The 121,896-nt window shown below is 43.6% G+C and overlaps 8 protein-coding genes across 20 annotated transcripts; 3 read left to right on the top strand and 5 right to left on the bottom strand.

Annotated features, from left to right (window-relative positions):
• Positions 1-13,974: 13,974 nt before the first annotated feature.
• Positions 13,975-16,513, bottom strand: LOC108164129 (V-type proton ATPase catalytic subunit A). Its single transcript, XM_017299728.2, has 2 exons — positions 15,301-16,513; positions 13,975-15,235 (listed from the first exon to the last, which is right to left on the bottom strand). The coding sequence occupies exons 1-2, from the start codon at positions 16,381-16,383 to the stop codon at positions 14,147-14,149; spliced, it is 2,172 nt and encodes a 723-aa protein (XP_017155217.2). The 5' UTR covers positions 16,384-16,513; the 3' UTR covers positions 13,975-14,146.
• A 652-nt stretch (positions 16,514-17,165) lies between these two features.
• Positions 17,166-20,991, bottom strand: LOC108163580 (V-type proton ATPase catalytic subunit A). The gene is made up of 5 exons (XM_033393057.1): positions 20,884-20,991; positions 19,539-19,637; positions 18,779-19,476; positions 17,736-18,713; positions 17,166-17,667 (listed from the first exon to the last, which is right to left on the bottom strand). The coding sequence occupies exons 2-5, from the start codon at positions 19,612-19,614 to the stop codon at positions 17,575-17,577; spliced, it is 1,845 nt and encodes a 614-aa protein (XP_033248948.1). The 5' UTR covers positions 19,615-19,637; positions 20,884-20,991; the 3' UTR covers positions 17,166-17,574.
• Positions 20,992-21,845: 854 nt separating this feature from the next.
• On the top strand, positions 21,846-26,658 carry LOC108163946 (adenylyl cyclase X E-like). Of its 6 annotated transcripts, XM_033393056.1 has the most exons (12): positions 21,853-22,028; positions 22,087-22,227; positions 22,296-22,455; positions 22,519-23,287; positions 23,336-23,436; positions 23,493-23,832; positions 23,896-24,349; positions 24,404-24,762; positions 25,426-25,520; positions 25,578-25,729; positions 25,788-25,941; positions 26,006-26,658. In XM_033393056.1, the coding sequence occupies exons 1-12, from the start codon at positions 21,948-21,950 to the stop codon at positions 26,578-26,580; spliced, it is 3,381 nt and encodes a 1,126-aa protein (XP_033248947.1). In that variant the 5' UTR covers positions 21,853-21,947; the 3' UTR covers positions 26,581-26,658. The 6 variants fall into 6 exon arrangements, with proteins under 6 accessions (XP_033248945.1, XP_033248942.1, XP_033248944.1 ...); XM_033393053.1 differs by having other exon boundaries at positions 21,852-22,028; positions 25,426-25,729; XM_033393052.1 differs by having other exon boundaries at positions 21,852-22,028; positions 22,296-23,287.
• Positions 26,659-37,468: 10,810 nt separating this feature from the next.
• On the bottom strand, positions 37,469-38,512 carry LOC108161691 (cylicin-2). Its single transcript, XM_017296003.2, has one exon. The coding sequence runs from the start codon at positions 38,357-38,359 to the stop codon at positions 37,520-37,522; it is 840 nt and encodes a 279-aa protein (XP_017151492.2). The 5' UTR covers positions 38,360-38,512; the 3' UTR covers positions 37,469-37,519.
• A 7,894-nt stretch (positions 38,513-46,406) lies between these two features.
• LOC108161666 lies at positions 46,407-47,120 on the top strand. The gene is made up of 4 exons (XM_017295963.2): positions 46,407-46,565; positions 46,635-46,744; positions 46,805-46,949; positions 47,006-47,120. Exons 1-4 carry the CDS (start codon positions 46,472-46,474, stop codon positions 47,080-47,082), a joined length of 426 nt encoding a protein of 141 aa, XP_017151452.2. The 5' UTR covers positions 46,407-46,471; the 3' UTR covers positions 47,083-47,120.
• Positions 47,121-51,935: 4,815 nt separating this feature from the next.
• Positions 51,936-52,698, bottom strand: LOC108161661. 2 transcript variants are annotated; one of them, XM_033393861.1, is made up of 4 exons: positions 52,559-52,698; positions 52,361-52,483; positions 52,160-52,304; positions 51,936-52,103 (listed from the first exon to the last, which is right to left on the bottom strand). In XM_033393861.1, exons 1-4 carry the CDS (start codon positions 52,650-52,652, stop codon positions 52,031-52,033), a joined length of 435 nt encoding a protein of 144 aa, XP_033249752.1. In that variant the 5' UTR covers positions 52,653-52,698; the 3' UTR covers positions 51,936-52,030. The 2 variants fall into 2 exon arrangements, with proteins under 2 accessions (XP_033249752.1, XP_033249751.1); XM_033393860.1 differs by having other exon boundaries at positions 52,365-52,483; positions 52,559-52,697.
• Positions 52,699-80,027: 27,329 nt separating this feature from the next.
• On the bottom strand, positions 80,028-88,978 carry LOC108163938 (adenylyl cyclase X E-like). Of its 6 annotated transcripts, XM_033393450.1 has the most exons (13): positions 88,785-88,978; positions 88,587-88,727; positions 88,371-88,530; positions 87,540-88,314; positions 87,384-87,484; positions 86,973-87,324; positions 86,457-86,907; positions 86,041-86,402; positions 85,896-85,990; positions 85,674-85,825; positions 85,480-85,621; positions 85,248-85,423; positions 80,199-80,744 (listed from the first exon to the last, which is right to left on the bottom strand). In XM_033393450.1, the coding sequence occupies exons 1-13, from the start codon at positions 88,866-88,868 to the stop codon at positions 80,349-80,351; spliced, it is 3,387 nt and encodes a 1,128-aa protein (XP_033249341.1). In that variant the 5' UTR covers positions 88,869-88,978; the 3' UTR covers positions 80,199-80,348. The 6 variants fall into 6 exon arrangements, with proteins under 6 accessions (XP_017154962.2, XP_033249343.1, XP_033249341.1 ...); XM_017299473.2 differs by lacking the exons at positions 85,248-85,423; positions 85,480-85,621; positions 85,674-85,825; ... (7 more) ...; positions 88,587-88,727; positions 88,785-88,978 and adding exons at positions 80,986-81,127; positions 81,181-81,332; positions 81,392-81,486; ... (6 more) ...; positions 84,071-84,211; positions 84,272-84,375 and having other exon boundaries at positions 80,028-80,929; XM_017299474.2 differs by lacking the exons at positions 85,248-85,423; positions 85,480-85,621; positions 85,674-85,825; ... (7 more) ...; positions 88,587-88,727; positions 88,785-88,978 and adding exons at positions 80,986-81,127; positions 81,181-81,332; positions 81,392-81,486; ... (6 more) ...; positions 84,071-84,211; positions 84,272-84,375 and having other exon boundaries at positions 80,696-80,921.
• Positions 88,979-93,701: 4,723 nt separating this feature from the next.
• On the top strand, positions 93,702-94,918 carry LOC108161476 (vesicle-associated membrane protein-associated protein B/C-like). Of its 2 annotated transcripts, none has more exons than XM_033394172.1 (2): positions 93,702-93,795; positions 93,868-94,918. In XM_033394172.1, exon 2 carries the CDS (start codon positions 93,888-93,890, stop codon positions 94,548-94,550), a length of 663 nt encoding a protein of 220 aa, XP_033250063.1. In that variant the 5' UTR covers positions 93,702-93,795; positions 93,868-93,887; the 3' UTR covers positions 94,551-94,918. The 2 variants fall into 2 exon arrangements, with proteins under 2 accessions (XP_033250063.1, XP_017151233.2); XM_017295744.2 differs by having other exon boundaries at positions 93,707-93,812; positions 93,870-94,918.
• Positions 94,919-121,896: the final 26,978 nt, after the last annotated feature.

Here is a 121,896-nt window from a genome sequence, read left to right as displayed (position 1 = left end):
CATTTGATCCACAGCATAGGGCAGACTCGACTCGTACCATCTTCCCTCTTCAACTCCCAGGTATTTATGATTTCAGGTTTTCTCTGTTTTCTACGGTTTGTGCACTAATCGACAACAAACGATGCGGATGCCTGGCAAAAGGCTTTATTTCTGCTTCCATTGGATTCGATTCGAGATTATTCAATTGTGAAGCTGCTGCCGTAATTGGGATTTCAATTGCAGCAAAAGCAGAAGCACCAGCGGCAGCAGCAGGCTGCCAGAAAAATGAGTTTGGTTTTCATTTTACATTGGGATCTGCTAAGGAAAATGGTAATGAAAATCACAAAAAAATTCTCAGTCGTATGCAGAGTGTTAATTGAATTTGTTAATGGCCGCAAAAGTATGAACCCAACAAAAAAGAAGGGATCTCTGCCGACACACAAAAAAAGGGCTGCTGTCCCGTGCTGTTGCTGCCATATGCAAATAATTCAACGTTGTTGTCGCATTTTCATATTACATAATTAGCGTTTTCTTTTCTCCTTCCTCTCGTGTATTATTTTTGGTGTATTTTGGGATCGTCCTTTCCCCACTAATTCGCTCCCTTTCTGCCCCCTCCCCCTGCTCCCACTGCCTCCATTCACCATTTGTCTGCATGAATAAATTGCAAAAATGCGTAGCATACTTTTGTGAGCGACGTTCGGTTGCTTTGCGCTTTTTGATTTCCGTTTTCCGTTCTGGTTGCCTCTCTATCGCGCTCTCTTTCGCCCGCTTTCCATCTCTCTCTCTTATGCAAATTGTTGTAATTACTACAATTCGGTTGAGCATTTTTATGGCCAAAGCTGTGAAAAAGGCAAGGAAACTGAAAGGCAAAAAAAGGAAAAAAAACAAAAAAAAATTGGTATAAGGAAATGTATGCGGAAATATTTGTGCGCTAATTGCGTGGCCTGAAAGAGGAGCCGGCAGCCGGCAGCCGGCAGTTGGATGGAGAACAGGAGCAGTAAGGAAGAGGACCTTGGGAAGGATCTGTGTGCTTAAGCATTTTACGCTCATCAAAGGCGTCGCTTGCCATTAGCGCCATTAATAAACACTCGTTAGTAGCTGGCTGGCTTGCTGGCAGACAGGACGAGGGCCAGGAGCAGGAGCAGAAGCCGGAGCAGGACTCTCGAATGTGTTGCTGATAATTAGAATTAGCTCACAATTAGCTGGGGCTCCGGCGAGGTTCGGTGTTCGGGAACGATGTGCAGATTTTCCTTTTCATAAGCTTATTAGTTTCACTTTTTTTGTAATACCCCTGGAGGGGGTACCACCCATTCTTCGATCCTACAATGTAGATTCAAGGGGAAAATGCCTGGAAAATATATGTTTCTTTTTGTACATATCTCAACAAAAATGGCTGCCTTAGAAACGCTTGATCTTTGAGGGTATCTACACCTTCGTTGCCGCAGCTATTCTTTCGTTATTGTTACGCTCTGATAATAAGCAGCTTGGTCTTGAAAAATCCTTGGCTGCAAAAGAGAACGCTGGCTGTCAGACCATCCCATCCCAGCCTTGCCATACCATTCCCCATTCCCCATCGCATCCATCGTTAAGCGTTGAGCCAACACAATGGAAAAACACCTGCGGACAAAAGCTGCTTACGGAAATGCATGGCCAAAGAAAGAGGGGTTCGGTGGGGAGGCGACGAGGACGGAGACGGGACCAGGACAAGAGTTATTACATTTTAGCTTTTCCTGCAGAGCCACTCCTCGTGCTCGTGCTCGTCTTGCGTTTATTCTTTCATCTTCTGGTGGTGCTGCTGCTGCTGATGCTACTGCTGCTGCTGCTGCTGCTTTTGTGGCTGTAACTTTGCTGCATTTTAATAAATATGCAATCTAAAAACGTTTCCCACACAGACAAAGCCGCAATAGCCACAAGAGGCGTAGCAGGGTGGCGATGGTGGCTTCAGAGCGGTGTGTGGGCATGTGTGTGTCTATGTGTCTGTGTGTATGTATGTGTGTGGAATGTGGCATGGCCTGTACCAATGCCAAGAGTAAAGGCGTTAATTACGCTTCCCCTCAAGAGCAGGCAATAGAAAGCGAGACGACAGCCACATTATGGCTATAGACCTTAATGGCAACTAAAGGATAGGTAGCGAAGAGTGAAGTGGCGGAGTGCCGTGGCGTGGCAAGAGGGGTGGTGTCTGCATCGGTTGCACTTGCCACATTTTTAATTAGCGCTCTTAAAAGCTCATTGAATGGTCGAAAAAAAAGAGGAATACAAAAAACGAAGCACAGCGAAACACGAAGCGAGGATGTCAGTCAACTGCACTGAAAGAAAATTAATGTTGGGGAAATTTTCAATTGCTGCTCTTCTTTCAGAACTACTGCACAATGGTGTGGGACTCAGAGAAGAGCCTTTCCGGGATTATGGCAGATACAACAGAAACAGACAGAGGAATGTTAATGCGGATCAAGACTGTGCCCTCTCGCTTTGATGCGTGTCCAACCTTTAATCAAAATCTGAATATAAAATATATATTTTAGAAAAGTTATCCTGTTTATATTGAAAGCTTTAACAGAGAAACAAAGCTGTTGACACCCTGCTAACATTCTCGGTTAACAGTTCCCGGTTACAGCGCACTGTTAGCGTTCTGTGACAGCTCTCACGCTCATACATTGTAAGCTAATATTAACTACCTACCAATCCCCAATATCTGTACATTTGTATATCTTATCCGCTTTGTCATTCTTTGTTTACACATCGCTGGAATCCCACCTCTACACTCCCACAAACCGAATGGATTGAATTCTTTTTTCCAGTGCATGGCTGGCTCTCTGTACTCTGTGTGTGCGTGTGTGTGTGGGAGTGGTTGAATTAACGCTTCAGTATCAAAGTTGTGGTTACGCCAATGGCCACGTAATAACAGCATGGTGCAAAGGTCACCAGGTGTAGCCCACGCACATCCCACGAAGGATCTTAAAATGTCAATCAGGCTTCGTTCAGGCTTTCGCCTAATCAAAGCCCCTCATCAAAAGCATTTAAGGCATCTAAATGGAAAATTAAATCAATCTAAGCTGCATACGAGTAGTAGAAGAACCATCTACCATTTCAAATAAAGGCAAAGAGTGTTTCGCAGCTGCCATTTAAGAAGGTCTGTGCCCGTAATGGGATTAGCGAGCTCCAGCCAGTCGGAGATTCAAATGGAGCCCATCTCCGGACCCACTTGACTAGCCCCGACGAGGGGCGGTTGGCGGCGAGTGGATTCCTGAAATGCATAGAGAATTAGCCGGAGATGAGCGGTTGGTTCGCCTGAAGGATGGCGGGCCAGAGAAGCACGTGTAAAAAGGTGGCCAGATGTTGCATTGCTGCCGCTTCTGCAGCCTCCCACACCCCACTTTCACCACTTCCTCTCTCCCCACTCCCACATCGTTGACTCGGGGCAAAGCCAGACCAAATTGCTGGTGAGCCTCAGCCCCCGCCTCGTGCACACCGCACACACCGTACACATCGTTAGGTTGCAGCTTAAAAGCGGAATGCAACATTTATGGTTAAGCTTCCAAAATGGCTGCCCACACATGCAGGAAGAGAGAGCGAGACAGAGCCAGAGACTGAGAGAAAAGTGGCTGGCAACTTGGCGCGTTGATTGCTGCGGCCAGAGATTGTTGCACACTTCCGGAGCGCCTCCACAGAGATTGACCATGAGATTTGATGGATGAATGGATGGATGGATGGGTGGAAGGCTGGAAGGGAGAATCAGATAAATAATCTACGACTCTCGACCATTTCAGAACCAATTAGCTGAAGTGGGGACAGAGCATGGACAACAAAACACTTGAGTGTGGGAAAGCAACGCTAAGTTTGCCTTCGTTTGGGATTATAGGAAAATTCAGAGAGATTCAAAATATAATCCATTTTCATTTGAATTATCTGTTCACCAAGCACTCACCTGATGCTTCCTCTTTTGATTTTGGTCTTGGCTGAGGCCTGGCTATTGTTTATTGTTTTTCACTTTTTACCCACTTCAATGAGCTTCGGCTCTGGATCCTGGCTCCGTAATCGTGTGTGTGTGTGTGTGTGTGTGTCTAAGTCAAGAATACAATACCGATGGAGGAACAGTCGATTCCAACTGAACTGTAGATAATCCCCTGACAACAGCAGTTAACTGGCAACGATTACTTGGCAACAAGTCAATTACGAGACTCAACTCGAGTCGACTCGATTCCGAATATCTCTGCCTCTCAGCGAGGCAGCACGAAAGCACGACAGCCTGGTTACACCGATAAGAGACTCCTGCTAACCAGCTTGGACTTGGGCACAATAAATTCCTCGACTGGTCTAGCTCCTGCTCCTGCTGCCTGCTCCTGCTCCTCCTCCCGACGTGGAATCCCCTTTAATGCGCTAACTAATTGAGCGGGGTCATGCGGGTAGTAATGGCTGAAAACGAAAAAAGAAAACGAAGAGGGTTAAGACCTGTGTGGAGTTGCGGTTGCCAGTCCTATCGCCAAGTGGCAATCGCTTGTAATCTGCCGCTCACTAAGACTTGCCAGAGTGTATCTCACTATTGGAAGGGTCCATCAGTCGAGCGAAGGAGTACAATCCAGGAGGGACTGAGATGGTTAAGGGACAAGCAGGGGTTTTGCCCCTGGAGTATACAGCATAAATGATTACCTGAAAATTATAGATGATCTGCTAATGAAATGGAAAGGAGGTTCTCCAGGGAAAACTGGAGAAGAAAAGCTCCACTCCCTTTGTTAGGGTAATAATCTATTCGTCCTAGTTGCCTCCATTAAATGGCTCTGCCGTAGCACAAATTACTTTTGGCGAAATTTTTACAACATTTTTATTGCCTGTCGAATGGGTGGGAGGACCAGGACGAGGACGACCAGTCTGAGAGGTCAAGATTTGGCTGGCTTTGCGATTTCAGTTATGCGGTTTCAAAATTCAATTAAAACCCAACATCACAGTTCTCTTGTCCACTTCAGAGCCTCCTCTCTTGCCCCCTTGCTCTCTGGCCATCTTCGTCGCTACGTCTCTGCTGTTGGCTGCTGAAGCCACTAAGATAAGGCTGGAAACGTGGCCAAAAAAATAGGGTTGAGGCGAGTGAATGGCCAAAAGGAAGTTGGTCTTACGCTGCTGACGATGCCTTATCTAAGCCCATGCCAAAGTGCTAGAAAACTTTCGATTGAATTCGGATGGATAACTATTTACTTTGTGCAATTTTTGTGGCAATATATTTCCGAAAAAGTTTTACATGAATTTTTTTTTTTTGGAGTAGGGAAACTTTAAGATACATAAATGAAGTGGGCTAAATTTTCGAAGTACTTTCATTTCTAAATTGAATTTGTGTCAGTTCTAATGGAACAGAATATTCCCACCTTAAACAATCTCAGATTGTGGATTATTCTTTGTGGGAATGTGCTTCGATCGCATTTACGCCCTGAACAATTTATTTTGGCGATCAAAGGTCCTTTCAAGTACCCAAATCCATTGGAAAATGCGGTATACCGCTCGTTATGATAAGTGTATTTAAAATGTTTTGGCTGTTTGTTTTTTTGTGCATCACGTGCTGCAAATTTGGCTGGAAAATGTTCGGCTACGAATCATTCAGGCGGCAACAAACAAACAGACAGAAAAACAATGCGGCAAATGCTGAACCACGGCCCATGCACTTGTCTATGTGCGACAGAGAGCGGAGAGAGAGAGAGAGACAGGGGTCAAAAGAGAGTGAACGAGATGGGTAGATAGGGGCACACAGAGGAGTGGAGCTCACTCGCTTGGCTGCATTTGCATATTTTGTTGCGAATTGTTGCCTGCTAATAGGAAAATGCGACACAGGGTATCCCATTCCCCCCCCTCTCATGCCAGACAAAGGCCAGAAAGAAGAAAAGAGATGGCAGAATGTGTGTGCGTGTCGGCACGTGTTTGTTTTGCATGTCTAATGCGCTTTGAACTCCATTGCTGTTGCTCCTGCTCTTGCTCCTGATCCTGCTGGTGATGCTGCTACTGCAAGGAGGAAATATGTATGTCAAATGCTTAATCAGCCGCAAACTCTCACACACTCTCACACACTCACACACACAAACGCACACATAGCAAAGCAGACAGCTACCAAACAAAGCAAACGAGCAAAAGCGAGCGATGCATAAATATTTCAATAGCATACTTTTCGGCTACGTGCTCCAGCCCTCGCCCGCCTCGCCTCGCCTCAGCACCAACTCCAATCTCTGTGTGTGCTGTGTGTATGTGCTTTGGACACTCTGCTGCATGCATTTTATTCAAGCTAAATAATTGAAACACTTTTGCCCCAGCAGCAGTCGTCGTCTCCCCCACCCCAAAAACCTGAGGCCTCCTGTCCGTGCAGGCAGCAGCAGCAGCATCAAGTTTTTGGATCGGATTTTGCACTTGATCGAGTCCATAAAGTGCAAGTAGCAGGAAACATATTCGATTTGTTTGAAGTTAGGAGTATATTTGCTGGAACAAGGATGGAGTTGAAAGGCATGCAACAGAACTAGAGGGTGTATGGAGATACAACAGATACGAATAGTAGAGGAAGTGCAAGGCATTTAGCATCCACTGCAGTGGAGTACTCGTAATATGAAGTAATATTCCCAGGCACCAAGAACACCAAGAAGGTTTCCAACCTTGATATAATTTTGTATATAATTATTGCATTGGCTTCTTATTTATTCTGTTTTTTCGTTGTTTCGATTATTAAAAAAACACTCGAAGAATGTTACGAAATGAAATTACTAATTATCAATTCTGACCAGAACAAAATTATACTCTTCTGGCTAAACTAATTATTATACCAGGATATTTATTGATAAATGTATACTGTTTTTTGGAGGGTGGATTAAATTGGTTGTAGAATAAGTAATCCAACGTTGAGCAGGGAAGATAAAGTCGGAGTGTGATCTATATATAAGCCAAACGATACGAAAGGCGTGTGGAGACCGCTCTCCCTGCGCTCTCATGGAGTGTTAACAGCGAGCGTTTACAGCCTGTAAACATGTTAAAGTGTTTACAGCTCTGACAGAGCTGCCGCCTTCACTAGATACTACAATACTTCTTTGCATTAAAGTGCTAGGAGTAACAAATGTGAACCCCAAAGATATAACATACCACCTACACAGGCATTACAATCATAATCTACACATATTTTATTTTTAAATACCTATTAAATGCCTTAATAAAATCTATGTATGGTTGTGTATCGGGAGTGGAAAGGAAAGTAAGACTTCTCCTCATCGTAAATAAATAAATAAACACTGCAGTGACAACAGCTTTGTATTTCTGTGCTGTCAGCCATCTGTTGAACTTCAGTATTCAATTTTCTTTCATTTCATTTTCCCCAAATTTAATTACCCCTACTTCTGTTTCATTTTGAGCTCAGCCTCCGCTGAATAAAGTTTCTTAAATCCATGGCAGAACTCTGGAGAAATCTTAAAGAAGATTTCCCCTTGATTCGATTACTTAAACATTTCTCTACTCCCTCCCGCCACAAGCCTGCCGCCTCCGCCTACGCGTTGAAATCTATGAAATCTATTGCCAAGACAAACAATTAAAACGCTTTGCCAGCATGACAGGATAGAGAGAGCGAGAGCGAGGGGGACACAGAAAGCGGAGGGAATACACTCTATTAAAAATAGCGACCATGGAAAATGTGGGAAAAATGTTCTTTTTCTGGTGTTCGCTGGAAACGAAACGCGTGGCGGAGACAAAGTTTTGCGACTCAAAGTATTTGGAAACTCATTTTGCTTAGCGGCAACTGTTGTTGTTCGTTGATGTTACGAGTATACCCTCAGAGAAACGGTACTCCACTTTTGCCAAGGAGATTGTAACTAAAATAAATAGGTTCGTAGACAAACCTACTAAAGATGAATATAATGAAGATTCCATCTTCCATCTAGCTGTGGGTTTTTTTTAGCTGCTTAGTATCTGAAGTAAATCTGGGAGTAATTTTGCAAATGCGATTCCGTCTGTTATGTGTCTGTTATAGTGGGGAAGACACGAGAGCAACAGTAACAGACTCTGTAAAGTCACCGAGAGTAACCGACTGGTCTGTAGAGTTAACAGGGAAGTAACAGAGAGAGAGAGAGATCAGAAGGATCAGCGATCGACGCTAATTTTTTGCTGACAAATTTAGTGCCGGCATTTTTGCTTATTTCAGGTTAGCATTTTAGTAAATTTCTTTATAATCTGCTGCCATTTGTGAGAAAGTAACTTTACTTTACGTTCCATTCTATTGTAGCTACTTTAGGAATGCGTCCTATCTGGCAGGGTATTTCAAAATTCACTCCAAATCTCGCTCTTCTTTCCTTTTTCTGTTCCTGTTGCCTTGGCTTTGGCTTTGGATGGCTTTTGGTGTAATTTCGTTGTCATTAAGTTGGCATTATAACAAAATGCCTTTTCAATCACTTTTGACTAAATGCACTGACTACCGAGGAATGGCAGCTCCATTCCATTCCATTCCATTCCATGCCATGCCATTCTCTGGCTCTCCCTGTGTCGCTCTAGCCCGCTCAAGGACGCGCCTCACCAAGTTTCGGCAATTTTTCGACAGGGATAAGTAAGCACAACAATGCCAGGGACCAGAAACAGAAAAGGATCCCAAGCCAGGAGCAGAAACCGGGCCCGGGCCCGGAGCAGGACGGGGACCACGACCAGGAAGAGGACGAGGTTGAGGAAGCGAAGCAACCGCAAAGTTAAAAAAAGAAACATGAATCCTGCCCTGCTTCAGCTTCAGCTTCAGCTCCTGTGCTTGGGAGATGGGGGGTGAGGGGTGAGGAGGTCGCAACGCAGTAAATTTCAAGCGTTTCATCAATGTCACTGCAAAGGGACTCTGCTCGTCCTGCCCACGCATATCCTTTTGTATTTAAAATGTTTGCCTGCCCTCGCCAAAAGTTTCTTTTTCGTCTCCACTCGCAACAATTTCATTATCTCGTGTAGAAGAGGGGCCTGGCAGGGCAGTGTGGAGGCTACATGTACAGGAGGGTCTGGGCGGGAGGCGCCTCCTAGCTGTGAGTGATAGGGCAGTTGTTGTGCGACAGGCGACACGCCGCAGCAAGTGGCAAAGGACTCGCTGCTCGACTCCGAGTTTGCGAGCAAATTTTTATGGCAAAAACTTTTTCATGGCATACATTACCGCGCTGATTCATGTGCGTATTTCTGTGAGTGCTGGTATGCGTGTGTGTGTATGCACTGAGAGAATAAAATAGGGTTGAAAATGAAGAGCGCACCATACTTTTTTAAAAGTTATAGAAATCGCTTTGTATTTTAGCGATTTTTGCACTTTCAGTATCTGCACTTTTGGCAATTTCTACAACGAAGAGGTATCCTTAAATACATACGTGCAGGTTCAAGAATAACTTTTATAGAATTAGACACCTCCCGTATATTTTTTTTTTCTCAAAATTGAACCCCCTCAAGGCAGTAGTCATTACCATACAGAGGCCTATAAGAGCTGTCTAATATATAGAGATCAGCAAGAGATCATAGAATAAACAGATAAAATGCATAAATAAACTTATAGTTCCGGAGATATACTTTGGAGATTTTTTCTAAAAAAATATTGTGCATCCAAGGGACGTAACACTATAATCCCGCTTCGACATTCTAGATCTTTGCTTCGGACCTAACTCGTTTTCCACATTTATTCTGTGAAAGCTGCCTTGTACAATATTTTACTTTATAGCTACTTTCAGATTATAGACATAAAAACGAAATTAATGAAGAAGAATAAGAGCCTAAAAATTATATTCCAATTAAGTCCACTTAGGAGATCTTTAGCAAGTAAAATATTCTGCCCAGATTGGGAAGAAAGGAAAGTGTACAGTCTAGGAACTTCTTTACCATTCGATTTTTAGTTCTGCTGCCATATTTGGATACGATATTTAAGGATTACCAAACTCTTGATAATATAATTATTAAAAATACTAGCCTGATTCGATATTTTGGATCCTTGGTTGATTTAAACAACCATTTCAGGTACGAGTATAATTATTCTGTTATCTTGGGTGTCGTTTATTCTTTCAGTGTCTGTATATTTGTCTCTTTGCGAATGGATGGTCGTGGAGCTGCAGCGATAATGCGGCGTTAATACGGCCAGCAGTTGGAGGCGAGCCCCAGCCTCAGCCTCCGAACAGCTTCAGATTCAGATTCAGTTCGAGGGACGTTCATCTCCGGATACAGCAGCCGAAGAAGAAAAGCATCCTGCGGCGCATTTGCATAGGCCTAATTTAAATTCCCTTAAACAGAAGCTGGATATGTCTCCGTCCGTGTGCTGTGTCTGTGTGTGTACAGGCCAAAAAAGGACAATGATCAGCGGTCCCTTTTTCCCACCGAAAACTTAGACGAAACGCCAAAATCGAAAAAGCGAAAGGAGAAACAAAGCAAGAAACGTGGAAAATCAGGGGGAAAACCAGAAAGAAGCGGAGAGCAGAGCAGAGCAGAAAAAGGTTTCCCGCTTAAGTTTGCCAAATAACTGCAGGCAAAGAACTCCGAAGAACTCGCCGCCGAGGATACCCCCGACAGAAAAGGACCTTTAAGCAGCGACATAACAAAATCAAAAGGATTTTGCGTATAAGTTGCAAATTAAGTTGCCCTCGTTCTTGCAGCACCAGTCCCGGAACCCAGAACCATTCGCAGCCCCAGTCCCAGCCCCAGTCCCAGCACCAGTCCCATTCCTGTTCTCATTTCCATGCCGCTTGTTCGTATGCTTGTTCCTCCTTTTCTTTTTGTATCCTCCACCCCCGGCTCTTTCCCGGTGCTCCCGACTTCATCATCTTATGTGCTTATGATATCCTTTTGGCCCTGCGGCCAAGAACAACAATAACAAGCAAGGGCAACATGTCCTTTGCCGGCACACGCTTCCTCTTTGGGGTAAAACTTGTCAACGATTGCGGTATGGCATGGGATGGGTTCGAAGGAACGGAAAGGGTGCGAAGGGCGAGACCTTAAATTAACAGATATAACAGCTTTCTGGGGTGAAGCGTAGTCCATGAGGATCTAACTTGCACATGTCTAAGTGTTTAGGGATGGCATCACCATTACCTATCCCCCCAAATAAAACTTTTACTTAAAAGATAGATAGACAGATAAATGTGTAACTAGATATTCAGATGTGAAATAATATAATAATAGCAAGCAAATTTTTCTCTAGTACTTTTTTCTGTACAAAATAACCAAACAAATTATTAAGTTTGGATTTAAAATCTGTATATTTCCCAGCCGGTAAGCCTAAGCTACAAAGCTTTTAACACTGATTGATAGCTGCACTCACTGGTTTTTCTGATTGACAAAGTTCTTCAGAACTAGGTGTAGCATGCAAAAACTATTTGGTAAAACGATGGCTTACCTATGAAAAAAACCGTTTTTGCATGATGCATGGTGTAATTTTTTGTAATTGAAAAAGTAAGCATGTTCTTATCTGTGTTTACTTTGGCATATATTCAGTGATTGCCATATCGAAAGCCATTGATTGAATTGCATAGATTAGCCATGGCGAAAATCTGTTCGTTATCAAAAAAAAAATGTATTAATGATAAGATAAAACAAAATGTATTTAATCTTACCTTTTTATACTCCTGCGGATAGTATTGGGTTGAGTCTGTCACTCCCTGGAAAAAACAATAATATACGATAAATAAATAAAAGTACTAACAAATAAATCACCAATTAAATGAATGTAAACAAAAGCAAATACTGAAGCGAATCCTTTGACTCTCGAACTGTATCTATTTAAACCCATATCCACAATCCACACCCATTGGCAACTCTTAATCTCTCTTTGAAATATAGGATTCTCTGGTAATACTACCGTTTAGGGATCCGGTTATTTAACAAACATTCTTATTTATGGTATTTTGTGGATGCTCAATTTTTCCATTTGAATATTTTGTATTTACTTTGTAAGACGCCTAGAAAAGCCGCTTACAGCCTCCAGGGAAAAGTGTCTGGGGACCCAGTGTAAAACGAGTAAAAAAAGAGAAAGAATTCGGCAGGAGCTTATCTAACAAACCCAATATTGTCCGGCCGTTAGCCCCTCTCTGTGCTCCGACCAAAAAATCCTTTAATTGAGTGCACACTTAGGCCAAGAGCAGACAGAGGAGCCAGAGAGGAAAATATATACACTCACACACACAGACACACATATGCAGATGGAGAGGCAGAGGCACTGCCGCCTCAGGGGGTCTCTGGCTGACGGCTGCCTTTCTGTCTGCCATTTTATGCGCTTTTAGCACCATTATCCTTTTACGATTATCGCCGCTAAAGCGAATTGACTGTTTGACGTTCAATTGAAATTTTGCATTAAAGCTCAATGGTTTAACCCCTTCAAATTATGCAATAAGACCCACTCCCACGCCCACGCCCACTCGAGCTCCCCCACCTAACCCCATCTCATCTTCCATTCCACTACCACTACCACGGCCACCCATCCCCCACAAACCATGACTCCAACTCTGGCACTGGCTCTGCTCTGCCATTGCGAACGGCATCACCAAACGCAATCCCAAGGCTGAGCCCAAGCAGCTTTCAGCTCGAAATGGCTGCTGGGACGGGACGGAGTAGAATGATGAGCAAGTGGAGACCAGGATGATGCTCCTCTTCGCTCTGTGCCTGGCTGGTGCACTGAGAAAAAAATCAGGTTTTAGCTGAAAGAATTCTGATCTTGAATAGAGCCTCACGAAATCTCTCTCGGTATTTCGTGTTTTAAAAGATCATGGCAATAGATCTGTGATTACTGCGTAAACGTTTACCCCCATTTGTAGTTAAATTCTTCAAGAATAAACTTTAATCTAAGATCTAATTAATGTTGGATCTTAGATTTACAAGTTCTGCATATGTTTCAATAAAATCACATAATTTGCATTATATATAAGGATCTATTGTTCCTTTAAAACTTGACTTCCGCTCAGTGTGCTGACGACCGATATGGAACGAAAGGGAACGAAGAGTAACGAAAAGAGAGCCAAAAAGAGAACTGAGAGAGGTACAGGAGCGCACATCGAATGGCAGCCAATTAGCGCGCATTGCTCATACGCCACGTTTGTCATGGCAGCCAGACGCCCACACTCACACTGTCTCCTCTACAACACACGTACACACACATACACATATGCCTGACTTTGCCCACCCACTGGTGCTGCTCCCAGCCAAAACCCCCCCAACCATTCCCCGCCATCTCGCATAGCGGAAACGGAAGTTGTAAGGGGATTTTCAATTTGCAATTGAACTGATTCTGATTTTTTGGCTTGCTTCTTTTGCTCGGCGCTCATTTTATGGCTGACTTGGTCTGCTGTAGTGGTGTAGAGATGGGTTCTAGATGGCAGATGGGGATGATGATGGCAAAGGATATGGAATGGTATGCGATGGTATGGGGTGAGATGTGATGGGATGGGATGGGTGGTGGAGTGCGGAAATGTAATCATCGCAATCCACAGAAGCCCAACCGTGCCCACACACAGACAGAGGGATCCAGGGACTTATACATATAAACTTACATTTAATTTCCACTAATTGAATCGAAATCGATCTCTCTCACTCTCACTCTCTCTCTCCCCTATGCTGGATGCTGGTGCAAAAAGCTTTCCACTGGGCCTTGACGTTTGCTCTTCGGATTGCGGGGGGAGAACATTTTGGTTTTGGGGCGTGGCCACGTTTGAGCGCATTTAATAAACTTTTCCTATAAATCAAGGAATTTTTTATTACTTCCTTTTTTGGGGGGAGGCGGAGGCGGGGGATCACCCTCAATCTGCCCCTAGAAAACGGATTAACTGCTCAGGAAAATTCAGGGAAACTGCAAAAGCGGCAGACGAAAAGGGAAACGAAAATTGCACCGTTAACTGCTCTAATGGGTAAAACGCGTCAATGGGTAAATGACTTTTGACCCCCCACAAAAACGGAAGATTATCGTCAGTAGTCGATGGCAAGGATAATTATCGTGAGTATAATCCAAGTGGTTATGGGATAAAAATTCCTGAAATATGTGCGTAAATCTTGAAAAGTCTTTGTAGGTGAGGAATTAATGATTATATTATTTCATTTTAAAAGAATATTAAACAAAAAACCAACAAACTCGCTTTAGAACTTTGAAATGCAATTAATGGATGCACATTTTCCACCAACAATTTTGAAAAGTCACCAAACCAGATGCGTTAACGACACCCTCCTTCGCATCAGCCATCTTTTATGCATAGAACTTGGCGATATTTTCTTGTAGATGGGTGAAGGTCTTTCGAATGCTCTCATGCAGAATGTCCATCTCCTCCTCGACGGCTTGCTGGCCCATCTTCGGATTGAGAAACTTCATGGTGGACAGATCGTACATTATCTGGGCGCCGTGCTCTCTGATCAGGTTCCACGTGACACGAGCCTCGTCTTGGGCTGTGCTGACCACAGCCTCGACGGCGGCGTCGTAGAAGGCCATCATGTTGCGGAGCATCCCGACGGTCTTGTAGAAGGGACAGAATGCGTCGTAGTTGCTGTAGGAGTTCTGCTGCAGGAAGTCATCCTTCAGCATCTTGGCCACCTCCAGGACGATCTTGTCGGTCTCGTTCAGCGAGGACTTGCCCACCAGCTGCACGATCTCCGCCAGATCGTCTTCCTCCTGCAGAATCTGTTTGGCCGAGGACCGCAGCTTGACGAAGTCGGGATTGTTCTCCTCGTAGTATGCGTCCAGGGCGCGGATGTACTTCGAGTACGACTGCAGCCAGTTGACGGAGGGGAAGTGCTTGCGCTGGGCCAGCTTCTTGTCCAGTCCCCAGAACACCTGGACGATGCTCAGAGTGGCAGAGGTCACGGGATCGGAGAAGTCACCGCCAGGAGGCGACACAGCGCCGACAATGGACACAGAGCCTTCGCGATCGGGGCTACCCAGACACTGTACGCGACCGGCACGCTCATAGAAGGAGGCCAGACGGGCACCCAAGTAGGCTGGATAGCCTGCATCGGCGGGCATCTCCGCCAGACGTCCGGAGATCTCACGCAGCGCCTCGGCCCAACGGGAGGTGGAGTCAGCCATCATGGACGCGTGGTAGCCCATGTCCCGAAAGTACTCGGAGATGGTGATGCCCGTGTAGATGGAGGCCTCACGGGCAGCCACGGGCATGTTGGAGGTGTTGGCCACCAGCGCGGTGCGCTTCATTATAGTCTCCATCTTGCCGTTGATCTCAATCTCGAGCTGAGGAAAGTCGCGCAGCACCTCAGACATCTCATTGCCGCGCTCGCCGCAACCTACGTACACGATGACATCCGAGTTGGAGTACTTGGACAGAGCCTACGGGAATGATAGGAAGAAACTACATGAGGCCAAGTCTTTTGATGACTGAGAATGAAGCTCACCTGGGAGATGACAGTCTTGCCGCAACCGAAGGCACCGGGAATGGCGGTGGTACCGCCCTGGACACAGGGGAAGAAAGCGTCCAGAACGCGCTGTCCCGTCAGCAGAGGACTGTTGCTAGGCAGCTTCTCGACTGTGGGCCGACTGCGTCGCACTGGCCACACCTGGAGCATGGTGTGCTTGGTGACGACGTCCTCGAACTCCGTCTCGATGACCACGTCTTCCACGCAGTAGTTGCCCTCGCTGGCCAGCCACTTGATGCGGCCCTGGCTGCGAGGCGGCAGCATCAGGCGGTGCTCCATCATACAATTCTCGTGCACCGTCCCATAGATGTCGCCGCCGGTGATCATGTCGTCGATATTCAGCTTCTCTGGGCTGAAAGAGTAAGAGATATTGCGGGGCAGACATGGGATATCAATGCCCTTGGGCACGTAGATCGATTCGGTGATCTCGTGGATGGTGCGCAGCGGGCGCTGAATGCCGTCAAAGATGCTGCCCATAATGCCCGGGCCTAGCTCCACGGACAGGGGTTTGCCCGTCTGGTAGACAGGATCCCCGACACTCACGCCGGACGTATCCTCGTACACCTGAATGGTGGCCATGTCGCCCTCCAGACGAATGATCTCGCCCACCAGATTGTTGTGGCCTACGCGAACCAATTCGTACATGGCGGCGCCGGCCATATCCTCGGCATTGACCACTGGACCGGAGACGCCAAAGATGCGCCCTACGTGCTCCTCCTCCTTCTCCTCCTCCGCTGGGGTGGGGGTGTCATAAACCACCTTCTTCTGAAATACAGATTCGGTTGGGCGCACATTTGCATTGCCCTCGGCCGAATCGTCAGAATCGGTGTTATCGGCTATCGTTAAGCTTCGCTTGCGCTCTTGCTTAGAATCATCCTCTTTACAGTCCACAGATTCATACTGGGTCTGCGCAGTCCCATCCTGAACACTATACTCGAAGGAGGTGTTCGTGCTTGTTTCCTTTTGGGCTGCTTTTGCAGCTGTGCTGCAGGTGCACGGCTTCTGTTTGGCGTCGTGTTGGCAATGACACAGCCGCAGTGCAGGTTTCTTATCTTTGTCCATGGTGGCGATTGAATGGGATCCAAGTTGATCAGGTCAATTTTTACTATGAAAAGGGATAATTTTGTTATTTATCGAGCTGAAATTATTTCTACAGGTCTGCTATGAAAAAGGCAGATATTTCATTGAAAGAAAATTTTAAAATATGGGAGAATAGAGTGTTGTAGAAGGATAGATAAAGCCGAATTGTGATACAGTAGGCGCTGACTCACCAGACGAACGATACCGGGCAACAAGCTCCAATGTTTCCCAACCTGCAGGTGCGTACTGCCAGGTCGTACGAAAAGACACTATACAAATTATCACATCAGGTTCTGTGCCGTAGCTTTTTAAGATTTTAAAATAGAAAGATGTTTCATTAGGTCAAATATATCTGATGCATCGTTTCGTTCAGTAATATCAGACACCTGATAGCATAGCTTTAAAGAAGTTTCGTTGATCAATTTTCTTGAATATAAATAAGAAAACGAAGAGTTTCGAAGTCTATACGAGATTAAGAGAGAGAGTGGAGGAGAGGTGCTTGCAATTACATTAAATGTATTTGTTGTTTGCACTTTATTCGTACATTTAATATTTCATACTTTAAATATTTACATAAATTTAACAAACAAACAAACAAACAGGGGAGAAAACATGACTTTTTCACAAATAAACAAGAATTTCCATTCATTAAACAATAATACTATTTATGCATGCATTTGTATATGTCTTTTGTGTGGATGTGCGGTGCGTGTGGGGCTCGGGGTCGGGTCCGCGTACTACTTCGGTACTACGTGTTGTGCGTGTCTTTTATTCAGTGTAGTGTTGTAAATGGAAGTACATAGAAGGACGTTCGTTGGTGGTTGGCGTTACAGTTGACGTGTCCCTGACTGCCCCCCTGGCGGGTTGCATTTCTGGATGATAAAGTATCAACCGCAGGCCGGAATGTTTTGCATCTCTCGCAGGCATCGAAAAGTAGTGGAATTTCATTGATGGATTTTCGTTTGTTTTTCTTTCTTTGTTTCGGAAACTTTTGAATGCAGCATGGAATTGTTGGTCTTCTTCTTTTTCTTCACAATTTTTTTTCAGTAGGCTTTTTTGTTGTTTTTCTTTTGACGGAACTGTACGCACGGTACGTTTTTTGACTGCTTTCATTTTAAAAGTTAACTATATAACAAATATAAGATTAGATTGTAAAAGTAAGGCCAACACGCTCTAGTCCTCCAGATTTCTGAAGGCCTGCTGCAGGTCCTCGTGCAGCTGCTCAAAGTCAGCCTTGATCTTGGCCTCACCATCCTTGACGGGGTCCTGAGTAAAAGGCAGAGAGATCAGTGAGTAATCTCTTCATTCATAAGCGTCGATTAGGCTTCACTCACCTTGAACTTCATGGAAGACAGCTGGTACATGATGTTGCCCATTGCCTCGCGAATAACGTTCCAGGTGATCTTGTTCTCGGACTGGGCCGTCGACTCAACAGAGTGGCGGGCCAGGTCGTAGAAGTCGATGATGTTCTTCAGCATACCGACGGTCTTGTAGAAGGGGCAGAAGCGATCGTACGACGAGTAGGAGTTCTGCTGCAGGAAATCGTCCTTCAGCAGCTTGGCCACCTCCAAGGTGATCTTGTCGGTCTCGGCCAGCGAGGCCTTGCCGACCAGCTGCACGATTTCAGACAGATCCTCCTCTTCCTGCAGGATCTCCTTGACCTTGGTACGCAGGGGCACAAACTCCTGGAAGTTCTTGTCATAGAAGTCATCGAGGGCACGCATGTACTTCGAGTAGGAGATGAGCCAGTTGATGGAGGGGAAATGCTTGCGCTGGGCCAGCTTCTTGTCCAGACCCCAGAACACCTGCACGATACCCAGAGTGGCGGATGTCACGGGATCGGAGAAGTCACCACCAGGAGGCGACACAGCGCCGACAATGGAGACGGAACCCTCTCGCTCGGGGTTACCCAAGCACTTGATGCGACCGGCACGCTCGTAGAAGGAGGCCAGACGGGCGCCCAGGTAGGCTGGGTAGCCGGAATCGGCAGGCATCTCAGCCAGACGACCCGAAATTTCACGCAAGGCCTCGGCCCAACGGGAGGTGGAGTCAGCCATCATGGACACGTTGTAACCCATGTCACGGAAGTATTCCGAGAGGGTGATACCGGTGTAGATGGAGGCCTCACGGGCAGCCACAGGCATGTTGGAGGTGTTGGCCACCAGGGCGGTACGCTTCATAATGGACTCGGTGACGCCATCGATCTCCACGGACAGCTCGGGGAAGTCACGCAGTACCTCAGACATCTCGTTACCACGCTCGCCGCAACCGACGTACACGATGACATCAGAGTTGGAGTACTTGGACAGAGCCTACGGGAATGATTGGAAGAAACTACATGAGGTCAGGTCTTTTGATGACTGAGAATGAAGCTCACCTGGGAGATGACAGTCTTGCCGCAACCGAAGGCACCGGGAATGGCGGTGGTACCGCCCTGGACACAGGGGAAGAGCGAGTCGAGGACACGCTGTCCGGTCAGCAGGGGATGGTTGGCGGGCAGCTTCTCGGTGACGGGACGTGGCTGACGCACGGGCCACACCTGCAACATGGTGTGCTTGGTGATCTCGCCATCGAACTCTGTCTCGAGGACGACTTCATCGACCTTGTAGTTTCCAGAGGGGGCAATGTAGCGGACTGTGCCCTTGGCGCGTGGGTTGACAATCATCTTGTGCTTGACCAGAGTGTTCTCATGGACCAGACCGAACAGATCACCTCCAGTGATGTGGGAGCCGACCTTCACGTTCAAGGGGTTGAACTCCCAGGCGATGGTGCGCGACAAGGCGGGCACATTCACACCCTTGGGGATGTAGATGGAGTTGGTCAGCTCGTTGATGTCCTTCAGCGGACGCTGGATACCGTCAAAAATGCTGCCCATGATACCGGGGCCCAGCTCAACGGACAGGGGCTTGCCTGTGCGCAGGACGGGATCGCCGACAGTCACGCCAGAGGTCTCCTCGTACACCTGAATGGTGGCCATGTCGCCCTCCAGACGGATGATCTCGCCCACCAGCTCGTAGTAGCCGACGCGCACCAGCTCGTACATAGCAGAGCCGGACATGGCCTCGGCGGTGACCACTGAGAATTGGAGGTTAGGAGGTTAGATATCGGCTGGAGGGGGAATTTGTCTGGTTACTTACCAGGACCCGAGACAGCGAAGACACGTCCATATTTGGACTCACGCTCCTCATCATCGAAACATTTCAGATTGGACATTTTGCTTGATTTTGTTTCTACAACTGAAAGCAAGAGAACTGCATTGTAGCGCTAACGAAAGATAAAACTGAAAATTTCTTATCACTAATTGGTGGCTGGCTGGCTGGCTGGCTGGCCCTTTTGTCAGCTGACACATCGAAGTGGGAGGGAAGGGGACGTGTAACCCGACACTATCAATATCTTTTAATCCAAAGTACACACTTTTTGCTGCCTATTTTCTGGTAATATTTTAGGTATTTCTTAATCAGCAACTTGGCGACAAGTGTTTTTCAGTTATTTTCGATTTATACTCGTAACTCCCTCACACAAAAAATTATGCTCGAGCAGAGCTTTCGTTTCACGTGACAAAGCTTTGGCCAAGTTCGAAAAGTAATACCATCTCTCAGAGTCGGCTCTCCAACTGTGAAACCTCTCGACTGTGGAAAGAAAAACACACGCTAATTGAAAATCAAACTGCAAATTGGTTTTTCTATACTATTATCATTTTTCGTATGAATTTATATGCGGGCTGCGTTTATCTGAAGAGCGGGAGCGCAAGAGAACCAGAGAGCACAACTCTCTGACAACTCTCTCGCGCTCTTCGGCTCTCTCTCCATTCGAGTTCGAATATTTGACAATTGGCTTTGACGTTGATCACAAGACTACTGTCATTGGCGTCAGCTGACAAATGAAAAAAGTAAGTCGGTAAAAAAAAAAACGCAGACTGTGGATCGTACAGCTGTAATGTCAAAGCCACCATATTGAATTTTTGATCGCATTCAACCTCTCTGCTCCTACGTTAAAGTAAACTCCCACCCCATTCTATGTGTGGGGCAGGCTAATGTGGATCACAAGACACGAAGTGCGACAGAGAGGGGCAGAGCCAGAGCCAGTGGCTGAGCACGCGCGAGGGGAGGGTCAGCTGACAAGGCAAAATAATTTTCCACGCGTAAAATTTTCTGATAGTTTTAGACCGCACTTTTCTTTTGCCGCTTTTCCACTTGTTTTTGCACTTCCTTTTCGGCTTCTTTTCGCTGCACTTATTATCTAACACACATGCAGAATATATCTGCATGTTTTTTCTGTTTGCTTTCGGCTCTGCTTCGTCACTTTTTTAGTTGGGATTTTTCAAGGCAAAATGCCATCTTTCTTTGCGGCAGGCAGGCGCGCTTTCAATGTACCATAAGAAAACTCTCATTTACTTTATAATTTATGGCTTGCCTTGTTTCTGTTTCTGCTGCTGTTTTTTCTTTTTTTTCTTTAAAAGGTGTGGAGGTGGAGGGGGCTTACTTTACTGTGTCTTCGCATTCACCTTGCGAACGAGTGTGTATGCTCCGTGCGTGTTGGGTGTTGGATGGACTGTGGAGGTTGGAGCTGTGGATCGGTGTTCGCCAGCTCTATTCTCACGCAAATATGAGCTTTTTCGCTCTTCTCTTCACACTCAAGAGCCAAGTTCGAAAACGAAACCGACTGCGCAACATCAACGCTCGAACTTCGAAAAGTTTAGATTCGTGACGATGATCGCGCGCCCGAAAAGAGAGCGCCAGCTGTGCTTTCTAAGCGAAAGCTTGTGAGTGCGAGTTGTGAGCAGTGCTGCCAGAATTTCAAGGCAATAAAAGCTAGATTCGAACAAAATATACCGCAAATGGCTAAGACCGAAAATTGATAAGCTTAAAGTTTGGCTAAGACTAAATACATCCCAAAAATAACAAATTTTGTTATATTTTATTTTTGGTTTGAACAGCGCGTTGAGCGAATACACCACCTTGTATAATATCAAAATGATCACGAGCTTGCCAGCTGTGCTTTCGAAGCAAAAGCTTGTGAGTGCGAGTTTGTGAGCGTAGCGCTGAGAGAGAGCGTGAGCGGGAGAGAGAGTCGGAGCTTGCTCAAACTAGCTCGAAGAAGTTCGTGGGCTGATCTTAAAGTTTATGGAAACTGTGGTATATGTACATATACATATGCAGGAATCGTAGTAATAATGATAAGAAAAAGAAAATAAATGCTATCTTACTTCAGGTAATTATTTAAAGGAACATTTGAAGACCATTGTTATTGTTTTTAGGAGGGTGAATTGGATATGCGGTTGAAGTAATCCAACGAGCAAGAACAAGTGGAGTAAAATGAGGAGGAGCAATTTATGTACTATGTATTCATGTTCTAATATTCAGTGCAACTGATTTGGTTGGGTTTCATTGCGTAAGGTATCGCAATATCCTTGATTTTACTTTTTCGAATACCATCGGAATAGTTCCATTCCAGGTAGGCTTTAGGTCCGCTGTACTTTTACGTTTCAATACTTGTAATTCATTTGGAAGTAGTCAATAAATATAGAATAAACAGGTAAAAACAGAATGCCTCGGCAGGGCTTCGTTGACGACGTGTGTCAGTACAACTATACCAAAGAGCGCCTTTGGGAGCGCAGCTACCTTTTGGTAAACCTTTGCAATACATACCTGGTGCATTCATTTAGATACATATGGATATCCCTAGGTAAAATGTGCGGAACTGCACCTGGAGGAGGAGTACCGCTTGTACCAGGCACGACTATGGAATAGTTTTCTTGGGGTGTTCCTCCTTCTGCACACTCTCATAACTATCGCCCACTGCGCAATGCTGCTGTTCACTTGCGAGGTAAGTCAAGCAGGAATTGTTAGCTAAAGTATAGGGTCACGGCTAAAGGTGCCACCATCCTTATCCAGCATCCCCACTTAATTTATTTTGATGTGGCTTTATACATAGCTTCGGCATTCATTATTCTAACTGTCATGAGCGTCAATTTCTGTGAGAACCTTGCTATGCGACACTCGTGGATTACTTATACAAGCGCCGTAGTGTCCGCTTTCGCATTGGTGTCTGCTGGTGAGTTAATTGATATTCAACCTTCTACTTTTACTATAAAAAAGACATGTTTCCATACTGCAGATATCTTTCAGGGCACATATCATTACTACAAGCACGATTGGGCACTGGATACATTCTACGACACTTATATTGTCTATATGATATACATGTTCATGCCGATACCCATTATGTCGGGTGCTCTGCTGCTAGGGGTCACAGTTTCCGTCGTGTACATCGCCTACTTTTGGGTCTATGTTGCCGAAGAGTACTACTCCGACGAAGACTACGGCAGGTTTAGTTTGGATATATTCCACCACTTGGGTTTCAACCTTCTGGGTATGTTCTTTCGCATAATGAATGACATTGTAGTGCGGTCGTCCTTCCTGGACCGCCATCAGTACATAATGGAGAAGATCTGGCTGCGCAATGCGCGTCGTCAGGAAAAGTTAGTTCTGCATAGCATTATCCCGCCGCAGATAGCGAAACCCATTCAAGACGATATACAAAATAGACTTGCCAGAAAACTACGCGGACTTGCCGCGAGTCGCTCACCGGGCGTCATGGAGCATGTCATGGCCATTCAGATCCATCCCGAGGTCAGTATCTTGTATGCGGATGTGGTCAACTATACGAAAATGACGACAACCCTGAACGTGGAAAAGTTGGTGAGGCTGTTGCACGACCTCTACGGAAGGTTCGATATGGCCGCCACCCAATTTGAGGTTCAGCGAATCAAGTTCTTGGGCGACTGCTACTACTGTGTGGCCGGTCTAATGCGCCCGAGTCCAGATCACGCCAAGAATTGTGTGGATCTGGGTCTGTCCATGATCTCACACATTCAGGAAGTGCGGTAGGTTATGGTTATTGATCGAGACCTTTGTATTTAAACATTCTGCAGGAGGGAAAACGACGTGGACATCAATATGCGCATTGGAGTCCATTCGGGAAGTGTGATTGCAGGAGTCATTGGCGAAGCTAAGCTACAGTACGATATATGGGGTGTGTTGGAGCATTCCATAAAGATTATCGATTGACGAGATTCTTTCTTTGTGCAGGAACCGACGTGACCATTGCCAATCACTTAGAATCCACCGGGTCACCGGGATTTGTCCATGTTAGTGCCAGCACTTTGAACGAACTAGAACCTAGTGAATATACGATAATTCCTGGCACCGACGCAGCTTTGGAGGATCCCGTTCTAAGCAAACACAATATCAGCACGTTTCAAATTTCTACTGAGCCTTCTCCACGTTTCACCAAACGAACCACACAGAGGTTCGAGTCACAATCTCACATGGATATACCTGCTAGACCCGATTTGTACAGAACTAAAGATCATGTGATAAACGAAGAGTTGCGTCACGAGTTTCGAAAGATGCCAGTCAGTAGTTTCAAGTGAGTGTCGACTCTCTCGGACAAAGCACAATTCAACCATTAAGCAGATTCCGCACACCCCAGACAAATATTCTCCTGGAGAAGACGAAACCAGTCTATCGACCTTCTGTCGACCGCGGTCACCAAATTCTGCCTGGTCTATCGGGATTCCAACATAGAGTGCAAGTACTTGCGCTCGCCGGACCTAATGTTCAAGTACAGCATGTTGCTTGCTTGGAGCATTGGATGTAGCCTGGCCTACATTCAGCAGATGTCTCTAGGCGAGGGCGTACTACTTGAGGCCATACTGTTGGATGTTGTTGTATTAACTTTTCTGACCGCCTTGCTTGTCATATCTTGGTACAAAAAATTTTGCTGGCTTAGATATGGCAATAAGGAGAACAATCGGCACAGATTCGGCAAACTTAGCTGCTGGATATTTCGGACCAGTGAGAAGATCCAAGCGAGTCTCAGCCTCCGCATTTGCATCTACCTATTTATCATTTGTGCGTACAATTCCGTGATCTTCATCATGATGGTAAGTGTCCATTGGTGGACTAACCATTGACCCTAAAGAAGTCCTGCTTTCTAGATGGAATGTGATCGCGAGGAGTTCGAAGTGATGTACATCGATAGTAAACTTTATCACTATGACGATATAGATATATGTTTTAATCCCTGGGTTATCACCAATGTAGTGTCCCTTATCATTGGAATGAGCTTTACGTTCACTAGTATTCCGTTCGTCTTGAAGATAGTTGTCTGTTTATTGATGACGATTTCCTATCTGATCGTTATATTTTTCCATTTGCAGTTCATTTTTCATCACAGTTGGACCACTAATCCTTTTTTTGCCCCAGAATATGCACATTGTACGCTCATTATTATCACATTTGTTACTTTGTATTTGAAAGAGCGTCACGCGGAGTTCACAAACAAAGTCAACTTCAAGTGAGTAACTCTTTATAATTTTATATAATTACTAGAAGACGCGCCAAACCTTTTTCTGCCATTTAATTTATAGCCAGCTTAAAAATAAGGTGAACATATAATAATAATAATAGACTGGTACAATTTTCGCAATCTGGGAATATACCATTTGACTTATGTGAAATTTGAGCTTATGAAAATAAGAACATTTTTGTCTATAGCTCCAATTAGCACTTTCGGATGAGCGGTATATGTAATATTTGGCTCTCACTCGAATATTGCATCTAATTTTGCTCGGTGTACTTGGTGGTGTTGCTTGCCTTTTTCTCTGAGAGTGTACCAGCGCGCCTGCACCGCTCCAATTAACTTTTTTGATTTTGTTCATCTCGTGCCTGTTGTGATTGAGATTTATGCAAATTACGACATGCTCACATGCACATTTTCGTTATCTTGTTGGATTCGTTCCTCTGTTGTTTCAGCTGTCCTATTTCACATTTTTGTTGCTTTATTCGTTCGACGGTCCCACGGTCTACATTTCGTATGGCAAACCAACAAAATAGAAACACCGTGACACGAGATTTATTTATACAGATCATTTATAATATAATATAATATAATATAATATAATATAATATAATATATATAATATAATATATATAATATAAGTTATTTAAATTAATTTAGTTGGCGCATGGATTTGAAAAGAAAGCAGCGTGATGCCCAAAGTACTAACTACTCGATAATAATTCTCCTGAATAACATACTTCCTGCTCATGTTGGTACGTTTTTCGTTCAGTTTTATGAGCAAAATCATCGGACAGCCCTCTCTTCCTCAGTCAACATCTACCTTACATCTCTCGCAAAACATGAGCTTTACTACGAAGAGTATAAAATAGTTTCCGTTATGTTTGCTACTTTAAAGAATTTCGAATTGAGCCTTAGAAGCTTGCGCCTACTGAACGAGATCATCACGGAATTCGATAGATTGGTAAGCCATACTATATTTACTATTCGTATTTATTTGTAAATATGTCTTCTCGTTATAGTTGCATCACTACAAAGATAATTACGTGGTTGAGAAGATCAAAATTGTTGGCTGCACTTACATGGCAGCATGTGGATTGGATGTGAACTTTGCCGGTCGCATCAGCAAAGATTTGGAAAATCGGGAGACCTATCGAGACTCTCTAATGGAAGAAGGTTAGTCGTAATCAACGTGAAATCGGATTATGTATATTGGAAAATGTGTGTAATATCTTTTTAGTGGAACAGGCACAGAATGTTCGTAGAGCCTCTTCAAAAATAGCAGAAGAATATCCCAAGGAAGTTCTTCACGAAGAGGTCGTCTTTGTGATGACCACGTTTGCCCTGGACCTAATGCGAACCCTTTGGATGCTCAACAAAGTCTATGAAACGGTGTCCTATGACAAGTCCGTCATCAGCCCAGACATGTCCATCGGAATCTCCAGTGGTGAGGTGATGGCTGGAATCGTTGGCGCCTCTCACCCACATTATGACATCTGGGGACACCCCGTTAATATGGCGTCCCGTATGGACTCCACAGGAATGATAGGACATATCCAAGTGACCAAGGAAACCGCTATCCTATTGGGTGAATTTGGCATTATGTGCAACTTTCGCGGCCAGACCTATGTTAAAGGCAGTGGAAATATTCCCACATACTTTGTTGCCATTGATGATGATTACGAGTTTATCACGACAGGGGAAAAGCGAATACCAAAGCGTCAATATCGAGAAAGAGATGTATCGATGTCTGACAACGAATCGATTTATAATCCTTTTTGGCATGATGACGATGATGAAATCGATGATAATTAAATATTAAATATGAATTATTTTAATATCTATTATTTCGTTACCATTAAAAGACGCATTTAGAGCCATTGATTCGTAAAAGAGGGCATAAGTATTTAATATAAATGTAAAGACCGAGACGGCTCTCCCTGGGGGAACAGCCAACCGTTACTCATACTAAGCTGCCGCCCTGACCAATATTGATTCCTACAAATATACGCTTTTGTTGTGAGCTGCATATTCTCGTAATAAAATTAATAATAATAATCATCAGAAATAAATCCTAGTTCGCATTAATTTGAGCATACATATATTTTTACACAATCATATGTATACAAGTATGTATATGGGTGTATTAGGAGCCTGCATGATTCCACAGCTATGTATGTACATACATATGTGCACTCATGCCTCTCGATTGAATGATCGAAAAAAGATCAAACCATTTATTTGAGGAATTCACAATATGAAGAAAATTGTTCACTCATCACACTAAACAAAATTTTACCGCAGAAAACAATTAAATATGTGCATACGCGCGTGTGTGTGACTCATAAACGCTCACAGCAAACAATGGACATAGAATTCTCAGCCTTATGAAAGGAGAGTGCTGAGCATGACGACAAAATGCTGGTGGTTCGTAGCCTGGCTGAGACAAGCAACAAGTGTGATGGACTTTCAGTTTATTTTCTTAGTTTATCTTCTTTTTTTCTTCTTTTTCTTGCTTGGAATGGAAAAATAACTAAAACCGATGTGCAAAAACATTGGCAGATGTAAGAATGACATATAACACTGTATCCACTGCTTGCCATACCGTATTATGCATGAAAAGAGCGAGAGAGCCCAGATGAGAACCATTCGTTTCTCTCGCAGCAGCGCTCTCCGATCAAGTAGAGCACAAACAAACCAAAACTACCACCAATCGTTGCACTTGCACTCTTCTGGCTGCTCTCAGCAGCGGTTTGTTCTCTCGCTCTCTCTCCCGCCGCTGTAGCAGCCGTCGCTCCGTTCGTTTTCTGCTGCTTTGTTCGCCTAATAATTCCCAAGTCTTTATTCGCAAGAAAGTGAATATATATAGCGCTGGCTTGCTTATTACTTCGGCGGTCGAGCGCCTCACAGTTTCTCAAGGGTTGGCCACGTTCCTGACTAATTGTGGCAAACAAATGGAGCAGATCGACTTAAACAAAGTTGAGAGAATGTTTGAAATAAACGAATCAAAGGTGTTTGAAAAAACTGAAAAAACTGGAAAAACTGGAAAAACTGGAAAAACTGGAAAAACTGAAAAAACTGAAAAAGTTGAAAAAGTTGCTAAGAATGTTTGAAAAAAACAAACAAGTTGGGGGGGTGTAAAAGCCGTTGAAGGAACGGGGACACGCCCCATGGTATTGAAAAATACTGAGAACAGTCGAGGAAAACTCTTAGAAAAGAAAGGTTTGTCCGAGACTCTAATAAGTGTTGCGATATGAAGTCCACACGCCAATAAAGTGCGCGGATCATCAGACGATGGTGATGCCACTGCAAACCAGTAGGGAAGCCGGTAAGGCTTTACCTGTGAATAAAAGGATATTTGGAAATTCCGAAATGAATATGCCGAAAAACCGACAAAGCTGCTATTCCCATGCAAATGTGAGGATCTGTGAACCCAAAACAAGCTAAAAAACACAAAAAAAAAATAAACAAAACAGAACTGTGAGGTCGGGGGAGTGAGCACGTGCATTCTCCAATGATCGCTTTTTGCGATTATTTTGTTAATACAATTTTAATGAATGGTTCTGGTGTCTTGTTCTGATTGTAAAAGAAAAAACAACCTGGGAAAAAACAGTATCCACTTATAAGCAATACTTATTTATTTTGTTCAATTATAACTGAATAAATTGTATTTTAACGCTTAATTCCCTGAAATGTAAGTTGCAAAAACGTTAAATGCTACAAATGAAAATTCCAATTAATTAATTAAACAAGCTATTAGTTTACCATTTAAATGCACTGAAATGAAATTTTCAATTAATCAATTCATGTTAATTGCCCGCGCGAGGGTCGCCCCATAAGCCGGATAGGGTTTTAAAATCGGCAAAAACACTACTCGTAACTCGTCACTTCGCTTTATTTGGTTCTCTTATTTTTTCTTTGGCTATTCAACAACAAATCGAACTCACTTCGCTGATGGCCCGACGCGGCGGAAGAGGCTCTGCGTCCGAAAAAAACTTTGATTAAAATTCGCATTGTAAAAAGATATTTACCAATGATTTACATTTTTTTTTGCTGCCATCCATTCCATTCCGTTGCTCCCCATTCTCCTCGGCTTTTCTGCTGCTGTTGTTCTAGTTACGTTTCGAGTTTTTTCCCCTCTTTGTTTCAGCTTGAAAGCAATCAGGAGAGGGGGGGGGGGGGGGGGGGACAGTAAGAGCGGACAAGGAACGGAAAAATGGTCAGACCTGATCGAAGCTGGAAATGCCCTTTGGGGAGTTATCAATATTACTTTCTGTTGGATTTGTATCACGATCTTGTAACCAATCATTCTCTAATTTATACCGCTAAATTATCATTTATAAGCGAAACCATTACAGAACTTTTAATCTTAAGAATGAACATTTTGATATAGGTAAATAAAATGCGTCAAATGTAACGTACAATAAATGTCTATGTTGGCCGATATAACCCAGTAATACATAGATCATAGTCAGAGGTGCAGACGTGGAGTAAAACCTATTATTGTTCGTTGTTTGCCCTGTCCATTGTACCACATTGTAATCTACATAAATATGTACATATGTACATACATAAACAATATGCTCTCGCACTGCAGCAGCCTATGAGCCGTTCTCTCGCGTGTTTCTCTTTTTCTTTCTTTCGCTATCGCTCTCTCGATCTGTCGCGCTCTCGCTTGCTAAAGGGCACGGGCCTGACCTTGAGTTAAGAGTGCATCTAGCACCCACTTGGCAGTGCATATCGTCTTGGATTCTAGTTCTCCAATCCGACATCGTCTTGAATAGTAGATCGACTCTTGGCGCTCTCGTGTTAAGCCTTACTCGGTGGCCAGCAAATCAAATCATCGTCTTGTTAATAAACACAAAGGGACTAAGTTCTTGTAGTGTAATGATTGTTTTTATAATGGCTTCGTCTAATAATGAATAGAGTTAGAGCTCAACATTTGCTTCTTGGCCTCGCTTCCATTTGCCGGTCTAATGGTGGAAGAATGTCACTAGACGATCATTGTTGGAGGGAAGGGATCCACCAGGGATCCTGCACTGGAAGACATCTGGGATATTTTGTGCCCTTCCTGCCCTTCCTTACTTCTTTCATCTTTCTAAAACTGAGAACTTCTACCCTATTGATTGATAAGGTAGGGTACAACAGAGAGCATATACAACGAGATTGGAACTCTAATTGGAAACCGAGGAAGCCAGCGATGGGGCAGGAAGTGGAACGGAACCAGAAGGTGAACCTCGGGCAGCGTTTGAGATTGATTTTGCTAAATTCTGTGATTGCAGTCAGCAAAAGTGGCAGCTACAACAGTAAACCATTGCTTACAAAGTAGTCAAACAGTCAAAGAGTCGCCTCTTGGATTGTCGATGGCATGAAAGATACAGATACAGATGCAGATACAGGGATGAGGATACAGAGGAGGATGCAGTGAGAAAATTCTGGCTCTCGCTTTTTGCATAACTTATAAATCGATGACGTTGGCATGCGAGCGCATCTCGAGGCCCTCGCAGTCGAGACATTTGCATAATAAGGCAGCCCGTGCATGCAGCAGGAAAACTTGGCTGCAATTCCCTGGGCAGGGAGTGGAAAATTGCAGGGGCAGGGCACGGGTAGATGTATGCGTGTGCATGTATGTGTTGCCTCTGGCAGACTGCAGATGTGATAGAGATGGGAGCGTTTCAGAGTGTGGGGGGGTGTGGGGGTGTGAGGGTGAGGGCTTTCCGGATTCTGTGTCAAAATGGCGCAGAAAAATGCTCAAGTGAAGGAGCAGAGCATGAGCAAGATCCGACGACTGCAGCGCGCTAGAGTGGAATGAATTTGACACATCGAAAGCTAAGATATGTACATACATATATCCCTCTGCTCCCTCTCCCCCCGCACCATGCCACTTCCCCCCATAATGATGGTGTGTGTTAAAATCTTTTCCATGTCGATTCCAACTACAGATTAATATGTGTGTCAGAAATTATAAAAACTTCTTTGTTCATTTTACAAGGGAATTGTCGTCTGCTCAAAGAAGAACTTTACATAAATGGAGATTCTGTGTTGGAAATTTGCAACGAACCAAATTGATATGAATGTAGGTTGATAGGCTAACAGGGAGACTTTAGCTGTGAAATATCTCATCTAGGGCACTGGTTCTATCTACGGGACATCTCCTCAGCAAGGGCCTTGGCATTTCCTTCTCAAAGTTCTACGGAATCTAAAGACCTCTTGGGGAATCGATGGGCAGTTTACATACAGGTAGGTACTTACGATTTTGAGCCACAGCGATAGTTTTCATTTTATCTTATTAGTTAAAGACTTTATTCAGAGATAGGGGGTTCAGACGACTCATTTCTTTCACAGTACTCTCAAGATAAAGTTGTTCAAGACGAGGGTGACAGCATTCTAAACGTGTTTAGTGACTCCAAATCTCGAATTTCACCGATTTTGGAATCGATATCAAGCTATATAAGACATTGTTCGAGATAAGAAAGTTTTCCCTGCTTGATTTATGAGTTCTTTGAGGGAAGAATGGAATTTTGTGAGAACAGAGCCAGATTTACAATACAGGAATATTTTGCAGCTTAAAATATGTTTTTCTTCTTTATAAAGAAAATGTACCTTGTACGAATCATCGTTTGCATTACTTTGAATAAATAGTCATATCGAAAGGAGTTCCATCTCATTCCCTGCCACATTTCACATGTTTTTCACGGTACCCTTTAGATATATGCCAAGAAGGTTTGAACATCAGTGAACATCCCACATATCTATCGGTACAGCTGTTGTGCCACCAGGGACCCAAGGGGGTCACGGGACAGTTGTCCTTCGACCTCTCATCGTTGTTCCTGTCATAGCCCTCCAGCATCTACAGCATCGTCTAGATAGAGTTTGCAGTTGTAATCGATTGGATTGGAATTTCATCTGTGGTAGCACCGATATATTATCCGGCTAACTACAACTATACGTTTGAATATACATATAAGTAGTATTATACACATGTATATCATAATAAAACCTGTCCTTTCCCATGCCATAGAATTTGTGCGCTCGTTTCGATTCAATGGTCAGAAATTGTGTTCCCAAAAGTGTTCTGTGTCCAGCCTGCGGGTACATTCATTGAATTCCGTTCTATTAAGCATCGAATAAAATTTGAATAAAGTTGAACTTTGCTTTGGGAGTTTTTCCAAAGTTCCTCCCCCTCCCATCGCCCATTTCCGCATAGAATCTCCATATTTCGTATAACTTTATTTTTGTTGTTATCTCTGGGCTCTCCCTCTATATAGGACTGTATACATTAAGTCATAACTTCATTTGTCTGCCATGGGCATTCATTTAGTTTATGTTTGTGCAACTCTCGCGGTGCCCTCCCCCTCAACCTCCCCCTGTCTCCTGCACATATCTCTCTCTCTATCTCAATAAATTCATTTGGGTCTTGTTACAGTACGAACTATGTACGGGGAAGGTTCCGGTCCCACCATCAGCACCAGGAAGAGCAAGAGCAAGAGCAACAGCAGCACCGCCATTGCCATTGGCTAATCTTGTTGCGCATTGCCATAATTTTCAATTTACATGCACCCAGGGCCCGTGCCCCCCCTTCAACAGGAGGCCATCCTGCTGTTCTGGGAGTCTCTGTTCGGGCGTTATATTGGTCACAATAAATTGACTGCAATGGGCCCCCCAACTCTCTGTGTCTCTTCTTGAGTGTGCGTGTGTGTGTGTGTGTGTGTGTATTCCATTCGCTTGATTATGGCCTGCAGTTAGCCCCCTCTCAATGGCCTTCAATATGCCGCACCCTCCACCCATTACACTGCAGTTGCATTAGCCGCCATTCGCCCCCTTGAAGTGCAACATTTCGATTTGCGCCATCATTGGTCGGGGCATCCTTTGTGCCGGCCATAGCCTAATCATTGACACATTCATTGATGCATCCGAGCGCGCTGTGGCATATTTACGAGCTGTCCTAATTGCCCCCAAGCAGATGCCTCGTTCCACAGCACTATCCCACGATGTCGCAGCACTCTACTCTACACTCTACACCATACAACACCCTACAGACCCCAGAGGGCAAGTTTGGCCCAACGCGAGCGAGGTGCATTTTCCCCGTGGCTCTGCCTGGGGGTCACATAACTTAAAGTCTAATTTACATTGGACAAGATATAATTTAATCATTGATTGTTGGCATAAATTCAACTACAGTTCATAAAGTTAAAGTTTTAATTAGGAGACTCGGCAATTTACTTGCCGCAGTATTTTTAACTATTACTTTTGCTCCGAGCGATGTCATTTAGAAGCATAAATCGCACCAATCATCACTTTCGGATGAGCGGAGTGTTCAATAATTGACTCTTACTCGCATGAGAGTTTGGTGAACAGCTTACCTATTGAATCGTCTATACCATTTTAGCTGGGAGGATATGGTATAATTATCCACATTAAATTCAATTAAAAAGTTTTTTTTTTAAATTAAGTTTTGAACGATTTGTTGCTATGTTTTGTTTGGGTGGAGTCACACTTTGTGATGTGTTAATAAATCTCTTAATAAATATATTCACTTGGATAATGGATTCATAGAAAATTCCATCTGGGCATTACAAATATTTCACACACAAATGTTATGTCCTCTGCAAGGGGCTGTGCCCCAGCAACAACTGAAACAGTATGCAACGAAAGCAGTAGACAAACAGGGGCAGGGGCATACATAGAAGCTGAAGGCCAGGATTTTCGAAAGCAGTAGGATCCTTTTGGTCCCCGTAAACAATAAACTTCTTCACACACGGACACATACCACAGAACAACAGGCACACACACACACGCACACACACACAGATACGAGAACGTATGCATGCATGGGAGAAGAGAGGATTAAACTAATTTGCAAGAACATTGAAAATCCTTAAAAACTGTTGCAGTGGCAACATAGAGGGAGGGAGCTGGAGTAGGCAAATACTGAGAGGTTAGGAGATTAAAGCAGCATGACATCAGGGATGACTAATAGTTCCGTTCTTGGTATAGCATTTATAGGAAGTATATATGGATATATATATTGATTAAATTTTCAATCTGCTTGAAATCGAATCTGTAGGTTCCACTTAATGTCTTCCAATTCGACTTTCTAATTCATTCAACAATAATATCTGCCTTATTTAATTAATATCTTTGTTTAAAGCGCAACACCTATTTTATGAAGCAATTAACTCACATTTATTATTCACTAGTTTGGGCCCAAAGGCGCTTATGGTAAGCCGCTTTCAAAATACTGTTTAATCACAATTAGTTTTTGGCTGCAAAATTCGTGATTGTACCTGATTAAAGCCTTCAAGAATTGGCAGTGCTGTACGTGAATGCAAACAAATTTATTTATTCCGAGTGCGAAGTCGAAGAAGTTTCGAATTTAGTTCCAGAAACAAGTTCCAGCCATGAACCATAAACCCAAATTGGCATCGCTCGCCCCCAACGAATGGCTCCCATGCGTGTGCGAGTGTGTGTGTGTGTGTGTGAGCGGCCATGATGCTGCTGCCACTCGTACTTGCCCCCCTGACCTCATGCAGCAAGCCATCTTCCCCTCCGCGGTTGGGGGTCTCTGCTGCTGGGGGAACTAAGCAACTTGTGTATTGCGTTGCATTTCAACTTAACTGAATTATTAGTCGACTTATGTGAATTATGATCTTTTAGTGCTGATACACCAGGCCCCATCCTCGTGGCACGGCACCCCTCAGAGAGCTCTGCACTCTCAACCACTTTCGTTAATGCATTTGCCCAGTGGCCATGTGGGATTGTTATTGTTGTTGTTGTTGTTGAGGCAATTTTCCAAAAACAATAAGGAAAACCCATAGAGACACACACACACAGAGAGAAAGAGAGAGAGAGAGAGAGAGAGAGAGAGAGAGAGAGAGAGCTGTGTGATGTTGTGGGAATTTGAACTGTTGACTGCTCACCTTGCAGCTGCAATTCACCCAGAAACAGAACCAGAAACAGGACCACAGCCAGGGACCATCACAGACCTAAACTTTTCTCTTTTTTTTTTTTTTTGGTTTTTTTTTTTGTTGTGGGTATTGTTGAGGATGAAGCTTCTCCTCCGTTCTGGTCTGGGGCTGGGGCTGGGGCTGGAGAGCTTTGTTATATTCATGCCGTTGTTATTGGTCTTTGTTGTTTGTGGCATTGCAGTTGCTAGGATTCCAGGAATCACCATGGGACAGCCAAAGCACTGGCACCACCACCACACTTCCCTCAAAGCAGATTGCAGCGTAACTCATCCCTGGACATGATGGGGACAGCCCCAAAGAAAAGACACGAGATTGAAAAGCAGAAATCCGGGGATCGAATCATGGAATACTCTTATTCGAATGACAGATAGAGCGCTGTTAGCACCCCAGGTTAACAGTCTGTTACTGCTCCCGTTTACAGCTATCCGTTAACAGCTGCCGATTGCAGCTGTTCTGTACCGCTCTCCGTTAACAGCTCCCGGTTAAAGCTCTCTGCTACGAATCTGTGAGTGCACTGGAAGATCGTTCTTGTCCCTCATCGTTGAAGCAGTCCCACGACCTCTATCCACTCTCTTACACTCTCTCGAATAGTCATCCGATCAGGATTATTAACCATATCTACCAAACGCCTGTCCAACCTCAGTGTACCCTTTTTGGAAGAGAATAAAAAGAAAAAGCTTTTAGGCCCAGACAAACTTTACTTAACCCCGAGCTCGGATGTCTCCCCAGACCATGGGCTCTCTCCTTAGCCTCTCCGGCTCGGCCCCTATTCTCCAGTTGGGTGAGAATGATTTATGACGCTGGTCTGAAGGATTAGCATATGAAACCAAACAAAGCTGGTTTGTCCTTGCAGCATCGTAGTGCTCGTCCTCCTGCTCTCCGTCCTCCGCCTCCCGCCTCCCCCTGTCCAACTAAGCCAGTTTCCGTTTGTTTGGTTAGGCTAGAAAATGGACAAGATTTTGGCTAAAATCGAACCGGAAATGGCTTAAGCAAACAAACAAACACACACATGCACACGCATGGAGCTCAGGCTTTCAGTCTCCAAGGGTAAAATCAGTGCCTGTGCCTGTGTGTGTGTGCGTGCAAGGACAGGATACAGGAGGCAAGAGGCACGACCTGCAGTCTGCGTAATTAACCTTAGACACGGACGCCTGCCTCCCTTCGCCCATGTGTCTGTCGCATATTCATATTTCACTTACCTTTTGGCAATTAGAACAATGCAGGTGTAGGGCAGCCAATTGAGCTTTGATCCCTTCGTCCAAGATGCCTCCGATTTTCCTTCTAATTATGTTTTCTTTAATCTACACGTGTGTGTGTGTCGGGTGGGCAGGGGTAGGAGTTTCCCTCTTTATAGAGTTCTGCCTCATGTAATCTCTCACTAAGCAGCCGCATGCATTGGCTAATTTAAAGATAACTATAAAAGGGGCTTGTCAAAGTCTTGAAAGGGTTTACGTCTCAAGATTATACATGCTGCCACATAAGAGTGTGTATATATTGGACGTGGGTCTAGATAATGAAGGCATTATATGTGTAGGTAGCTCCTTTCGGTTTTGCCCACACAATTAATATATATATTTCTGAGCATTGAACCAATCTAATACGATTAGACACTGTTCTAATTTGATTGAGTGAAACATAAGCTAACCGTAGAGCATCGATTAAATTGACTCTATTCTGATACAGATATTGCCCAAAGACCCCGAGGGGGCTGTTGTCCAAATCCAAACGTCAGATATTCAAATATCTTGGGCAAAGATTTGAGTGGGGTAAATTTTGTCATAGATCCATTCATTCATCATCGCTTAACGACATACTTTCACCATTAGATCAGGAAAAAAGACAAGTAATACATAATACGAGTATCTTTGCTGCTTTCGAATCTTAAGAAGCGCGAAGAGGAGAACAAACACACCATTCTCTTTGGGCGTTGGTCCCTCTATAACTTTGACAAGGCCGATGTGGCCGAAGGGGAGGTGGGATCGGTGACCGTCAGCTGCTGTCCATCCTGCAGTCCCAATACGCCAAGGGATTGTGTAAGGTTTTTCCTGGTGGCCTCGTCAATACTCTTTATTGTGGACATATAGAGAGTCCGCTGCTTGCCATCCTTCATCACAGTGGTCAGAGCGGGGCTGGATTGGGGGTAAGCTCTCATACAAGCAGTACTTCCAACGCATACTTCGCGGAACAACATCCATATGTGCTGCTGGGCTGTACTAGGATTCCATGAGACACTTTATCAAAAGAGAGCCGCGGGGCGCAGTGTGGCCAAGTGTGTTTACAGGTCAGAGGAGTCACAGGAAGTGCAGTACTAGCTGTGGAAAGAAGAGCAATTCGCAGGTCAAACAGCAGAACTGAATTTACGCCATGAAACAGTGGCAATCATGAAGAAGGCAGGCTCTAGACTAGAAGCCAATGGGTAACTCTCTCCTTCTAGGCGACCTCAACGTGGTCTCTCCACATCTTTAAGGAGGCTTGATTTATTGGCAAGACTTTCGCATCGTAGATTTGAGCAATCAAGAGGTTACCCAAAACGGAATACTTTTTCGGTGTAAAATCGTAGCGTCCTATCATAGGGCCTGAAAGATCTTGGATCTTTGCCACCTTATGGGTGTTGCTGCTGTTCTCTTTTAATAATAAAATCCTTAAATCTTTATCTAAACCTGTTCTGGAATATCTGTAGTACGTAAAGAGGTTCTTTACTGGGTCTGATTTGTGTGTGTGTTTATTACCTAAAAAATATCATCGAAAAAGGAAGGACGCGCCACAATGCATGCTCCACTCTTGGCTCAGTGATGTCCATGATCGTGTTCGCTGCTTTTCTTGGAGGACTTGTGCCACTTCTTCTTGTGCTCGGCGCCGCCCTTCTTGCCCTGCTCCTTTTTGTGGCCCCATTTCTTGGAGTCCTCGTGCTTCTTCTTGTGGCCCTTGTGGCCCTTCTTCTTGTGTCCCTTCTTGGAGTGCCCCTTCTTGCCGTGGTGCTCCTCGTGGCCGCCCTTCTTGTGCTCCCCTTTCTTGTGGCTACTGCCCTTCTTGTGCTTCTTGGCCTCCTCGAAGCCGCCATGCTTTTCCTCGCCGCCCTCCACATGATCCTCGTCGTAGTACTTCTTCTCCTTCTTGTCCTCGTTGAGCTTGTGGACGTTGTGCTTGCCCTTGATGGAGTGGCCCTTTTTGTAGGAGCCGTGATCCTCGAACTCGCTGCCCTTCTCCCCCTTCTCGCCCTTCTTCTTCTTCTTGTGGTGGGACTCCGACTGCTTGTGCTTCTTCTCGTGGCCCTCCTCCTCGCTGTGCTCGCCTTTCTTGCCCTCCTTGTCGTGGTGGCCCTTCTCCCCCTTCTCCGACTTTTCGCCGTGCTTGTGTTCCTTCTTGCTCTTGCCACCGTGCTTCTTGAAGTGCTCGCTATGCTGCTCCTCGCCGGACTCCTCCTCGCCGCCCTCTTCGTGCTCCTCGTGCTTCTTGGAGGCGGCCACCAGTTGATCCTGTTCCTGGAAATAGGGCTGAAAGTCGACCAAGTCCTGCCCCACCAGAGGAGAGGTTATGGCCATGGCCTGGTCCGGGGTGCGGTGCAGAGCCAAAGCGGCTGCCACCAGAAGCCCCAGCAGGGATATTCCGTGCCACGACGGCCACATAGCTGACTCCGGGTGTGCCTCTTTCTGTCACTCGGTCTTTATCCTTCTGAGCTCCTTGCTGGTCGATGCTGATGCTCCTTCTACTGCTTCTGCTGCTGCCTGCCACTGATGTTGCTGCCACGCCCGCTTATCGCCGTCTGCTGGTCTCGCCTCGAGCCGTTGGAGCTTTTTATCTAAGCTCTGCCCTCCCCTCTCTTTCGGCCAGTTTGCGGCTGATTTGCCAACTTTTGTGTCCCTTTTTTTGTCTTTTCTCTCTTTATTTGGTTTTTGTTTCTGTGTATTTACTTTAATAGAGGGTACTCGTGGGCTACAATGGGTATGTTGTTTCATGGAGGGTTATGTAACAATCGACTGCTCCGGTAGTGCATTTGTACCCCCGGGTTTTTTGTCTTCAATTTTCAGTGCATCATTAATTCAGAGAATCGGGGTCACCACGGGGTCGAACGCCAGTCTAAGAGTCCTTTCGGCTTGGGCATTCAAGTACAGTCAGAGGAAAAAGCCCTTAAATTTTAATATTTTTACCAAGATTTTGAAATTAATACAAACTGATTTAATCCGTTAATGTGAATTTATTTATTTAAATTTATTATTTAAATTAACAAGTTAAAATAAAAATTGAAAATTGAATATATAATATTTATATTTTGTTTCAGACTTTTTTTTTTCAATTTATGTTCAAATTAATATGAATTTTATTTAATTTTATAATTTGTTTCAGACTTTTTTTTACATTTATATTATTAAATTAATGTGAATTTTATTAAATTTACTATTTTTTAATTTTTATTTTAAAGTCCTTTATTTTTTGTTTCAGACTTTTTAATAAATTTGAGTTTAAATTAATGTAAATTCTATTTAATTTAGTCTTTTTTTATTTATTAATACATACTATTAGGATGTGAAAAGTTTGTTAATGCTCCGCTCTAACCCTACAATTCGTACACCTTGCGGGGTATCTTCTAGTCGCATTCAATAGCTGCACCATTCTTATTAGTTTTTTTTCTTAGATTCGGATTTCGTTTCCCTGTTTCTGTGTCTTTTGTTTTTCCTCTAAGTGCATAACGTTGTTCCCAACTGCAAAAAACAAACCCTTCGAGCTGGCCAACTTCTTGCGGTTTGGGAGGTTTTTTCTTCTTGTCGTTCGACCAAATGCTACTGTTGTTGGCAAAAACAAGCGACTTTTGTTACGTGGCCCATTGCAAGACCGAACCAATTTCCAGTTACCCAGAGACTCGAGTGGCACGGTGGCACAGTGGATCCAATTGGCTTGCCATCGGTTAAATTTTACTATTGACGAAGGGCCTCTTCCTCCCCCGGCTTTTGCCTATCCTCATCAATCATCGCTGCTTGCTTGTTTGATTTCAAACTTAATTAATAATTTATTGGTCACTTGTGAGTGTCTTGTATTTGGTTGATTGATAACAACAAAAGGGATTCGACCACAAAACGCTTCACGGATAGGGAAATGGGAAGTGGTTGTGGATGACCGCATTGGCGGTTGGTCGGACGGAAGAGAACGGCCAATTAAGTGTAAGAAATATATTATTCTACCATCTGTTGACAATCAATGAATCACTCAGGTCCGCTGGCCCGCTTGTTCTTTAGAATATTTCAATGGAAATCGATTTGCTACCCAAGAAACGAAAAGTTTCGACAAGTCTTACAGTAAATTATTAAAATATAAGAGGTATAGATAAAAAAATCCAGAATTTTGTGGTTTAATCTCAAGATATATGTAGGTAAAAAATAGGTATCGGTATATTATAGAAGAAATATAGGTATTGGAATATTTCCCATGAAACTCAATAGGTATTCATGAGCACAACTTTTTGCATACTTTAATCTACAGTTTTTTAATCATACTTAAGGGTTCCTATCCTAATTAACCTCTTTATGAGCGTCTTTAGCGTTATGGGTCTGATGACCCAACACCCCTTTGAGCCAACTCATTTATGGAAGCCTCATTGTTACCTTAAAGCCTCTTAAACCCTCATCATTTCACTTTTTCTTACTAAATACACTTACCCGTAGATTTTATCCGGCTCCTTTGGCCATGCTGTTAAATTGTTTGCATTTGGCAGAGGAGGGTCAGGTTCTCGTCGAGACCTTAAAGCTTAGTTAATTCTTTAGTACATTTGCACTGACTGAATACTACTGTATACATACCTTAAATACTTCTGTTACTATATCCCCTTTAGCCTTCTGGAATATGCATTTTTACGGTCGGGAATCCTAGAGTGGAATAGAAACAAATTAGCTAAATATGAAAATTAAATGCAATTTACTTTGATTTAAATATACGAGTAAATGACTTCAAAAGTCTCTTTTAAAAACACTCTAAAACAAATGTAATGCATTAAATTTGTAGGAAATATATTTGAAAATATTTAATTTAAATTTTAAATATATTTTTTTTTAAAATATAAAATATAATTAAATCAACTTTTTTCGTTTTAATGGTAAAATGTAAGGGAAAAATAACTCTTTTTTTTAATTTCCGATCGATTGGGGGACATTTTTAAAACCCAATCAAAAGTTTTTTCTGGGTGTTCCCTTATTAGGGAATTTCCGTATTAGAAATTTTAATATTTACGAGGCGAGGAACCTCTTGTTCTTCCATTCATCGCCTTTTTTTAGATGTGGGTTATTCTCTTTTTATCTTCTTTTTGCCAACTGCAGGCATCTGTTATAGCCAAAGTTTCTCGCTCGTCCTAGGACTATAGCCGCTCTTTAAGCCCTCTCATTCCTGGCTGCGACTCTCTGATCGGGCCCTGAGTCATGTCGACACCTTTCGGTATTTATGCGCCCGATGCGTCGCCATAAAGTTCTTCAGGTGCGTTATAAATACACGACTTAAAGTTATTCCTGTATATTCTGTCGTCCCGTCGTCCTGCCTTCCTGTCACCCTGTGGCCCTTTCCGCTTTAACCTTCCTCCACTTCCTGGCCATCTCTTTTGCCATTTCTCGTTCTCTCTCTCTCCCTATCCCTCTCCTTCCATCTTGGGGCACAACCTGGGCACAGGAAATGCATTTTAAATGTCGGCGGCGGCATAAATAAACCGTTAATGTTGTAATGGTGGAAAAATTCTTGGAGGCAGAGGAAGAGGGGCAGGAAGGGAGCCACCAATGCGTTGGCTTAATTTATGAGCCACGGCAACAGCAACAGCAACAGCAGAAGAACGAACAGGACAAGCCCACAGGACGACGACGTAGTGGAATTTCATTCGATTTCGCATTTCGATACGATTCGATTTTGGGGGAAAACTCTCTCGCCGGCTCCCCGGCTCTCCGGCTCTCCGGCTCCCTGGCAAAAGTTTGACAGCCACTTGGCACCTTCGGAACTTTTTTCCCCTGCACTAGACCAAGCCCTGTCGCTCCCCACCCCGCCATCCTTGCCAGGGCCATGTCTCCTGCTTTTTATCCTTGCCCCAAACTGTCCCCCGTTCCACGGCTGCTTTCACATTCACACAAAGTTCAGTAGTTGGCCAAAAGTCACTTGGCATGCATATAAATTGTCAGCCATTAAATTTGCATTGACATTTTGGCCGTGTTTTTTAACCCCCTACCATCGCCATCCTCTGGGTTTTAGCCGGGTGATTTATCTATGCACTCTTTGATTGCACGGAGCAGCGAGCATCGGGGGCACATTCTCGACGACTCGACGAGTTTTGTTTGCCATGTTTTGCTGCTTGTTTTTATTGAATTTCCTGAATTAATTTGCCAACATCAGGCAGCATATACATGCATATAAAAAACAAGAGAGGGCGACTAGTTTTTAGCAAACTGAAGGTTTACATACTCTGCCCAAACCGATCGTTGCTATCACTCAGAAGCTTCAAAAAACTATAAAAAATAATGTAATAAACTTAAGTTTATAAAAAGTAGCCCATCTTTTAGAAAACAGAAGTGCAGTGAAAAGTTTAGATCTGGCACTGTGTAGAATACCCTCTCGTAAAGGGTATGGAAAAAACTATTCAGAGGGATAACAGAGAGCGAGAAAAAAGTCTGCGGAACGTTGATTAAACTTGGCTTGGCATTGACATGAGTCGAGAAGCTCTGCAGCCACTCCACTCCACTCGGTCGGGGTCCACGTCCGCTTCACAGATTCAATTCGGTTCGGATATCTTTTCAGCTTGGTCCGACAATTAGCCTAATACCCAAGGACCTCGTGGCGTCCTCGTCGCTGGCTTTTAGCCTTATTGAGTCAGCCCTTCCACCCCCCCAAACCCTGTGTCGCCCATGTGTTCCAATCATAATCAAAAAAAAGGTCCGCCTCATTCCCTTTGAATCTTTTTTGTCCTCTTTGGGATTTATGTAATCACGTTTGGGCCGGGAAGGGAGCAAAGGTGATTGACTAAAGGCTTAATTGTGACTCCTTCCCCTGGGGCGGGCGGCGAGTGTATGTCCCATGAAAAGAAATCTCAAAATCTTCTCGAGGTAATCATTTAATTTGGCAGGACATTTCTTGGTCGCTCATTCATTGGGGGCGGCCCAAAAAACATGCACCTTAATTTGCGATTGGCAAAAAAGTTAGATTTGATTATGTGGGAGGATGGGAGGATTAGTGTAGGTACGGCATGTGGCGAGCGCAATCTTTGAATGGAAATATAATCAATAGCTATTAATAAACAGGAAAATGTGTAACCAAAAGTTCTGCATATGCCATCTAGCATAAGTTTTTGAAGAAACCATCCAATTTGAGGTCTCTCAAAATTATTATTAATTATACTCAGCCTTTGCCTCAAACTCCACCTTGTTTTAAAGCCTTTAAAAATCGATAAATAAATATTTAAAATGTTACCTCCAGCTCTCAAATGTACTCGACTTGCACTTGAATGCTTCGCAAGAATTTAAATTCCCTTATTTCCATTACATTTACAGAACGTTGCACCCAGCCCTCCCGCAATGCTGACAGCTGAAAGATGTTTGGTCGTTTCAATGCCTGAGGTCAGCTAGCCGAAGGTGGAAACCATTTCCGTTAAGTGTTATTTACCTGAAACCATCTGCCAAATGTTTTCCACTAAAGCGGGTGCCCGTGCCAGGACATTTTGCGGAGGAGTCTTTAGCCTGCCACGTTTATTTATGGCAACGCGTTTTTGACAAGCTTTAAAATATCCCCGCTAAACTTTGATCGCACTTGCGATGTGGAAAATCTGCAATCCCCAGCGTAGCACCAGAGCAGCGGAGTGCCCCTGTCCGTGGTGCTGCCTTTGAGCACGTGCTGGCTTTGGTCCCGGAACCCCCTTGAATTCCTTCCTTCTGATTCCCATTGGAGGTCCCTGGCGAAGGTATTCTCCGTGCTGTTGCTGCTGCTGCTGCCGATTTTCTTTCGGCTGCCTCTGGTTGGGCTCCTTCTGCTTCTTGCAGCAAATGCAGCGTGACAGTCGCGGCTTTTTCACTCAACTCTAATAAACAGCCATACAAACACCTGTAAGCGTATACCGTACCTTACCTGAACAGCACTCGTTCATCCTCAGACTTCTATAGAACCACACACACACCTGTATGTGGCTCCTGTATGGAAGGTGGCAGGAGGGGGAGGGTTCACCTCATCGCAACATTTCAAAATTCAATAAAAAATCTTTTGTTTTCGCTCTACGCGCACATTGAAAACTTTGAGCCAAGGTTTGTTGGCTTTTCCACGACGGGGACCAACATGACTTACCTGCAAGGCCCTTGCCCTCCTCCCCCTATCAGGCTTCGGCCTTCAACCGTCCCCCTGCCACGTCCCCGCAAGTCAACTGCTTGCGGTGCATTTTGCACGTACGCTGCATTTTTACGCTTCGCATTTTTAGCAACAATTTCCGTTTCCTCTTCTCTTATGTGTGTGTGTGTGTGTGTGTGATGGAGGGGGCGGGCATGCTGTTCATGGCTGTACAATTTTAAATGATTTGATATATGTGTGTGCGTGTGTGTGTGCGGAGCTGTATCTGTGTGTGTGTAAGTGCTGTTGCGGTTGCTGTTGCTGTGTCGTGAGTTTTCATTAAGACTCTGAAAACCCGAATCTTTTGGCCCAGGGAGAAAACTGATTTTGTGGCAGAGCTTTAAAATTGAGGCCACCATCCCTAGCCCTCCCCCCTGCTCAGCCAATGAAAATCGATGGATAAAGGCTGAGATAGCAGCAAAACTTGCAGAATAAAGCTAATTAATTCGCATCGGTTGGGGGCTGCTGAGGTGGGGTTTCGTTCCGGGCTCACACGGCCTATGAGCAACCTCCGTGTCTGCCTGCCATGGGCAGGTGTCATAGCAGACAACTTTTGCCGCTGCCGAGGTTGTTCTTTTAGTTGGTATTTTTCCCGGAATTACAATGTTATTCCACCGGGAGGGGGCAGGGCGGGGCAACAACAGCAGAAAAAGTTTATCCAACATATTAAAGGGATTTTTGTGTTTTGCTTTTTGCGGGGATAAAAGTTTTTAGGGATTTCGCAGAGCTGTTCAAAGAGATAAAGGAAGACATATATAGACGGGAGCGAGACAATTGCATAGCTGTCAGCTTTTGTTGAAGTTGAAAGGTTTGGGGATCGGCTTGGGTTTATCATTTATAAAGAAATGTGGGCCATGGCAGCAGAGTTGAAAGGTGGCCGGAGTCGAAGAGTAATCGAAATCGGTGAATAATACAGCTTTTGAATTGAGTTTAACTTTCTTAGACACGGATTCCGCAATGTTGAAAGGATACCCAATGTCCTTTTGGTTCTCAGCAGCTTAGGGTTAGGGTGTACTCCTCACATGCATGAAAACACTTCTTTTGTTGAGATAATTTGCATTTACTCCATGCAAATCATCAGCTTAGTTCGACTATCGTGTGATCGGAGCCATATTTCCCCGACTGCACAATGCATAAGCCAACTTTATGACAGCTCCGGCACATGGCAAATATTCTACATTGTTTCGACACCTGAGATACTGGCAGAACCCGCAAATCGAATGCAGAATTTGCGAGGCTGCAGTCGCAATTGACAGGCGATGGGATAAATTATGCGCTGCCAATGCCAGTCAGCAATCCACTCACACACACACACACGGTAGAGTTTTTTTCTCCACACACATACACTCCATCCCACTCCATCGCCACAGCTCCATCTGATCCGTGTGTGTGTGGGTGGGTACCGCTGCAGCGGTTTGCTACCTTTTATTCTTTATGTGTATTGATTTGAAATGAATTTTCGTGTAATCCGAACCAGAATCAGAATCGGAATCATGGGCAGGAAGAGGAGTGCCAGCATCCCAAATACCAAAACACCTACCTCTCTCTTTTGGCACAACCGTGCCCCACTATCGTATGCCACTAGAAAACGCCAGGTTCTGGTACACTTGCTTTGGGTATTTCAATCGGATCGAAAAGGGTAAGAATTTGCCACTGCATTAACCCTATTGTGTTCGAAATGAAAGGTGCAGGTTCCAAGGATCATAGAATCTATACCATGGCTCCGGCACACCATTTGCCGCCATTTGTGATGTCATTCGGGAGCATGTTTGAATTTGGATCAGCGCTTTCGGATGAGCGGTTGAACGTTTCCTCAATAATACACTCTGTTGTAGGTTTTTTTTCACGAAGGATATACAAGTATGCGGTGTAAATTCGCTTCCACTTTATTCGTGCTCTTCCTTTCCCTTTCCTATTTATATATTTGTAAGTTTCCCGTTTGTCTCTTTGTCTGTTTTCTGGTTTTCTTTTCTGTGTGTTCTGTAAATCCTGTTTCTGCTTCCGTTCCTGTTCCTGACTTTGGCTTTGGCATATAACTTACTGTCATATTTTCATCTAGCTATGGCTCTGCCCCCAATGACTCCTTCCTCATTCTCCCATTCGAAACCCCTCTAGTCTACCCCTCTATTCTGCCCGTTGTTCTCTTTGTTAATATCGTGCTCGGCTTTCCATTCGATGCTTTTTCTTGCTCTTTCGTATTTCACATTTCTTTCTTTCTGTTTATACCCGATAATCAAAAAAAGTATGGGGGTATATTAGATTTGTGTGGAAGGTAGCAGCCATCTTGCACTGCAATACGGATAATTCATTGAAAAATGTATATATATCTCGTTCTCTTTACATACTTTGTCAGGTTCAAAATTTGTTGATTGATTTATTTGATTTAGTTTTTGAGTCGAGAAATCAAAATGTGCTTCAAAGACCCAAAAAATAATGCATTGCTCGCCGGAGTAAGTGCGATATCATTTGCAATTATCACCCTAGTTATAGAATTTTTAAGTGGTAAGTAGATGATCTTCATACGTGAATGATCCATAGCTTAACCTATGCATATCGTGCACTATTCCATAGAACAAAAAGATTGGTTCGTTTATAAAAATGATTGGAAAATTAAAGCTGAACTCGGAATATGGATTCTGATTTGTCTAGCCGCCGCTGCTCTTCTGCTGGGGGTGTTTTTGGCAAGTATATGCCTTCCGCATCATATGACATCACTAATCTGATTCTTATTTCCTATACAGAAGAATCGTTACATTGTGCTGGTATGGCTCGTCGTAGTTTTCGCGTGCGGAATCGTTTTGATCGTTTTTTACATCGTATTTATAGGGAAAGCTACTGAACATTCTTATATTATATCAGGAACACTGAGATTTGTCGTCTTCATACGTAAGCCTGCAGTCAATTGCATTTGCAGGGTCTGACAGAACAACTTTCTCTTACAGCTTTTTTTGTGATTTGGACTTGGCTGCCACTGCTATACTATCGGGAGCTCTCTGGCGATACCCTGTTCTGTAGATAGATATCGTGAATTTTGTATTCAATAAATCTTGAGTTGTGCCTTCGTCTCCATTTTTCTGCACCGAATAATTTGGATTTGCGGAGCGTAAAGTGTATTGAAACGGCCTAAAAAGCAGCCAACGCCACGCCGTCCGCGCGCTTACTCATTTGCTGTCTCCCTCTCTCTCTCACACACTCTTCGTCGTGCAATTTGTGCGCCCCCTGGCGGAGGAGAGCCATGCTGACTAGATGTTTGGTATAATCGTAGAGTCGCGGTCGCAGCAGCGACTCATAACGTTCCCCCTCGTTTTTTCCTATGTTCTATCTCCCGCTCTTTGGGGATCTCTGGTTTTTTTTGGGTGGGGTTGGGGTTGAGCGGAATACTCTTCTGGATTTTGTTAACTTTGTTATATTTGCTGTTGGGCGATGGTGATGCGGGTGGTGCTGATGCTGCTACTGCTCGGCGCTATTCAATTTTCAATAAAATATGTAAATTTATACCGCATTCTGTTGTCCTTCTTCCTGCTGTTGTTCTGCTCTCTCGTTTTTACACTTGGAAAAAAATATGAGTGTGTTCTATCAAGACAATGAATGATACTGAAGATTTTTCGATATGGAAAGAACAATCATCTATAAGGTATTTACTTTGTTAAAAAACATCGTCAACAGACTTTTTGCATTTAAATTTATTATATATTTTATATTTACTAACCCTAACACTATGAAAAACACTTAGGCAATATCAATTTTAAAATCTTTATGGCTTCGAAATTCTTACGGCTTACGGCTTACGGCTTACGGCTTCTTATTCCTAGCTTTATCTCTAGATAAATCTATAAGATCTTGTTTTCTCTCAGTGTACTCTCATCTTTCTACCCTCTCTACCTCAGCCGCCTCTTACCGGTCTTGTCGCTCTGGCTCTTATCTCAGCCGTTTCTCATCGGCAACATTTGATAGCTACAAGTTATGGTCATGGCTCTCCCTCACTCCACGCCCTCTTTGCCTCTTTGCCACACACTCGCCTGCCTGACTGCCTGACTGGCTGTCTCTGTCTGGCACTAAGCAGTGAAGTATGTTATTAATTTGTAATTTGTTTATGGTTATTTGTGCACAAATCAAAGGCCAGAGATTGTAACTTTGAAGTAGTCGATGCCAGAGAGCTTACCCAGAGGACAACTTTGTGCTGATTGTTGGCTCCGAGTGGTAACACCAGAGAGGGGGCGATAAGGAATAAAGGAGCGGAAAGAAAATCATTTTGAATATTTAAGCAAAATTATCCCATGATAAACTCGCTGAAATTGAGACGAAAATTGACAGAGCGTGTATGTCGTTTGTTCAGAAGAAAACTCCTAACAATTTCTCTGGGTTTTGGCTTATAAAAATGTATTTTTTTGATAGTGATTTATGGAGTAATATGGGGTTCCATTGGATCTGAGATGAGCTGCAGGATTGGGCATTAAATTCCATTTAAAAATTCTTTTCATCTAAATTCCAAGAGTTCCTTTCAACACGAACTCTTCTATTAGTTAGTGAATAATTTGTACACATTTTTCAATTAAAATGCCGTTTCATATGCTTGATTGGAATTAAAGCCAATCAAAAACCAATCCAAATTCAATAACAAACAATTTTTAACCATTCAAAACTGTTCATATAGAAACATTTCTATGTATTTAGCTGTGAAAATTCATTATTTTATTGGGATACCCTAGAAAGAGATATGTATGACCAATCCAGGGTCAGATACACAAATCTACAGCGGGTCGAGGAAGGAAAATTGGTTGAGGAGTGCAAAGGAAACAAAATATAATACCTCCACTCTCTAATAATTTTCGGAATTACATATCATTTATAGAAACCATTTTTCCAGGGTATAGACAACTTTGAAACAGCTCATTCCGCACTCCTTTGTTGTTTCCCATTTGACTTTGTTGCTGTTTGCTGTGAACCGAAGAGTCAAAAAGCAAACGCAACAATATAATCAATCATTAAACTTCAATAGTCACGGTTTTTTTCGCCCACCCGCCAGCCATCCAGCGGCTAAACAAATCAAATCAAATGAAATAAAATGTCATCCCCTCTGACATCGACTGGTGGAGCGGTTATTATTTGACTTTTGCCTTTTTTATAAGCCCAAGTGGTAGCCGAAACTTTAGATACCCTGTGCCCTGTTCGAGAATATATTCAATGATAGATCCCGCTTTGAGCGGATCGTCTTTGACTTTTGTATACACTGAGGGACTGTACATTTTTGAGTTGCAAAACATCTGGTTAACGTCTAAAGAGCAGGCAACAATTCACTCATTTTGCATTCATTGTCATTCGCTTTTGCTTCCCATCTATCCCTCCATCCCTCCCACCGCCCCCTGAGTGCGTTCTATATGAGTATTTATTCATGCATTTGTTTGCTTTCTGACGCTTGCTTCCGAAAAATTATGTGCAAACAAAGTTGAATTAAAACAAAAATAAAAAGAACCAACCCAAAAAATAGAAACCGAATAAAATTGTCAAATAAGCGCAAAGACAAACAAAAGCGAAAAGCGACGCAAAAAGCAGCCAACAAAAAATGACACATGGCAAAAAACAAAAAACAAAAAAAAAAATAAAATACAAAAAAAACAATAAGCATACACATACAAAGGCAATTTAATTGCCTGTCCTGGCCGAAAAACAAAAACAACAAGAAAAACTGAAAAAAGCAAAGAAATTATATGAAATAAGAGAGAAAGAACAAAGAACAGGGTCTGTGCTGCTTTGTCAATGTTAATTTTACTGTACAGCAGGGCACAAGTTCATAAATAAGTGTACAAGGAGGGGGGGAGGTAGGGGGGGAGTCCCCCCCTCCCCCCCCCCCCCCATTGTTGTTCAAGTATCTGCTAGACACAAGAACATTCGCTCAGGACCTCTTCTCGTTCATCCTTATGACATGCAAAAGGCAAGCGGCACGCTCTCCACTTGCCTCACTCAAGTTTTGCTAAAACAAAAGTTAATTAGAATGTTCCTCCATCATAATGCGTGCCCCACCCCTACCCCCAAAAACAAAAACAGAAACCTACAAAAAAAAAAACAAAATAACATATAAGAATGGTTGGAGTCAATATTGCGACTTTGGGATACCCTGATACGGTTTTCAGATTGCAGATTAATGAATAGGAATGAATATTTCATCTTGTTTAAACATTCGATCAGAGCATATTCTCCAGATCAGTACAGAATTGTTTTATGTTCAACTTTTCTAGGATTAAGTCTCATATTATTTTCGCTAGATCGATTGCTCTAGATCGTAGCCTTTTTGTGGCATTAAATACTAAACATATCGTCATAAGCTTCGTAAATTTATTGAGGCAATTATTGTGACAATATTCCGCAAAAGAGGATAAGTATCTGTTCCCTAAGCTTTTATTATCTTCTAGACTCTGGCTATTCTATAGGTTCTCCTCTGAAAACGGAGCTCTATAGAAATATCTATGGATCCTGTTCAGACTTCGGTAGATGCCCCAGCAGTTTCTTCTGTTACATGACTAAACATTATTGCAGTATACCCTGGGTCCTTGCCAAATCCCCGGGTATGATCAAACCGAGAACCGTAGCTGAGGCGCAGACAAAGTTGCAGGCAGTAAATTAGATTAACAACAACAGAAGCAAAAGCGGCAGTCGGTAGTCGCCAGTCGTTGACAAAACAAACGCAACAAGCAATTAAAAATGTAAAATTTCTCGCTCTCAGCTTTCTTCAATTTCCCCCCCAAAAAAAAAACCACTATACAACAGCCAAAAAATAAACAGAGAATCAAATAGATTTGGAAATTACGAAATACGGAAATATTGCCAAAGCTTCAAATTTAAAAGATAAATAGATTAATGTTTGATTTAGACAAAATAAAAGTCCGATTTTGTTATTTAGTGTTTTATGCGCAGCAAAAAAGTTAAATGAAGCATTGCATACTTTCGGGGGCAAGCAGTGCGGCGAAGCAGTTTGTTTTAGGGAAGAGCTGATAAAGCAGTGTAAATTTAGATTGTTTTAGCCTCGACCGCCATATGAGCAATGATTTACCAAAGATAATAATTTAGGCGATTTTTAAGACATTATTAATTAAAACATTTTTGGTAACCCTGGAGGAACCTTCGCCACGAACGTTTCCTTGATCAATATTTTTTTCTCTGTACTTTGCAAACACCTGATAAGTTATTGTACTCTCTGAAAGGTAGTACTTGTCGAATGCAATTTGTGTGGCGTTTATTCTTTGAATTCTTTAAAACCCTTTCATTTTAGTTGGCTCTACTGCTGATTGGTGACTGGTGGAGGTGATCGCCTCGAAAAGAAATAAACGACTACCATCTGTGCGCCTTACCTCACTAACGAGAAGGCCAACGATTGTCACCAGCATTATATCGAACAACCGACCCCTACAGAACGATTTCTCGTGTGTAGCATCTCGTTGCCGTACAGCATCATGCCCCAGTACGATTGGTCCTCATAAACCACCGGCTAAAATTCGGAAATACGTGCATGTGGAAGGCGAACTGAATTGGTAATACTGCAGTCATGAGTCTACTACTCCTACTAAAATCATAGAGTGCCAATCCGAGCTACTACCAAACAGTATTAATTAGAAATTGATTTATTGAATCAAAAAAACTAGGGGGAACGTTATGAGTCGGCACTACGGCCGCGACTCTACGTTTATATCCAATACCTAGACAGCATGGCTCTCCTCCGCCAGGGGGCGCACATATTGCACGACGAACTGTGTGTGAGAGAGAGAGGGAGACAGCAAATGAGTAAGCGCGCGGACGGCGTGGCGTTGGCTGCTTTTTAGGCCGTTTCAATACACTTTACGCTCCGCAAATCCAAATTATTCGGTGCAGAAAAATGGAGACGAAGGCACACTTCAAGATTTATTGAATACAAAATTCACACCAAATTTATATATGTATGTAATATATATTACGAGTCCTAGGATTCGGACTTTCTACAGAACGGTGTATAGCCGGAGAGGCTCAGAAAGTATACCAGTGGCACCCAAATCCAAATCACAAAAAGGACTGTAAGAAAAAGTTCTTCCGTCAGACCCCGCAAATGCAATTGACTGCAGGCTTACCGATGTTGAGGGAAAGTCTTACTGAGCTTATAATAACAAAATAGTCGGTGTGAGCTTCCGTTACCAATATGATGTAAAAAACGATCAAAACGACTCCGCACACGAAAGCTACGACGAGCCATGCGAGCACAATGTAACGATTCTCCTGTATAGGAAATAAGAATCAGATTAGTGATGTCATATGATGCGGAAGGCATATACTTGCAAAAAACGCCCCAACCAGAAGAGCAGCAGCGGCTAGACCAATCAGAATCCACATCACGAAAATAGTTATAGTATGCCCAATTGGTGCAACATCGTAAGATAGGTAGTGTCTAAGATCATCTAGGCGTATGGAATAGCGCGCGATATACATAGGTTACGTTATGCATCATTCTCATATGAAGATCATTTACTTACCATTTGGGAACCCCAGGATTAGAAAGATGATTGAACATACTATCGCAGTAATTCCGACTATCACTGTATTTTTTTGTAGATCTCCGAAGCACATTTTGATTTCTCGATTCAAAACTAAATAAATAAATAAATCAATCAAAAAAATTTGAGCCAGACAAAGTATGTAAAGAGAACGAGATATATATATTTGTACATATGTACATTTTTCAATGCATGGCCCCCTTGGTGAAATGCCACCGCCTGTGCCACCGCTACCTCAAGAATCAATCAGATCTGAAGGAGTATTGGGGTACCCCCTAGGTACCCAAGAACAAATTGCCACCTTTGTGCTTCCCTTTGGTGCAATCGAACTGTCTCCAAGGAGATAAATATAATAAAAAAGCATTGGGCCAAGCACTTGACAGGTTCTTGTAATTGCTGAGTAACCACTGTACTTAGGCCAGACCTTTTCGCGTAATTTTGATCAACAATGCCAACGGGGGTTGCAAATTCCTATAAAAACTTGGGAACGCATTAAAATCGTATAAAATTTCTTCAGCAAACAAAAACTTCAGAGGCATTAAATTTGTCCCATTGCCCGGAAATGAAATCCCAAAAGCCAACTGCCTGGGCAAACACATCCCTGCGACTGTTAATTAGAGGACGCGACTGTACCATCAATGCTTGAGCATGTTTTTCTTTGGGCTGTATCAACTTTTAACTAACCATAATTTATGATGCTCTGTTGGTAAACTTTGCTCAAGCAGAGTGCCAGAGAGCCAGAGGAGAGGAGCTGCTCCGGCCTGGTCTGGCTCTGGTCTCTGCCCGTGTCCATGTCTTAAGCTATTTTTAAATGGGCTTTGCCCAGCGACAGAGAGAAAGTTTTGCATTTGCAAACAAACAATTTTTGGCGAATTTTCTCAGAATTTTCAGCCCCGACCCCGACCCCGACAGAAAACTGTTGAAAACTGTAAAACCGTAACAGTTGACAGATCCTTCTAATGATAAACGTAACGAAAACTTGCAAGTGGCAATGAGTTTTTAATGAAGCCCCGACTATCCGGGGAAGGCCTCAAAGTTGGCCAGGCCTCCTGGAGTCCTGGACATCCAGGAGCCTTCAGCTGCAACTCAAACAGAGTGAAATGGCGCAAAAGTGGCTTTAAGCCAGTCGAGTGACCAACAAGCGACCGTGTTTGGTCATATTTTCAACACGGCTATCAAATAAATAACAGGACAAACTTTTCAATAAATAAAATTAAAAACTTTTCCTCTACGCTCGGTCAAAAGTTCGTCGCCAGGCGGCCACACACACACACACACACACACACACACACACACACACACACACACACACACACACACAAACCCGAATCTCTTTGGGTTTCTTCTTGGTGTTTTTTTTTTTTTTCAGCCTCGAATCAAATTAGAGTTGGGCAAACAAACAGAGTAACAGGAGATGGCCCAATGGCCACGAATTGGGGTCAGGATAGACATGGCATGGCATGGGCCTAGGTCCCGGCGACAGACAAACAAACGCCAATTGACCGTAAAAATGTATACGTATACGTATACGTATGTATGTATATGCCAGTTAAGTTGAACGCCTACGAATGGCATAGAAAAGTACGGCATCGACCGGTGATGGAGTGCTGTGTTCGAAAGGGGGGGGGACTCGCAGTCTCGGACTGCACAACTCCTGTAAACTTGGCCCTCTAAGTAAACCAAGTGAAGCGCTTGAGGTTTGAAAACAATCACCTTGACGGCTGAATTTCATTTCGAATATCCTTCGGCCCAGAAGTGGGTTAACAGTGAGAGAAGAAAGTTAGCTGCCAAATGGAATGGAAACACTCCCATGGAGGAAACATGGAGTCAAAAGTTGCTTCCACTGAACACTTTTAGAAGTTCTAATTCCAGATCTTGATCGATTCCAGATCGTACATGATTTCTCAAGAAATAAGCTAATGATCAATCTTTATCGTGACCTACTCAAAGCTTTTAAGCTTAAAACGAATATTTTTCCAAGGCTAGACAACCCCTGGCTCACTCGCTCGCGCTGATATGAGCAATTAGCCGAGACGAAGACACAAAAGATTTGTATATGATAGAGAGAGAATGTTAAATCCCCATTTAAAATAAAAGATATTGCTGTTTGGAAATAGTTCTTCAGTTCAGCATCTCCCAAGGGCCCTTCACCTTTCGTATCCTATACATATGTCCGTATTTATACCCAACCCTATCCCCATTGATGTATGTATTTGCCACAATCCTATTCATTCTGTCAAGCGTTCCTTAAACTCCATAAATGAACATTTTGAAATATTTTTTTGCCACCCTTCCTATCCCACTGATTGACCCCAAAAACCCGCCAGTCCCCAGTACTATTTGCACTCAGTGTAAGCAATCAGTTGAGCAGAGAGGAGAGCAACGGGCAACGGGCAACCAACAACCAACTGGGTTCTCGGTTCGCGTCGCGGGGCAGCTAAATCAACTAAAAGTTGGTGCGAAGAAAAAACAAAATCAAATTTGGGTGAGAGGGGAGCGGGGAATGGGGAGTGGGGGAGGGTGGGCTGGGTTCGGATGGCCAAAAATGAATTGGTCAAGTGGAAAAATTGGCAGGGCTCTTGGCCAAACGGACAGCGAGAGATGGTATGGGATGGGGTGGGGTGGACCAGGGAGAGACACAGAGAACAAGCATGGAGCCAGCAGGTTGGGGGAAAAAGTATTGAAATACATTTAATGAAAAAGTTAGACAAAGTCGCGTGGGAAGGCCATACGAAAAAAAAGCACAGATTCGGAAAATGTTGGATCGAACTTGCTTTCGGCTGTGGCCGGCAATTGGGGAAAATACATTCGCCCAGAGACCGCCACAACCCCACCCCCACACACACACAGGCACACACACACAGAGTTGATGTGATTTTGGTGTAAGGAAGAAGAACAACCAGGATGGAACATGCTAAACACTGATTGGGTTTTAATGCCCGTTATGGCTGAGTAGAAGGGACACGGGGTATGCCATGTACTCCACTTTATTGATCAGATTTGAAAAGTAATACGAAAGAAATTCGAAAGTTCTTGAGCGACAGAGAGAGGGGAACAGTAACAGAAGATATGGAATGGTTAAAAGATAGACTTACCCAGAGTTAAGTTTGAACATTAATGGAAAGAAACTATTATGAGCTGAGGGTTCGCTTATTAATCCCATAACTACTCAAATCCAGGTTCCAGAATCTATTCCCCGTTCCCATGAAATCCAATTTGCACATTTATCTCGTCGTCAACGTACCGTCCCCATCGTCAATCATCTCGGCCCAAGATCAAGCCACTGAAACGGGCGTCTTGCTGATGATGGCCTGACCATGGTCCATGACTTTGATGCGATAACAAATGGGTAGAATCTTTAGCTGCATCTTGCACTGCCTGCTGCCACCTCCTGTGGTGGCATCCCTTTGTGCTGCTCCTTCCGTTGCCGCATCTTTGGTTCCAATTTGCGTGCCTTCTGGCTCTGCCACTGCCACTGCCTCCCCCCCCCCCCCCCCACATTTATTCACACCATTCATTGGTAAGGAGGGTATACCTGGTGGATCTACTCGATGATGTCCATGTCTTAAGAGACCATTCTCTGGGCATCTCCGAGTGGATCTCTGATCATAGGGTATCATTTAGTCGTTATACTCGCCCATAAATATCCAACTTTACGACTTTCTTCTGCGGTAACTCCGCTCTTCGTCCGTTTGCACAATCTGTTCTCTTCTGTTCCAGCAACTTCCTCTGCCCCTCCGTTCGTCCTCATACAGATATCCTCATTTTTAACGGCTTGGCATTTGCAAACTGCAGCGTCATTTAAACTTTTCTCATTTGATGGCAGCGACGCCAGCGGAAAACTTTACGCTGCAATCGAAAGCTGCCTCAATGAGGGGAGCACACACACACACACACAGAGAGAGAGAGTGCGAGAGAGAGCCAGGTCCTCGGTCCTCGATATATCCAGGATGTCCTTGGACAGATGGCACTCTGTGGGGAAATTTGGGTTTTCCGGCAGCCCCGATGCTCGTCATTGTTTGGCCAAAGCCAAAATCATTTTGAATATGCAACTAATTTGCAGGACGGCCAAAGCGACGCATTGCGGCAGAGGCAACGTTGCAGGTGCAACTTGGTGGCCGTCCCATGACGGCCATTGTTTGGATTCAATTCCCGCCTTTGTCGCCTCAACTACTTTCAGGCGGAAAGTTTCGCTCCGCCAAGGAGCTTTCCCTCTGCCCAGCTGCTGTTTGACTTTCAGTCTCGAATGATTTACCTGGCAAGATAAACAGACGACGCCGGCTTTGTCTGAGCAGCGGGCAGCGCGACCAAGTTTGACTTTTGTCTTTGCTGAGGTGCAGCGCTGCTTATTTCTGTGTAAAAGTGCATTAAGAAGAGGTGCGACAGCGCCAGAAAGGCAGCATCTTCCCTGGAATTCCCTGCCGAATGCAGTCTTTCATTATTTCCATCGCGCCTCAATCTCCACCGCTGTCTATCCCACTTTTGTGGCTTACCCGCTGTTCTTTCTTTGATTTAGTCGGTCTCTCTCGGCGCCCCTCTTAAAGTCGCCTTTGATGTGTGAAGGTCTGAAAACTCTTCACGGCTGCTTCTGCTTTTGAAAGGTACATTAATTCAGGGTGGAGCACATACCATTCTTCGATTTCAGTATTCTCTTTTGCTGCTCACACGCCTGTTCTGTGAGAGAGAGAGAGTCTTCGGGGAACACCCTACCTTGCGTGAACACACCTTGGGAATCGCTGCTGCCCCGCTCTCCCGCTCTTCTTCACACCACACACACTCTTCTCTCTCTCTCCTCTGGCGTGTGCATTCAAGCTCAGTCGACGCTTTCGGATAATGCGCTTGAAATTGTTGCTCAGAGTGCGCTCCGCGCTCTTCGCTCTCCTCACTCTCCTCACTCTCCTCTCTCCTCCTTCGACCGGGCAATGCAATTTCAACTCTTTGATAACTCGGCTAAAGTGCATTTGGCTGACAACGATATAGCTCTGGCCCTCCTCCTCAGCCACCAGCCAGGCCTCCTCCTCCGGCAGACACTTTACCGTCTTATCAGTGAAAAGAAAGTAAGACACATGAAAATGCAATAGCCAAAGTTTGATATGAAAACGCACAGGCCCGACCCGACCCATCCTGCTTTCGCTCTGCCGCGTATTGCAAAAGTTTTCAATTGTATTTTTTCCTACTCAGACGCTCTTTGGCGTTCACTTTGTAAGAGAATACCCTTCCAGAGGCTACCATTAATTTGACCAGACATTGGCAAGGCATGTACTTACAGAAGAAGGCATGTACTCACAGAAGAAGAAGTCATTGCGACCCTGAAATATAATAGAATATTATTTAGTTAGCAATTATTACGATGCATAGCTTAACTGCAACAATCAAGGATATTGGATCATATAAATCCTTGTAAAATAATAGGGAACATTTGTCCAAACTACAAGAACGGAGCTCTTGAAAAAGTGATATTTTAGACCTTTCTTCGTTAATAAAAATTATACAAAATAATTTAATAAAGTAAGGACTATAAAACTAAGTCAATCTTCTAGAAAATGGATTCCTTAATCGGATAAAATTAATTATATTTTAAAAATCGCAATAAAAAAACTCTTAAGACTTTAATAAAGTGAAAAGTTATTGTTATTTCCGTGTCAATTCTTAACTCTGGCACTGTATATATAGCATATGCGATTGGAACGATTAGACCTGATAATTCTAAGTTTAAAAATTCTTGTTTGTATTTCCTAAGATATTTAAGCCATTCTGTACAAATTCTAGTATTGTACAGGCATATTCCGGACTTGGATTTACCGAAAAAACTAATCCAAATGGGATCATATCTTGGATTGGATCCTTAAGCTGCGATCAATTAAATTCTTTACATGAAAATCTTCTTTCTTTTTTTTACCGATTAAACGATCGATCTGCAAGGGTATCCAGGCCTCGACCACTGCCCTTCGAATGTTCCTTGGCGTTCTTCTTATTCTCTCACTTTTGATTCTTGTTCGCACTTTTTGGTGGTTTCTTGAATGGGATTGCGTTTAATTTTGAATGTTGCCGCCAAGCTGATAAATTGCCTCTGCATCTGCATCTGCATTTCCTCCAACCAAATCTCCAGACCCCACCGCCGCAGAAAACAAAACGGAAAAGGAAAATGTTTTCGCGGAACTTTCTTAAGAGATGAATTGTCAGCTGAGTAAATGCAACTGTAAATGGAAATGGGGGTGCGGAATGGGGGTGTGCAAAGTTTTTTGAGGTGTACGAAGAATCATCGGCAGGAAAACTTGAGGTTTTTATTGATTTCGGCTTATACCTTTCACGCGTTTTTTGTTCTTTGGGAAATCCAATATTGATTCTTATAAATCTGAAAGTTTCTATTTTCCGTCAGATTTACAGGAGCCCGTAATGGATTTCCCCAGCGGGGAAGCATGTTAAGATTTTCCCATGACAGACTCTAATAGAAAATAAACGATATTGATAGGTTCTACGAACATTACCAAAAAAGAACTTCTATAGAAAGCTATATCTATACTTCTAGCCAGTCGTAACTTGCCTTTAAGGCTTCTATGAATACGATACCGATTGGGAGACTAGTTTGAGCGCAGAAAGGGCCCGAATATTTCGGAAAAAAGTAAATCTTGGAGTGAAAAAGTGTAATCTTTGGTTAATGGTTAGTTCTCTATGGAATAAGTATTGTTGTTACTAAATGGTCTCGAGATTTGAGGGTCCTGTCCTCCGGCACTGTGTGTACACTGTACTTAAAAAGAAAAATAAACCTTGAAAACTTTGACAGTTTTCCCCGATGCCCGCCCAGCAATCCCATTTCCCCTTGAACCTTCAGAAAACCCTCACTCGCACATCTTGGCCAAATGGAAACCACATGGCCTGTCAACACATCATATCAACACATTTACCCGTACTCCCGTATCCCGTACTCCCGTACCCGTACCCGGACAGGGCTTACGCAACCATCTCTTCCTTAAGTTAAAGTCGAAATCCGCAACAAGCGCGTGAAGTGGGCGGGGGGAGGGGGGGAAAAAAGAAAAGAAAACTGGGAAAGCGAAGAAAAACACATTTCTGTTGCAAAATATGTCACGTGCTAAAATGTCCGAGTGCCAATAAGTGAGGGAAGTGTGGGAGGTGGACGGGGTGGTGGGGATCGGGAATCGGGGTATACGGCTATAACGGATAACGGACAATGGACAATGGACAGTGAAAGACGGACAGCGGACACATGTTTCTGTTAGTTGGAGAACTGTCCTCGTCCGCTCAAAACTTGTCACTTTTTACGCGCAGCTGCAGTTTATTTTAAGATTGGCCGCGTGGCACTTCTCCCTCCTCCCTGGCTCCCTGGCTCCCCAGCAGTCCTCTACTCCTTATCCTTTTGCCCGGTCTTTCCGCTATTCTCCAGTGCCACCTTCTTTCGCCTTGTTTCGGTGGCGTCGTTGACGCTTTCCTCTTACTTTCCGCCTGGTCGAAACTTTTCCACTCTCGTCACACTTTCAGTCCGCTTTCGTTCCCTTCCCCTTGTTGCTCTCTCCCTCTCCTTAACACTTGTCGCTACTTTTTAGCTATTTTGATTTTTAAGAAACAAAAAATAAGTGACGCAGGGGAGTGAGCCAAGAAAAATAATGAAGATAAGTCGAGGCTTTAGATACCCTATACGATTCTTGGATAAAGGTGGATAGAGCCACAATAAATAGAATATATACTCTGATTTTTGATTACTGAAAGGATAAAATCCCTTGAAAATTTATGAATTTTATCACCAAAGTCTCCCAGATCTGACTAAGCGAATAGTTTGACACATAATAAGCTATATTCAAGATGATTTATTGATATTAATATTAATCTTTATGCTCTTATAAGAATTCCAAACATTCCATCCTCCCCTGCTAGGGTATGAAAAGCAGGAGCGGGCGAGGTGGTGCCATCAAGCGGAAGGAAACTTTTGTTGCTGATTTCTTTTGCAATTTTCGGCAGCTGCCCCCTATCCTCTCCATAGCCGTCTCGGCCGGCGTCATGTGCGAAATAAGTTTCACACTTAACGACATAACAAGTTTTCGCCGAGCTATGTCCGCGTCCCTGGTCGTGGGTCGCGGGTCGCGACAATGTCCAGGGTTGTCAGCGACAACGCGTTGATTTTTGAGTGCAGGTCATTTCGCAGAGAAGTGCTTCGCTTTCGGGTCTGACTGGGCGCATTGTTGGCTTCAAACGAAACAATTCCCAGGCACTTGGCTATTTCCAAATGTTTTTCGAGGGCCTTAATTCGGTTTGGCTTCAAGGAGAGTTCTCTGAGTCTTTGGTTCTCTGAAGTGCTGCCTCAACTCGTTTTGTAAGGATTCTAACTGGTTTGGGGGTTTGATTTCGCAGTGTTAATCTCCGATTCGAGGAATTATTTGATTGCTGGCAAAGGGCCCGAAATATAGGTATTCCTTTTGCGGGGAAAGCATCGAAGATTTGAAGGATTAAACTCCGACTAAGGCTTCAAGCCTATCCGCAAAGGCTTTGATAAGGAAAGGTTATACTTATAGAGAGATTTATTCAATTTTTGGTAATTTTAAAGCCCTGAATGTCCTGAAGTCCCACCCATCGCTGCTCTAATGAAGTTTTTTCTTGTGTCACTTGTGCCGCGTAAAATGTAATTTAATTTCATGCATTGCCTGGCTAATGCGCTTTGGCGCTTAAAATAATGCCATAAGTGAGGGAAATGCACAAATGTGCTTAAAAAAAAGTACAGTACACAAAAAGTTTCGGCAAGTGAATGAGTAGAAGAGGTTATGTGTGTCCTGATGGTGGGTTGGGTGTGGGGTTATGGCATGGTCTGCGGGTGTTGGGGATTCCCATTCAGTTTTTGGGGGTAGTGTCAGAGCCAGCGGCCTGGAAACAATGCGCGACATTCAGGCGACATTGTTGCCAAAGCTTTTTACAACTCGCATGAGTTTTGGCCCCCCCCCCCCCCTCCACACACCACTTTCTCGCAGACTCTGCCCCCTACTCATTGTCATTTGTGCCACAGCCGTTGTAGCATATTATCTAAATGTGTTGTATGTGTGTGTGTGTGTGTGTGAGTGGGTTTTGCCGGGAGAGCGTGTGTGTGCTTGTTTTGTTTGCTCTATGATTTGTTGTTGTAATGTGCTTTAATGTGAAAAGTTTTTAATGCTTAAGCTGTGCGCCTCCAGCCCTCAGCCCCCCAGCTCCCAAGCCCATCTTCCCATGGCACTCTTTTCAAACAAAACCGAGGAAAGTCACTCTACTGACATGTGGAATACACTTGACGAAAATTTTAGGACCTTACATGTTTCAAATGATGCACACAGATATCTGGTAGAGATTCCACTTCTTATCGAAACAGATCGACTCTAGGTTTCTGTGGCGCTTGAACCAGTTGGGAACTAGCAGAGGAACTTCCACAAAATGGCCTCCCGTCGCAACCTATTTGACCATGTCGGGGAGTAGGAGGTGGTTTCTCGTCTTATTTATTCTCTATGGCCCGGTCACCGAAGTTTCCAGGCACTACAAAAAATTAAGTCATCTCGAGTTTGCCGTCTTGAATCTTGACCTCCGCAATTATTTGCCCTGGCCACCATGGTCTAGACTTAATTCGAGCTTGAACCAATTGGGAATTGCAAGGTGCCCATAGACCTAATTCGAGCTGGGAAGCTGCAGAATGTATACGAGTACTGTCCCAATATTTGCAAATGGCGGCTGGTCGCCACATGTCCGATCATGTCTGTTCGGGCTGTGATTTTCCCCGAGTGTAGTCGCATGCAGTTCTGATTCGGCTCCTATTTTCTGTGGATCTTCTTTTGATTACGATTCTTCTTCTGGTTACTGCTTGCCTCTATATATCCTCTTTTCCTGCTTTTCACTCTTCCCCTTCTATGGCTCGACTGCCGTCTCCAGTGCTTTTTCTGTTGGTTGTTGCTGCGTTAGTTGGCAACTTTTATTTGTGGTTTTTTTATGTAAATGCGCCCAAGTGATAAGGCAACTTTTTGGCTACTGCAGCGTGGGAGTGTGGGTGTGTGTGATGAGAGAGCACTGTCGCTGTCATGTAGCCAACAACAGCAACATGAACGAACATGTTGCCAAGTGCTCTTCATCTTCATCTTCGTCCTCCCGCTCTTTTCTCTAGTTTTTGTTCTTTGTTGTTGCTGATTCTTGGAAATTAAATTTCAGTGACTTTGTTGTTTATTTGATGGAGGGGCGGGGGTGGGGGGCTAGAGATGCCGCATAGAAGAGTTTGCTAAGTAAAGAGTATAATGACTTTGGGAGGAGAGTTACACAGTTTCGATACTGGATTAGGGATGTACCCCCAATAAACGCTTCGCCAAGATAATATCAACATGACAATAGGCACATTCTTTAACCAATCAGAACTTTCGGATGAGCGGCTTAACCATTGCTTAACTGTCTATTGATTCATTTTGGACTGCACCAGAACATGCACACCTGTAAACCACATTGAGCCGTGAATTATTATCCATAGCCACGGCGTAGGATCCAACCAGTTCGGAAATCTTAGGCAGCGATCCAGTGTGGCCACATTGCCACCACTTATCGAGCAAAATGATCTTTCGATCATGTTCTTCGTTTCTCAACTATGGGGTGTACATTTTTATGAGGGAGAAACGGAGCTGTTGTACCCTTAGTTCTCGTATAGAGTATACGAGTGTATACAAGTTTCGTTGTAGGAAACATTCGTTGTTGTTCCTAATCTTTGGGGCATTGTGTCAGTGTGCCTGTCTGTGCATGTCATCTGCTTGTCTGACTTGCCTCTCTATCTGTCTCCCTCTCTCTCTCTCTCGCTGGCAATGAATGCTTGTTGGTGTGTGCGTGAGGGTCTGTCTCTGGCTCTGAATGCGTGCATGTGAGTGTAAATAAGAGAAATTTACGTTTATTATTATATTTAGTGGCAGTCGCTCATCAGAGTTTTGGGACTGCAGAGTCCATTGTTTGAGGAGGCTCGACCGGGTCTCCCCTGTTGGGAGATATCCCTGTTTTATTTATGTTTTGTCTACCCTTACAAGGAGTATAGAGAGTTTTTTTGGAGAGCAGGGCAGAACAGTGCTCCGATATCTTGGAAATAGCTATGTCCTGCCATAGGACAGGGTATCAAACGCCTCGGCACTCGGTTCTACATTCATTCATATGCACCCCATCTCCTCTTGATTCTCTCTCTCTCTCTCGGTTTTCTCATGCCGCTCATGTGTGTGTGGCACCAGATAACGGCACCCCCCAGGGAGAGGGACAGTGGAGTCGTCTTTGGAATATGAGATGAGGAAATGCAACTTGGTCCTGGCTTCTCGTTCTCGTTCTCTGTGGATGATAATAATTATGGGCCCTGCAGGCGATAATTGCCCACTAAGCGAGCCCTAATCTCATGCGAGGCAAGGGAGAGAGTATTGTCCGAAAAAGGGAAAACCCCAAAAGCCAACAAAACCGCAACGCATTCAGTGAGAGAAAGAAACTTTTTTTCAAGTCCTTCCACACACGCCCCCTCTACCCCACCACCCCTCTATCCCTCTTTGCGGTGGCTTTGTCTTTGTCTGAGAGTCTCCTTTCGCCCTCTCCCCAGTCGTTTTTTGACCATCTACTGTGGGAAATTATTTATGGCCTCTTCAACGCAGCTCCATCTACTCCCGTAAGGCGGACAGACAGCTTTAAAACTCGATGCTCGATGCTTAATTGCACCAAAGTTGGGGGCAGGGCCACAGAGAGATATTCAAGAAATGCATTAAAGGATTTGAGACCAGACTATAAACAGGAGTGTAGTCTATACAGAACAATATCTAATATCTTCTAGCAGTATCTTCTGCCCTCTAGATATACAAAAACTTCCTCTTTTTACCCACTTTTTTGTTGGCTTGAAGTTGACAGTTTTCTTGTCCCTCATCTGCTGCTTCTTGGCCGACACTCTGTAGGTTTTCCGACTTTTCTATTGAGCGCTTTTGTCATTTTTGTAAAAGGAAAAAACATTATTGGCTCAGAGAGATAAGCCTTCGACTGTAAACTATTTTTCCTTCGAGTTACGTGAGGTGCTCCACTCAGGCACCCCTCCCCTCACCTCCCCTCCTATCTTTAGCGCAACCGCAAAATGCGAAAAATATTATGCCTTATCCTTTTTAATAGTCAATCGTTTTGTCATTTTTCCTGCCATTTTCCTGCCCGAGTAAGAGAAAAAAGAATTAATTTTATTTTAATGCTCGTTGCGGGGATTTCTGAAAGGGGATTTACTCAGCCGAGTGGGCGTTCCAGGGTCCTATCAGTGATGCGGGATCTTAGCTTTGCCGCTGCCCCCGCCCCGCCCCGCCCCCGGGCACCGCTTAGGTGTTGTCAGGTGTGGCGGCGCTCTGTACCTTTTCAGGCTCTTCCTTTTGCGTTATTTATTGCGATTTAAGTGAGTTGTCAGGCAGGGATAAAGAAAGCAGAAGATGGGGCCGCAGAGAAAGTTGCCACTAGAAGAGTTTTTAATGGAGGTGGGCCGCCCAAACGGGGGGTGGGGGGTCTCCATATGCTTATCTAATGGGATTTTAATTGAAAAGAAAAAAACGGTTTAAAAATGGAAATCGAATTTGGTAGCAGGGGAATTCCCTGTGCAGCTATCAGCTATCAGCTATCAAAACTATCTTTTGAAGGTTTCCGGAACTAGTTAAGGAGCGAACCAGCTCACGGCACTCACCCGCAGAAAGAGTCGATGGAAAAACAAAGTCCAGTCAAAAGTTGTTCAACTTTTTAAGCTAATTGGCTAGAATCTGCTGAGGAGAATACTTGAAAGCAGCCCCCAAAGGCCCCCCCAAGCAACAATGGAATATCGCGAGCAAACTTTCAAATAGTACTCGTTATGAGCACCGTTAATTAAACTACTCTCATATAAATCATGAGCCTCAACCAGCGCCAAACAGAAAGGGGATTTCTTTAAAATGAAAGACCCATGGCATCTTATCCCACCTATCTGTCTTCCCATCTTCCCTGTCTATGTGTCTATTTCATCCATTCTATTCTGTTCTGCTCTCTTCGGTTCGGTTCTGCTTTGGCCGGATCCACTTGTACAAGTTTTGTCTTAGCGTCCTTTTTCTTGGCCTTTGTAAGGCACACTCAACTTGAAGAGAGCCAAAGGGACAGCGCGATGGATAAAGAGAGACAGAGAGGGAGAGAGAGAGAGAGAGAGAGAGAGAGAGTTGCCGAAACACTTTTCACGTTGCGCGAAATTTATCATGATTCCATTACATAATTAAATCCGTTTTAATAGAAACTTTGCACGTCTTTTCTTGTTGTTGGTGTTGCTGTCTTTGTTGCTACTGGTAGTACACTGAGAGAAAATACCTGTAACCAGAAAAAAGTACCAGAATCAACAAAAAAAGGTGCCCATTCTGGATGGAAATTGCTACTCAATGGAGTTTTTTTAGATGTTGGTAATTAAAACTTGAATGTTTCAATGTTAAATGATGAACTTTAAATACTGCCAGCCTTGGAATATTAAAAAACAGTCTCAGGAACACACAAATTTATAAAGTAAGACAGGTCTAGGGTCGGTCTGCAACGAGCACTCAAATAATATGGTGTTTTTCAGGCAGTTGAAACAAATTTTACACCCACGATCGTCACTAGGCAAGGGCCTGGGTCTTAATAATTAACTTTCAAATATGTATCTATAGATATACATGGATACTTCGTCAAGCTGTATCTGGTAACCGAGAGAAAATGGGACATTGAATACGATGACATGCCATAGTTTGAAGACAGTCGATAGGCAGTCCAATAAAACGTTTAAGAACACCTTTGAAAGTAATTACAACATTAATTTTGCTTGGTAAATATTTCATCCTATAAATCTACCTCTTTCGGTAGATCGGTCGCCACGCAAGTCCCCTTCGACGACCCCATTCTGCCGTTTCCATTCCCGCCCATGAGCTGTCCTAGATCGTTGGATTGGATTTAGTGGAAATCATCCATTCTTATCGAGAGCTCAAATCAAAGAAAATGCAGAAAGCTAACCAATCCTTTGGGGGCAACCCTGGCACTGCTTCTTGGGCTTCCCGAAGTTCAGAAAATCCTACTACAACGACTCTCTTCTCTTTGTTAATTGAAATAAATATATTCTCGATTTTTCTCAGTGTACTGCTGTTCTGTGTCTTCCGTCTCTGGCTGCCTTTTGAGATGTATTTGGTAAAGTTTCCATCGCTTGAGCCAAATTGAAAAACAAAACAGTCCATAGGAAGCTGTAAAGTTGCCTCAGTTGCTGCCTCGGCCTCTGCCTCTGCCTCGGCCTCAGCTGGCGTCGCTGCTATTGCGTAAATGAAATTAAGAAAGTAACCAAAGACTTAAAGCCCTCCCTCTGTCCCCTGTCCGCTTTCTCCCGTGCTCATTCTTGGCTTTTGCAGTGGTGTGCTCTATCTGCTGCTGCCATCTCCACTCCTTGGCCTTCCTATATCCGTCCCAGTTCCACTTCCACTTCCGCTGCCACTGCCGCTGCCGCTCTCGCTAGCCATCTGTCTCTGTCTCGTTCTGTCTTTCAGGGTTGCTTCGGTTTTTGTCTTGATAAATTACCCCGTCCTTGGCAGCGATTTCAGTGTTGTCGGGCGACACAGTAAAGTGATATTTTTATTTGGAGTCTCACTTTTTCCCCAGCTCCATCTCCATCTCCAGCTCCATTCCCATCCCACACTCGTACTTCTTCGCCTTTTCCCTCTGCGTCTTTCAATTCCTTCTCTGTCTTTACCTCTTCCCTCTCAATTGCTGGCATTTTTAAATCTTGCCAAATTGTTAACGATGCTAAAGTTGCCATTGAATGAGAGTTAAGGCGTTCTTGACAGTAGAAGGGCGAGGTATGGCGGGAATGGGCGGGAGTTTCTTTTTTGGTAGAACCTCCAGCGTCTAGCAACGACAAGGACAACGATGAGGACGACGACGACAACGACAACGAGGACGACGATGACGGCAAAGTTTTAGTAAATGAAAATAATTTTCAGTTGGAAAATTATTTAAAGTAGTTCATTAAGTGGGCAACATTATTTCTTCTTCTCCTGTTTTTCTTTTCTTTTTTTTTTTTTTGTTGCCAGTTTTTTTCCAACTATGCATAAACTATTTCTGCCAGATTTTTGTACACGCTGTATGTAATTTATTTCCTCGGCAGTGACTGTAGCTTTTGGCTGGCGGTGCCTGAACTTAATGAAACTCAGCCAAAGAAGAAGGTATTTTGCAAGCTTCGTTTAGTTTAAAAGATTTTTCAGCTAGTTAACACAACCAACCAAAGAAAAAACCTGATCCGTTTGACATTTTGCCAGTCATCCATAAACGTTGAATGGGAAAATCTGTGCAAACAATTTCTCCTATCAAAATCACAGGGAATGACGAGCTAAGGCCCCAGAGTGGATTCAATGAAAGTCTTGATTGGATTAAGGGGCTCTTTTGTTTCCTGAGGTATCAATATGGAAACTGTGGTGATTTGTGGTGAAAGTAACATCCAGAAGAAAGTGTTTCCTAACCCAAAAGTATATATATTCTTGATCAGCATCAATAGTCGAGTCGATAGAGCCACGTCTGTCTGTCCGTCCGGCCGCCCAGTGTTCATATATCCTTTTACATCGTTTATATCCAGACTTCTGTGTGGATTATAATTGACCGTCATAGGTTAGACGCACCAAATTTTTTCGAATAACCTACTTGAATCATTAAATAACCGAGGTATTTGCATATCAACTTTTTTTCAATTCTTTAAAAATAAAAAGTTATAATTCAAATTTTAATGCAGTTATGGGTGCGTCTAACCTATTGACGAGCAGTGTATACCTAGAAAACTATATCATGTGTCTGTTCCTTCCTCTTGTCGATCGCAGTATAATATCGCTTAAACCTAATCGCACTAGAGTATCGGTATCGGTCAGGGTTAATATCAGGATAACGGTAAAGGATGGTTAGGGCACTCATATGTTGCCTTACAATCAGCAGAAACTTCCAACTGAATTTTGTGTTTGCTTAAAAGAGCTTCAATTAAAATCAGCAATCCATTAGTCCAAGGACTACTCAGAGGACACCTTTACCCATCTTTGCAGGACCCCCACTGGCTTTGTTTGTTTCTTTTGATTAATTAAAATGCAGAGTCATAAGTTATCTTCCCCCAAAGTGAACTTTTGCTGCATTTGTGTAAATATTTGTACCATACACAAGAAGGAGTGCATTATTTTGCGTCCCTCCAGCGAGTGTATCTTTTTGGTCCCCTTTTTGGCATGCTAAATAATTAACATTTGTGAAGTTCTTTCCGGCTACTTCTTTTGTTCGTAATTAACATTTCAAGAGCAGAAAAACAAGCAAACGGACAAAAAATCTAGATACATTTTGCGGCAAACACAAAACTTTGTTTCAATTTTGTTGCTGCTGCCACGGCGGCTGTCTGTCCCCCCCCCCACTAATTGATTGTCGCTTACGCCACAAATTAAGCAAAAGATCGATAATTTGCTGTAGTTTCATTTCGGCCCTGTGGCAGGACGGACGCACTACAAGATACTCGTACTCGTGCTCGGACTGCTATAATTGAGTCTCATTAAAATATAATACAATAATGTCAGGTAAAAGGGATTTCGATTTTCTGCCAAATGAATTACAGTTCACTTCAGGTGTTTTGTGGGTGGATTCATTTTGTTACGATTTTAATGGAAATTCGGAGTTTGAGTTAATTGAAAGAGTAAAACATGATTTCTTTTCGTTATGGGAAGGTAGAAACGATGAAAATCCAACTATTTTGATGGATAATTATGTACATACAAGAGTTATGACAAATTATGGCTATAATTGATAGATTTATATAGGGCCTTTATATATAGAGCCTTTTACGTAGGGCCTTTGAAGCACTGTTTCTTTGAAATCGTGAATTTTATAATAGTTTAAGCTCTTCAGATCTTAAAGAGATTTAAATTAACAGTAAAACATGATTTTCTTTCGCTATGGAAAGATAAAAACATTAAAAAATCAAGTATTTTCATAGATAATTAATTAAATACAAGAGTTAGAATAAATTATAATTATAATTGATAGATTTATATAGATTAGGGCTTTTTTTAAGCACAGTTTCTTTGAAATCATGTAGTTTGTAATAGTTTTAGGCTCTTTAGATCTTGAAGAGATTTAAATTATAAAATTTGAAGCCCATTTTGTTCAGAAAGAAAGAGAAAAAAATGATTTCCTTTCGTTATGGGAAGATAGAAACGATGAAAATCCAAGTATTTGGATAGATAATTCCTTCCTTTCGTTATAGGAAGATTTAAACGATGAAAATCCAAGTATTTAGATAGATTATTAACTAAATACAAGGACTATAATAAATTATAGTTATAATTGGTAGATTTATAAAAAGGAGGCCTTTATTAAAGCACTCTTTCCTTGAAATCATAGTTTAGGCTCTTTAAATCTTAAAGATATTTTAATTATACAATTTTAAGACCTGTTTGTTCAGAACAAAAGAGTAAAACCTGATTTTCTTTCGTTAAGGGAAAATAAAAACATTTTAAAATGAAGTATTTTGATGGATAATTAATTAAATACAAGAGCTATAAGAAATTTTGGTTATAATTGACAGATTTACATAGAGTAGGTATTTTTTAAGGACTTTTTCTTTAAAATCAGGTATTTTAAAATATTTTAAGCCGTTTAAAGCTTAAAGAGATTTAAATTATACAATTTCAAGCTCTGTTTTTTCCCAGATAAAGTGGTTTTTAAGACTTACAGGTCGATTACTCTGACAAATGGTGGTTTAATCTGGTTTAAACTTATTCAATTTCAAGGCTAGTCTCTTCCCCCTGTAAGCTGGGTTTCCCTTTCAATATTGTACTAAAAAAGCTTGTATTTTTAAAGCTGCCTTCTAAATTATAAATTTGCATCTTCAGGCCACTCGCTGAGTAATTACTTTTCTCACCTGCTCCACGGGTTTCATCATATCGATTATCTCCTGTAGCCGGGCTGACACACATTAGCAGGGAGTACATTTCCGTATATGTGTACATTATGCACGAGTGTTCATCTATCCATCCCGCCCACACATTCATTAGGACTCGCCTTTTGTCTAGCTGGAACCTTTACCACAATTCACTAGCGTTTTTTACCGCATTGTCATTTATTTGCTTCTCATTTGGTTCGGGTTGTTGGTATCTTTTTTTGTTGTCCACCTTTCATTGTATCCATTTTGCGGTGCTCGTCTGCTTTCCACCGTTTCGGCCATCTCTACTTATTTAACCATCCTTGTTGCTCGCATTGCATAATTTCTACTATTTTTTTTTTGCTGGCCGCTTAATAACATTTTAATTGTTGTTGTGGGCTTTGGCCGTGGATGGCCATGGAAATTTCCCACGCAGTCCCCCCGACGGGGCTGGAGATATGCCATGGCGCTCAGCATTTTTATTATCATAATGAGCATGCGGTAAGGGGTTAGACAGGGGCGGGTCTGGCTCTGGGCTCTGGGGTCTGTGTGTGCTGAAAGGAATGTTGCATAATGTGGCCACCTCGCCACCGAAAAACCATTCGAAATTATGCATGCCGCGGTATTATTTCTAGCCTTTGTTTTCTCCGCTCGCCCCGTTTTGATACCCGGAACTTGTTGAGCCCAGGGGTGTATTCTATTCGTGGCCACGTAGGTACAGTTACATCCAATTTTCCCAACCAAATTTGTTCCGATTGGCATCGACTAGGCAACGCCCCAGTTGTTCCCCATTTTTCGAAGGGAAATACCTCCCCTAATTAACGGGTATTCCATTGTCGAGCCACTCTCTAGTTTTCTTCTTTTTTTTTTTTGTTGGTTAAACTTTATATAATTTCCTTTTTCCTTATTTTTTTTTTTTTTTCGTGGGAGTGGAGAATAAATTCAAGTTGCTTTGGCGAGTCTATTTAGATTTTCAAAACAGCTTCATGGCTCGCTGAGTTTATTACCACGAGCCTAAGCGAGTTTAAAGCGAGTGAGTCCTGGGCGTCTGCTTATCAGGTTGCCATTAAATCTCTCTCGCGTCGTACGAAAGCCTCCTCCTGCCACGCCTCGCTGATAAGCAAAATTTCAGCGAAAATTTATTTGATGTGTTTTATTGTGTTGTTAAATTTCGCGTGGCGTCTACAACAGCAAAAATTCGCTAGTCCTGGGGGGGAGGGGTAGGATCCCATCCCTGCTCAGCACATTCAGGTGCTCTAAGCTCTATCAGTCGGGCCGTTTATCATTCCCAGAAGCTCCCCCGCAATGGCTCTCAGCTGTTTTGCTGTTTCGCAGAGTTGTGTTCACCTGTTCCTGCTGGCTGGCTGGCTGGCTGTCGCCAAAGTTCATTAAATGCGCCATGAATTTCAAATGGCACAGAGACAGTAAGCAAGAGAGAGCTGGCAAATAGAACCTGAGCTTAAAGTTGAAATGAAACTCAATATTCGTTCAGCGAATTGCTGATTTCTTCTTTTAAGGCGGATTTACCAATAAAAAAAAAAGGCAAGTGGCGTTTAATGTCATTCGAAGGTTTTAAATCTTGTGGATAATTTGAGCCGCACTTGAGGGATCAGCCAGGAATCTCTGTTCAATATTGGTATTTATTTAAATTTATTAATTGAAAAGCTCCCATAAGGCGCTAAGAGCGGAAAGAAATTTCCCAAGCATATCCTTGACAAAGTTTCGTATATTCTCCAGTCTCGAATCGCCATTTCCTTTTACCCAACGACCATAAACAAGCCATTATCAACTGAACGAACAAAAGTCGAGCCAAAAATGCAGCTGGCTTCGTTTGGATTATCGTTTATTGCATTATTTTTATGCGATGAACGCGCGTCGATTAGAAAACTAAAAATGTATTTCGTATTTATCGTTGTTCCTGCTTCTTCTACTCCTGCTACTGAGTGGCGAAAAGCGAATGAAATGCAATAAAAATGAAACAGAAATGGGAACTCCTCAACGGCACAGCACAGAGAGAGAGAGAGAGAGAGGCAGGGAGGCAGAGAGGGAGAGAGAGATGGAATGAACGAACGAAACGAGCTGTGGAGCAAATGGCAATCGCATTTGGCGCATTGCATTTGCCAGGCGGCGGCCCCCCCACCAATACCCCAACAGCACAGCACCAACTATCAGCAGTTTACAACAATATTGGCACCTCTAGTTGGCTTGGCTAACTGTGAAATTGTGGCCCATAAAACGTGAGCACTGCAAAGGAGAAAGCCAGAAAAAATCGAAAAAGAAAATTGGCTGTTGGCGGCGCGCCGACATTAAAGATACCCTTGCAGATCCATGAATAATAGTTATACCCGGTAATCGAAGAGTGGGGAAAGGAGACATTTGTAACCCCCAAAAAGAAGCGTTTCTGACACAGCATCAATAGCCATGTCCGTCTTGTTCTCAGAGCTAGAGCCCACCAACTTTTCGAATAAGACACTCCTGTAAATCCTCGTTTATGTATTTCCTATGGCCCGGCAGCTGCAACCGCCAGGCACTTCCAAAAATTTCCACAATTGTACAGAAATCGGAGCCAATCCAATGCATACCTCTTAGAGCCTGAAAAGAGACCAATAAAGAGTTTTTTTAGTTTTAAATGGTTGTTTTTTATTTGTCAGTAGGAGGAAGTATTATGATACACAAATACAAATATATACATATATACAAAGTGTGTGTGTGTGTGTGAAATGGAATACATACAATTAGTTGTAAGGATATTTCCAATTCTTATATATAGATACGAATACGGATTGACAAATAACAAATCCGTATGGCTATTACAATATGTGTGTTTTTGTGCCTTGCGATCTCAATTGAGAATCTTATCCAGGCTGGTAGAGTGTTTACAAAATTTGATGGGTATGGTTATATGATTTGCCTCTGTTGTGACAAATGAAAGCTACCAATAAAGAGTAGTCTCAATGCGTGCTTTATACTTGATTCGAGCTTGAACCAGTTGGGAATTACAGGGCCCCAGAAAGAGTTTAGAAATTTCGCGAGCACTTGAACAAGCAAAATGGTGGCTGGTCGGGACATGTCCGATCATGTTGTTTTTTACATATTTTCATACACATGTAGATAAGCGAGGTAGCAAACTGTGTCTACTACATGGTGTAGTTGTCAGGGGAGCTTTTTCTTTGATTTGTGGTTGATGAGCGATCTCTTGGGGGTTTTTCAGAGAGCCTGGAGCCAGTGAATAAATCAAAAATACCATAGAAAAGAATTTCACACGTTAATCATCTTAGTTTGCAGACCATTATAGTTGTTTTAAGAAAATATACCATAAAAAATATATAAATTTATGTATAAATAAATTAAATATTATAAATTGATTCAAAGGTTAATGTTTAACGAGTATAAATAAGAATAAATTACTTATTGCGGCTCCAAACATCTGCTAAAACTCGCCATACCCTGTGTGAGGGTATCCAAAGGAAAACCTGCTAGCGCCGAGCAAGTATGAAAAAAAAAAAAAAAATGCAAGCAACCGCCTGACTGTCTAACGGGCCCAGCAATTGCTCAACAGACAAAAATCTTGGCCGGCCACATGGCGTATACGTGTTAATTTAGCGCAACGATTAGACACAGAGCGTGCTCCTGCCTCTCTCCACCGCCACCGCCACCTCTACCACTACCACTACATCTTCTTCGCTCTTTCACTCTTTCACTCTTTCCGACAATTGCAGTTTGGTAAATTGCCCGTTTGCTTTGCACAATAAATTTCAACACTGGCTCCTGTCAGTCACCGGCGCGCGGAGGTATGAGTGCGGTTTGTTGGCCCGTTTTGGGGGTTGGGCTGCCACGCTAAGTGCATTTTAGACGAAACGTTTTCAATTTGGCCAAAAGTTTGGTCTATTTTTAGGCTAAACTCGACACAAAACACTATATTTCGCTGGACTATAAGTAATGATGTGACGATTTGGCAGACACTAAATGGGGCTACTGAACTGGCCTGGCTTCTATGGGGCCTCTATGGGGCCCAGCCCCTGACTCTCCTTGGGCCTCTCTTTGCAGTTCAAAGGCGGAATTAGCGTGGGCGTTACTTGATAGAGTTCATTGGCCGCAGGGCATGTGCTCCATTGCTTTGGCTTCTCTTTCGCAGAATAGTTCAAGGCTCGCAGGAAAGGAATAAGCAGGCGATAAGGTAGGGCATACGAGGCATACTAGCTATGGCAAAAGAGGGTATGCTAAGGCCTTTATCCCTTGGGTATCGGAATAAAAACATTCAACTTCCACATTGCTACTCCAAAAAAATATTCCCAAAAAGAGTATCCCATATAACCGTCCATAATTCAAGCTCTGAATATACGAGTTTTCTGCACTTTGTTTGTTCGGTTGCTGCCGTTAAACAAAATTTACTTTACCATGCACTTTGGACTTTGGACAGAAGATACTGCATGTACTACAAAGAGGTAGTACGAAGATTTTTCGCTCTTGTTTTCTTTTTTTTTTGGGTAAGGAAGCCAGCTTGGGTCGTTTGCCCAGTCTGATAAATTGTTTCCGTAGAGAGAACGCTGCACGTAATTGCTGAGCGGATCGATGAAAAGTAGCTTAAGGATGCCAGACACTGCCAGAGTGGTTCCTGCTGCCGCAGCTCCCGTTCTTGCTCCTGCTCCTGCTCCTGTGTCGTGTTGGTGTTGCAGGAGCTGTTGTTTGTGACAAGGCCAACTAATTTGTACACTTCATAGGAAGAAACCCAACGACAGTTGGCATAAAAATAAGACAATGTTTAAAAGTGCCGAGCCATTGGCAAACGGAACTTCAAGAACAGTCTTGTTTCTGTGTGAAATGTAATGCAATTTCGTGTCAAAAACTAACACAGACGACAGGACTCAACGGTGGGAAACTTTAAAGTGATATTTTTGTGTCGGTTAGTGCTGCACACCTGTCTTGCAGTCTGTGCTTCTGTTTTCGTTGCTTCTCGTTGTTGTTTTTTGCATGGTTTTTGCTGTCACTGCAGCGGTGCGAGTGCGAGTACCAGAAACAGAACCAGACAGAAATGCCAGTCATGACGCCGCAAGAAAACAAACTTCTGCCTGCTTCCTGGCTGCCTTTCGGCTGTCTCTTCATGCTCCTCATCCTCGACCGCAGCAACACGACGCTTACTTCCGCTTTTGAGTGTTAACCAACACTCACAAATGCAGAAACACACACAAAAACACACACACACACACACACACACCAGGAGATTTCGTTGTCCTTTGACATGCATGTCTTGGTCTTTAGCTATTCCAACCTGTCTGATGCTCCTCTCTTACTGTCTCCCTGCTGTCTGTGCTGTCTGTGCTGTTTTTGTCATTTCGGTTTCGTTCTTTAGGTCCTTCGCTCGCTCGCTCGTACTGCCTTCGAGCGCTGCAATTTATGACAAGACCCCACGCACACCAGCACACGCCCAGCTCCTGCCTAGCCCTGCTTAAGCTTCTCTGCCATGGGAGCGCAGCCCAGGAAAAATGAAAGACCAAAAAGTGCAGAAGGAAGCGTTAAAGGTGATTCACTTGTTTGTTCCTTGTTTGTTTGCAATTTGTTGTCATAATTTGTAGTTTCTGTTCTACTTGCAGCTCAGTTCTCGCGTTTGTGGATTTAGAATTCAAGCGAAAGCAGGCCAAAACGGGGCTGGGAGTGGCTCCAAGTACAAATTGTTATGGCAACGCACTGGCAAACCATCCCGAAGGAGTCCATAGATGTCTGAATAGAACATTGTGTCTGGAGTATTTGCTCGACTTTAGTTAAGTGCTAGTTCCTTTGTTGACCTCAGTTTCGTTCCAAAAATTCAGCAATTTGTTCACAATTAAAATACATGTGTCATTAAGGCTTGTTGACTACTTAGAGTAGGTTTAGAATATCTGCCTCTATTTATTACACATTTCCTCAATTATTTAATGATTTTTTTTCATAAAATAAAGAAATATTTTTGCTTACAATTATTTAAACAAAGCCATAATAATACAAATAAACTAGTTTTATATTTTTTGTTTATCAGCATGCAACGTTTATAGTTTTTATGTGAGTGTTTACGCTGCGTATGCGTGATTTTGTTGTACCTTCTCGATGTCTCTGTGTGTGGACCATTCTGGTGGCCATATCAATTTCGCCATCGCTTTGCTTTTGGCTCACATTATCGTTAAAATTGTATTGGATTGGTTCGGCATGCTTTGCTGACCAACTGGATAACCGACTGGCCATTGTGGCCCCCAAGTCCGCTTCAAAGCGGGCTTCCATGTCTCACTCCTCTTTTTTCGATTTGTTCAGTCGCAGAGAGCAAGTGTTTTGTGTGTGTGTGTGTGTGTGTGTGTGTGGGTTTATAGATTTTCCGATATAGCCACACGAACTTCTTCTTAAAATGCAATTTTCAAGATTTTTTCCTTTACCTTTTCCCCTCGTTTGGCTGCCAGAATCTTCTTTATTTTTTTTTTTTTTTTAGCCTTTTCCATGTTGTAGTCACTGGCCGCTGATTTTAAGCTCCTTTCCCCATCTCCCCAACTTGGGCCTTGGGCCACGCCCCCATTTGCTTCTGCTTGCATGTGTCAAAAGGTATTTTTTATGTTCAGTTTCGTGTTTTTCAACATTTTCTGGTTTTATTTTCTTTCGTTTCTTGGTTTGCGCCATGGGGCAGGCAACGAGGCGACCAGGTGAGGCGGACCGCAGTCGGGTCGAGTCGAGTCGAGTCGAGTCCCATCTTGTGTGCAGGTAATGTGGCACTTGGCTAAAATGGTGTGTGAAATTTTATGCGAAATGGCTTAAGATGTTGTTGCTGTTGCTGTTGCTGTTTGTGTCGTTGTTGTCGTGCTTGTTGTGCTGATATTTCTGGAACGGAACACAATCATTCTGCTATGTTGCACATAAAAAGTTACGTTGAGTGGCAGTATATATGTATATGTAGTGGGTGGGTGTGTGGGAATAGTTCCCGGTTTGGTTTTCTTCCTTCTATTCTCTGACCAAGCTCTGCTGATGATGACATTTTCGTTTTGGTCGCTTGGATTGGCAGCAAAACACACTCGTCGCACGCGGCTCCAAGCAAAGAGGAAAAAAGAAATTCGCAAAAAAGGATTAGTTAGCCTGAAAGGACGTTTTTCTATATTTTCTCTCTTTTTCTCTCTTTTCTTTTCTTTTCTCTTCTTTTTTTCCCCCTTCTGTGCGGACTTGAGTCAATGTTGTTAGTTTGGATTCTGGGAATGGCAAATGGCCTGAGAATGAAACTCGATTTCGATTACGTTCCCTTTTTTCCTTTTTTTTTTTGCTGCCACTTCTTTTCATGGCAACATTTTACGTATTGTTATTGGAGTGCGTTAGAAGGAGACTTACTGCCGTTTCTAGTCCCAGCCAGTCCCAGCCATGTACTTGGTACATTTCTTAATAGGCTTTTGGCTTTGATATGCTGTGAAAGAATTTCAGATATGAAATGGTCTATGCACTGCCAGCGAGTCGAATAACTGCATTTCTGCACTAAAGGGTACAAGTGGCTGATGTGGGCACAAAGATATGTGCAGAAGGACAGCCCTTTTGGTTGCAAAATCCTGTGGAATGCAGAAACTACATATGTCATGGTATGTCGGTTTCTATTATTATTCTCAGTGTATTCTGTTCTCTCTTTTTTTTCCCCCTGTACAATTTACCGCTTGTTATTGTCTACTGCCTGTCCCATAGCTGTGCATGTTCATTCTCGTCCCCTGGCTTTGTGGGAGTGAGTGAGAGAGTGCGTAGCGAGAGAGACGACTCGCTCGGAGAGGATCAAAAACGACAAGATGAAGAGAGCGCGCGCGCGTTGTGCTTGCAGCAATGTGTGTGGGTTAGAAAGAGAAAGAGCGACTTGGTAATTGCGTCGCAGAAATTAGTTGTCTTTGAGGGAGTCGGGCTTGGCAATGCTCAGCGGAGAAATGGGTGAAGCGAAGGGAGATAAAGGGGTTTTATGGGAGGAGTCCAAGCTTGGAATATTCAGAAAATATTCCAGACACGATCCCTATCAAAAAGGCAGTGGTGCAGTCCAAAAATCCATTAATTAATCAATGAATCTGTATGACACTGGATAATATTAATATTCGGTATTTTTTTTTTTCAATTTCAAACGCGAATAAAATGTATAAAACTACAAAAAACTAAACAATTTTAAATGCAAAAATAAAGCTTGTAGTATAACATTTTCAGAGAGGTATTCGGCACTATTTTTTCAACTTCCAACGCGAAGAAAATGCATAAAACTAAACAGAAATAAATACATTTTAATAAGGGAATAAAGCTTGAAGTTTTACCTTTTCAGAGAGGTACATGTATATATCGTAATGATTTTATTTTAAACGAATAGAGAAAACATAATTAAGCAAAAAAAGCTTAAAATTTGCGTTACTTTAATATTCGATATTATCTTATATAACTAAAAAAATAACTACTTAATGCAGAAAAATAACTGAATTTAATATTTTGTATGATAGCCATTATTATGCGTTTTGGCATATTTTTTGTACATTTTTTGGGTATATTCATGGCCGATTTTGGCCCACTTTTCCTGAAGTCGTTACTTTAACGCGGATATAGACGATATTGGCGGCCCAGCTAACTCCACAAAATTTTCAATAGGGCCTATAGGCCTAATGCTTCGGGTCAATGCCCACTTTCTTCGCCAACTGCTTACAATTTTCTTTCCAAATTTTCAGATACTGTTCTTGATTCACTATTCCTCCAATGAACAGCAGATTTCCCACTCCTTTGGTCGAAATGCAGCCACAAATCATAACGCTGTGAATAGTTTTAGTCTGAGCTCGAAGATTATCCATTTAAGGTCATACCATAATCCGAAGTACAATTCTCTGCTGCTAATGACCTGTTTCAATTTTCAACATCTACGAGTATCTGTACAAATACGAGCCAGCACTCAGCCAAATTGCTAACGAGTTCGTTTGCCACATTCTTTTTAGTCATTTGTGCTCTGCTTGCCACCTGCCACCTGCCACCTGCCACCTGCCTCTACATGTGTAAATATTCAATTAGCAGGAGAATGACAAGCATCAAGCAAATAAATAATTACGACACCTCTATGGGCATCTATGTGCGAGTATATTTGAATGTGCAGACACGTGTATCAATTACAAAACGAGACAGAAATAAATAATTTTTATTTAATTTTTGCCTGTTTTCAGGGCAAATAAGTTTCACATTTGAATTGCACATGCATTTCAATTTGTTTCCACGCAGGAAGTATTTTTATTCGAAAACAGAATTCTCTTTGGACGAGCGTTTTACATGTCAAAGGACCTGGGTGTGTCCGGGTGAAGAGAATTCAATTTCACGCAAAAAGGGACGCATGGAGGGCAGGTAGAGGGTCCCGGGGCACTCGCCGAAAGTGTCTGTCCGGTTTGTCTAACCCGTATTTTTGCATTTTCGTGCCTTTTTTGATGTTTCACTGTAACGAGGACTCGTCAATTACAGCAAACAATGACAAGCATCATCACCATCAAAGGGAGACGATCAGCATTCATGTCCGTCACCGTCACCGTCATCGTCATCGTCATCATAATTTGCAAATTGCTTGTAAAAATTACTTTTAATTGTACGTGTAAAAAGGGTACCCATCAAATCGGAAAGCACTCAACCGGAGGACCCAATGCTTAGAGCTGGCGGCTCTTCCGCAACTCAAAAATGTTAAAATTTGAAACGCTTTCGGGATTGATTCAATTACAAAGCCAAGGCAAGACCAAAGGTTCCGGCTGCTTCTGCTTTTGACACTTTTAATTGGTAGGCGTAGAAAATCATTAATAATATTTGGAAGGAAAAACGCAGGTCACGCAAAGAAAACAGAAGGCAAGCCGGCTTTGCAATAACTCCCATTAAAACAGCTCCTATTTATATGTATTTTTCATCATTACTATCGTCGTCATCGACTCCAGAGAAACCAAGCATCGATTCGCTTTCCAGCGGATACTCATCCCTCTTCCGATATTGATGCCTTGGCGTTCGCTTGGCTGCGGTGGTGATAAAGTCAAAATCATCATCAATGGCCACAAAGTACGTGGGTATTGGCCCGGCGCCTTTCACGAATGTCATCCCACGATAGATGCAGGTGACGCCGAATTCACGCAACAGAATGGCTGTCTCCTCGGTCACGTGGATGTGGCCAATCAGGCCCTTGGTGTCCATGCGGGAGGCCATGTTAACGGGGTGTCCCCAGATGTCGTAGTGCGGGTGAGAGGCGCCCACAACGCCGGCCATCACCTCGCCACTGGAGATGCCGATGGTCATGTCTGGGCTGATGATGGACTTGTCATAGGATGTCCTCTCATAGACCTTGTTGATCATCCAGAGGGTGCGCATTAGGTCCAGGGCAAACGTGGTCATCACAAAGACGACCTCTTCGCCAAGATCTTCCTTTTGACTTTTCTCTGACATTCTCGAAGAGCGTCTGCGAAACATCCGGGCCTGTTCCACTAAAAGGATAGTAGACACACTTACTAATCCAATCCCCACGTTAATTACCACTAACCCTCTCCCATTAGCGAGTCTCTTCTTTCCCATTCGACGCTGACACGATCGGCAAAGCTAACGTCCAGTCCACACGCTGCCATATAAGTGCAGCCCACAATTTTGATCTTCTCCACCAAGTAATTGTCTTTGTAGTGATGCAACTGAAAGGGGCAGACATAAGGACTGGTAAATAGTAGAGCCTTTTGGTGCTTACCAATCTATCAAACTCTGTGATGATCTCGTTCAGCAGACGCAAGCCTCTGATGTTCATTTCGAAGTTCTGTAGAGTGGCAAACATAACGGAAACTATTTTATACTCTTCGTAGTAAAGCTCATGTTTTTCGAGAGATGTAAGATAGACGTTGACTGGGGAAGAGAGGGGTATCCGATGATTTTGCTCAACAGAAAGTCAACAAAAAACATACCAACATGAGCTGGAAGTATGTTATTCAGGAGAATTATTATCGAGTGGTTAGTTATTTGGGCATCTCGCTGCTTTTTTTTCAGCTCCACGCGCCAACTGAATAGCAATAAATAGCTGATGTCTAGGGTATAGACAGAGTACAGAGCTACTCACTTGAAGTTGACTTTGTTTGTGAACTCCGCGTGTCGCTCCTTTAGATACAGGGTAACAAAAGCGATGACAACGAGCAAACTATGTGCGTATTCTGCCGAAAAAAAGGGATTTGTGGTGACACTGTGATGGAAAACGAACTGGAACTGGATTAGTATAACCACCAGATAGGAAATCGTCATCAGTAGACAGACAACTATCTTCAAGACGAACGGAACACTCGTGAACGTGAAGCACATGCCAATGGTAAGGGCCATCATATTGGAGATCAACCAGGGATTAAAGCACACATTCATATCGGCCTCATAGTGATATAGTTTACTCTCGATGTACATCACTTCCAGCTCCTCGCGATCACAGCCCATCTAGAAGATAGCACTCCTTAAGGCTCAAAAGTTAGTCCCTCCGTCGACGACCCTTACCAGTATAATGCAGATCACGGAATTGTAGGCACAAATGATAAAGAGGTAGATGGAAATGCGGAGGCTGAGGCTCGCTTGGATCTTCTCACTGGTCCGAAATATCCAGCAGCTAAATTTGCCGAACCGGTGCCGATCGTACTCATTGTTGCCATATCTAAGCCAGCAAATTTTTTTGTACCAAGATATGACAAGCAAGACGGTGAGACAGGTTAAGACTATAGCATCCAGCACTATGGCCTCAAGTAGTAGGTTGCGGTTTTGAGTCAACAGCTGAATGTAGGCCAGGCTGCAACCCATGCTCCAGGCCAGCAACATGCTGTACTTGAACATTAGGTCCGGCGAGTGCAAGTACTTGCACTCTAGGTTGGAATCCCGATAGACCAGGCAGAATTTGGTGACCCCGGGCGACAGAACGTCGATAGACTGGTTTCGTCTTCTCCAGGAGAAGATTTGTCTGGGGTGTGCGGAATCTGCTTAGTGGTTGAATTGTGCTTTGTCCGAGAGAGTCGTTACTCACTTGAAACCACAGACTGGCATCATTCGAAACTCCTGACGCAACTCTTCGTTGAACATTTTAGTGTGGTATAAATCGGGTCTGGCGTATTTGTCGATGTCAGCATATGAATCAATCCTCTCTACGGAACGACTGGGGGAATGGTGAGAAGTCTGAGCAGAAATCAGAAACGTTGTGATATTGTTTTTGCCTAAAACGGGATCCTCCAAAGCTGCATCGGTGCCAGGAATTATCGTATATTCGCTGGGTTCTAGTTCCTTTAAAGTGCTGTCACTAACATGGACAAATCCCGGTGTTCCGGTGGCTTCTAAGTGATTGGCAATGGTCACGTCGGTACCTGCTCAAAGGAAGAGTATTATCTTCAAGGAATTCTGATCTGGAATGTCCCACGCACCCCATATATCGTACTGCAGCTTAGCTTCGCCGATGACTCCAGCAATCACGCTACCCGAATGGACCCCAATGCGCATATTGATGTCCACGTCGTTTTCCCTCCTGCAGAATGTTTAAATACAAAGGTCTCGATCAATAACCATAACCTACCGCACTTCCTGAATGTGGGAGATCATGGACAGACCCAGGTTCACACAGCACTTGGCGTGGTCCGGATTCGGGCGCATCAGACCGGCCACACAGTAGTAGCAGTCGCCCAAGAACTTGATTCGCTGAACCTCAAATTGGGTGGCGGCCAAATCGAACCTCACGAAGAGGTCGTGCAGCAGCCTCACGAGCGTCTCTACTCTCTGGGTCGTCGTCAGTTTCGTATAGTTGACGACATCCGCATACAAGATAGTGACCTCGGGATGGATCTGAATGGCCATGACATTCTCCATGACGCCCGGTGAGCGACTCGCGTCAAGTCCGCGTACTTTTCTGGCAAGTCTGTTTTTGATGTCGTCTTGAATGGGTTTCGCTATCTGCGGCGGGATAATGCTATGCAGAACTAACTTTTCCTGACGACGCGCATTGCGCAGCCAGATCTTCTCCATTATGTACTGATGGCGGTCCAGGAAGGACGACCGCACTACAATGTCATTCATAATGCGAAAGAACATACCCAGAAGGTTGAAGCACACGTGGTGGACAATGTACACACTGAACCTGGCATAGTCGTAGGCCATATAGTACTCCGTGGCGATGTAGATCCCGAAGTAGGTGATGTACACGACGGACACTGTGACCCCCAGCAGCAAGGCACCCGAGATAATGGGCATGGGCAAGAACATGTATATTATATAGATAATATAGGTGTCGTAGAAGGTATCCAGTGCCCAATCGTGGGTGTAGTAATGATAAGTGCCCTGAAAGATATCTGCAGGACGGGGATATCTCCTCTCTTTAGTAATGGATCTTCTAGGTGGAACCTCAGGTAACTCACCTGCAGATACAAAGGCCAATGCAGCCACTACGGAGCTCATATAAGTAATCCACGAGTGTTGCCTAGTGAAGTTCTCACAGAAATTGATGCCCAAGATAGTTAGAATAACGAATGAAGTCACTAGATATATAACCACATCGACTATTATCATGTGGATATGCTGGATAAAGAGATCAAGGAGACTATACTTCAGCTAGCACTTCCTACTCGACTTACATCGCAGGTCAACAGCAGTATGGCGCAGTGGGCGATGGTTATGAGCGCGTGCAGAAGGCAGAACACTCCAAGAAAACTGCTCCATAGTCGTGCCTGGTACAAGCGGTACTCCTCCTCCAGGTGCAGTTCCGCACATTTTACCTAGGGATGTCCATATGTATCTAAATGAGTGAACCAGGTGTGTGTATTTCAAAGGTTTACCAAAAGGTAGCTGCGCTCCAAAAGGCGCTCTTTGGTATAGTTGTACTGACACACGTCATCGGGAAAGCGCTTTTCAGACATTTTTTCTTTTTAATATTCTTTGAGTGCTTTGAAATTTTATTACAACGAACTGGTAGCCAACTATGAAGGGTATTTTTCCGATAGATGTACATAACAAAATATCATTGAACAAATTGACAAATTGACAAATTGTAGGGAATCTTTTGGAAAAGTTCTATAAATTCTCATTGACACAAATCAAAGCTATGGTACACGCTCTTTGATTTACCCGCTTCTGGATCTGCTCGTCTGTGGTGCCCAGTTTTCCAGGGTAGATCTCTGTCTCCTTTCAGGGAAAAAGTTCCTTTTGGCTAAAGAATCTCAAACTCTGTCATCAACTTCTGTTCTTCGATGGACCTTTAATCGAATCTTGGTCTAGGCTAAAAGTGAGTTCTATATGGATATCATATGTATGAGCGTTTAAATAATCTTAGTACTTTGTAGGGTAGTGATCTTGGGCTTGGGTCAACGGATTTTTGTGGTTCAAAGTTGAAGTTTCAATATAATTAATGAAAATTTGAATACAGTAAGAGGATTTTTGTTCTGCCATCTCCTAATCATCTTCGTAGGAAGAAGAGCTGTCGGTAAGTAACCCAAGTGCAGTAACCGATCGCCGTCGGTCAGATGTTTGACTCCACTGGGTCACGGGCACAAAGTGATAATCATCATCAATGGCCACAAAGTACGTGGGCATTGGCCCGGCGCCTTTCACGAATGTCATCCCACGACAGATGCAGTCGACGCCGAATTCACGCAACAAAAGGGCTGTCTCCTCGGTCACGTGAATGTGTCCGATCCGGCCGGTGGAATACATGCGAGAAGCCATGTTGACCGGACTGCCCCAGATGTCGTAGTGCGGGTGAGAGGCGCCCACAACGCCGGCCATCACCTCGCCACTGGAGATGCCGATGGTCATGTCACCGACTATCAAAGAGCGATCGTAATGCCACCTAAGATCTTCGTAGGACTTCTTAACTGTCCAGAGGGTACGCATTAGGTCCAAGGCAAACGTGGCCATCACAAAGACCACCTCTTCGTGGCTCTCGACATTTTCCTTACTGGAAGACTTGCGTGTGCGTTGGGCCTGCTCCACTAGATGGATAGCGACTATTAGTAACTGAATCTACTATTCATTCATTGCGGCTTACCCTCTTCCAAAAGGGAATCGCGCTTCGCCAGCCAGTTGTTGACGCGATCGGCATAGTTAACGTCCAATCCACAAGCTGCCATATAAGTGCAGCCCACAATCTTGATCTTCTCCACCACGTAGTACTCCTGATAGTGAATCAACTGCAATAGGAATGAATGGAATGGAACGTCTCGGACTTATAGCGGGGCTCACCAGTCTATCAAACTCCCTGATGATCTCGTTGAGGATGCGCAAGTGCCGCAGATCCATTTCAAAGTTCGTTAGCGAGGCAAACATGACGGAGACCATTTTATATTCCTCATAGTAGAGCTCGTGCTTGGCCAGGTTTCTAATGTAGACTTTGACTGTGGAAAGGGCGAGAGAAATCGATTGATGAGCAGTCAGTCAGTGAGAGCCAAGGGACCCGAGACCCACCGACATGAGCGGGAAGTATGTTGTTCAAAACAATTGTAATGGATTGGTTGGTTTCATCGGCATCCTGTTTCTTTTTCGTTAGATCAACGCTCCATCTGTATGAGATAATCGATAATCGATAGTCCATCAGAAACGATATACTCACTCGAAGCCGATTTTATTGTTAAACTCCGAATGCCGCTCCTTCAGGTACATCATGAATAGGGTTATTAAAATCCTCATACCATGCGCAATTTCCGAGGGAAACCATGGGTTAATGGTGGCACTGTGATGGAAAACGAAATCAAACTGGAAAAATACAATCACCATATAGGCGATCGTGAAGCACAGAGTGATGACCGTCTTGACCATGAACGGTATGCGGGCGAATGCGAAGCTGACGCCAATGATCAGGGCCACCATATTTGTGACCACCCAGGGATGGAAGCACATGTTCAGATCCATCTCGTAGTGATACAGTTTGCTCTCAATGTCGTTCATCTGGAACTCCTCCCAATTGCAGTTAACCTACGAGTCCGTAACGAAGTGAAAATGTGGCTCTCTAGTGAGCAAAGCACTCACCATTATGAGAACGATGATGGCGAAGTACGATGCCAAGACCAAGACGTAGATACAAATCCGCACCGTCAGGTGACGTACGATCTTATCATGGAGGCGGAATATCCTGCAGTTCGACTGGTTAAACAGGATCTTATCGCTGCGACCGTACATCCACCAGCAAATCTTCTTGTACCAGGCTATCAGAAGCAGCGTAGTGAGGCTGAAGAACGCAAAAAAGCATATCACAATGCATATATCGCAAGGATCGAGGCTCTCGATCAACTGAATGTAGACCAGGCTACAGCCAATGCACCAGGCCAGCAGAATGCTGTACTTAAACATGTAGTCCGACTGCATCAAGTACTTCCACTCCAAATGGGGATCGTTAAAATGGAGACAGATCTTATGGATGGAGGGATCCGTAGTCGCCTGAGTCTTACGTCCAAAGCAGGCTGACCAAGACTTGAACAGTCTGTGGAGTTGGGAGCCGTGATGGCAGTATTCGATACATCAAAGTCCTCTGTGGGATCTACTTACTCAACGCCACTGACCGGCATATTTTTAAACTCTTCACGCAGCTCATCGTTAATCGAATTGTCGGTGCCAATATGCGTGTGAAATTCCGGTCTCTCGCTGATGTCCAGTGCCGACACGGACAAGGACCCCCAACTGTCCAATCGGTAAGTGTCGGGATCCATATTTACATCACCGGTCAGCAAGTAGGTTCTGATGTTTTTTTCCCGCAGAAAGGGCTCGGCCAGAGCGCTCTCCGTGCCGGGATATATGGTGTACAGATCAGCATCCAATTGCGACAAAGTCCTGCCACTGATGTGGACAAAGCCTGGCGCACCGGTGGACTCGAGAAGATTGGCAATGGTCACGTCGGTTCCTGCACAAAGGAAGAGTATTATCTTCAAGGAATGCTGATCCTAGGAATGTCCCACGCACCCCATATATCGAACTGCAGCTTAGCCTCGCCGATGACTCCGGCAATCACGCTACCCGTATGGATTCCAATGCGCATATCGATGTCCACCTCGTTTTGAATCCTGCAAGATGTTTAAAAACAGGAGCCTCGATCAATAGCACCGTAATAGCACCTACCGCACTTCCTGAATGTGGGAGATCATGGACAGACCCAGGTTCACACAGCACTTGGCGTGGTCCGGATTCGGGCGCATCAGACCGGCCACACAGTAGTAGCAGTCGCCCAAGAACTTGATTCGTTGAACATCAAATTGGGTGGCGGCCATATCGAACCTTCCGTAGAGGTCGTGCAGCAGCCTCACCAACTTCTCCACGTTCACAGTGGTCGTCAGATGCGTATAGTTGACCACGTCCGCGTACAAGACACTGACCTCGGGATGGATCTGAATGGCCATGATCTGCTCCATGACGCGCGTCGGGCGCACCGCCTCGCCCTTTCTGGCCAGTCGGGACTTGATGTCCTCTTGAATGGGCTTCGCTATCTGCGGCGGTATAATGCTGTCCAGCAGCATCTTCTCCTGGATTTGGGCGTTGCGCAGCCAGATCTTCTCCATTATGTACTGGTGGCGATTCAGGAAGGAGGAGCGCACTACAATCTCGTTTATGATGCGAAAGAAGACCCCCAGAAGGTTGAAGCAAAAGTAGTGTATGACATCCACACTTATCTGGTTGTACGCACCCGCTTCTCCCATACTGAAGTAATGGAATCGCGTGGCGACGACCTTCATGAAGTACGTGATGAACAGCACGGACACCGCCGATCCCAGCAGCACGGCGCTCAGCAGCGAGGGTATGGGCAGGAACATGTAGATTATCAGGATCGTATAAGTGTCGTAGGAGCTGGCCAACATCCAGTCGTTTTTGTAGTATTGATAGGTGCCCTGAAAGATATCTGCAGGCAGGCGGGGCATGAATAAACCTATCCTTTGCATTATCCAAAAAGCCTACCCGCAAATACTAGAATCAGGGCGGATAGCACTGAAGTAATCGACAGAATCCAGGGGTTACTGGACACATACTCCTCGTTGAAGTTGACGCTGAGTATGCTCAGAATGAGGACAGTGGCTATCACATAAACGGCTACATCGAAAATGATTAGACCGTTATGCTGCACAGCAGCTTGGTTAGACCCCTGAACACTCAATCGAGCCGCATGCTACTCACAGCGCAGAACACTAGTATCATTGTACAGTGAAACAGGGTGGCTAGCATGTGCAGTATGTAGAAAACCCTCAGGTAACTGATCCGCTGACGTCTCTGATACAGCAGGTACTCGTTTTCCAGGCCCAGCTCGGTGCACTTGACCTGCGTCAAGTGGTGCAGCGATCGAGTAGTTGGCAAGGCGTTTAGGGTACCACTTACCTTCAGATAGTCGGGCTCCCAGCGGCGCTCCTTGGCATAATTGAGGGGACATTGTTTGACGGAAGTTCTTCTGCTTGTTGGCATTTTTGTATTTATTTGTTGTGTGTGTTTCTGTGGGATTGGGGAGTATTGTGTGTGTTGTTGCCTCTGCTAAATGATGTATGCGTCTGTACGTGAAACACTCATAGTCAGGCCTACTTTCAGTAGCAAGGAAGGAAGTCGTGCGACTAGGTCTGGGTACATAGCAGGCCATAGGAGCCGACTTGTTCGCTTTTTATTGACTTAAATCTGACTAATGCCAGGCAAAGTCCAGTGCAATTCCAAGAATACCCCCAGCCAGAGTCAATGTTGGTCGAAAAATCACTTGACCCTTGGCCTGCTGCAGTTTGTAGACCGTCCTGGGCCCCGCCCTGGCTTCCGCTGTGTTGTGTTTTGTGGTTTTATTGGTTTGCGTTTGAACATTCCATTTGCAAAATGATTGGAATTTATGCTTACAGATTAGATGGCGTCGCATCCTTCGTCCCCTTTTCTGTGTGCGTATGTGTGTGTGTGTGTGCGTGCACTTTCACTGAGGCTTCACTGCGGCTTCACTGCCACTTTCACCCATTCAGCCTTGTCCGAGTGCGGTTGTTGCTCTTTCCGCCAGACGAATGCAACCCCAAGCCCAGGCAGGAGCCGCCCCATGTGTCCTGTTTATTTCCCACACCCATCGCCACCTTTTGTGCCGTATCCTGGCATTGCCCTGGCCTGGTCTTGGTCTTGGGTTTGGCAAAATCGCTGCGGCAACTTTGATGTCTGAAAAATGTTGCATTTCGGATTCGATATTTGGGGTCTGGGCCCCTTGTCTGGTCGTCTCTGGTCAAATGTTGCGTGCCAGGCAACCGCTTTGAGCCGGGCCCGGGAAGCCAGGGTCCTTCGGTGCCCCCATCTCCATCTCCCTGTCGATGTCCGTGTCCGGATCTGATGATTTGCAATGGCATTGCATGAGGTGGCCCATAATGAAATGCTGAAATGCACAAAAACTGAAGGCTGAAGCTCTGGAAATACCGAAAGCCTTCGCGCTGGCCCTGTCAAAGCCGTCACCAATATACGCCCAGCTGGGCAAATTAAATAATAGCCGCGAGTGCATAAAAAACGAAACGAAACAAAACGAAACCAGTATGAACTTTATTTCACTTAAAGCCAAAAGCAACACCAGCCAGGACCAGGACCAGGACCAGGACCAGGACGTAACTGTAGCCATTGTCGTGGCAAGGATTTCTCCCATCGCACACCACACCACACCCCGCGAGCAAACAAACATGTGCGCACACACACACACGCACACACACGAGTGCTATGACTATAGTTTATGCGGAGGATCGATTCGTGAACAAGAAAAATTCATACATACCTCTGGCATATGTTTCTTTCCATGGTACTGCCCCATTGATTAGTATTTTGTGCAGCTCCCCATAAACATTAATTTACACACACACATATAGTGGCAAAAAAGTTCTGCATCTGTGTCTGTGTCTGTGACTCGCTCTCGCATAAGGTTACATATTTTTTAAGCCAATTTTACAGGCCACTGCCTAACAAGGACATTAATTGGTAGCTGCTGCTTCAGCTAGCCAGGCTCTGACGCCGGCTCTGGCGCTGTCGCTGGCTCTGGCTTTGGCTTTGGCTCACTCGCCCCAGTCCCCCCGTCCGCGACATGGCCAAAAGAGTAGTTAACTGTATGCGTTTCATTTCGTTTCACTTTGCTTTGCCACATATATATGTAGGAATCCCGTTTCAGACTCCAGCAGAGGGTATTACGATGCAGCCCAGAAACGGAAATGGATGCCTTTCTGATCTTTAAAAGTATATATTTATATATATTCCGGTTTGGCACACATGATCTGCTTTGGATTTATATTTAAATGTTCGCCTTTTTGGAGGAAACTTTGCCAAGATCCTGGCTTTGTTGCTGGAAGTCTATAAGTGGACTTTTATAGAAGAAATATTGCTGTTTGGATTGTATTATTCGTGACGTTGACTTTATCTTTCAAGTGGCAATGCCATTACTCGCGGCTCCCAGGCAAAACGCAGCCCTAAAACGCAGCGCGCGTCATGCGGCAGAGCCCCTCGGTCGAGAGGAAGGCTGCGTTTTGCCTGGGATCCGCTCGTATACCTTTTACATTCACTAAACAGCTCTCGAGAACTATTATATACAAATCCTTCAGTGATTTATCATCAGTGATTGTCTGTCATCTCACATCATTCTACAGAACTCCGCACAAAGATTATTCGAATCGGCGTAGGGCTTTTAATAGAAACCAACGTCTGTGTTCCAATCGAAAAACTATCTGCCAGGGTATCTAGCGTTTCGTCCCCTGAAGCTGGATTACCTCTCTCTCTCTCTTTTTTTTTTGGTTTTCTTTTTTAAGAATTTTTTGCTTGGCTCCCTTTTTCATGGTTTTTATTCACTTCAATATTTACTTAACCCTTTTTTGTATGCCACGTCGACTTCTCGGCCGCTGTTTAGCTCTGCAGCGAGCAGCGAGCAGCGAAGGCGAACCTTCAAGCCTTTGGCAACACGGCAATGGCGAGCGACTATTCCATGTTGTTTTTGCTCTTATGATTAAACATGCCTTTCGCTTTTGTTTAAGCCCGGCCAACTCTTGCCTTAAATATTGCATGAGAGGGAAAGGGAGAGGGAGAGGGAGACTGAGGTCGGACCAAGTCGAGTTGTGGGTAAAGTCTGTAAGTCTGTACTGTACCTTGTGACCAGTTAATTAGCTGGGACTGCTGACTTTTGCCGCTTGACGACGTATTTCGTTTAAGGTTCAAGTGTTTCCAGCCAAGTTCGAAGTTCCAAGTTGAGCCAAGTCCTTGCCGCCACGGCAGTGGCTGCCTTTCGCTACCCTCCATCGCCATCCCGAGGACTGGCATGTAAAAGTGCGATTATAGTCGCATAATTATCACGCTGACATGCCCACACACAGAGGATCGAGAGAAAGAGTGCTTGGGGGCGGTAGTGGAGCGCACACAGACGCTGGCAGGAGGTGCAGGCAGGAGGCAAAGGCTGGAGGTGCGAGGTGGAGGCAAACCCATACAGAGAAAATGCCAAAATGTAATTACCTGGCAAACAAACCGCAATTTCTCGGTACACACTCACCTGTTCACAGACGCACTAGTATATACACACACACACACACACACACACACACATACACCCATGAAAACTAAGTGAAAGTGGACACGCAACAAGCAAAACACATGGAACTCTTCTGGCGTCTGGGCCAGGTAAACTTATAGCCAGAGATGACATCGTGAGGGCATGGAACCTCAAATGCGAGTACATCATGGGAGGACATAATTTTTGCGTTGGAATAAGAGCTAACCATTTTCAATACCTTTAGGGGAACCTTTAGGAGTAACGCTTATGGCATTCCAACAATTTCAAAGCCATTTGTTGGCAAAAGTTTTTCATCTAAAAATACCCTGCCCATCAATGAAGGTAACCTGCCTTTTTTTATTGAAATTTTGTACATTACTCACAAATTGTTTAACCTGGGATGATTATAATCCTAATAAAATAAAATAATTATTTTAGGGATTTTTTTCTCAAACGATAAATTTGTTTTCTAGAATAAAAATTATCACAGAAAAAATAGGAATTTTTTTCTTTAACGATAAATTGGTATTTAAGATTATAAATTAATTTTTTGGAATACAAATTATCACTGAAAAAATATTTTTTTAAACGGTAAATATAATAATAATAATAATAATATTATAATTATAATTTAAATAATACAAATTATCACAGAAAAAATAGGAATTTTTTTTAACGATAAATTTGTTTTTAAGAATACAAATTGACACAGAAAAAATAGAATTTTTTTTTAAACAATAAATTTGTAATTTTTAAGAAAAATGTTTGCAGAAAAAATACAATTATGTTGTGAACTGTTACTTTTGATGCAAATCGATTTATTACTTCGTAATACGTCATTAATATCGAAAAAATTTCCAGGTAATATTTTTAGTAGTAGTAGTAAAAATTCTAACAAAACTATCGTATGACCCAGATTTATTGGCATAAAATAATGTCATCGCTTTTCCGTATTTCCCGAGCACTCATCCCCAGTCGTTCCCATCACTAAACTGTAAAGGCCATCTGCTTCACCTGGAAAACTTTTGGGGGGTCTGTCATTGAAGGGGGCTTGCGTGTTTGCCCTGCCATTGCCCGGGTCCGGGTCCGGGTCTGGGTCCGAGTTTGGGTTCGGGTCTGGTTCTGGGTTTTGAGGTTGGGTTTGGGTCGGGTCGGGGGGCACTTTGAAGGCGATATCGTTAATGTTGCCGTTGATTGTGTCCAAATGGGCCAACACTCAGCAGCCATTCGCAGCAGGAAAACTGTTTGGCGAGGGACTTCAGTTACTTCGTTTCGTGTTGGAATCCCCCCCCCCCCACACACACACACACCCTGCTAGGGCTGCCTGTAAATTTCGTAATTTATTTGGCAATTGGCGAACCGTTTGGCGCGTTCAATGCAACGCTTAAAGCATATTTTTAAATATAAACAACACTAACAGCATAATTCCCCAGCCATAAACCGAAGCAACAAATACAGCCCTGCTGGAGCCCCAACAAAAGTGGTGGATGGGGGGGAAAGAACAACAGCAGCTGCTGGCCAAAAGTGACAACAGCAGGCAGACTGGCCAAGACCAGGCACAGGTGCGAGTGGCGAGAGGCGAGTGGCGAGAGGCGAGTGGCGAGTGGCGAGAGCCGAGAGGAGGCAGCATGCTAATTTTCGGGTGTGATAATGATGTGATAATGCCTGAAGTGCCTTATGTCCCAAAATGAATGCAAATACTTTCGAATCGGTCTAGGAACTATCTAACTTTCTATATATCAGCTGGTACTACATCCATTCGTTTGCCAGAATCAATCATTCTTTGCATAAGTAATCATTAGAAAATACTTCAATATTTGTGAGAAAAGAATAAAAAATTCACATTCAAATTTTTCTTACAATTTGTAAAGCTCGTTTGGTTTGTGGTTTGTAAAATTAGCGTGAATAATATTTTATATATTTATAAATAATATTCCTTTCAGGCCATACAAACAGCAGCCATGAGCAAACCAATCGACGAGTCTCCGCTGACCATTGATCCGGAGCATGAGTTGTTTTTTGCGGGTCCCTTCAATCAGCCCATTGTCACAATTTTGACCCTACGCAATAACTCGGATGTGCCACTGGCTTTCAAGATCAAGACAACCACACCAAAGCGCTACTTTGTACGTCCAAGCATTGGCCTGATTCCGCCTTCTCGGGCGATCCACGTGGGGATCTGCCTGGAGCCCTTCAACTGGGATCAGCAGCAGACGAACGACACTTTCCTAGTGCGAAGCTGCCTCGCACCGACCAATGCCGATCTCACCGATTTGAATGGCTTGTGGAAGGAGCTGGAGCTGGAGCCGCAGCAGCTATGGGATGCCAAGCTGAAGTGCGTATTCGAGAAGTCCAGGTGCATTTCCGTAGGCGGTGCCGACACCATTGTCCGTCCCGCCATCGCCGAGACGAAGGTGGCGCTGTTGGAGACCCACATGGAACTACAAAAAGAGAATCTGCACTATAAGGCTCTACTCGAAAACTACCGCAACTCATTGATCCTCAACACATGGGACGAGGACTATGTCCCAGAGCCGGCTGAGAGACAGAGGCCGTTCTTGTATATTGTAATTTTCTTTGTTTCGCTCATAATGGGTTTCATTTTGAGCATATACTGGCTCTGAATAGGACTGCAGAAGAGAGCAGGAGCAGCGGCACCATCAAAACGCCACAGAAAGATACAAAAACCAGGAGATGGGCAGCAGCAGGGGACCTCTAGCCCTCTAGAAAGTAGAAAGCTTCGTCTTAAAAGTATCCAAAAAAACACTACAACAACAAGTTTAATCCAAAAAGTGCCGTGCTCAGATTTTCCATGTTCCAGATGTTCCAAGTAACAACAAAAGCAAAACCAAAACTTGGATAAATGTAATTGTTAAAGAAAAAACTAGGAAAAATATTAACTAAGGAAACCACAAGCAAAATTTTTGACAAAAAGTCCGAAAAAACGCTGTAAAAAATCATATAAATAATAAAAGAATGTCACGAAAAAAAATATCATGGTAACTCTCATTAAAGGTCTCTTAGCCCGCAATTAGCCCAAAAAAAAAAAAGAATTTAAATATTCCGAAAGCGAACAGACATTTAGGGCACATCCTAAAGGGTATACCAGAGGAGTACGGACTACTGTTCCTCTCCGCCATTAACCTCCTTCGGTTGGGTTTTTCGCGAATTTCCATGCAGCCTATTTGGAGTGGCTCGTTGGTTTTATTGGCCCGGTCCCGGCCGGACCCCAGCCCGGCACGGCCCCGGCTATTTATGTAGTCGCCGAATCGGCTGAAAGCCTGAACTGAAACTGAACTGCAACAGGGCCAGCGACTGGACGGTGATGGGGTTGAGGATGGGGATGGGGATGGAGCCTGATGGCGGGCAGCTTCATTTGGTTAACACAATTGTGCGGTGCATGGTCAATGCCGTTGACGTTTATGATGTGTTGTTGGTCTAGGACATGGCTCTGGCTCGTCCTTTTTTGCATGGATCCTGCTCCTGCACCTCCACCTCGTCCCTCCCCCCTTGTTCTACTTGCGTGTGCCATCATTAAGTGTTGAAAATTTCATCAAACACTTCAAAGCGGACCACGTGCCGGGGCCCAACCCCCCAACCACCGACTCCTGCTCGTTTCAGTTTATGATTCTATTATTTTCACAGCAAATAAAAGAGAAAACTGCGTATCATGGCCAAGTGCTAAATGGGCGCAAGGGAAAATTGCAAAAATTTTCGGTGCCTGGCTTTTGGTTGATTTTTTTTTTTTTTTTTCCACCTCCCTTCCAGCTAAATTTAAACATATAGAAGTTGCTGCCGGGGGGTGCGTGGGTTGGGGGGCGTGGCAGCTGAGCACGTAAAAAGCGTTGAACCGAAACGTTGTGGGCAACAGCTGCGGAAAACTCTCTCTGTGTGTGTGTGTATGTGTGTGCGTAAGGAAAAGCGAAATTTTCACAGCGCACACGGAAACTTTGCGCCATGAATCAAAGTTTAGTGTAGCATACTTTTTAGGTGCGATTTATATATATCAAAATAAAATAAATGAAGGGCGAACGAGGGAGCCATTCGATAGGATGCGATGCGTTGCGATGCGGAGTAAAAGGCCAAAAGACAAAAGCATTCTAGCCAAAAGGAGGAGTGGGAGAGGGAGAGCTGGAGAGCTGGAGAGGGGTGTTTCTGTTAAATTCAAATTCTCTGTTTTATTTCAACGCGCAAGGAAATGCAAAAAAAATTTACACTTGGTTAGCTGATTGATGAATGCATAAATGAAGCGTACACATCCGCTCGGTTCCAATGAATGGTCGTGGGTAAAAGGCATCGTCTTGATTTTGGTTGATGTGAAGCTTCAAGCAATTTGCCAAAAGTCGAAGGGAGATCCCAAACAGGTAGCAAGACACTGCCAGAAAAAGGGAAGCGGAAAGCATTTCCTTAGCCCCCCTTGGAGTCCTCCATTTCTCTCAGTGCGTGGCATCATGTGTGATGTGTGTCGGCATTCCCCAATTCCACTGACGTCACAGGCGATTGCTCCACTGATTGTTATGCAGAAAATATGCAAATGTGATTTTTAACTTAAAACGTTGCCAGCAATTTGATTTGATTTTCATTTTCCCCCACACAGAGCCCATGTCTCGGGCTCTTTGGCAGCGATTTAACAAATTAGTGTAATTTATTTTGACAATGATTTGGGCAACCGGCTAATGCCTCGTATGCGTATGAGTAATGCCAGAGCTTTGACCTTGCCTGCGCTTTAATTAGATAAGCAAAAAGGGGGGCGAACGGCACACAATTTGGTAAGCGAGTCATGAACATAAAGCCAAATTTATTGCCACTGAGATTTCGTTTCGGAATCAAACCCAAGCGACAGCGACAGCGACAGCGACACGGTCCATTCAAATGCTGAGTAATCTGTGCAGGACCACGTCCTGCAGGACCAGACAACGAAATATGCCAAAAATGAGCTGAAATTACTTTTAATATGCATGAACTATGGAGCCCCCCCTGACAGTCAAAGATAAGTGAAATGCATGGCGTACTTCGTACAAGGCCGCCCACAGCCCAACAACCAGTTAGATAGATACATATGTATCTAGAGACTCGAAAGGGGGGAGGCCGTAGCTAGAGATAGAGCTCGTTAGGCGCCAGACGACAACATAATTTCGTAATTAATTTGCCAAAACACGAATGTAATTTAATAAAATTGCGCATACGACGCGTTGCCAGAATAGAGGCAGAGGCAGAAAAGGGATAAGGGTCCACCATTGTCGTGTGCCAAGGCCAACGGCAAGATGGAAACATTTAGGTAATTTATGCAAGGCCTCTCTGACAATTTTGCGGCTCCTTGGGGCGTCGGTCTCGTGGGTGGATGCCAAGCAACGGCGATTATTTATGATCTATTTTTGAGAAAAGCACTAATTATGCTCCACAACATTTGATCAGTCCTCTTGGCAACTGGCAACTGGCAACAGGCGTTTCAATTACATCACGCAAATAAATCAACGGCGACAAAATGCTTCTGACTTGTGGCTTGGAAAATCCTTTTCCCCGAATTCCAGTCTGTTTTCTTACAAGTCTTAATCAGGCTGGTGCTGGCTGGAGGAGGACTCCATCTTTTTTCCGCCTGGTGTGTAATTAAATAATTAAATATTTCAATTAATTGTCGATGGGTTTTACTGGGTAAATGCTTTTTGGACGGAATTTAATGAAAAATTTTAAGGAAAATAAATATACATGGAAGGGAATTTAATTGTTTTAAGGCATTTATAAATCAGTTGGATTTTGCGCTTCTTTTCTCATACCTAACCTCACTTTAGCAGCTGTTTTCCTTAAAGATTCTTCCCCTCAAACAAAAACAGACTTCAAACCCCGTGAGACCCTTTTTCCTGGCCAATTATCTTTGAATAATTGCTTGAAACAATTTGCTGTGTGGATTTTTCATCATCTTTCATCGGGTTTCTAATTCAATTTTCGGCTTTCAAGCTTTTGTATGCAGAACCCGTGCGTACATCAGATTTGCCAGGCCATCGTGTTCTATCTTGCCAGAAAACTATCCATCTGCAATGCGAGATCTGTGCGGAGTTTGATGGCTTACTGCCACGACTTGAGTTGCGATTTGGCTTCGGCCAGGACCCCCGGCCAAGGACCCGTCACGTAGACCCGCCGGCAGTTAAATCAATTGCCGCAATTTGATAATATTTCACCAGGGAATGATTATGAGTGGCCTGGGAGGTACCGGGTGGAGTCGGGATTTATGGAGGGGCCGCCACGCCACCACCCGAAAGCGTTTTGCTGTTTTGTTGACATTTCCGTTGCCGCCGTTTGCCACTTCCGCTGGAAGTTTGTTTTTCCTCGGCCAACCACACCACACGCCTTTCATTGCCCACCCTCCGCCCCCTCCAAGGATCCGTCCGTATGGCTTGGGGTTGTCTTGTCCTTGGGCTGGGGATTCACGTAAAAAGGATTTCGGGGCAAACGCATTTCGCATGCCTAAATGGCTAAAGACGTCGCATAAACATGACATGCCACGCCCCCCGCCCAAGAAGCCTCCCTCTGTCTTTGAATCACATTCCAGCCGCAACAAAAAACCGCGAAGGAAAGCAAAAAGGCAGGAACGAAGCTCCAGATACCCTGGCAAAGACATCGCATACCAAAGTGGGTTAAAATTGGGTTTGCGTTGGGCCGTCCATTAGGTCCATCATACCCTCTATAAGGGGTGCAAGCAGGAAAAGGAAGGCAGAATTTTTATATATTTTCTTTTATTTTTTTTTTTCGGTTCTTCGCCAGTTTTCCTTGCCTTTTTGCCTCGCTTGAGGTTGTGTGCGCATTTGGCGGTTTTTATGAAAAATTACCATGTTTTCTTCGCACTCATTCCCCTGCCCACTGGCCGGGTACACGCCCCCAATCTGACGCCTTCAGTGGGCCCCAGCACTTGCCACGACATATATATAACTTTCTTTTTTCTTTCCTGTTTGACTTTTTTGCGTCAGGCACTTGAGACGGCCGTAACGGGGTAGCGGTCGGTGGGGGGCTGTCAAGGCTGTTTTGTGGGTGGGCTGCCTGCCAACATACTTCCTCTAATGATGCCACTTATGTCGTGACGAAATTATTTTTATATACATTTTTTTTCCCCCGCTTTGATACCCTGGAAATGCAGGCAGGGCATATAGGAAAGTTTATGGTTTTGGAGACCAATTCCTTGGTCGTCTTAGAGTTTAGCCAAGATGTCCCCAAAGATGTTCGAGGACCCTCCAGTCGACTCTACCCTGACTTCTTCCGTTCGCCTTACATTGTGTTTGCCTATTATACGAGTGCCATAGATGTACGCCACCCCCCCCACCCCCCACAGGCCCAACCGAAACCCCCCACCAAATTGCTTTTCTTTGATTTCTTCACTTCTATTTTATGCTTTTTGTGCGTATTTTTGGTCACATTTTTTGCCATTGCCATTTCCTTTTGCGATTTTTCTAAAGGACCTTCGAGAAGAATGGCGTGCAGAAATTTGTTGCCTGCTAATTGGCAGCACATAATTTACGTGCCTATGCCAAATTTTCATTCGCATTTCCATTGGCAAATCGGGTTTTTGTTCTATTTTTATTGGATCCACCGCCCATCCGGCGGCAGGTCCCTGGGGTCTCTGGGGTCCTCCATGTGTGAGACAGGTAAATGCAATTACGCTGACCCTTCAGGGTGCTCGAAGGCCACTTGCAGATTTGATTAACTGCTTCCGTGCGTCATCAAATTCGTTTTTAGCCAAGGAGCGGACTGAAAAAGTGTCCGCTCCGAGGCAGTGGCCACCCGGACTGCTACTCAATAAAACTCATTAGTGGCGTTTTTGTCGATGCCACTGCCACTGCCACTGCCACTGCCATGGGTACTCCTTCTATAGCTAAGGTTCTCTGGTACCTCCATGGAGCTGGCAATTATCACAGGCTTGCCCCCGTTGACTTTGGCAATTGATTGCAGCCGTTGTCGATGAGGATGGCGATGCCGATGCCGATGCCGATGCTGATGTCGTTGTCGGTGTCGCCGTCGCCGTCGCCGCGAGCTACGCTCTGGTCCCTGGTCTCTGCTCCTCGAGCTCCAACTCGAACTGCCAGCAACAGCATCCCGAGTACCGATAAAAATTTATAGCAAACTGATTTGAAAGTCAATTATCCTTTGCCACCTCTAGGAATCGGGGAGCCCTCGAGCGTTCTCTGGCAGCCAGTCAACTATTCCGGCCCAGTGCCAGTGCCAGTGCCAGTGCCAGCTCCAGTCCTGGTTCCACTTCCACATCCAGTCCAAGTCCCAGTCCCAGTCGCTGTTGAAGTCAACGGCGTGCAAATGGCTTTTCTATGCAAACGACCCGAGTCTGGGGTTTTTCTACCTACTTTATGCTTTAAGTTCTTAGTTATGTACCCTTTGGTGTAGCGGGGTGTTTCGGCTACGTACAAGCGAAGAAATAGGCTATGTTTTTGGGTGCTAAACGTAAGCCTGGAAAAGGAACACAAGTACTGAAGGAAATGCCTTCCACGAACGTTGGAAATAGAACTGAAATATCCATCTATCATAACAGAGAAAACATACAAACTCCTAGAAATCCCATCCCAAAAACAGGGTACGACATCTCTCCGCCTGTAGTTTGTACACTTGTTCCTCCCACTATTGTTTTACCATCACCAGACCAGTGCCTCCCAGATGTTTAGGCAAATTACCCAATCCGGAGGCCCCTGAGAATCGAGTGCGAGAGAAAAAGTACACTCGGCACAGGCAAACACTTAGCCAGCTCGCAGTCGTTGCTGCCTAATGTCTAATGAAGACGGTTCTTCAATTTGTCGATCGATGGTCATTAAAGGTGGGCTCTCCTCCGCTCCCTTATTGTCCTGTGCCGCTGTTTATGGCTCCTGGCCGCCATCATCGGTAGGAAACCCAACCCATAGGAATATCCATGCTGTTTATGTAGTTTTAGATGCCGTCTGCTGTGTCTATCTGTCTGGCAGTCCCTTGGGTGGGCGGACGAGTCCTGTGTGCAGTTAATGAGTTTAATGGCGAGCATTGAATTTGAATTGCTAATGCACATCCTGCTGGAAATGGAAAATGCAACTGGAAATCAAGTTTATGAATGTTTTGTATGGCTCTGGCTTCGGCTCTGGCTCTGGCTCCGGCTCCGGCTCCCATTCTGATGTTGTTGCTGCTGCTGCCGCTCTGTGCCTGTCGCCTGTCGCCTGTTGGTGCTATGTTTTTGTAATTAGTGGCACACCCGCACCGCACCGCACCACCCCACCATGCCGCACCCCTCCGAATATTCGAATTGTGTATGTGTTTTGCAATTTAATTTGCCGATGCTTCGTTATTTCATTTTAATGAGTTAGTTCAAATCACCTGAAAAACAATTATGGCGTGACAAAAATTTGAATTTTATTGGACCATGATGGATAAATATTGGCAGATGTCTCATTGCGGGGGACTGCCGCTTGTTTAAACACTAAAATACTGCAAGTTGGCTTTCCTTCCTGCCTTTTCCAGGACACATTGGCTGCTAAACAGCTCAGAAACAACAATCCATGGGTATAATAATCTTTTTTAGTGGTATTATTAATAGGAATAGTTCATTTCTGCCTTAGTATATTCATTTGATTTCAATTTCTCTTTGATTGGAACCTCCTACATGCAATTCGAGGCATGCGACTTGCTCACACGCACATTTTCGTTATCTTTTTGGGTTCCTTCTTCCGTCCGCTCTTTCTGCTCTAGTCTTCCGCATTTTTCTTGTCTTGAGAGCCTTGAGGCGTTGTCCAAGCGCCAAGTCGATTACTAATAATCAAAAGTATGTTTCCATCTCTCAGTTTGCAATTACTTTTCGAAACTCAAGAGATGCCCTGTCACTTTCTCGTCTCCAACAAACTTTGCAATCCAAAACATGAATAAAACTGTTTTTACATGTTAACAGAAGTCCAACCCAAAGTTTTCCCCTGAAAGGCTTTGCACATGAACTATTTGGGGGAACTTTTCAAAATTAAACCCATTTCAAAGATATCCATAAATGCAGGCCCCCTGCCAACAATTGCAAGTGCTTATCCCTCATCTGAGCGGCGTTCCATTTGGGTAAATATCAACTAATTGTTGGCCGCCCGGCCGCAATCCTCTTTGCTGACAATGGTTTCGCAGCTTACATTGAATATTAGCCTGGCGATGGTCCCATATACCCATTCTTCGGACTGACCTCGACCACGATTCCTATCTGAAACGCGAACTCCTGGCCAATGTGGCCTATTGTTGGCCGTTTTAGAACCACCATTGTGGACCTAAGCTCCCCTGTCTGCCAGAGGCACACACATGTCGTCCTTATTGTTATAGTACTCGCAGATGGTGGGGTCTCGGTCTCGGTCTCGGTCTGGCATCTGGCATCTGGGAGGCAATGTGGTTGGGGACTTTGGCTAATACTCTGGCACATTACAGGTAATCTTTGTTAGATACTCATCTCGGCAATTGTTTGGCCAAAAGCGGGGAATGGGGGCAATAATTTAAATTAAATTTGAAGTAATGTTATTGTTAACATTGCTTTTACTGTTACCGTTACCGTTACCGTTATTGTTATTGTTATCTTTTATTTTGCCTTTGCTGCGGGTTTTCTTCTGTGTGTGTGTGTGTCCCTGCGTTTATTGTGAATTGTTTTTCCATCTTTGTCGTCGTCAAGGAGCCTCTCCTACTGCTTGGCCTTGGGCCCGGGCCCTGACAGGACAGCCACTGGTAATTTATGCTCTTGATTTATGATCTGCTGCATAGTTTTAGGCGCAATTGGTTCATTCTCGAGGCATCCATCAGCGGCCAGCAATGCCCGAGTCTTCGGGGCATCATAAAATTAAATTAAACTCACAAATTATTTTCATTTTTAATTTTCATTAAATTTTAACGACCCTGTATTATTCTGCTCCAGCGTATGGCCACACTCTTTCAGTGGGTATGCGTTTTGTAAGGCATACCCCCAAAAAATTCTTAGTAAACACAATAGCGTAATTTTAAAGGCATTTTTTGGGACAAAATTCTTACGATTTGAGGCCTGAGCTCAACTGAAACTGAACCCCCACTCTACGAGCTGTATTTATTCTTCGCTGAGCAAGAGTATCCACAGCTTCGGCCTTACCAAAAAGAATCGTGTAATCGCTCTTGTTTTTTATGCGGATTTTTTGTTTTGTCTCGCCACAATTACGACAAACAAATAAAAGAAGAACCAGAGCCGCAACAATGGAAATGTCACAGGTAAAAATGTCACAGACGCGGGCGGGGGCCACAATAAAATTTATGACTCTCTCGGTGGGTTGTATCCCCCCCCCCACCACCGCCCACCTTCCGACCGGAAAGACAAAAAAGTTTTGCACAAAATTAAACGATTTGTGTAATTTTCTTGTTGCTACAAATGGTCCGACATATGTTCCGGGTGCCAGAGCAATAACAATAAAGGCAATAATAATATTAATAATACTGCTGCATATAATGATGGCCAACAATTTTGTGTAATTGCCTTAAAATCGGCTTTAAGGCTTCGGCCGTACAGTCACGTGAATAATTAAAATGGAAGCCGATCCAATCCGATCTCCCCGCAAAAATCTGCAATCTGATATCGGAAATCCAACACGGCTGACCTCAAAACGATTTCGGCATGAGGATGGCAGCGTGAGACCTACTTAAAGGTGGGTATACGAGTGTCCTTTTTCAGGTCGGGGATGGTAGAGTCACGGCAGAGATATGGGAGGGTAAGTATTGGAGTTTCTGTAGGATTTACCTGAAGGAAGAGACATACTTTCTTTCACATAAATTGTAGCCGTTTTAAGACGCCTCAAGCGTTCTTTTGGCAAGACGATTGTCTCGATATTCGATTATTGCCAGTGCCATTGTTTCCTCAGTCGTGAGTTTCTGGTCACGCACTCACCTCTGAACGAACGAACCAAAATGGCATTCAGTGCGACCGCAGACACTACAAATTCCCGATTCGGAATTGCGTTCCGTTGTGTTATATTTATGCGCAATTATTACTGCTTAATTAAGCCAATATCAGGGTGCTTATGTCCATTGTCCATTTCATATGTACTCGTGCACACACACGGACACAGGGACACACGGACACACTGGGACATATGTGTGGGTCCGGCTATAAACGCTGGTCCGTTTGTCCATTTGTCCATTTGTCCCATTGTCCGCTTCTCTGCGGCCGTCCAGACCATTCTTGTTGTCCGTTTGGACTTCTGCGGGTTTTCGGTGTCATGTTGAGCATTATTGCATTTTGTTTATGGTTCTTGCTGCCTGCTGTTGCATCAACTTGTGTTGTTCTTGCCTCTTCCTGTTGCTGTTGTTGCATTTAACTGCCTGGCAAATTGAGAGACCGCACTGTGCACCAGCCACCCGCCACCCGCCACCAGCCACTTGCCACTAGCCACTAGCCACCCACTAGTTGTCCATTTCAAAGTGTTTGGCTTAATTAACGTACGTATTTGCAATCCCCCCCCACCCCCACCCCTAGCCACACAAAACGGCTGGAGTCGACTAGGTGAAATCCAAGCTCCAGATCAAACTCTCACGGCGGGAAACCATTATGGGAGTGGTTTTTAATTATTTTGAAATAGAGACCATCCAATGCCAATGTAGCTCAAATGCACTCCTAGGAAGAACCGATGAACAGATTTATAGGAGTATTTTGAGTATTTATGCTATGGGTCTTCAAAAATGCAAGTAAAATTGTCTTCAGTATATTCAGTATTAATGGCAATATTTTCAGTGCTATTTTTTCAGTATTGCCTCAGTATATTTTGTATAATTTTCATCATTATTTCAGTAATATTTATTTTATACGTATTTTTGTTATTTATTTTATTTATTATTTGTATATATCAAAGCAATAAATAAAATATACCATTTTTTTCAGTATTATTTCTGTGTAACTTCGTTATATTAAATATTTTTAATGTTTTTTTTTATATTTTATTTATTACTTCGACATATCAAAGCAATAAATGATATTAAAATTAAATTGACTTCAGTATATGTATATTATTTCAGTATATTTGGTAATATTTTCAATATATTTGCAGTATTATTTCAGTAGTTTTTAGTATTTCAGCATTTTTCGGTACTATTTCAGTATTTTGAAATATTTTTATTGTTTTTGCAGTATTGTTTCAGTATTTTTTTAGTATATCCAATACTTTGTGTATTTTTTTTAGTACTTTGACAAATTGAATCAATTAATAATATATATAAAACATAAAATTCTCTTTGGTATATTATTTTCAGTTATATTGCAGTATATTTAGTTTTATTGTTTCAGTATTTTTAAATATTTTTATTGTCTTTGCAGTATTGTTTCAGTATTTTTCAGTATATCCAATACTTTGTGTATTTTTTTAGTACTTTGACAAATTGAATCAATAAATAATATATATAAAACATAAAATTCTCTTTGGTATATTATTTTCAGTTATATTGCAGCATATTTAGTTTTATTTTCAGCAACATTTCATTATGTTCAGTATTATTTCGGTATATTAAATATTTTATACGTATTTGTTGTATATTTTACGTATTAAAGCAATAAATACTCAATGAAAAATCCAAAAATACCATGAAGTAGATCAAAATATGTAAACAATTATCATTTCATCACGACTGTAAGTCTTCCGACACCTACATCAATGAAAATCCACCACAATACCCCACCCTCTACTCTCTACAATCGAAATCCATGGCGAATACATCCAGTGCTGACCTCAACTCATCCAGAGCTCATCTAATCTCGATTCAATTAACAACAGCCCCAACAGGAGTAACGCTATATCCCAAATTCCCCAGAACAAGGGGAATTCCAGGACAGGCCGCCTTTCATCTCTAATTCCGAGTGTCAGGAGGAGAGTCCTAGTTTTCTGGGAGGCTGCACTCAGGAGCTGCGCCAAATTGCCAAATGCCTTTTCATAAAGTTGGGAATTCCGCCCCAAAAATAAATGCGAATGGCAACAAAAACTAACATACACACATCCTTATATATGTATTTGTAAAAGTGCATTCACATGTGTGTGTGTGTGTGTGTGTGTGTGTGTGGACCATGAAGTGGCAGAAAATTTGCACTGGCACTTAAGTTATACAACATTCAAAGATGTTCTTTGTCCGCGACAGACAACGGCCATAAATTTTTGCGACCCATTGCCAAGACTCTCTTTTCTCTACAGAGAGGAATGCCATGGGCGACACCGGTATGGTATGGTATAAGTATGGGGAGTGGCCCGGGCACGGGCCCGGGGTCGAGTCCTGCAATTGGGACTCGGTCCTGAGACTGCCGTCGTCTTCAGCAATATTTTTTGGCACATGCTCAACTAATAATTTGCCGTGTGCCAGGACCCGAGCTGACTGGCGCCCAGGAGGAGAGCAGCAACTAGAACTTTTTTATGCCCATCTTCCTGGCCTGGCCTCCGCCCTATAGCCCTGCCCTGCCCTGTCCTGCCCTGCAATGCCCTCTTCTGGGCATGCCATCTGAAATGGCTGAAATGGAGAATGGCCATATTAACTTGCCATAAATCTGCGCCACAATGGAGATGCACCAAATGCCATCTTAAGTGAATCAAAAGAATGCAATTCAGATCCGCGGTGAATTATATAGTACAGAATGGGGAAAAACACACCAGAAAATAGTGAAAAATAGTTGCAAATTTTATGAAAAACATTTTTGGGTGTAATTAGGGGCAAAAGCTTAAAGGAAATGGATTTTCGTATGAAAATACATGAATATTTGTAAGCTTGGAAACATTCGAGGCCCATACAAGATCATACTTAAAATATATATAAATAAATTATTATGAACAAGCAATAATATTTCAGTATTTTCAGAATATTCAGTACTATTTGCAGTATTTTTTCATTATGGTTAGTATTATTTTCAGTATTATTTCTGAATATTTAGTATTCTTAGACTATATTAAATATTTTACAGGTATTTTTTATATATTTTATTTATTACTTTTACATTTCGAAGCAATAAATAATAAATAAAATTCTCGTTAGATTATTTAGCATTTTTTCAGTATGCTCAGTACTATTTTCAGTATATTTTGTATTATTTTCAGTATTATTTCCGAATATTTAGTATTTTTCAGTATTTTTAAATTGTTATTTATTATTATTTAGTATTATTTTTAGTATTATTTCAATCTATTTAAAATTATTTCACTATATTAAATATTTTATTGATTATTTTTACATTTTGAAGCAATAAAAAATAGATACAAATCTCTTTAGTATACTTTGTATTATTTACAGTAATATTTCAGTATTTTTTCAGTATATTCAGCAATAAACCAAAAATTTTAAGAAATCTTCTTAATGCAAAAATTAAATATATTTAAATAAATACATTCAATAATATCTAATATTAAAATAAATTTTCCTCATGTAGATTTCTTTAAAGTGTCCATAAATAATTCGTTAGAAATATTTTTAGATACCAAATAAATATTCCCACTTCCAACTATTGGCCTGGCTTTCTTTTATTCAAATCGGACATGGAAGTCCCTGTCTGCGATGCCGTTTCATTTGTCATGTGGCCTGGTCTATGCCGCCCATTGTATCAACGAAATTGAATATGCCAATACAGGCATTGCTCATTTCCACATTTCCTTCCAGCCAGTCGTTCTTCCTGTATCGTGTTTGCCACCCGCTACGCCACCCGCTCTCCTCCGCCAGGACTCTCGAATGCCTGTGGTAACGTTTTTTGGCCTACTTTTTGGGGCCAAGCGCTGTCTATTGGCATCTGTTTTGGCATTGCCGGCTACAATTGCATATTGGTTTGGTTAGTGGCTGCAGCCCTGCAACCGTCCTGCCGCCGTTCCCCATTCCCCATTCCCCGCCTCATTGAGCCTGACAAGCCACAAAACATTTCACTTGCAAATGTAGAAAAGGCTAAACGACAATGCCACCAGGGTTGCCAGCCCCCCCCCACCAATGCCCGCCTGCCTGCCATTGTTGTTTCGCTTCGCTGCTGCAGAATCAATGAAAGCGGCGGCACACCAAAAAATAAAATAAAACCAAAGGGAAACGAGAAAAAAGTAAAGCAAAAACCCAAAGAGAAACACCTCTGAAAGAAAGGAAAAAAGGAGTAGCAAAGGAAACTCGCAGAGAAACCCCAACCAAAGGGAGCCCCACCAAGATTTATGGGCAGTTTTGCACGTTCCTCATGTGTGAAAATCATTTGGCTGCAAAACCACCGAACCACCGAACCACCGAGGGAAAAGGGCTATGTGGCCAGGCCTGTTTTTTGGGGAGTTTATTTGAAAATAATGCCGCATTATTTATGGCTCGACTTGGGCTCTGACTCGAGAGCCAGCGCCAGCTTCAGCTGCCACAGAAGATGCATTTTCAATTTCTGTTTCGTTTCGTTTGGAGAATGTTCACAGATTTTCAGTTGCCCAGCAACCGCAGGAAAACAATCAGGCGGCCAGAAGGGCAGAAGGGCCGAAAGGAGTGGAAGCGCCTCTCTCTGCCTGCCTCTGTGTTCCTGCCTCGGTAAAGTGTGTGGCATGCAAATGCAACGACTGCGACAGCGGCCACATTGTGGGGCAACAAGTCGGAACAGCAGCTTTGCAACGACACTGGTACAAAGGAGTAAACTTCCATAATGGAGAACAAAGAACATAAGAGACCATTTCTCTCAGTGAAAGTGCATTTGCATTGGCATCGAATGGATTGATTTGGGTAGCATTTCGTAGGGCTTCTAATGAACAACCTAAAGGGAGAAATAAGACCGATTTTTGGCACACCGATCTCCCTGGAGCCCCCCAAAGACTTACGCCATGGGCCCCTGCTCACCGGCTAATTGCATAAATCGATTCGAAAACAAAGACCCCACACACAGTGCGTATGAGTAACAATTTCTAGATTTCTCCGACTGCCTGGTTGCCGTGCGGCCTGGCGATTTATAAACAAACGCGCAACACATGCCGCCATATTTCCTTGTCCTTGTAGTAGTCTTTGCATGTGGATTCAAGGAGGATCCTGTCGACCATCCTGCCCCCGCTGCCCCCGCACTGGGGGCTTATTAATGTCCTCTCACCCACAGCCGATAGACAAAGGGACGCCCCAACAGCTGGCTGCCAAGGCTCTTTTCTGTGTCTGTCGGGCGCTGGCCTGGTTCTGTATGGGAATTGTGGCATTGTTGTTGGTCGTAGCTTAGCTGCGATTTCATTTCCGCTTTTCTTTGTCTTCTGTGCGTGTACGAGTGTGTGGCGGCCAGGACTGGCAGCAGGTGTTTATGTTTGTGCCTTTTAATTAAAAGCAATTTACAATTTTCTTTCATTTGCCTGAGCGGCAGAGCTGTACACAGAGAGAGTTTGGGCATCCTTCGGGCTCAATAAACCAATTGCCAGCTGCCATTGATGGGATGCGTGTGGGTTGTGGCAGTAGTGGCAGTAGTGGAGTCGTAGTGCTCTTTTGGAGATGGAGATCCGTCTCTATCATTTTGTGTGCTAAATGTCTGTCTACTTGCCTCTGATTAATGCGCTGCAATTAGTGGTCTGAGATTGCACATTTGGCATGCTAAATTGTTGATTGGTTGGCCATAACTAACTTGGAAGACTGCGAGTGCGACGACCACGGGCAGGGCCAGAGAATTTTGTGGTTGGGGCACCACTGGGCACTGCGTTGGCCGAGTGCAGACTTGCGGTTAATGATGAACTGTTACCAATAATGCGGAAATAAGCAGCCAAGTACAGTTCCATCACGGAGAGTGAACGGCATACGATGAGTGTTGTTGTTTCCAGTCAAATGTTGATGAATGGGCGCCAGTACAAGGCACAGAGGGTGATGGACTGTTTTGCAAGAAGCTTTAATATTGTTCGATTTTGAGTGGCTTTAAAAAGAAATAATTATCATATTAAAAATTAATTTGTAATTTTTTCTGAGCAAAAAGAAAATAATAACAATATTATTTAATATTTGAACTTTTATTTGAGCAACAAAAAAAATTAAATAGATATAAAATTAAAAAAATAACACTATAATAAAATAAATATATATAAAATAAAATTGAAAAAGCCCAAATAGGCCTACAAATAGCCCACCTTTAATTTTAATAAAAGAAATCAAACTGAATTAAGAATATTTTAAGTAATAAAAAAATCAATTTAGGTAATATATGGCTTAAATAAAATTAAATATAAATACAAAAAAAATAATAAAATAAAACAAAGACCAAATATTCACCTTAAATTTTTAATAAAATTATTCGAACACGATTAAGCAAATTTGTAGTACTAAAAATCAATTTAGGTAATAAATGCCCTAAATAATAGTAAATAAAAATAAAAAAGAAATAAATAAAATTATAAGAAAATAAATACATATAAAATACAAAAAATAAAGCCCTAATATTCACATAAAAATTATAATAATAGAAATCGAACATGATTAAGCTAATTTTGTAGTATACAAATAGATTAAATTATTTTTTGACTAGTGCCTTAAATGCAAGTACATTTTATAGCACCAGGATGAAAAGTCAAATAAACAAAAATATAATTCAAACTTTAATGAGAATATATCAAACCTCAGTGTTGCATAAAATCAATCGAAAGCCAGAAAACTATTGACCAAATAATACGATACATTGCTGTCCATTATTTAAAAAACATTAAATATCCCTATTTTTAGCAGAAATATTTTGATTTAAATTAATGTAAGAACTTATATTAAATGAATTGTTTTAAATTAAAATTAAAATTATTATTGCTTTCATTGTTTAACAAAAATTTGATATCCCTTTTTTTATCAGCAGAATTTTTAATTAAATAAATATTTAAATTTCATAATTTTCGATCCGATTTTCAGTTAAAAACCCACCAATAAAACTGTTTGAAACGGCTCGCCTTTTGCAGTTTCTTCATCTCCAAAAATTGATACAAAAATTCTTCAAATGCGTACAAATCCAAATGAAAGCGATTCTTTGACCCCGAGGCGTAATCCCGGCAATGTCGAGTCAAGGATAGCCCCGACGCAACTGTAATCCAGATATACCTGACCCTCCCAGCGCTCTCTCTCTCTCTCTCTCTCTCTCTCTCTCTATATGTATCTATATCTCCCCTTTGGTGCTTTCTCGTTCACCTTTTGCTGGGAATCTCTCGCTCTGGCTGTGATTTTATGTGCTGTTTTCGGTTTCGGTATCCGCAAATTTATTTGCCTGCAGTGCAGAGTGGCGTAGTAAACTTTTCTCGCCAGCTCCAGCTCCGGCTAACCCGAACTCTATCCCCCAACTTTATGCTCCTCCTCCTCCTACCGTTGGCCCTCTCTGTTAGCCAACCTGCTAGCTCGTTTAGCACACACACACACACATTCGTACACTCGCACACAGTGGAAGCATTTATGCGACGTGCAACAAATTTTAATGCGTTTTCTCGCCAAAACGTTAAAAAATGTGGGCACAACTTGGAATTCCAGCAACAACAAGAAAAGTAACTGCCATTTGCAGGGGAGCAGAATGGTAGGACAAGGCCTGGCGGTCCTGGTAGTGGGGGGGGGCACTGACGGGTTCAACTGGCAACTGTTGCCCAAAGAAAAGATCCAACAAAAGCGTCACGTAGTTGGCAAATCGCACATTTTCTATAACTCCCTGTATGTGTGTGTGTGTGTGGCGATGTGTGTGTGTGTGTGTGTGTGTGTGTCTGTTATGGTCGTGTCAAAAATATAACTCATATGGCCACCGTACCCCCCCTCGTACTACGCCCATTCCAGACTTCCTTGTGGCAAGCTGTTACCTCTTTGGGCCATTGATGATAACAACATTTACAGGCCCCCCAAAAATTTGATTACAAATGTCAACACTCGGTTTTTTTTTTGCACCCAGGCTATAAGCAGGTTTCTGCCTAACCTTTTCCGTTCCGTTCCCCCCCTCCCCATCCCTTCCTTAGAGGTTTGACCACTTCCTAACATCTGGGAAGCTCTTCCTGAATGATATTCCTCTTTCCTTTAGAGAGGGAGATCGCTTTCTGCCGCATTCCACAATTTCCTTCCTCCCCCCCCCCCCAAGGATTGCAGTTTTCAATTCGTTACGCAAGACGCGAGCGCATTTAGTTTATATAATATGAATAAGCTGCCGCCTGAAAAACACACACACACACAAACTCTGGCAAAAAAAAAGAAAGCAAAATGGACGCGCAGCACACACACACACACACACACACCCATAAGGCACACTGTCAGTGGCGCCGTGGCAGTCACCAAGTTCCTGTCCCAGAGATGACGATTCTACAAACTCACCGACTACAATTGCATAACAAACAGTTGGCTGTTGTAACGACAAATATGCGACGCATGCAAATGACTGACTTACGGCTAGAAAGAGGAGAGTGTGGAGAGAGTGGAGGAGAGTGCAAGAGGGAGAGAGAGAGATGGTTTATGCGTTGGGCTTGGAAGGGGGCGACCTAGCACTCCTCTCCTTTGGTTATTATTCTCCAGACTCTCTCTAGGGCTTCTGCACTTCGCGACTCTCCTGCCCGCATAAACCCCATGAAATAACGTGTATTTGTAGTATGTTGTCTTCAGTAAAAAGCAGAAGCAGCAACAACATCGGATGAGGAGCACAACGTTGCCCTCCATTTGCCGTCGCCGCATTCCGATAAAATGCAAATCCGGGATTACTTTGTCGTTTTGCTTTCGAGAGCTGACTGTCGTTCAGCGTACCATCCCCATGCCACCACCCCCCCAGCCCTGGTCCGTGCACCGCGCGGGACTGGCATCGCATTCGTATGCAATTCGTTTTGCCACAATTGATCCTTTTCATGTCGCTAGGATATAAGTACATATGCGAAATTGCATATCTTTGTCGTCGTCGTCGTCGTCGTAGTCGTTGCTCCTTTCGACTCCCTTTGCTGCTCCTCTGCTGCTGCTGTGCTCTGCTCTGCTCTGCTGCTCCTCTGCTCTGCCCTGCTGCTCCTCTGCTCTGCTCTGCTGCTCCTCTGCTCTGCCGCTACTCTTTGTAGTTGCTTTTGCTGCTGTGCTGCTGCTGCTGCTGCTTCTGTTATAACAAGAAAGGAAGGTCAGCATCGTGGACCGAAGATTAGAATACCCTTTCTATAGAAGTATTCATTTGTTGTCAAACTATATATATTAAAGATATTTCAGTGCAACAATTTATATTTCTTAGAGCCTTATAAAAGATGTTGATTTACTAAAAAATTCATAGCTTTGACATTCTTTGGACAATTTTAATGATTTGTATCTTATTCTATAGAGAATTAATGCCACTAAAGGAATAAACTCTAAAATTAAGACCATACCATACAAAAATAAATTTTAAAAAAATTTCAAAGTTCCAGAACATGGAAAAAAATAAAGAAAACTTCAGCTATATCTATATATATATTGCTATATCTTCAGGTAAATCCACTCTATGGACACAAAGCAAAATCTCTCTTAAAGGTCGTACAATTCTCTTTTTAATGCATTAAAAAATTTGTGAATATTCGCGGAAGAGATGCCGAGTAAAAATATTGCAAGGGCGCATAGCCAGCAAATCTTTAAAAAAGATTTTGCAGAAGTTTGGAAAATTCCAAGTACGAGGAAGTAACCTACTCATCCAAGCCTAGAATCGAATTTTGGTCTGTCCTATTTTCGAAATATTATAAACAAATATTTGTCTCTTGAACAATCTTGTAGATCTATTCCAAGATCTAACCATCGAACAGGGCTTAATCGCCACGCATTTCGAGGCTTCTTTTGCTCTAAAAAATATTCTGCCTGGCAAGCCCCCACACCCCCTCCGCAAGGGCATCAAAATGCCAGCATGTCTATCTGCAGTGGCACTGCCTTTGCTGCTGCTGCGGCACCAAGGGCTCTGCTCTGCTCTGCTCTGCTCTGCTCCTCCAGGGATCGCGTGTGCAACGACAAGGAGTATTTGCCTTGTGTTTTATATTTGTATGTCGTTTTTTGTTTTTTTTTTCGTTCTTGTTCTCCCGATGGGTTTGGTTGGTTTGCCTCTCGTTTGCATTGTTTGGCCCAAATATTAAAATGCTTGACTTACAAATTTAATGGAGCAATAATGGTTGTGCATGCCGCCTTCAGGGCCACGCCCAACGCCCAACGACCAACGCCACGTGTGTACACCAGACGAGGTCATAGCCCAGGGAGAATATATGTGTACAAAGGAGAATTGAAAGTAGAAAGATTTTAAATTTAATAAATTGACTGCGCTACTGTCTGACGCAGGGAGAGCCAAAGAGAGCCAGAGAGTCACTTACTCACTGGGGAATGCGACGACCTTGCGGGGTCCAAGGACTAACCCAGCCACAAAAAGCGCCCAGTGGAGACCTTTCTTAGAGCTATAGAGGTACCCTCTACGACCTTTGAGACCCCTTACAGATCCCTTTTTCCGCCTGCCACTAGCACATCATGCCCCTGCCCTAGAGGGCACACATTTTGGTTTATGAGGCATTAATTTAACATATTTTTCATATAAGCAGAGAGAGAGAGAGAGAGAGAGAGAGAAACGCATGGCTCATTTATAAAATCGAATGTCCTGCTGTGCTGCCTGTGTCCTGCTTTCCAGACTTAACCAGGCCCATTCACATGGCCATTTGCCAATGCCCTTGGCCATAAATTTTCCAACTGCTTATGGGTCCTTCGACATCTCTCAGTCCCGTCCCCGACCCAGGCCCAGGCCCAGGCGATTATTGTCATTAGTCTGCCATTATGTGTTGGCCATCAACTTCAGATGCCGTCAATGATGATGACGATGGACTCCAGTTTAGAAGGCGACAAAAGCCAGCCACTGCCTGGCACTCGCCTCGCATGGGCCATTGATTGTCGAGTTATTGTTCGATATTTTCGGGCGGTACAATGCATCCAATGCTGGTGTAAAGTGAACGCAAATGTGTGCCCAATGCCTCGAGGGCAGAGTCCATTCAGTTAATGGCTAAGGCATTGCAGTCTGTTGCCCATTCGGGCCGTCACATGAGTTTGGCAGTACATCTCCTCTTTGCCCAGTGGAAAATCCCTTCTAGATTCCTTGGGTCTGTGGAAAATCCCTTCTAGAGTCCTTGGGTCTGTGGAAAATCCCTTCTAGATTCCTTGGGTCTACATTTTGTTGGCCGAGTTAATCGCTGAGACGCCACTCAATCATCTAACGTATGAACAGGGAGGCCTAATGTCTTCTGCAAATAATTGGGCTTTAATGCGGCTCATTGCCAGTTTTTACAATCAATTATTCCCCCGACTGCGTCTAAGACGGGGGCCACGGCAAACATTTGTTTGAATTAGCATATGTCAATATTTGTGAAATTGAATTAACGCCAATGCGTGTGTGGATGTGTGGATGTGTGTGTGTTGTGTCTGGGCTCCATCTGTGCGCCTCTCTCCAGAAGGTGTGCTTATTGTCGCCATGTCTGGGGGCCCGTCACCGTCGCCCCCCTCTCAATTTGTTATCATTAATTAAACGACAGGCATTGAAATTTATTACACGAGTAGTTGACTTCCCTTTCCCCCCCCCGCAAAGAACTTGCTCGTACGTTGAGGGGCAAAAGTTTTGCGACATAAATTGAGGCAATTGTTAAAACTAAAATCCTTGCACACAAAACGAACGAAATTTTGCGTCACGACTCAAGTTGGGAATTGTTTTTGCCACAGAAAAAGAAAAGAAATCAAAGAGAGAGAGAAAGTGCGTACTGGGTGGTGCCTGGGGGTGGCTTTGGGGTGGCTTTGGGTGGGAGGTCGCCTGGTGCGTACTCATGCGTGATTCCCACAATCAAAAACTTAACTATCCTACCATAATTGCGTGCACTTGTCTGATGTTGGTGTATTTAATGAAATTTTATTCCAGCTAGCATTCCTTCCTTTGGCTTCAATCTCAGCCCCTGCCCTGCCCTGCCTCAGAGCCTCCTGCGGTTGGGCGGCCACCCAGAGCAATTCCCAGAGCAACTTTTGTGTCTACACACACGCACATGGGGATTTCCATACGTTGCCATGACTTCGACTGTGACTCGACGAACTTTGGCTCGGTTTCCTGTTGCTCCTGGCTGCTGGCTTGTGGCTCCTGGCTCCTGGCTTGTGGCTCCTGCCTCCTGCCTCCTGGTTTCTGCCTGCCAGCGGTGTGTTGTCGTCTGCTCTTCGGTTGGGGTCGGGTTATAGGGGCTCAACTTTTTGCAGCTCAATTAATAAAATAAGTCGAGAGGAAGCTGCTAATTGTATACGTACGTCTGTACAGACTACACTCGCAAAAACAAAAAAAACAAGCACAATTGGTAAATACTTTTGGGTTTTCATCGTCCCAGAGAAACCTTTTTTCTATGGAAAGTACTCAGAAAAAAGTGCTGGGAAATTTAATAACCATTCTTTGGACAGAGCTTTTAGGATTTTCGATCAAAAGAAAGAGATTTGATTGAATTTTGGCTTTCAATTTGGGCGACAGTAAATGAAGACTGACTACAGAATGATCTTTTGATGGAAAAACACAAATTTCGGTATCATTTTCTTGTACTAGTCTTCAAGTCTCGTTCTTCAATGAAACAAAAGTCTGATAACTCATCATAATATATTTTTTTATAAGTATTATACTAACTCTTAACTTTGGAAAATTTATCTGCTTTCTGTGATGCCACTGCTGCCACCTAAATCAACTAAATTATTCATATTTTTGTACAGAGATCTGCCCAAGACAAGGCTCGTCCTTACTTATAAATAATTATACTTTTATACGGAAATAATTGAAGAACGCCAGACACATTGAAACCACTACACCCTGACCTCTTCTCTTGGCAAAATATTCCCATTCATCGCCGGATATCAACGTCTCGATCCGCCCCCCCACAAAGGGCACCAATTGGCAGTCTTTCAAGAGAAAAGAGGCTCTCTTCTCAAGGGTTTATTGTACATTTTTCAGGCCTAAACGTAGGCTCCAACACGAATCACAGAATCTACACTGCATCTAAGGCATCTTTAAGGCACAACTTGTCCAGTCTGAGGGACAGTCTCCAAGAGGGAATAAAAGTGAAGCCAAGGACCCTTTGGAGGCATAACCCCAAGCTATGGCCATACTATAGAGCTCTTTGGTGTTCCAATCTTCGGACGGCCGCCCAACCCTTCAAGTGCTTTTGTCCTGCAACCCACAAAATGTTGCATTAATGTTTGCTTTTTATCACAAAGTTGGTAATGAGGGGAAAAATGTGTGTAAATTAGTTTTGTGTACATCTGAATATTTAACAGACAAAAAGGGGCACTGGGTGGCCGGAAAAAGTTGTTTAAATTTCGGCTAACAAAAGCAGAGAACTTTTACCCAGCCACTATTTAAGAGGGGGAGAGGGAGAGCCAGCTGCTCCATGGGATGGTAAGGGGTGGTGGGGGGGATGACCGAAACAGTTTATCGCGTTTACTGTCAAATAATGAAATTGCTGGCGCTGATTTATTTTGTTGACAACGCAGCTGTTGCCTTTTATTTTCAATTTTGATTGCCACGATGACACGTACCCGGCAAGCGGAGCAGAACGAGACGCGACGAGAGATCCTTTCGTCCACTTCAGCCATATCCACATCCACATCCACATCCATCTATCCAGCTGTCCAGAGCCCACAAACAATGCGATAACAACAAATCAATTCAACGCAAGCTGCCTCAACTAATAAAAAGCGATTCACTTTGGGTACACCCAGTCCCCGGACCCGGACACGGACCCCAAGCCGCCACCACACCACTCCTCCGACTAGTTGGCCCCGCTCATGTCATCGTAGTATCTGCGAGATATACGTACTCGTACTCGGAGTGCGGGGTTCTTTTTGTTGTGCAAAAATATTGCCATTGAAAACAAATAAAGCTGTGGATGATTTCATAAAAGCCAGTGGCAAAAGCAACCAAAACAGGACGCAAAGGGAACATAAGAGAGAAGCTTTGATGCCCTTTACAGATGTTCGATTTGCTTGGAGAGGCTTTGAAGGCCTTAAAAGGGGTGCTACATATAGAAAAGATGCACAAGAAGCCTTGTAGTAGGTCCAGTTTTCATAAGTTCCTCTAAAATACACCTTTTCATATGTCCATTACCTTCTTTGCCCTGCAAACATCTCCTGAGAATCGCCATACCTTCTTTTTCGAGGGCATAACAAAGTTGTCTCCAAGTATTTTATAGTCCACATTGCCAGGCATTTGATTTGATTTCGATTTATGGCCATCTCATCTCGTTCTGGTCCCCTGTTCAGGGTCTGGTTGTACGTGATGGGCGGAGACCCCTGACAAAAGGTAATAAGGGGGGGTGCAGGGGCATCGCAACAAATGCAATTAACGCTTTTGTGCACTAATAAACCGGTGGCGCCTTCAAGTCAACGCTTTTGTTGTCCTTCAATTTTAATTATCTTCGGGTTAATGAATTTTATTGCCTCTGCTCCAAGGGGGGGAGCATCTTTTTATTATAATTATTTTTCACTCATTTGGAGGGGGGAAAGGGAGGGGCATTCTTGGATGCCCCATGGAGGGAGCTAAAAAGCCGAGTGGAATGATTAATTTCTTGGCATTTCCTCTCCATTTTGTGGGCCCTTTAATGGGTTAAAAAAAATACTGCACTTTAAGCCCCTGCTTGAAATTTTTAAATAAATTTTATTGCAGTGCGAGAATGCAATTTTCACCTTTCAACTCTGTGGGGGAGGGGGGGTAACCAGTGCGCAATCACGCACAAAAGGGATTCGATTGAGAGCCGGGGAAAAAATATCATTCGCAGAGGCAAGTGTTATTAAAACCTGAAGATTTCTTCACGTAGATAATTTCGTATATAAATTTGCATTTAAATGCGTATTAAATCGCACAGAAAATGCACCGAAACAGAGAGAGAGAGAGAGAGAGAGAGGGAAAGGGAGAGAGACAGAGAGATAGATGATATTACGTATACGTATGGGTGGCCGTACGTGTACGTGTGTTGGGTAAAAGATTAAACGCATGCTTTGCTCTGCATAATTGTTGCATAATGAACTGAAGGATATGAAGGATATGAAGGATGTGCTGCTGCTGCCGACCAAGCGTATGCTCAGACTCCACATGTCTGAGTGGATATTTATATGCTTTTGTAGCTGACCAGAGGAGCGGGAGCGGGACCAGGAGGGGCAGCAGGAGGGGGAGCAGAAGGTGGAGCCTGAGTGGATCACTGGCAGAAAGGGCAGTAAACAAAAATCCCCCAGCGACGTTAATTAAATTGCATTGCATATGCAAGTTGGCTGCATTTTAATTGGATCGGATTTAAGAATAATGCCCAAAGTCATCAGGATGCGTGCTTCCTGTCCCCCCTCCCCCCCACGGGTATGATGGCACGCATTATGCACCTCCAGCCAGCAGGTCCTTCGCCAACTCCCTGGCCATACCTCTGGCATTAAGTTCATGAGCAAAGTTTTGCCTCTGGAGCCGGAGAGACAATGGCCAAAGGGGATGCCGGGCGATGCGATGGCAAAAGTTAACTCCGTCTTGGCTGGCGAAAAGAAATACTGTTATAAATACACTGCCCAAAACCTCGACCTTTACTCTACCGAGGCTCTGTTTTCAGTGCTTGTGTTTCTCGCAGTGTACGACGAGAGAGAGAAGGAAACTTTTTTGGTTAGCTTCATCATTGCGCCGCTGAGAGTTTACCATTGGGATCTTTGGATCAGCAACTCGCTCTAACAAACCAATAATAATTTCCGGCAGCAGAAGCCGAAGCATCTCCTCCAAGCAAATGCAACTTGGGAATAGTCAGGGATATCCCTCGATTGCAGAGGGAGTGGCAGTGGCAGTGTGGGGGGCAGTGGGCGACTCGAAGGCAGATGTTCGACTGATAGTGAGACAAACAAATTGAATTGGCCAACACAGCTTCTTCACTGAGCTCTGCTCAGCTGTCCTTAGCTCTCCTCAGCTCTCCACCCAGCTCTCCACTTAGCTCTCTCCTCAGCTCTCCACTGCCTCTGGCCTAATGTGGTTATATAAGCGGAGCAGTCGAGTGTTAGTTCAGAGCGCAAAATGTAAATAGTATCGGACAGTAGATAAGCCATTGATTTAAAAACCAATTTTAATCCCAAATATTATTCAAACCTTTGCTATTATTTATGTACAACAAAAAAAGGGCAGGAAAAGCAACCAAAAAGTGGATCATGGGGACAAAAGAATACTCTATAAAGAGCGTGCTGTAGAAATAAGCAGGAAAATCTCTCGATTAATGCATTTTTCTTCGTTACTCGTTGCTTACCTCTCGCTTATCTCTCGTTTTCCTCGTTACTTGTTTCTTAGCGCTCCCTTATCTCCTCGTTTTCCTCGTTACTCGTTGCCTGCCTCTCGAGTATTGCCTGCTGCATGCTTGGGTATCCCTGCTCACTCGATTAATGCATTTTTCTTCGTTACTCGTTGCTTAGCTGTCGAATATTGCCTGCTGCCTGCTAGCGTACACATGCTCACACGATTAGTGCACTTCTGCTCGTTACTCGTTGCTTACCTCTCACTTATCTCTCGTTTTCCTCATTACTCGTTGCTTTACTCTCCAATATTGCCTGCTAATGCCTTTTTCTTCGTTACTCGTTGCTTACCTCTCGCTTATCTCCTCAGTTTCCTCATTACTCGTTGCCACTCGATAAATGCCTTTTTCCTCATTACTCGTTGCTTTACTCTACAGTATTGGGACATTCCCCACTACGAGGCGATAATAATGGCACAAAAAACCAATATACAGAGGCAATTGTTAATTTTATTATGACCACACACTGTTTGCCTCGAGCACACACTCAAATACTGGGGAATACGCACACACACACATTTGTTGGGGGGAAATGCATTGGTTACTCATTTACGGGGGTCTGGATGGGAGGGGATTAACGCGCGGCTTAAATCGCAGTCAATTTACTGCCCCGCGGGCCTAGGAAACAAATTTGCATTTTCAACTTGTAAACAAATCGAAAAGCAATTAAATTATTTAAATAAAAACAACATCGACGAGGCGATGGCCAGGACGCCAGGACGGCAGGACGGCCATGAACAATAAGCGTGTGCCGTAACCCCAACACTGCCCCCCAAGCATAATGATGAAAACTCTGAATTAATAATTACGCATTCGCCGTGTGGAACAATGGAAAGAGCAGCGTGTGTGTGTGTGTGTGTGGGTGTGGGTGTCAGCGGGGGTGTGGGGCACCGCCTGCAGCCGGCCTGTGCTGCATAATATATGCTAATTTGTGGCTAAACCCGTAACCACTGGGCAGCAGGAGCCCACACGCAGCACAGGACACACATGTCAATAATACTCATACGCCCAGTTGACCAAATCGATGATGAGGGAGAGGGGAGATGGCTTGGACTAGGACTCACTTGTATTAGGAAAACCAAGCACGCACTCCCACAGTTGGACATCCATAATCCTTATCAATTGTATTACTTCCGGTCAATACTAAACACTGACATATCCTATTAATTTCATAAGCAATTGAGTGCAAAACTGTAAAGCGTACAAGCAGACGAAGACGAAGGAGAATCTCGCCTCGTACGTGACTCTTTTTGATACGAATGAGCGCACTTACAGGACATTGGCTTGACGGAGGGACCAAGCGCCAGAACCACTCTGAAAATGTTCACATTGTTCACGTGCCAGTCCGGGGTCTTCGGCGCTTCAGCTCTCCTTCCATGCCACAATCTGATTGTACATTTCGCGAGATTACGGGGCAAACTCTCATTATTAGAAAACGGAAGCCCGGAAATGAAGTGCCGCAGTAGCAATTTCTGCTTCTGCTCTCTCTCTCTCCCTCTCTCTATCTCTATCTCTATCTCTTTTCTCGATTTCTTGTGCTTCTCATATCAATAACTAAGCAAATTGTTTGCCAAACGCCAGCATCCAAGGCACATGCTTTAAATTCCACTCCTTGATGGCGCTCCACGGGTCCGCTGGCCCTGTCCTGCCCCTCTCCGCATCGGACATGCTGCTAATGTTATTTTAGGAGAACTTTTTTAATCTGCCCCTGCTGCTGCTGCTGCTGTTGCTGCTGCGGCCGCTGCTGCCGCTGACAGAACCA

This window comes from Drosophila miranda, chromosome 4 (genome assembly GCF_003369915.1).
Source record: "Drosophila miranda strain MSH22 chromosome 4, D.miranda_PacBio2.1, whole genome shotgun sequence".
In the NCBI taxonomy this organism is placed as follows: domain Eukaryota; kingdom Metazoa; phylum Arthropoda; class Insecta; order Diptera; family Drosophilidae; genus Drosophila; species Drosophila miranda.
The sequence above is the reverse complement of the archived record's forward strand: the minus strand, read 5'-3'. Positions and strand labels throughout refer to the sequence as shown.

Excerpts from the sequence above, each read along its gene's own strand:
- LOC108164129 (XM_017299728.2), bottom strand. The coding sequence starts at position 16,383 with ATGGACAAAGATAAGAAACCTGCACTGCGGCTGTGTCATTGCCAACAC. Across the intron at positions 15,236-15,300 it reads GCAAGACTGTCATCTCCCAG|GCTCTGTCCAAGTACTCCAA; the intron begins GTGAGCTTCATT and ends TCATTCCCGTAG.
- LOC108163580 (XM_033393057.1), bottom strand. The coding sequence starts at position 19,614 with ATGTCCAATCTGAAATGTTTCGATGATGAGGAGCGTGAGTCCAAATAT. Across the intron at positions 19,477-19,538 it reads CTTCGCTGTCTCGGGTCCTG|TGGTCACCGCCGAGGCCATG; the intron begins GTAAGTAACCAG and ends TCCAATTCTCAG. Across the intron at positions 17,668-17,735 it reads TGTCTTCCATGAAGTTCAAG|GACCCCGTCAAGGATGGTGA; the intron begins GTGAGTGAAGCC and ends CCTTTTACTCAG.
- LOC108163946 (XM_033393051.1), top strand. The coding sequence starts at position 21,948 with ATGCCTCGGCAGGGCTTCGTTGACGACGTGTGTCAGTACAACTATACC. Across the intron at positions 22,228-22,295 it reads TGCTGCTGTTCACTTGCGAG|CATCCCCACTTAATTTATTT; the intron begins GTAAGTCAAGCA and ends ATCCTTATCCAG. Across the intron at positions 23,288-23,335 it reads TCACACATTCAGGAAGTGCG|GAGGGAAAACGACGTGGACA; the intron begins GTAGGTTATGGT and ends AACATTCTGCAG.
- LOC108161691 (XM_017296003.2), bottom strand. The coding sequence starts at position 38,359 with ATGTGGCCGTCGTGGCACGGAATATCCCTGCTGGGGCTTCTGGTGGCA.
- LOC108161666 (XM_017295963.2), top strand. The coding sequence starts at position 46,472 with ATGTGCTTCAAAGACCCAAAAAATAATGCATTGCTCGCCGGAGTAAGT. Across the intron at positions 46,745-46,804 it reads TTCTGCTGGGGGTGTTTTTG|AAGAATCGTTACATTGTGCT; the intron begins GCAAGTATATGC and ends TTTCCTATACAG. Across the intron at positions 46,950-47,005 it reads GAGATTTGTCGTCTTCATAC|CTTTTTTTGTGATTTGGACT; the intron begins GTAAGCCTGCAG and ends TTTCTCTTACAG.
- LOC108161661 (XM_033393860.1), bottom strand. The coding sequence starts at position 52,652 with ATGTGCTTCGGAGATCTACAAAAAAATACAGTGATAGTCGGAATTACT. Across the intron at positions 52,484-52,558 it reads AATCCTGGGGTTCCCAAATG|ATGATCTTAGACACTACCTA; the intron begins GTAAGTAAATGA and ends CCATACGCCTAG. Across the intron at positions 52,104-52,159 it reads AAGACTTTCCCTCAACATCG|TCCTTTTTGTGATTTGGATT; the intron begins GTAAGCCTGCAG and ends TTTTTCTTACAG.
- LOC108163938 (XM_033393450.1), bottom strand. The coding sequence starts at position 88,868 with ATGCCAACAAGCAGAAGAACTTCCGTCAAACAATGTCCCCTCAATTAT. Across the intron at positions 87,485-87,539 it reads TCCCACATTCAGGAAGTGCG|GATTCAAAACGAGGTGGACA; the intron begins GTAGGTGCTATT and ends AACATCTTGCAG. Across the intron at positions 85,424-85,479 it reads CGATTCCCTTTTGGAAGAGG|TGGAGCAGGCCCAACGCACA; the intron begins GTAAGCCGCAAT and ends CTATCCATCTAG.
- LOC108161476 (XM_033394172.1), top strand. The coding sequence starts at position 93,888 with ATGAGCAAACCAATCGACGAGTCTCCGCTGACCATTGATCCGGAGCAT.